Raw genomic sequence first — 144,179 nt, 5'->3', positions numbered from 1 at the left:
AGAATCACGGAGAGACAGGCTGCAGATCAGAGACGTGCAGTTATTTTTAAGCCATCTCTCACATATAGGCAGTTCATGTTTATGGAATATGGCGCAGGAGGTATCTTAAAACCAAAGCATCTCTCCAGCTATGCATATCCAGGACAAACCTGAGGTGAATGATACCCTCTAACTTCCTTCCAGAGCCATTTTAGTGGCAATCAGAGGAAACAGTTCCTACAGAAACAGTTCATATCAAATTTATAAGCCTTCCCTTGGGGAAGAAACATCGATTTCCCCTTCTACCTGTCATTCTTCTTCGTTTATTGAATCAATAAGGCATGAAATTTGGCAGGCTTTAAGTAAAAATTAGCTGTTCATATCAAAGAGAGCCTGGATGGATAAAAAAAATCAAACTGTTAGAATCTAGATTCAGTTAATAGGAATAAATAGAAACATAATCGAAATGTAAATGAACATTACATCACCACTGGCATTTAAGCTCATTTTCAAATACAGAATTAGAAACAGATTTAACTTGCTGAAACTTGCTGTGTGTTTATACAGATAAAGCTGCTCTGGGGGACACAGGTCTGAACATTTTGTCTGTAGCTTCTGCTCCCCAAACAAGCCACAGCTGGAGATTCTTACTGGACAAGAAAGGAGGAAGAGGGATTATGCAGAGGGGGCAAATCCCTACTTTCTGGTCAAAAGGATAGCTAAGAGGTTAGCAGGATTATGATTAAGTTCTTGCTTCCCTGTCCTTTGTTGCAATACGACAGCCAGTATGTCTGAGTTACCTTGACCTTCTGGATGGAGTCTGAATTTACCTACCGAGTTGCAGCTTCTGTGCTTCCAGTCTTTAATACAGGTCCTCCATCAGCTCAGATGAGAGAGACCCATTACTGCCATGCATTTACATCATTAAGTCCTATCTGTCCACGGAGTGTAATTTCCCTGAAACTGTTATCAGGAGGGCACTGCTCTGCCTATGGGACAATCCTTGTTTAATCAAGGGCAGCCAGGGGGTCTGCAGCTGAGTGAAAAAATTCCAAATAGATGGTGAAACACACTTCTGTCTGACGAGGCAGTTGAGTATCACACCACCGTGCCCTGCCTTCAGGCCTCACAGCCGATTTCTTGCTTGGCTTGCCTCTCTACAGCCTGAAAGTTCTTCCTCTCTTGACTCTGGAGATCATTGTTCACATACCTATGTTTTCCTCTTTACATAAGGAAAGAAATTGCTGGCACTTACTCTAAGCTAGTATTATCAGTAGGTCACAGCAGCTTTTCTGGGTGTCTTCAAGCTTCAAGGGCATTTTTCAAAGCTACCCGTCCCTATTCTGTGCTCTAACTTCCAACTTGATGAGTATAATTTTCCTCTACTCAAAGGTGAGCTATTCTGTTCAACTACAAGCATGGGGTCCATCATTTAGATGAAGATGCAGTGATTATATTTGAGTTTGGTTCTTTTGAGCGTGACTGTGTCCCACACTGCCTATTAAAGAGCAAAGTTTAACGCTACTCTCACGCCCACTAATCCTTTTGTGTAATGTCACATTACGCATTCGCTTCTACAACTATTTTTGTAGCTCAAGGTCTTAACTTGCATCTTCCAGCTTCAACCGCCTTTGAAACTGCATTACATTCAACACTGAAGATTTGTTCTTCTTTCCTAACACAGACGCACAGAATTAATTTTTTATCCCACTGAAATTACAACACTTACACGTTTCTTTTCTTGGGGACACACCTTTGCTTGAGGATTTTTCAAGTTTAGGCAGACATGGCATGAGAAGGGGAAGAATTTCTCCCTCCAGTCACCGCTACTGTAATAAGCCTGCAGACCAACCCCACACAGATCCTACAACTCTGTCAAATCCTTTTACTAGCCTTTATTCTGCCTGGATGGTTTTGTTAGCATATTAGCACAGAGCCACGCTGTGATCAGCAGGAAGGTCTTGTTTATTGCTAGCTTGTTTGAAGACAAGCAGAGCATATAGTCCCAATGAGGTGGGATCTAATTCTTAAGGTTTTAATGAAAAAATACGATGATGAGATGGTGTATAAGGCATGGAAACCACACGTGAGAAATCGAGACCTTGCCGGCTGCACTCTTATTCATATAGAATCAACTTATTTTGTTGAAATACAAGACTAATTTTAATCAGTCTCATATTCTGATCAATTATCTTTGAAATTCTACAGCTCACTGTGATGACTGGGGAAAACCAGTTTACATATAAGTTGTTGATCTCTACTGATCCAGAGACTTGTTCCTAGCACCCCACAGCTGGTAACGCCAGTCTTCAAGCTCATTCTTGAAGAGTAGGAGACGTATTCCATTGTAGGGTTCACCTCAAATGGCAGATACACATCAAGAGGTTTCCAACCAGAGAAGTAATCTGGTTTGTGCTTGCTAGCTTCAGTTGAATTCACTCAACATCAAGCAGATTAAAGGTGAAAGCATATAATTTAATTCTAGCACAGAAAAAGGTTAGGCTCTTAATTAAGTGAGAAAGAAGATTACAAAAAGAGGAAAATAAACCAAAATGTAATTTTAGCATCAAATTTCTTTCCCAGCTGTCATCTCAAATCCTTGAGGTACGCATTAGCCATACAAACTCAAGGTGCAATTTACAAACTGAAAAGACACCTTGAGTACTATCTCTTAGACTAAGACCTTAAAGCTGGTGCACCCGGATACCTCCATCCACCACACCTACACACAGCAGCAACCTGCCCAATTTCTCCTCTCTTCTCTTGTTCAAAATGGCATTACCACCCATTTATATTGTTAATCTCGCTCATCCTTCCTTCTGTTGGGGCAGAATGGCCCTTCCTGTTCAGGACAGTTGGGTTGAAACTTCTCCGAGTTTACAATTACGATTTACGATGGCACTCTTCCCATTAGTGGATTTCTTCTAGCTTAAATGGCCTTTTGGCAGACCACAACATTTTGAGGACTGTCATGATATAAATCATAAAAAGCACAACTTTGATAACATTATTCAACAATTCCACTAATCTCATATGACAAGTTTGCCAATGTTATAGCCCAGCAGGACCTAGGTTTTTCAGGGAGACTGGAGGTTAAAACATTATTAAGAGAGATGACAAAGCAGGCTTTTAGAGATGCTTTGTCCAACCCTTTTCTCCCTCCTTTGGTCACGTTTAGGAGCTCAGGCCATCACATTAATCTTTCATAGACTTGGATCCCATAGGTCAAAACCCTTTGCTTATGAAAGCCTTCTACCTGGAAAACATCATCTTCATCTTGGGGAAAGCAAGTGTCTAACAGAAGAAAGAGTTATAGGAAATGATTCACAAGATGAGCTCACAGCTCATCTCCAGCGTCTTGACCAGATGCTTGTCGCAAGCATCCTGTCTCCAGCAATGGAGCAGTGGCAAATGCTTCGGAAGTAAAAAAAAATTTTAATAATCTGCTTATTAAGACAAATAACATCTAAGCCCTAACCAGCAATAATCACCATGTGTTATCCTCAGGAGGAGGCTGTTCTGCTGGGATGCTGGATGCCTCCTTCTATGATCATCGTCGTCCTTCACCACATCTTTTGATTTTGCTGCCTGATTTAACAGTTATGTCTCTTCATCTCTCCATGCAATAATGCTCGGGCCATTGATTTTTTTTGATTTATGGATACTGTGTATCACAGAGAGGAGCAAAATGATCACTACATGTCCCTGAATTCAGACCAACCTCTTTGGATATTGAGAGTGATACCATGACTGCAGATCATCAGCAGCAATCGTTAATAGGCTGGAGCTATGGGCAGCTAATAGCTATGTAACCTAACAGTTAGTGAGGCAAGGACTCATTGGTAATACATCATGGAACAAATGAATTATTTTTATAAAGGCAAGCAATAAAATTGATTTCCATATGGAATTTTTTCTTACTTTGATACTCCTAGTGTCGCTATCCTGAATCACTCTGAGCTGGAGAGTCAAATTTTACAGATTTGGAAATATCCACAGAACCATTTGTGGACACAAAGGGAATCACTACCTGTTTAAAGTTCCTTCAGCATGTTTGGGTATAATTTAGTTTGTAACACAGTGATATTAATACAAAATTATTGAATCCCTCAAGATCTTAAAGAAAAACTACTTATTCCCAAATCCTTACTGTGGAGAGAGGAATAAACCATCTCATTTCAAGAAAGACTCCTGACAGATGAAGAAAGGCAAATTCACGCAAAGTAGACTTCAGAAAAATTTGAAAAAGCCAGTAATGCTTCTTCCCTTTTGATGAAGAAAATTTGGAGCAACTATGTTTAGATTGTAACCAGAAAACAACATTCTGTTTTCTGAAAAAGAACTGTGTCCGTGAAGACTTACTTTAGGTCTAATGTAATACAGGGTCCATGTTGTCATTAGTTGTCTCTGATCTCCACCTCTCTGAATAGATCTTTTCTGACCAAGAATTCTATTAAAAGATCAGTCGAATGCTGCTTTCAGCCTGAAATCATTATCTTGTTGCAAAGAATCTGAGACCTCAAAACTGAAGATTCTTCCTTTTTTATACACCCCCACCCACACACATGCACACACAAACGCGTAAGTTCTGATATCGTAGGAAGCTTTTATCATGGTGGGCTTCTCATTTCATTTGAGATCATTCAGTCTTTCCTTCTGTTTGTTCCTCTAAGAATTGTCATTTCACTGTGAAAGTGTGTCATCTTTGCAAAGGAAAGCCATACGAGGCATGAGATGGAAGGGAGCGAGTAGGGAAAAAGGTAAACCTCATTATGGTAAACGGCAACATCTGCATTCAGATTTAAGTGAACAGTGACATGAAGCAATTTAAATCTCAACTGTTGAGCCTGCATGATGCATATTTAGCAACACAACAGGCACAGACCACCCTGGACGCTGCTGCAAACAGAGCCAACATCACTACAAGCGGGACTGCGCAGAGGGGAGTGCACATTTCTGCAGGCACTTTGGCGGATAGAATAAAGGCAGGCCCAGCAATCTGGAAAGCAGAAACAGGCAAAAGCGCTGGGGACCTCTGCAAACACTTCCAAGTCGTAATTTCACACAGACACTTAAGAAAGGCTTTGCCAGCTCCTTCAGACACTGAATCTTGGTGTTTGTCTCCTTTGCTTCTATATTAAGGCACAAAGAAATGTTTTTCCATCCCCCACTGTAAATTCAGTAAATTACTAGGTGGCTTATCTGGCAATTGCGGTGTTACGTTCCGGCTGATTGCCGAGGAGGGGTCTGTGCTGCAGGCCACCCAGCTCCAGAGAGAGCCCTGCAGGCAAATTTATAATGACACGTCTGGTGATGAGAGGCCCTGTGTCTCCTGAGTGCTACGTGCCTGTTTGCTTTTAATGATGAATAATTTGTTCAGGGAAGAAAGAGAAAGTTGAGAAGCCTCATTTTGTAGGAGCTCTCTGCAGCACTCGCTAACCTGTGAAATGCCTTGTTTTTGGAAACCAGCCTTCTACAAGCACAGAAGATGATCTGTCAGACGCAGTTATCCCTTTGCAAGATGCTTGACGTGCTCAGGTCCTGGGGAAGACAGGGAGAATTATGTAGCCTTAAACACAGTGCCTACACTCTAGGTATTTTGTGTCATTTTAGGTAATAAAGAGTTAAAGTTCAGTAAACACAAAGACTCCATGGGCAGCTAAAGAAGATTTGAGATGATTGTTCCTTATTCTTACACACCTTAGATATTCAAATTATTTTGTTGGGACTGGGGCTGGTATCTAAGCTGCTAGGGTTTGAAACAAAATTCTTAAATGTGGGAAGAAGAGGGGAGAGGGGTCCTTGCCTCTCATTTGTAAGAAGCAACAATGACAGAGGAAAAGGATGTTAATTTAGCATCTTACCGAAGGAAGGATGGCACACTGAAATTTAATCGTGCCTGATATGGCAGATAGAATTATTTTTTTTTAAGAGGAAAAGCTTAAACATTTCGCAAAATATGCATTCTCTATGATTATTTATAAAGCATCATAGATGTGCTTGGCACTGTACTGACAGAAACATTGGCAGGTCTCTGCCTCAAGGAATCTATAAATAGAGTATAGCAAGGGAAGATGATGGATAAGAGTGTATGGGAGGACAGGGATACAACAGTGAAAGATCATGAAGAGCTTTAGATATTTTCTAGATTTTTTGGGGTTCTTTTCATTTAAATGTGATGTATTTTAAATCCAGGACTAAGAACTGATTGAACTTCAGATTTTTTGCTCCACAAACTTTCTTCTGTCCCAAACTGGAACAGAAAACAAGTTTTGAAATTCCTGGTGAAGTAAGTACACGCAAGAAGGGTGATCTGGAAACAGCCTCATTGAACTGCCTTACTTTCCTAGGTGGAAGCATTTCTTTCCAGCTCTATCATTCTGAAAAAAATTACAGTCTGACACAAAGAAGTGAAAAAACAGTCTAACATTGCCAGTGTGAAACACGCACGCCCACAGCACAAGGAGGTCTTGAATGTCTGAATGTTTGTTTGTTGAAAGTTTTGTGTAAGTAGATGTTCCTGTGGTTTGGTGTGGCTAAACAGTTTATAATGGAAAACAGCTTTAGCAGAAATCTTTCAACCAAATCCAACATTAAGACCATGGAAGAATAAGGGGGTAGAATCAAAGAGAAAATACTGGACATAGGATAGCGGTTTTCATTAGAGTAAAAAATGAAGGAAAAAAGGTGACTCCAGAGCAAGTACCCCTTGAGAGAGGCCAAGGGAGCCAGGAGAGCTCTGCTTTTTTTTCAGTATTTGAAGCGGAGTCGCAACTGGAGCGACTTCCTTAGCAGATAAGAAAGCAAGGAACTGGCATGTGGGATAATAAGATTGTAAAGGCAGTTCCATGAGAGTACTACTGTGGTACAAAGCCCTCAGAAAACCCTCTGGGTGCAAGAGCTGCGAGGGCTGGCCACTTTGAACAGGGCTGGGCACTCTGTATTACTGCTGCGGCACCGAAGGGAGGCCAGATGTGAAGCAGTGGGGTTGGCATTTCATTGGCCCCTTGAAAACTTGAGAGGAGCAGAAATTCATTGGTTTTGCCATCAGAGGAGGGTCCAAACCAGAAATGCCAAACAGACTCCGCAGTGCAGTGCTGCATTTGGAGAGGAGTGGGCCCGTCAGCTCATCCCCTGCTAAGAAGAATCTGACCCAAAATTCAGAGTCCCAGAATGCCTAAATCCATGGGTTGCACACAGGATACTTGGATCTAATCTTTCATTAAACTCTGTTTCTGATTTTTAAAACTAGCTAGGGGATTTCACTGAATGCTGCTACCCTCCTCAGCCTGTATATACAGTACATTTCCCCCCATCCACTTTTCAAATGAGCTGGCTTGTCCTTCAGAGTCCAAAGTGTTGGGCACATGTCATTCCCTCTAAACTGGTTATATGAAGTGACATCTAAAACCTTATGCAGTCAGTCCTGAAAGGGAATTGAAAAATGAGCAGGGAGACACATTTCTTTCAGATTCTAGCCCTTTCTTGGAGGTAAAAGAGAGCAGCTGTGATGAATCCACACGTCCTCTGGGAGCTGGACAGAGATCAGCTACTGACTTCCTTGAGGATACTACTGGCCTGGAGGCATTAACAACTTCTGATTCCCAGCAGCATGCGGGAAAACTGAGCAGGCAACAAATTTCTAGACCATTTCAAGTCTATTAATACAGTTCCGAAGCACACAGCTTTCCCTCAAACCCATAATTGTGATTTGGAAGTCTCTGGCTGTGTCTTGCACATCAGTGAGTCATTCTGTATTTTCCTTCTGCCTAAGAAACAATCTGACTATGCAGGAATGAGAAAAGCAAAACAACTTTTGATCTTGCACCTAGACGCTCAGCAGAAAATAACCTGGGTTAAGCACTTACTTGATTTGCACTCACAGGAGTAAGCCCTTGGGTGGGCCAACGTCACTACTGGGGAAGGGGAAAGGTGCCCGGTTCCAGGCAGCGAAGACAAATGCAGTCACACAAACACATCAGGTAGATCAGTAAACGTACCCTGCTACAGAAAAATTAAACCCTTCCTGAATTAGATGAAAAGAACCTCCCTTGGAGAATAAATACAGAATGGCTGTGAGGTACTAATGGGAGAGAATTGCAGTTGTACAGCAAATGCAAGAAATCAGTTGAGAAAATATGTGGAGAAAGCTGAAGCAAGCATGTGGAGAAAGGGAAGGAGTGTTTGGGCAACCGTAACAAACCCAGCCTTTTTCTAGAACTGTGCTCATTCTCTTTGCTCATCATGCTAAATCTCTTAAATCTCCCTATTTTCCCTACTCTCCCCCTGCCCTGTGGTCATCACTGTGGAAGTTCTGGCTGCAAGGGGAAGGAGTTGTTCACAAGAGGACAGGAGAAGGACCTGGGAAAATATTTAGCTCCCTGGCTCTGGATAAAGCTCATGAAGACCTTCTAAAGCACAGGAAAAAAATAGCTCTGAATAAAATCCAGTGATCTCAAACCACTTTTTATATACACATCAATACATTCAGCCTCATGACACCTCTGTAAAGGTAGGCAAGTCAAGCTAGGAACAAAGCAGCAGACAGCAGTCACAAGCCCTGACACTCACCCTGTGCTGTAATCAGCAAGAGTGCCCCTTTCCCCAGCCTCAGGAACACTAATGGAGTATCCGGAAACCTGGAAAGTGGCAATAAATTACTCTCAGCAGGGTAAACTGCACATCTGTAGAGGAAGAATTGTGTTCTGTGCCATTCATAACACAAACTGCATCGAGTCAAAGGTTGGCAGGTGGCTGTTTCCCTTGGAGCTGTAATTAATATTATCTGAGCAATGCAAAGAGACCCACAGAGTGCCAGGTGTCTCCTCTCGGCAACCATCTGTGAACAAGCAGGATATTGGTGCTGATATTAGGAGCCTTTCCCATGAACCAGGAAATAGCAAAGTTAAGAAGAGGAGGAAACCAGATAATCTTAAGGAGCATCAGTTAATAGTCTGACGCTATAGTGTGTCTCTAAGTGTGGAAGGTGTCAGTGGCCAACAATCAAATTTGACCTTTCAGCATCTGCTACCATTTAACATTCTTTCTGTAGAGGGCAGATAGCTGCTGTTTGTAAGGCCGAGAGGATGTGGTGAATGGTCCTCATGCCACCAAAGAAATATAATCAGCAGAAGATCTCACACTGGGCGGTTGGGGTGTACCACCACTGGCAAAATTTCCAGTAGGATTTCTCATCAGGCCAAGGGCTCTTCCTCCACTGTTCTTACAGCTGCATAGGAAGCCACCTGTTGCCTTGGACACTTCCATTATTTTCCCTCTCTTCTGCCCTAAACACACCAGAGCACCCTTTCATATCTGGTCCACTGAGGATCAGATCTCCTGGAAACGGCCCAGTCTCTGCTAAAAGTTTTACCGCCATTAAGCTGAATTCAAACCACCTGTCTGCAAACTTAAGTGGTGCCTACATTAAAGAGAACAAATGTGCTTCAGACTATATAACAAAGGAGAGAGGTAGGAGATCTTTTCAGATTGCTTATTATATCTGCCTTTCTCTGCTGACTGCAAGGAGACAAGGTCTGGCACTACAGGACAACTACAGATCTGCACCCATCGGTGCAACAGTGGGACGAAGCCGCAGGCTTCCCTGCACCAGCAGAAAGCACTCTTTAATGCAGCGACTGCAAAATTGCTTTGCAGAGATTGGAAGAACCAGAGAATACTACATTAATGTCTCAGATAAAAGTGAACAGATCAAAAATGACAATGTTCTGCATATCTCATACTACCAAGCTGGGTTCCTGCTTTGTGCTGCTTGAGTAAAACAAGCTCTGTATAAAAGGCACATTTTGATACCATGCTGGTTTCCCCTACAACAAAGTGCTTGAAGATGAACTAAAAGGCTTTTAACTTATCTCTCAATGTATCTGCATTGTTTGTGTCTTGCTGTTGCTAACATCTAAAGCAGTTCAGGGAGTGATTCTCCTTCCTCTGAAACTGTTGCTTTCGGTTCCACGTATTTGCTCTGTGGTTATAAAGATGTAATCCTGCTAATGGCCAGTTTGCAATGAGACTCACTGGAATTATTTACTTTTCTTAGGACCTTTGGAACACCTTTCACAAGCTTAAACTTCTACCTCCTCTCCTCTTCCCACTGAGCAATAACTTGCTAATGCATGACTAAAGAAAAATGCTTTTCATATGGGATCAGACTTAAAGGCCCTGGAGAGCAAAAGTACCGATCTTGTGAACTATCAGCACTCAGAATTTCTACCAACCACAGCAAGCAGTGCTCAGCACCTCCTGAGACCAGACTCCAATTTCAATTGGCAATAGCAACAACAAAACTCTTTACAAAAACAAGAATATTGTGCACAGCTATCTCGGGGATGGAAGACACAAGTTCTGCAAATTCCACGACTGGCCCTTGAATATAAGTAACCTGTTCCTCTCCACTCACTGGCTTTTCCCCTTCCGTTAGGTCTTCTGAGTCACAACTCATTGAGCTTTGGCCTGAACTCCAAATCCATAAAGCTTCTTCTACTATTTCTCTGTGGTCTAGTAAAGTTCAGATGTAGCAAAATAAAGTAAAATTCCTAGGACTGTTATTTTCTTCTGTTTAAAGAAGAAAAAAACTATTTTAAACGTGTCTGATTTCCCTTTCTCTGTGAAGAGCTGGTATTTGGCAGGACCTATGATACGAGGAAGCACCAAGTGAACAAAAAATTTAACCTTGTATAGCTTCCCATCCTCTTTCTTCTGTGTTATTTCCATTAATCAGAAGTGAGTGGAAAATGTAAATATTGGTTTAGTTACACTTTCCTGCAACCTCCTATAGGTTTTCCAGAGTGCAAGCTGACCTGCTTATTCTGGATGTGATCCTAAACTTTCCCAGAGCTCTAGAATATTCATCTCAGTGAGCAATGAAAATACTTTCCAAGGAATCAGTGAATAAAGGGACTGTGTTCTCTTTTCTAGATGGGACTGATTGGTTCGTGGATCTACTGGTTGCCATCATACTGCTTCACTCACAGCTTCCAGTTAAGAGTCCCAGTTACACTGGTTCAGGCTTATTCCGTCCACGTGCTCCTAGCATCCTTTAGGTGCAATAAGGGAGCCAAGATACACCTTTCCTCCCAGGCGGCATCGCAAAGACAGCAAGTACCATTCTGACCAACTACGGATGCATCACAACACTAACTTCAACTCCTTGCCCAACACCATCCTCTTCTGAGATGGATGAGCATGTCCTGACATAGCTAGTGCCATGCCCAAGCCGCAAAGCCCTCAGCCAGTTGTTGAAGCAGGTTTGATCCCATTAAAATCTTCTTTACGCAAGTGGTCAAGCCGCCCGTTGGTTAGGACTCATGCTACACTGTATATGGTTTATAACAGATGGGTCTTATTAGAGAGCCAGAAGCTATGTAATGCGTATTCCTAATATCCCTGCCTTGATACTTGTTAAAATCATTAATTCTAACTTTATGCAACAACAGATTATGTAGGACAGCTGTGCTGGCAGCATAGTAATTTGTGTCAACCCCCTACAGTCACATTGAAAAAAGTGATCTAGGAATGCATATGCCAAAAAAAGACAGTGCTTTTCTATTGGCACATTTTAATGAAGGTATCATTAACGTGGCCAGTGATTGGTATCATTTGGGTGGAACAAAAGGAACAGCACTTCTGCTGCCTTTCATTCCTGTTGCCAGGATTCTGCAATCATATCTCAATAACGTCAATTTGCTGGCAGCATTAGCGTTGCTGAAAATGCCCCCCCTGAACTCTTGAAGCACCTTGTATTTAGCCGTGTTCTTCAAGGGTGCAGCAATGAGAGGAAAATATGTATTACTGCTGATCAGATAATGAGACATTCCTCGATTATGACTGTCATTCCATGCTTCAGGCTTCAGCAGGTGCCATTTCGCCATGTGCTTCTTTTTGTAAGCCAGCTGTTGGAAGCAGAGAGGTCACTGACTATTATCGGCAAAATGCTAGTTGTTTCACTTCAAGCGCAAACCTATGCATGCTGCACGATCAGGCCTGTAATAGACATTGTCCTCAGCGCAATCTGGACTGCCTGCTTTTCCAGAACAGGCTCCCAAATGCCCAAAATATCATACATCCGCTCTACTGGTAAAAGAGTTTCACTGAAAAGGCAAATGGTGTCTTCAGCAATGTCATGCAATTTACACATGCTACAGAAACTCAGTGCAAATAATGATCTCAAATATACTGGGGTAGTTATGCATCTACATAAGTAGTCAGGTAATTTCATCAAATAGATAAGAAAAGTTTGGGTTTCCTCTCATTTTAGCTGTGTAAATTAGGAGGGACTCTGTTAGACATGCACTGTTGTAAAAGCCTTGTGAAAGGAGAATGAAGCCCTGGCATTTTTCTTTACGCATTTGCTGACATCGAAGAAATTCATAGCAGCTTGCGCCCAGCTGCCCTCTTTCCTGAACTCCCCAGGCCTGGATGTAGAAAGGGCTGTGGACCGGTGGTGGTGTTTTAGTATGCTGTGACAGGAGAAGGTTTCTAGCACCTTCTGGCCTGCAGCAATGTGTTCAGTCTTCAGCTTACCCTGGAGACACCCGCGAAAACCAGGGTCACCAGGAGTGGGCTGCATTGTCTCACACGGGTAATTAGGAGTCAAGTCTCGCTATGGATCATCATATCCAGTCCTCTTACTCACAGGGTACTCATGCAATACACAGTCTCTAAGGAGTTAACAGAATATCTGCTTTCTTCTTCTTCACAGATGACAGGGCATAAAACACCTTCCTTGCCCTGCAGCAACTCCATTTCTACACTAAAAATCCCAAAGCAACACCTTCAGCATACCACAGGAAGACAGACATAAGCGGATGTTGCAAGTTTACTCATATCTTGGGTGCCATATGCTATACAGTAATATTTTGGGCTTTTCAAAAAAGCGTTGGTTTCCTACTTTTTTAATGTGTGTGAGGAAGTGTCTACCACCAAGTAATGTTACTCCATTGAGCTAGAAGCAACAGGTCCAAGTATTCCTGGAGAATAAACATTTTGGTCTAGATGGGGTATTACATTGTTATTATATCACTTGTTCTAGTCCCCTGTGATGCAACAGACACCCAGCACCCAGCTCTGCAACAGACTGATGACACAACGCGAAAGATGCGCTGGAAGAAACCCGATGAGTTAAATCCCACTATAATCACGTCATTCTCCATTACGTTGGGTCCGATTCCAGACAGCACAATCACACGTAACGCAAAGTGACAAGCTGCGCTGCACTGTAGCCTAATGCAGAGTGACAAAAATACAAAACTCCCCGAAACAGATTTCAGGAAGTCGCCTGTTGGAAGGGTGAGTGGAGGAAGGTGGCAATTAGCAGATCTGCGGCTCACCATGGACTCAGTGCTCAGCTGTCACTCACCCACTCCTGGGAACTTGTAGAAGACATTCCTGTCTCTCGGAGATAGCATCCCTCCACGTAATGTGCAAATGGGCATCTGTGAAGGAAACTCTTCCGCTTCACTGTTCCTGCAAAAGCAGCGGACTCCTTGTCCCCAGCCAACCAACTCCAGATCTGCCCAGCATCAGGGGGGGATTTCTCCTCATAGTTATAAATCTGAATCCCAACCAAAGATCACGTCAGATGTCAGCATCAGGGTGCTGAGTGGTCCGTGGAGAGTTAATGTCACGTCATCTGACAATTCTTCTGCTGGACTCATTTTCAAATTGTTCTAGTTTGACTATATCCTTTAATTTTTTTTACTAAATGTAGTACTAGTGAGAGAACTATATATTTGATTTAACTCAAACACTTATCTCCATTGTACCAGTTATTCACAGAATACACGCAAGTTACAGTAATTTAAGCTCTCTTCTTTGCCTTGCTAATCTTACATAGTTTAGATGACGAATGGATCATTCTGCAAACTAAAGCGGGAAGCCCAGTTTTCGCTTTTGCAGAAGCTGTAGTCTTCTTTCCTAACATAAGAAATGCCAGTTCATCGTCAGTGATGATGGAAGACTGTGTGTGGTTTTTAAGAGGGCTGTTTGAAACCTTCCAAACTTATTTGTTAAATACCAACAAGTAATCCCAAAACCTGAAAGACTAGTCTCTACAGTCTAGATCTGGATTCCCAGCTAAAAAGGGAGGCCTCAAAGTATTTTCTCATCTTTGAAATACCTGTGTGCACATACAAGTACACAGATACTTTCATGCAAATGGAATATATATGGAAGTAACGCACCGTTTTAGAGCACATTAAACAGTTAAGTTTCAGTATAAACTCTGTAAAGGATCTTTTTATGTGGTGCAAAGAGGAGTCCCCATTTTTAATTACACATTCTCTCTGCAGCAGTGATCCAGTGATTCAGAGATACACACAGGTCTCCAGTCCCCTTTCATACTTTCTGATTTTCAACTAATAAGCCGGACAGTACATCTCATGGCTAAGAAAGCTTTTGAAGCTAGAGTAAATCTAAGAGTCAAAGTGAACTAGCACAATATCTAGGTGTAATGGATGTTGTTGCAGTGTTACCAAAACTTGTGGCTCTAATCCCAAGTGTCATATCCTACATTATTCCTAAATTCCCAGATCCCTGAATTAGAAAGAAATTTTAACAGTTGTAAAAGAAATCCCAAAACCATGAACTGAGAATGAATTAAAGGCTTGGAAATCATCAAAAAGAGAGGTGTATTTTTGAAAATCTAATGAATTTTAAGTTGGCTTGTGAAAGGCTGGTGCTAGCGCGCTGCTATGGTGATAGAAGGAGGTGAAGTAAGGTTGCAGAGACTCAGCAGAGACCCTCTGAAGGGTATGACAGGTAGGCTGATGTCATTCCCACGTTACGGGAAACGCAGGGAAAATAAATCAAATAGTTTAATACTCAATCTCCCCGCCTAGAGCAGGAGAGCAAGACAGCACCTACATGGGAACACTAGAGGGAGCAAGGACAAGAAACCAGATGAAGAGGAATGAAGGCAGGAAAAGAAAAGCCACACCAGTTTCTGAGATAGCTTTGAAGAGGAGGGGAGGGAAAGGAAGGGTTTGTGTTTCTTGCGCCTTCAGCACTGTATCAAATGTACTGAGCATAGAAACAGAAGGATGGTCCTTTCTAAACGTCTACAACAGAAAGGGACCAGCTGGATTCTCATTTTGCACGTATTATTAAGGATTCAGGTTCTTCAGGTCAAACTGAGTCCTCACTCACAGCCAGGTAAGCACGTTACTGGGGATGGCTTTGCCCAGGTTCAGCTGCTCTTCCGGAAAGGCTGGATTCCAGCTCACTCCCCTGGTGCTGCGTCTTGAGGGCAAGCGGGAATGGAAGAAAGCAGTAACACATTTTGCTGTCTCTTTGTGAGCTATGCAGACACGACTCATGCCCAGAAGACAGATCCATCCTATCTGGTTCTGCTCTTTCATTTTTGGACTGGAACTTCCTTAAACCACCAAAACGAGTTTGAGGCTTTCTCACTGGTTTCCTCCAGTCAAAATACAAACGGCCATACATCCCAACCATGCTTCTCTTTAAATAATCAGAATATGACACAGCCGCTCTTTCCACAGTTTAATTATCTCCCTTTGAAAGTTATTAGAAGTTATTGGCACTTCCAGAGTCATTTTACAGCTTTGTGCTTTGATCCTCTGCTTCCACAAGTCACTTTCCACTGAGCTGCTTCATAACTTGTTTAATAGTTAATTTGTTTGGACATCATTAAAAGTATTAAGGCTCCAGGCAATGAGAACATGCCAATTACTGTATCAAGTAATTTAATTTTGAGGGGGGCAGTAGAAAGTAGTAGTTTAGACCGCTTAAAGGCATGTACCTCTTGCCACTGAGAAATATGAAGAGAAACTGATCCGCTCAGAAAGCCTGCCGATTTAGGTTCAAAGAGGTGTACTTCTAGATCATTTATTTTGAGTGCTCAGCAGATGCTGAGACGTGAACTGTGCGTATGAAATACCAGCTTAAGCAGCTCTGTCATGATGAAGCCTGCCTTAGCTTCTAATAAAACTTAAAACCACTACAACAGAAGGCTGGAAAAACAGCCTTCTGAGAAGTGGCATTTTGACAGGATTTTTTTAAACCATTAACTTTTGTTTGCTGGAGCTTCCCTTGCAAAGTACTGGATCTGCATCCCAACGCACTGCAGTTTCATATAAAATTTCTCAGTGTCACTTATTATTTCAAAAATATTCTGAAAAAGCAGGTATCCGGCCTTGTCTACTCTAGGTATGTTCTCCTGGCATTTAACAGATAAAGCCTTTGGAAAGGCTTTACCCCAGTCTTAGCTATACCTTATTATATTATTTTTTTATTATTATTATCAGTAGAAGTAATAATTAATAATAACGTAATATACTACATATTAACAGCTACCTATTAGTTATACCCCACACCCTTTCAGGGAGGTGACACTTATACCAGCCATTATGTCCTTTTGTGGCAATCTTAACCCAATTTCCCAACTGTCCAAAGGCTCCTTTTGCTGGTACTAATTCTACCTTTAGTAGAACTGTGCAGCTTGGCGATAATTAAAGTCAGCAAAACTCTCAAGTATAGGTTCATTTTTCAGGTTTAAAAATGCATACAACAGGGAATCCTCAAAAGGTCAGCCCTGCACTAGCACCACTTTGCTGAGATAGGGTTACAGGCTCCCTTGCTGGCAAAGAGCTCCAAGGCGAATGAAACTGCACCAGTAAAGCTGTACTTTGTACAAATATAATAAAACTATCTGTTTGAGGAAAACACGCACCACAAAAAGACGAGATTTGCTGACACATAGGCTTGGGCATCACACATCTCCTGTTCTTGAATGACACAGTTATCAGAAATCTACTGCGCAGACCTGATTTTAGCTACACCAGTAAAACCACTGTTTTTCCAGCACAAATGCAACTAAGAGTTTCTACTGGCAAAATTAAAAGAATAAAAAAATCATACCACAGAGTGACACGGTACACAAATACCACTTTCAAGTTAGCTACACGGAATAGCTATACAAAAGACATCAACAGGTTTTGAGTGGAGAGTTCAGGCATCCAGAAAATACAGTAGCATCTGGTGTGTGGATCAGTAGGAACAAAGCTTTTCAGAATAAAACTGAATGGGGGTGAAATGCTAGGGTCTGTGAAATGTAACAAGTGATAGATGCACAAACGAGCCAACAAAGCTTTTCACAAGTTAACACCACTAGCACAGGTGTGAAGTTACTATTTTTTCCCCAAGGATGAGGAAACAGAATTGTGAATACACAAACTGAGACACATGCAAACACATAAACCCAAAGGCTTATGCAGATACAAGGTACGTACATCTAGCACTTGGGAATAAAAATCCATTAAAGCTCCATATCTGAACAGCAACACAGAAGTTTTAGACCAACTGTTGGGGGGAAAAAAAAACCAAAACCAAAACACAGAAATGGTTGAAAAACTTGTCACATTTGCTATGTTTCCCAGGGTGATACTACTGCTGTGGAAGGAAAACTGGGAATTTACTGCTGCAACACACTACACACCGTGTAGCAGACCTGAAGGCAACCGGCCAAAAATTCTACTTTAACTGTGTTCATTTATCACACAGCAGAAAGAGCATGTAGATTCAGAGCGGAGATCAAACTGGAATGCAGGATTCAGGCCTCCTCCCATCACTCCCTTATGAATATCCTGGCTTAATCCAAACATTGTTTATTTGTAGTCCTGTTTCCTTAGGTGGTCATCTGCATATGTCCATCTAGAACTGTCCCACTGATAATAACTTCTGAAGCCATTGGTCAATTCAAATCCAATTTCAGAAAGGCTCGGAGAAAATCATGTTTCATGAAAAAAAAGAAGCAGGATAGAGCAAAGAAACAGTAACAGTCTTCTTACAGCGACCTCTTACAGCAAAGAGTTTTGACTAATAGAACGAAATCAGCGTCAGCTCATTTGCGATACACCTGACGACTCACGTGAGTGGGGGATGAAAATGCACCCCTTGTCTTAAAAAACTATCCACAGAAATGTGGTGTAAGATTATATTGTGCCTTAAGTGACCTTGAGTACAAGTACAGCACTGCTAACAGAACCCGATAAAACAGCAGTATGATCTCATCGTGTACTTTAAATCCATTTCTAAAGTCCCGTTCGGAGCCCTAAGCCAATACCTCTTCTATGATGGTCAAACTCAACACTAATTCCACTTGTGCCTAGAAATAAGGCAAAACAGGGAAAATACTGTTAAGAACTACTGTGATGGAATGCTACTAGCAGAACCTGAAGCATGCAGCTCCCATTCAGAGCCTTTCTGGGTAACTTACAAATACGCATGATAGTTTCTTTTAAATACCTACTGAAATGAGACACAGCACAGGATAACATCTCCTCCTAAGAAAGTCACTTTCTTTTTGATATATACGCGCATATATATATATATATATATCTATCTATCATAACAAGGTAGCACATGCAATTTGTGAGTTTCCAAAACTCATCTCTCTGGCCATATTTTCTCTTCCCTCCAGCTACAATTCCTGTCCCAGGGTATGAACCGAGCACTGTGTCTTCTGCAGCAATCAGGTATTGCCTTCCCGAATCCCAGTTCCAAAGGCAAGAGATTCACTTCGGCAAAAGCACAGGAGACATCCCACACTGCTCAAAGAACGCCTTAAAAAGCGTACGTATGTAGTATTTGTTACACATAACGGACCAAGTTGGGTAGTGATCACTCAGTTCTCATCCTATTCTAATAGATTGTCTCAATGATATCACCATAACCTTGACCGGTCTAAAGCTGGTTATGTTTCCAGGATATGTTATCATAGATGATGAAACCCATACTAGAGGAAGATAAACCTTCAACCCAGCAAATTTAGCTAGATGGACAGTGCTGTGTACTGGGCAAAACATTCCTCCTGGCTCTTCCCGCTCCTGATCAACTTGTATTCCGCTGCCAGGAGCGACCCTGGATGAGCTCTTTGACCACTGATCACCCATTATTAAATGGGAGATTCATTAAAAAACCTAAACCACTAGTCATTGATTTTTATGCCTTACTACAGTATTGTATCGACTGGTCTTTCTCAAGGAGTTAAACATATCGTCCTTTCTTTTGTGCCAAGATTATGAGATTAAGAGAAACTAATCAGTTTTCATTTACACTCTATGTAACTGTAAATAAATAAAACAGAACTACTGTAAGATTACAATTTCCTTAACCAAAGAGATGTCTTAAAATTTCATTTGTTTCAAAGTAAATAAGTAAAACCCACAAGTTCCTATTTACTAGACCTGTTCCCTGTAGTCAAACATGCACCTGCTCACTTTAATGATTATCACCCTTTTTTGGTATTTTGTCTTTATTTAGCATGGCAGAGCCTACACAGCTATCAGAGTGGGAGCTGGATTCTATTCTGGCCCAAACACGATGAACGGAGCAGTTAATCAAATTCTGATCACAGCATCTCTCCTGCTGGTAACGTTTGAGCCAGCAGAGCTCAGTTTGACTCTCAGATCCCACGCTGAACTTGCAGCTGGCAATCATGAAGAACCCCAACTTTCTATTTATGAAGTGAAAATACCGCATAGAGAAGCCACTGAGAAACCACAACCATGGAACCCCATCAAGTTACTGTTAGGATCACTCGCAGACTAGAGCCACAAAACACCTCAAAGCAAATGTTTACACTTTGCACCATAAAATACAGTGGGGAAAACAGTGGGAGGAATCTAGCAGGCCAAAAAAGATGACATTCGTGTAAATATCTGCCTCCAACCACTCAGTTCCTAACCTTGCAGGATTTCAAAGTCCATAACTTCTTTTAGCACACCAGCTGCTTCTCCTTCAGAAACGGTGACAGCAGGCAGTGTGAAAATGACATGACTTGGAGACAAACCAGTTTTATTTAAAAACAACATTTATATATATTGCACACAATATTCCAAGTTAAAAGAACATTATCGAAAATGCTAAGTCAAATATTCAAAAATTAAGAAATCCCAGAATTAAGATAGCCTATGCAATCTTAATTTGAATCTCTTGTGCTGTGTAGTATGCTACCGCCTTCAATTACACGATCGCATATTATTTTTTCTGCAGGACCTTTGCCTCATTCAGTCTAGAGGGTGGATGATTCTCAGTTAATGAGCAGCTACTCAATATTTGTTTTCTTCTTGTTGTTTAGTGTGCAGCCCATTTCTGATGGCTTGCCTCCACAGGGGGTTACTCAGAAACAGTTGAACAACTCCCTGATTGAATGCTTTATTGCAGAACAAGATCATTTCATCTCTGCTTAGTTGAACCCACTTTACTTCACCAAACACAGACTCTACTCTGAGCGCATATGATTAATTTATTCATGGCTTTTCTAGGGTTCATATTACTAATACATTTTTGATGAACTTATTGTCCCAACACTTCCATTTTATCTGGACTGACTGGTGAAAAAATGATTAGAAAGTTTCTGCGTTGTAAAAGTATTCATTAATTTGGGATATCCAATTTAGAAAATGAGAGCGTGCTTTTTGTAGAGTGCTTAGCATTATGTGGTGCTTTAAATGCTGAAAACTCAGGTCCAGCTGCAGCTCTAAGTATATGGTGCTGTTGCAGATCAGATATCACCTCAAATTGAGTAACCAGAAAATGAGGAACATTCAGTTAATGAACACTTCAAAACAGGTTTCATTTGCAGCAACTTGGCATTAGAATCTCAGTAGTAAAGGCAGAAATTACATCAAGTTTTCCAAGGCTGCATTTAGCTGCATTAACAATGAGACCTAGTGATGCGGTTATCAACAGAATAAGCAATGCAAATGCACCCAGATCCACGGACCCGAAAGACTCAAGTGCCAGACCAGAAAGATAGGGGGAAGAGAGGGAGAAGCACCTACAGTTTCCAGGATGAGGGGACTCATTACTCTCCTTCCATCAAAAGCAATGTCAGACATACTCTTGTATGTCAACTACCCTGTTGAGACCGCCTCCTTTTTTCCTGCACTTTAAACCATTGGTTGGTACGTATTTCCAAACTTCTGCAACCACTGAAGCTGTGTAGGAGAGTCAAAGACTTTTTCACAACATAGCCTGCCAGGCTTCCAGTTTATCACTAAACTGGCAAGCTTTATGTGGACCAGTGCAAGAAGGGATGAGACTCTTTGTCAGTGGGCTTCACTTGTTTTAGTTAGGAGGAAAGGAATGGCAAGGGGTCTCTGGTTCCACGCCAGGTTGTGGAGGGGCATGTGTTCAGAGCCCATTACCTATTTCCTTCAGGTCCCCTTCCTTTCCACCACTGCCAAACTGTCTCTGCTCCAGTCCTACCTTCACATCTGACTCTTCATCCTATTTTCCTCACCAGACACTATCAGTGTCCACATTCCTGTTCTAGTCTCTGAAGTCGCTCCTGTGTCAGCTCCTGGACCCAGCTGCTCCCCTCCCACATCCTCCCCAACTAGTTCCTCCCCCATCTCAGAGAAGCACATTCCCTAAATGAAGCTTAAGCAAAAAGCTTGAGGAATCCTCAGGAACAGAGGAGTTAACCGATGATAGTCAAGTGATACGAAGTCTTGCACTCAAATGGATGATGCTTTTCTGTTTGTACGTCTGCCTCCAGGCATCAATGTACAGAACCTATCGCCTCTGGCAGAAATCAGGAAAGCAGCAGGGTACAGAGCAGGATACAAAGCAGCCCATGAGTATGGCACAGAAGAATAAGGGACACCGACTTAGTGGGAATGGGAGTTAAGGGAGAAGAAGAGGTATACAGATCTTTTGGCATGGGAAGAGAGAGCAGAGACAGATGCACAGGAAAGCGGAAAACACAGGGTTTCTGGTTGCAGACTGTCCCTGAAGTATAAGAAGAGAGAATGGGCTGGGAAGGTGGCACACAGATTACTGTGGGCAGAAGCATCTGGCAGGAACAGCTAGTTCAGGCTTCGAAAGAAATGATGCAAGTGACTAGAAAACAAACACACAGCTGCTCCCCAGAAACCTAAGAGAATTAAGGTGTTTTCAGCCCTCTTTGCACCTTCTTAAATCTGGACTCCTCTCAGGCTAGTGCAATCAGCATGACCACTGAAGCACTGTGTGCCCATTAGCGCACAGCACCTTACACTGGAGACTGGCCGTGATTTAACAAGCTTCTCTCTAAAATAAGCCAAAACGTTAACCCCATTCTATGTCCTAATATATTGATGTGACGGTAGAAGCAAGATAAAAAGATGGAAAAGCGGAGTTAGTAGCGACCAGTTTACCCCCTTTTCCAGTAGTCCCATCCCAGAAAGCAGCTCTCTGCAGAAGAGCCCAGCTACAGTGCCTCCTGGCTGGGCTTCCAGGCAACCTCCGCAGGAAGGGGGCAGCTGCTGCAGTTTCCCTATTGAAAGAAAGTGAGAGAGACTGTTAACCTTAGGTCTGCCAACTGTTGAACAGGGCCATTCTTACGCTCTGAAAGCTGCTGGATTTCCATTACACTTACAAGAGTACGCGTCTATTTCATGAGTGGGAGATACTGTCCACAGACAGGATTGGTGTTTAAATTTAACTAGCACTCTACATGAGGCAAGAGAGGCAACAAAAGAAAATCCAAGAAATGACAAGGTTGGTGCTGGCAGAGATCTATTCCGGGATTACTCGGGGTCATTTCAAAGAATACGTCAGCTTCTTTAACAGTTCTGACCTTTGCAATACAGCAGTGTAAAACAAGACGTACCTATCCTACATGCATTAGAATGCTCTTACTATGTATTTCAAGTTTCCAGAATGTTCATTATTTGATTCAAGCTATTTTGAGGAGATTTTTTTGATCGGGGAAAAGAAACACATTGGCTCTCTAGCCACTAGTACTAGGACTAGAAATTTATGTAGATATACACAGAAGGAGTTGACCTCAGTGGAAAAGTCTAGATTTATATTGCTGTTGCTGAACCAGAATTTATTCTTCACCCAGTAAACATGAAACCAGAACTGTTTCATGGCAAGAAAACACAAGTCACTATACAAGATCAAACATGTTGTCTATGTAGCCCAGTATTCTGACACTGCTCAGTCCCAGATGCTTTTAAAAATGCTTTTACGCTTACAGAAGAATTAATACAAGAAATCTGCCCTAAAGGGAATTTCCTCTTTACATGTGCTAAATAGTGAGTGTCTTACAACCGGAGGCCACAATAAAAACGTACTGCCTATAATTATGGATGCTCTCATTCCCACATGAACATTGACACCTGTACTGAAATCTTTCAAGGCTTCCAATCTCAGTGCACACTTGCAGCAATGAATTCTACAGGAGAACGTGCTATGCACAGAAGCATTTCCTTCCATTAATATTATCTGTAATGCCTTTCAATTTCACTTAATTTCTCCTTACTCTCAAGAAATGGCAGAGCTTAATTAGGAATTTCTGACGTAGTTCCTCAGTTTTATTTATTTTATATACTCCCACCATACCCCCTCTTGCCTGCCCCTCTTTCTGGAATAAAGAATTCGGGGAGTGTCAGTCTTCAGGAGCCATTTCATAGATACCCATGTACAATGCTAGCGGAACAGTCTAATAATTCCCACCAACAATGCCTCTGAAATCTCAAAACTCATTCCATGTTTTATGATCAGGCTGCATTCAATTAAAATTAGTGATACTGATAGATGTAGCAGCAGTATTAGGGTAAGCCATTTTTACATTATGTACTCATCCAGGAATAGATTGTTAACTGATTTTTTGATTAAGTAAATTTTATCTCTCCTAATAAAATCAAACCTTCTGGTTACAATTGAAGAGAAGAACAACACACAAGCACTGAAACTTTTTGCATAATGTGATTTCATTTAATTATGTTTGGCTATAAATTTTGCTCTTCCCCTGCAGTCAATATTTATAACCTTATCAAATGAAGAGGAATTTGATGGCCTGGCTTTGATGAGAAACTTTGCTTTTAATAATTCTTTTTTTAATGCATGCCTGCTCAGTTCTAAATAAGGAAAGCCATATTCCTTTCTCACCGCACCAAGGTGAAATGGTGACCCATTACACGTAATGGACTTGTTTCAATCTCTACATAATGAGAACAGCACCTTGACAACAATATAGGCATTGAAGGTAGAAGAGGTGAAAACATTACCTTGGGAGTAATCTCCCTGTATCGCATACCTACACTACAGTGGTATCCGATGTGCTTTAATTTGTTGCTGTTTGTAGTTTAAATTTCTAAGAGAAAGGACAATCTGGAAGCGTGAAAAATTACTAATTATAACATTTAAAATAGAAGCAGCAATGGAAATGTCAACAATCAGGCTAGGACATCAGAGATTTTTGCAATGATGAATAAGGAACATTTCACTGCAGACTGGGAGAGAAGCTTTGGGCCATTTTTCAAAGCTTGAAGAACTTCTCAAGGAGTTACAAATGTTCATTTTTCTTCTACGCCTTCAATTACTGTCAGAACATACTGTGGTCTTTCTAATGGCTCCCATGAACTTCGAATAGCATTCACTGTCAAGAGATCATAAGCACAAAGATGCTTTGGTCTAAGTCCTATTGAAATCAGTGGGAGTTGGGCGTTTGTATGCCACTGCTGATGTGGACCTGTGGGCTTAACCATGATAGCAAGTATTTACTGAACTTACACTGATCTTCTGGGAAGTATAAGGTTTCCTAGAGGAGACAGGAACAGTACTTATACGGTATAGCCCTATAGTTGGTCAACAGTCCTCTGACACAGCCATAATCTTCAAACTGACTGACAGTTTCTGACCAGTTACGAGCCTTGAAATAGAGAAGATTCAGGAAGTGGCAAATTTGAGAGCGTGAGAAATTTTAGTGTATTAGTCATACTGGATTAAGAACAAGTATTTGAAAAAAAGATTCAACATAGCATAAAAATGTATTAGAACATTTTCGGACATTCCTTATTGGCTTACTTATGAGTTCACAGGCAAAATGTTGACGAGAGTTAAATATAAATAAAAATGGAGGAAAAACTACCCTTGCACTAATACAAACTGGTAGAAATTTGTATTCCCAGGTCTTTGCATATGTATATGTATGCATATATATAAATATGTATGTATACACACACATTATATATAGCTTTTTCAGTTGACGTAAGATACTTCAGTAAGAAGCCGTGTATAAAAAGAAATATAAAAGGAAGTTTTATGAAATGCATAAGACAGAAAACTTCAGTCAGTAAGAAAAAAAGAACTTGGGGATGAAAATATAAGTAAGGGCTAACCAGACCTGTAAAAGCCTTTGTTAGGCTTGTTATCTTATCTTCCATTGCTAGCTGGCAATACAGAGAAATTATTAAAAAATAAAACCAAAGAAAAATATCTCAAACTATACATACAGAGGAATGTTTGGCACCTCTGTAGAAAATCAGTCCTCTGCACACTTGAAATGGAAGTTATACATAAAGGTCAGTCTCCAGGTAATAAAACCCAAGTTCTCTTCAAGACTAGCTCAGAAATACACCATTTTCAAGTTTAAAGCACAGGGACAGGTTCTAGCTGTGTTTTCAGCATGTCTGTATTGTAGTAAAGATGTAAAGTGCATTTTCTCCACTCCATTGATTTGCCCTATAAAAGAACCAATTGCAATTGCAATTCTTCTCCCCTCCAGCGTAAGCAGGTGCACTCTCCTGATTCCTTTAAGAGACCCACAAGAAGCAGGGAGCCTGGAAGAGGCACAGGGTACCCCTTTGCACCCCAGGCTGGGGAAATGAAAGCAAGGAGCGTAAAGTTATACTCCACGGATAACGCAGCAGAGAACTGCATTGCACACCAAAGGATTCAGAGTTATCTATTTCGATCTACACTAATGTGAAGGTTGCTTTTCTTGATGTGCTATCCTGATTGACATTATCTCTAATCCAGAGGCACTTCATTAAGAAATTGCCAAGAATCAACATTTTGACTGTTTCAGCCTTTAACTGCCAAAGCTGGTTAATTTTTCGGCAAACTGAAGGAAGGATAGTCACTCTGCAGGTAGGTGCAACTTGTTCAATGACGGTTCGAGTCACTTTTGGGTGCGCAGCAGGCAAGCTCTCCTGTAGTTTTACACTAACTGGACACATCAGGCCTCTTGGCTTTGTTGTGGCAATCCACCTGGTTACCAATTTCCCCTTCATCTGGCATCACGTTTTAGGATGGAGCTTCTTTTGGGCAGGATGCTTCTGTAAGCAAAGGAACAAGATAGCCTACTTTTCAGAGCTAATTTCTTTTTAAAAGTGTGGACGTGAGGAAGGTGGCAGAGGGTGGGATGTGACTTAAAAGCAGATGGAAATGCAGAAGAACAGTTGCTTAGCACCTATAAAAGTCAGGCCCACTTCTTCACAAGATATGTATGTATTTAGGTACCCATATTTAGGCATCCACATTTGAGTTTTGGCCTCTAAATAACCTAAATCCGTCACAGGTTTTTTGGAATGTGCAGTTGACTAAATAAACAAAGATAATAAAAGTCACAAGAATCATGCTGCGGTCCTGGCAGCAATCAGCTCTTCGGCACTCGGGGACAGCTTTTGTATTACCTATGCTCCTGTTGGGAGCTTTGCCATCTATTAATGAATGAAAGAGACATCAGAAAAAGGCGCTGTAGAAACTTGATTCCACAATGATTTCTCAGCCAGTGGGACAATAAGGGATCAGCCAGCAGCCTTCTTGCCTTTGTCTGAGCAAGAGATGCAAATTGGAGTCAGAGTCAATTATTCAACCTAGACTATTTTATGTGGGCATGTGTATGTTTTGGAATGAGTCTGTAGCATCTATTTCTCTGGGACCAAATTGATACAACACGGCAGGACAGAGAGCATTTCAGAAATGTTAAAAAAAAAGAAAAAGCCTGTAGAAATGCTAGATTGACAGCCAAGAAAAATGTGCTCAAAAGCACTTGGAAGCTGAAAACATTTCTTTTACATTCTACTCTATTTCTTAGTCAATTAGGAAAACTCACCTGATAAAAGGAGCAAGAAATTACCCTGCTTAATGACACAGATAAGGGGAGAAAACAGAAGCATTTAGTTCCCATAAGCATCTCTTGTCTTTGTCTCAGCCTGCTTTTTATGCCTGGATTATGCTAACACTATTAATCTTCGTGTCTGTGACTAACTCCTGGGTTTTTATGTTAGTGACCTGATTCTGCACTAACATGCTCCTCCCAGTTTGGTGAAGCTCCCCATGTGATCTATTCTTCCCCCTAAATAAAGTTGAAAAATTTGGCTGGGATCAGTGAGTGCTGCTGAGGTAGCGGGTGTGTGGAGCTATTCCACCCTCCCCGCATCTGCAGCACAAATAACGCGCCTGTTCAGCACTATCTGCCTCTCGGTTTTAAAGACCAAGGGGGGACAGAGACTGGCCAGTTCGCAAGGTCTCAGGCTACCTCCATGGTCAGCACGGGCTCCCAGCCTTGCCACCCCCTGATCACTCTCCCCTTTTGAAAGTAGCCCAGCGAGCCGAGGAAGATGTGGCCGGAGAAGGTGAGTACTGCATGGCTACGATGAATCCTTTGTGCGGAACCGGAGGCTCATTAGAAAGTGGAGGAGGGAGGGGGCAGCGGTCGCAATTTTTTAAATGGACACAGTCAAAAGCCTCCTTTCCTTCCCCATTATGCAAAGGGCACATGTGCCCCTTTCAGAGGGAATCTACCTAATGAGCTGATTTCCTGACAAAGCTCATTTTCCTGGCACAGAGCGCAGCAGCAAAAAGCCCAAGCGTCGGAAACCGCCTGCTGCAGACGTGCCGTTTGTCCGGCTGGGCAGGCGGGTGCCTCGCCGGGCGCAGCTCAGAGGGCTGCTCCCGCTGCATCCTGCTCCAGCCCTGCACAGCCTCCCAACCGGGGGCATGGCACGGTGCGGTACCTGGCATGCGGGGCTGGCACAGCACCTGGCGTCGCAGCACCTGGTGTGCGGGGCTAGCACGGCACGGCTGGCACCCGGCGCGCGGGGTTGGCATGGCATGGCACCGCGATACCCAGCGTGCGGAGCTGGCACCTGGTGTGCAAGGCTGGCACAGCATAGCACTGCACAGCGCGGTACCAGCATGCAGGCTGGCATGGCACAGCACCGCACTGGGCAGCGCGGTACCAGCGTGCGGGACTGGCACGGCACAGCATGGAGCAGAGCAGCATCCAGGGCTGCGCTGCTCACCCCGCTGCCCCCCGGCCCGGCCCAGGGCCACTCATGGCCCCCACTGGGGCTATCCAGCTCTAGTCAGAGGCATGACCGTCCTCCCCTGGGTACCAGCAGCTTTCCACAATTACACCCACCACACACCCACCCTCACAAAGACACATGTAACATCCTCCCTCATAGCACAAAGGTGCGCCGAACACCCCTATAAACACACCCTCCTCTCATGCAATGTGCATCTTTCTCTCCGTTCCCACCGGGGCCCCAGAGACCCCTCACCCTTTCCCATTCATCATGCACCCGCTTCTCCACATGCATGTAAGCCTCCTCCTCCTCAGTTACCTGTGTCACTTGTCTCCTTTGTTCACCCACAGAAGTAGCACACCCCTTCCCCCCCTATACATACACCTGGTCAGTATGTCTTGCTACCTATGGATGAAGGCTGAACCCTTCAACCCACAAAGTGGGGAAGGTGACATGCCCCTCATCCCCTTCCACCCACGGCTAAAGCAGTGCACAGGTACCTGCCGTGTAACCCACTGATCTCTAACACATTAACAGATCTCAAATGCATTTCACACAACTTTTCCCCTTTGGAATGTGATTTGGAGCTAAAAGGAAAGTCAACACTGACCAGTAAGCACTGAATGCTTAAAGAAAGTCTTTATTCCCTTCTCCCCCCTCGCCTACTCCTTTAGCCTCAGTGCTGGGACCAGCTTACTGCACACCAGTTCTACCCACCCCAGAGACAAGCTACCTGGGCTTTAAGACTGGGAGAGGAAGACAGGGTGCTTTCTGCTTACCTAGAACTCTCAAATTAGACAGAGACTGTCCCCATTCCATGCTGTGGGAAAAGAAATGTTATCTTATTCCAGAAATGTACAGACACAAAGTAGCTGCATCTAAAGTGACATTCATCACTCCCCCTCTCAGCCCCCTACTCCCTCCCACCCTTTAACTTACTATTTTTCTTGCACAATTTTAAAGGTGAAATTCCCTGAGTATTGAATATACTGTAGTCCTATAGGGACTGTAACTATCCATCAAGAACAGGCACACTGGCTGGAAGGAGAAGAGTTTTCTTTTTAAATGAGTTGGATGAATACTTGAATGTTCAAACAATCTTTTGCTCTTCGGCACATTTAAAAAAAAAAAAAAAATGTTATCCCTGCAGGAGTTTCAATCTTGGCAGATTTTAGATCCAAGAGAAAGGCTGCAAAGCATCCCATTCGTAATTACTTTCCTTGCTAGCAGTAGGGAAGGAGAAAAAAGGAGAGGAGAGATTAAAAAAGGGAGGGGGATACAAAAGCAGATCTCATTTGTTCATTTCTCTTTCTCAACCAATTAGCCCAGAATCAGAACCCTCCTTCACCTGCAAAGAAAATGAGAATTTAATGAAAAGGCCACCGATTGTCTTAAGATCTTATTTTATGAAGGTTCTTAGGTTTTGGTTTTGTTCATTTGAATTCAGCTCTAAACAGCTTTCAGTTTTTGTTTATCCTATAACTCAAGAGACCAATTAAACATCCACTTGTACCTGGACTGGTAAGTACTTGTTCTGACTCCAAAAAACATGTAGCACAGAGCATTAGGACAAACTGAGCCTAGAAACAGGCAAATGGAAAAAATCGCTGAGCAAGTTTAAGCATCAGTGTAGGCTAGGGAATTGTTTGCACCCAAGGATTTGTGTTTTCAGAGTAACGTTTAAAATATAGACTAATGGAAAAATTCACAGGCTGCCTCTGCAATCGCAGGATGTAATTGCCCCTGATTTTGAAAGGTGTGTGGGTAGAACAGCATAGAATGTTGTGCAAAAGAAATTAATATGAACTAAATTAGCAAAAAGTTAACCATGAAAGACAATTTCAGAGGGAAAAAAGAAGCCACATTTTATGGGGTACATTTTTTAGCCGATAACATAAGATTGTTCCTTTAGTAGGAAAAACAAAGAATGGCTTATCAGGAAAAGCTGTGCTCCAAAAAGAGGAATATTGTGTGCTGTTTTAAGAAAAACAATCTCAACATAGTTTTTAAAATGCAGTGAAGCCTATTCTGTTCAACTGTTTAGAGAACAGCACTTTGATACAGCACTGTTTTCCAAGTTTAAAAGAAAAGGGAAAAATATCCAAACCCTTCCCCAAATACGAGCACGTGAAAGGAATGAGACCATGTCTCTTCCTAGCATGTGTTATTACAGCATGCCTAAGCCTCAGTCAGCACACCTATTGGGAGCATTTAATATACAGTTTCAAAGCTACCTTAAGTGTTACACAAGGATTTCATTGATCAGGATGATAAACTTTCTTCACACCACTATATAGACAAGAAGGATAAAATATCTCTCACATGTACATTTTAGTAACCCCAGTTTAAGGAAGGAATTCGTCAAGCGTTCAGTTTATAACATGACTTATGTGTAGTTTGTTCCTGGTAACAAGCACCAGCAGCTTCCATAAGGGTTGGGACTTTGTACAGACAAAAGATAGTATTTGCCAAAACATGCAGTTACAAGAAGGCTGTAACCACACCTAAAAAGCTCCTGGTGTTTATCAAATCACAGTTATACCAAACTAACATGTTATACTGTCATGAGAAGTCACCAATAAAATCAGTGGGATGAATATCAATTTCAGAGAAAGTCTAAATCTACAACACAACAGGTCTGTTGCTTCAATTGCTCTACGCTGCAGGGACTACTTAATTAAAATTAAAACCTTAAAACCCAGAATTAGCTCCATATGGGTTCTCTATAAGCTAAATGCCCAGGAAAACAGTATGTTACATTTATGGTCCACACTAAGCACAGACACCTACCCACATGAGTTCTTCTGGAACATAAAAGCAGATGTCCTGAGTAGTCGCACAGCCTGCAACTTCCATCTGAATCGACAGAAGCTGTTTTGCCCAGCATCTCTCAATGCAGAGGTAAGAAGGTATCAGGTTCTGCTCTAAAATTACTTGCTTTTGTCATACACAAACTGACCCTCAAAGTTATCCAAGCCCACTGCAGCTTTAAGGAGGATCAGGATCCCCCTAGATATCATCCCTTTTATAGGAACAAGATTGAACTTTCTGTTGACTTACGGATCTGACCGATGCTGGAATGAGTTATTACAAGTGCTTCCAAAACTTGCAGTCTTCTCCTCTTCTTGCATAAGGGAGGAGAAAACCTCAAGTATAATGAAGACAAAACAGGCTGAACAACTGCTAAAAGCAGAGTTTTCCTGCTCACTAGGATAAAAATAGTGTAAAGCATTCTGAGAGACCAGGGCTAGAATTTTATACGCTTAATTAAAAGATTAATTGACTTGCTTAAATCTTTATCTAAGTTGCCAGTTATATCACAGGACGTAATCGCAAGGGGTTTATGCAAATTAAGTGTCTAAGGATGACTGTGTAAAAATCTATATTACATCATTTTTTCTATTTTGTTTTGAGATTAACAATACGGAACACAAAGGCATAAAGAGGTTGTTTGATTTTAGGACTTTGCAGATAAATCTATGGTGTTTAACACCTACAAACCTGGTGACACTACAAACGTACCTGAAGTGTCCTTCTGTAACAACCCGATGTTTATTAGTTAAGCCCATACCCCCAAAGTACACAGAACCTACTGGAAAGTATGAAGCCTAACTGGCTCTCAGCTGAAAGCTGATCAGCACTTTGTAGACTTGAAACCGTAAGGTTTCCAAAGGTATTTTAAGCATCCAAAGCTAAAAACAGATGTGTACTAGTAAGTACACGGATTTTGAAAATGGCAAGGGTGGTCTCATGTACATATTTAAAATACTCCTAAAATCTGGCCCTTCGTTCTTACACATGAGGTTACAGAAGATGCAGTGAAAAATAAGTAGCAAGGCTAAAACATCTCACTACATGCTTTTTGAAGCCTTTCCTGCCTTCTACCATTCCTTTCTCCTTTCCCTCCCTCCCTCCTCCTTGTCCCCGCTTTCATTTGCTCTCACTCCAGCTTTCATCTGCAATTTTGTGCACAAGTGTATTAGTAGATGTCTTGCTACACTAGCTCTGGAGGAGGAGAAAAGAATCATTTACAACATGATGGATACATTTCATACAAATGTTTTTACATCAAAAAGATGCAAATTTAGAGAAAGGAGGCACATTCTTCCATGATGCAATAAAAATGGAAGAGACAATTTGAAAGGCAGCAGGGAAATTTACAAGCAAGCTGAAGGCAGAAAGAAAGCAAGCCTGAAACTATATTAAAAAGCCAATATATATTTAAGATGCTAGGAGTAATTCAACATTTGAAAATGTACAGTGTATGTACAGATGAGTACATGAGAGAGAGACACGCACACAAAGATAGAAAAAAAACCATTCTCCTACTACTGAAATCAAAAAGATTTTTTATATTAATTCACAAGGAGCAGGTTTATAGTTTCAGGTCAGTCATCTTTACTTTGGAAAGATGTTTTTGTGTTCATTTGAGAACAGTATTACACATTTTTCCCACTTGCTGCTGGTTTACATGTCCTTATCAACCATTCTTAATCAATATTATCAGGAAGTCAAAGGAAGTTTGAGTTAGCCTAAGGGTCAGGTATGTACAATCAGCTTCCTATTAAAACAACAAAACTGCAGTAGCTCACGTATAATTTCTGGCCTTCATCCTTCCCACGAAGCTGAAGATTTCAGACATTCACCGACCTCGGTCCTTCCTTTAACTGAAACACAGAATCAGAAAACAGAGTTATCCTAACGATAAAAAAACCCAAACCATAGACAATTAAAACTTCATACAAGCCTGGTCTCCCACCCAGCATTTTGACTTTTTTATTTATTTATTTATTAAGGATTCAGTGCAAATCATCATTACTCTTTTTAATATAACACTGATAACGTTATTACCACCAAGTCACTAGCAAATAGAGGCAAGTTTTGCCCTTATAAAAAGGGAGGAGTCTCAGTGAAATCAAAAAGCTGTCGATCAACATTCTTATCTCTTTTCAGTAATTCAGTATTTGACAGATGCCAATAACCTGAATTAATATTTGAGACACTGATTTTTGTTACAGTAATTTCCTTTGTTCCTCTCATATAAATTGCATCCAACCTGCTCTTACTTTCCACCCTCAAAAACTACACAGAACCTCAAAAATATGTTTATCTCTTTGTCGGAGTACTCTACTTAGAGGCACAAAGGTCAAGCTTGACGAGCAAAAGGAAAGACAATGCCTGTCTTAAGGATATTACAAAACAAGGAGCAGATTTTGTCCTCCCCATCTTATACTGTTGTACTTTACTTTAAACATTAGCTTGCTAAAATAGAAAGATATGAAAACATGAGCCATGGTAGCAAAGTCTATCTCTAGGCAAGAACATGCACTATATCAATAGCCTATGCTTATGTAAGTATCAAAGTAAAACATTACTATTTCATTAAAAGTTTTAGAAATGTATTCAGCTTACAGATATTCTAATATGCTTTCATGAAAAATTTCTTCCAACAAATCAGTATTTCCAGACCAAAAAATATCACTCAAGTTATTTTTGTAAATACCTGAACCTTTCTAATATATTTTATTAGACGTTAATGGGAATTAAATGTGCACAGTCCTGAGATACTAGTTTGCATGTTCATAATGCTCAGACAAAATACACTACAGACTTATGACTCACACAAAAACAACAAAACAATGTAAGAGTAATTTATTCTCTACAGTTTGAATTAAATTAGAGCATGGACAATGAAGAATGTTTTGGGTTTTTTTTAATAGAAAGTTTTCTCATGAGAATGTGTTGACATTGAAACCTCAGTAGATGGAGCCTGACTCAACTTGAAATGTGTGCTTCATTTGTGTGTGTACGAGTGTGTACTTAATACAATGATTACAGATAACACGAAGAGTCTTAAAATTTAAGCAGAGTACTAGAGGTCCAACTTTTTCTCAGAAACTGAAATCTCAGTAGGACGTTGCAATACGAGCTGATGCGAAGACATTTACCTCTGCTACTACTGTGGTCTCACCAGTGCTGAGTAGAGGTGAATAATCACGTCCCTCAACTTGCTGACAACACTCTAATGCAGGCGAGGATGCCATTGGGCTTTACAACAAGAGCACAATGCTGGCTCACGTTCAGCTTGGTGTTCACCAGGACTCCCAGGTCCTTTTCTGCAAAGCTGCTTTCCAGCCAGCTGGCCCCCAGCATGTACCTGTGCATGAGGCTGTTCCTCTCCAGGGGCAGGTCTTTGCTTTTCCCCTTGTTGAACTTCATGAGGTTCCTCTCTGTCCGCTTCTCCAGCCTGTTGAGGCCCCTCTGAATGGCAACATAACTATCTGGTTTATCAGCCACTCCTCCTAGTTTTGTATCATTTGCAAACCTGCTGAGCATGCACTCTATCTCATCATCTAAGTCATCGATGATGACATTGAACAGCACTGACCCCAACGTCAACCCCTAGGATACTCCACTACTGAGTTGCCTCCAAGCGGACTTTGTGCTGCTGATCTCAACCCTTTGAGAGCAGCAGCTCAGCCAGTTTTAAATCCACCTCACTGTCCATTTATCCAGTCTATATTTCATCAGTTTGCCTATGAAATGGTCTGGAAGACAGTGTAAAAAGCCTCTCCAAAGTCAAGATAAACAACATCCACTGCTCTCCTTCATCCACTCGGCTAATAATTTCATTGTAGAAGGCTACCAGGTTGGTCAAGGTTATTTTCCCTCTCATATACCCATGCTGACTACACCCAGTTACCTTCTTGTCCTTAATATGTTTGGAAACTGTTTCCAAGAAGATTTGCTATGTTACCTTCCCAAGGGACTGAAGTGAGACTGACCAGCCTGTACTTTCCCAGATCCTCCTTCTTGTCCTTCTTGAAGATAGGAATGAAATGAAATGTACTTGCTTCCAGTCCTCTGAAACCTCCCACAGGTCACCATGACCTTTAAAAACTTATTGAGAATGGCCTTGCAATGATACTGCATCCAGCTTCCTCAGCACTTCATGGGTGTATCCCAACAGCTCCCATGGGTTTGTGAATGTTCAGTAGTTTCTTTAAGCATTCCCTAACTTGATATTCTCATATCAAGAGTAAGTCCTCACTGTGCCATTCTTTTCTACTGGTCTTAGGGGGCTAGGATTGCTGAGGGCAAATCTGACCAGTAAAGACTGAAGCAAAGAAGGTATTGAGTGCTTTGGCCTCTTCCATGTCCTTGGTCATCACATCCCCTGCCCCATTCAGGTCCACATTTGCCCTAGCTTTTCTTTTGTGGCAGATATACCTATAGAAGCCCATCCTGTTGCATTTATGTTCCTTGCAAGACTCACCTCCCAACAGGCTTTGGCTTTCCAAACCCCATCCCTGCATGGTCAGATGGTGTTGCTCTATTCCTCCTGGGTCACCTGTCTCTGCTTCTACCTCCTGCATGCTTCCTTTTTATGTTTGAGTTTTGTCAGGAGCTCCTCATCCATCCATGCAGACCTCCTGCCAACATCACTTGATTTCCTGGACATTGGGATGGACCGCTCCTGAGTTTGGAGGAGGTGATCGTTGGAAATCAACCAGATCTCCTGGACCCCTCTTCTCTCCAAGAGTGTCCTACATGAGAGTCTTCCAAGCAAGTCCCTGAAAAGGCCAAGGACTGCTCTCCTGAGCTTCCACGGCAGCACTCTGGTTGTGTGAGCCAGGTCTGTGATCTCAGTGAGATCATCACCTTGCAACTTCACAAAGACCTCCAATTCCTCCTCTTGTTTCTTCTCCACACTCCGTGCATTAGTGTACAGGCACTTCAGATCAACACCCAGTCATGGTGATTACTAGGAAAAAGCAAGAGCTTCTCCCATAAAGCTTTCTTCTTGGCACTTGCTTACTTCTGTGCAGACACTTGAGGTGGGCCCCCTTCAGCCATGTTTTGCAATTTTTGAGGTTTCTCTCATCCACATCACCCTGCACCCTTTGCTTGCCAACCTGATTCACCAACTCATCCACAAGCAACAGGAAGAAGCATTCTTTGCCCTCAAGAAGCTTAAAAGCAAGGCAGACTAGAAAATGGTGGTAGCATTGCCGTATTACCCACAGACACTGAGTGGTTTGGTCATAGACACTCAAGAGTCTGCAGCAGAGCAGAATCCTCAGACATTGTTTTGAAGGGCAGGGATTTGTCCACAAAAGCAGTCTCCTTCTCCCAAAATGCAGCTGAAGCACAAGCAGTACTTTGCAGACTTAAGATTTTTTAAAAGCATTCCTGTTTTGTTTTTGAAAATACACGTACCTGAACTGGTGGTGAAATGGAGTTACAAATAACATCCACTCACCTTCTTGGAACAGTACCGTACAGTACCAGATGCCTAATGATTTTATATCTTTTATATTTTATATTCCCCATAGGAATCTGATAGCTGTGGATACAGATGAGATGAGATACAGGTGCAGGCAAGTATGACAAGACCTGATTTTCATTAGTGCTGAGACATTCCACCCTCCTGGACTTTCATGTGGGTGGTGGACACTTAGCTACTCCATAAATCAGAAGAGCATTTCTCAGTTTCTTAGGTTCTTTTATTGCAGTTTCTTTCTTTAGGCTACGTGAGAAAGATGTTGAATACATAGCCAAGTAGCACTAAAATATTCTATTGTCATAACCTCCTGATATACGACTTGCCAGTAGTGCAACACGTAGACATTCATCAAAGATGTGGTATGTTGCACTTGTTCCCTTATGTGAAATGAACTTTCAATCAGCTTTACAAACACGTATTTTTTTGTCCTAAACTACAGTAGAATCTGGCTTTTAAACTTTCTTTAAAATCAACACTTATTTTTGACTATGTGAACATATTGTTCCAAACTGGCAAGAACTGCTCATTTACATCTTTTAACATCAACAGAATGCTAATCTATAGTAAACAGTCTTTATTACAAACAAGAATGTGCTGTTAATTAGTAAGAGAGACCCTCAGTTCTCTGCTAGCCTGAGTGGGATGAACCACAGATTTCTATGAAGAGGATGAATTACAATTGCATCCCATCAAACAGAGCATCTCCAAACAGTCCGTTATGCTGCAAGATCTCTGAAACCTAATTTTGGCCTCAAAGCATTTGGGAATAGGGTGAAGGGGGTTTAGAGCAATCTGTTATTTGAAATAAATAGCTCTGAAAGTGCTTACAGCTCCTCAGAGTAAAATATCCTGGGGCCAAATCCTATTGTCCTGAGTGGAAGCAGAAATCAGTAAGAGCGGACCCGCCTCATTCCTCATCAGATTTAACCCTAAAATGAGATTTGGAACAGGGGAGGGAAGGGGGGGGGCAGACCAGCTCTTAACTTCAGAACTGCTCAGATGAGTAAATTTTTTAGGATTTGTCACACACAGCATGTATCAAAGCCAAATGACTTAAATGTATTTGGAATTCCATCAGAATTATGGAAAAGTAAGGTTTTTAAACTCTAGATTAGAGCTCACTGCCTTTAGGGGAGCTCACCTCTTAAATAATCCTGTGTCATTTTTCACCCAGGTCATTTTTCCAGATTTCCAATCAGTGAGGACATCTCCTAAACTCCAGTATAACGAGGATAAAAACCCCAAATCAAAATCCTCTCCAGACAAGCCAAGTCTGAGAGAAAATATCAAAGAAGAGGGGAAAATAAAAACCCTTCGTTAACATGAGAGGTCCTGTTTTGTAGCTGATTTTGTTAATGCCTATGATGTTAGCAAAACCAAGCCTGCCCCTCAGTAAAAAAATATGCCTTTGATTTCACTCTCTTTTGGGAATATTTGGAGGAAGAAAAAAAAACCTCTCACTGAACAAATTCCTAAGATATAAACTACACTTGTTGCAGTGCTTGTTTTTCTTTTAAGCCTGAGGATAAGCCCTGCCACCACAACGTTACTGGAAAATTGATTCGATTTTCTTCAATTATCTGTTCAAGAAAACAAAGAATCACAAACTGGCAGTCAGCTAAGCAGCTTTCCCCTGCCCCTTGATAAAGACGACAACAGTGCACACACGTTTCTGACTATAGAACTTCGGATATAGATGACCTGTGCTGTAAACTTTGTGGCACACACTGTTATTCCTATGCTCCCTGGCTTCATAAACAAACAAAGCTTCTGAGCCTCATCTATGCCTGGAGAACCTGAGTAGAAAACTGTCTTACGAATGACACAGGTGACAAGGGAATCATAGCCCTTGCTTCTTCAGAAATTTTGACCGAGTGAGAACAACTACTGAAACCCAATGAGGCCCAAGTTCAAAGAAGTTCCTGTACCCGCACTTTTGGCCTCAACAGACTATGAAAACTTTGCAAAACTAAACACAACAAGAGACACTGAAACTAAGCAGCTAGAGGGGTCCCTCTCATCCACTATTGCACTGATAATAGTGCTGATTATTATTTTCTCTTTGATAATGACATCCCTAGTAACCTACTGTTTTCACAAGTGGAAACTGAGAGGTAAAAAACTGCAGAAAGCACAAGAGGAGTATCAGAAAGACCACGAAAAGAGCATTTGTCAAAGCACGCCTGGACTTGTTTCATAAAAAAAAAGGATCCACCATGAAATACTCTTGCATTACCTGAAAATGAAAATAATAAAAGAATGGCAACTATGAAATTTCCAAGCAAATATATCCTCGTTTTATCTCATTTATAAGAGTTGTTAGCAGTTTGGAGATTTCCTACAGCTTTATTATACATATATATATTTATATATTTAGTCTCATTTGTGCACAGTAAAACCAATGCAATCATGTATTTTTAATCTCTATTGTATTACTAAAACAGTAACTTTAAATCTGTTGCTCGCGCTCTTTCAAAAATCCACTGGCCCGTGGAAGGCAAAAGGTCAGATTTTGGTTAACGCAAACCAACACAACTGATAAAACTCAGTGGAGTTGTGTTGTCTTGCACTGATCTAATCATCTGGCTGAAGACTTTGAAATCCAATTGGAGTCTTCAGCAAATCAGATTCACAGACACTCAGCAGTAGCAGCCTGGTCCCGAAAGCCTGTAACTGAAGAACTCTTCATGTCTTCAGCAACAGTTCCATGCAGAAAGCATGCAGGACCAAGCCCCAAATTTGTTAGCAAATAGCGGTGGTACTTACCACTTAGGTGGTAAGTCACTATTTCTTTCACATAAGGTTCAGTGCCGAGAGGTGCTAGTGGCATTCCAACCATAAGTGGATTAAGGACATCCAACGTTAGCGGAACCTAACTTACCAAGGAAAGAGCAAGCCTAACGCACTTTTTTAAACTAGGCTTGTAATTATTTTTAAACCAACCATACAATAGTGTGTTTCTATTTTCATAGCCTGTAGTATTATATCACAGAAAAATGACAGATCTATTGTGAGTAGCATATATAAGTAATATTTTCTAACGAAGTGATGGATGTAATATTAATATACGTAATTGTTTTAAAAAGTAGAAAACGTGTAAAATTACAGACAAAAACCCTGCTCAAGTATACAGCTTGCTTGCTATTACCATTAATGCTGTATGTATTTTTAAACAAGCTATAATACTGTGATGATGCTGTAAACTTACTTCTGTAGGCAAAAAATGTTCTATTTAAAAATGTCAAAATGAAGGATGTAAATGTTCTTAAAGTGCTATCAACTAAAAATATGAATTTTCACAGAATATTTGAAAGGATTCTGTTACATGTTACAGATATATTTTACAAACGTATTTATGGATCATACACACTAGCCTATGTGAGAACAAACAGTACTATTTTATTACAAAATAAATTAATAAATAAGCAGTGAATATCCATGCCCAGAAGCTGGAAAATGTTTTTGTTTTTTTAAGGTACCCAGATCAATTCTATAGGTAATTTGAAAGATAGAGGACCTAGTACATTACTAACAGAAGGTATACACTCCCCCTCATTTCCCAGCCTCCCCCCATACAGATCATGTTGCTGTCAGCGCAGGCAAAGATCTTCAGAATCAGTTGTGGAAGAAAAAGGAACAGTTAGCTAGTTGCATAAAAACAATGCAAATGTAGTATTCATAAGATTAATATATGTATTCACAAAATTAAAAAACATTTTTTAAACACAGTGGCATTTAGAATACCAACTCTGTTGCAGGCAGTAGCAATTTGCACATAGTGTCTAGGTTAGCTCTTATTGAGTGGAGACAATAAAAAGTCATTCTCTGAAAATCATACTGAATGGTAATAAAATTACAATTGGAAGAACGCAAGTATATTTCAAAATGCTTTAAAAATACATAGCTGGAAGCACTCCAGCTCTTGCTGCAGTACGTATGTATGATTTGGAATAACTGCACTGAAAGCTACAAATCAGGTTTTTACTGAAGAAGAATCTGGGCGCTGTGTCAGCTAACAATTTCACGGGGGAACATGATCCCTTCCAGAAGCAAAACCTTGTCCTCAGTGCCACCAGTTTAAAATTTTTGTCAAGCTCCCAATATGAATAAATGGGTTCAGCTCCTCTTCGTGGAAGCTGATCAAACTGGCTATGGTAAAAAAAAAAACAAACAAACCAACCAAAAAACCCCAACCTGATTCCCGCCACACAACAAAACCATGACTGGGAGATGGATTTATGAAAAGACAGTGGCCCAAAGGGGGCCTGAAGCATTTAAGTTTTTAGTATAGCTTCAGAGAAAAGATTCCAGATTAATGTAAGGACTGCTGCACCAGTGGGACCAGGTTCCACCTGACTCTAGGTGATCTTGCTCAAGCAGGGGGCTGGACTAGATCACCTCCAGAGGTCCCTTCCAGCCTCCACCACTCTGTGATTACGTATTTCACAAGTAGCTGGAAATCAGTATTCAAACGTGTTTATCTTTGTTCCCAGTTCATATCCAGGCAAATTAATTGCACTAAAACTTCATTCCCATTCAAACACATTCTAGGAACCTATTGTGAATGAGATGGAAGTTTATCCTAGAGAAGAAACGAATACGAAGTCCCATGGTCCAACAGATGATTAGAAACAAGACTAAGGAATGACTGAGTCTGGAAGCCAGGCTAATTTTTTTTATAGAGAAAGCTAGGGCAAATGAAAGCAGAAATTACGTTGCTGCAGTCCACAGGAAACTGATTTCAATGATAATTTGAGGAATATAATTTTATCCAAAGGGTCAGTTATAAAGTATAACATCACGAAACCAGTTACCAGCATACACATAATACAAAACAATGTATATACGAAAAACCCTTCTGTATTTGTACAAAGTTCAGAGCAATAAACTCTTCTATGTCACAAATCATTCAGAAGATTAAATAATGCAACTATGTGTAGCACGAAAGCTAGAAAGCGAAAGCTCCAAAGTACTTGTAATAGGCAGACTGATTTATTTCAGTACTACAGCTGCTTACCATATGAATCACCCTTGATCCACCTCACTCCTTTTATGCTCCAGCAAGCACAAACAAGGGAGCAGATGAATAAATATTTCTCGATCATAGTTTTAGAGTGTTTCTTTGGATCAAAAGAAAAATCTGCTGCTGAGGAAGGGGGGCGGGGGGGAAGCTCCTGTGAGGGGAAAAAGGAAGAGACATGATCTACTTTTTTTTTCCCCTACGTCCTCCATGTCAGAATTTTTGGATCTCTAGTCTCAAACACTGCAGGATTTTAAAATAAATCATTTAGAGACTCAGATCATTCATTCCATTGTACATCCCTAATAGCTGCTACAAGAAAGCAGAAGACAAACACTCAGAGATCTCAGAGCTATTCTTGATTTAAAAAAAAAAAAAAATGAAAGAACTGTAGTGAGCAGTAGGAAAACGCATGCAACAGAGACAAGCAAAATACGCTTTGATTTTCAGAGGAGCTATCTGAATTGTCTTTGTAACACTTATGCAAACAAGAACCGTACAGCCACTGTGCTGTGCGAGTATGAATACTATTTTACAGACAAATATTGTCAGATGCCTAACCCAAATAGCTCATAGTTCAACACACATAAAGGCTTGACAAGTGTTGCAAAGACATATTTCGGTATTTCTAGAAAGCCTCTATGTACTGAAAGCAAAAATATCAAAACATTGTCTTTTACTTATAAAAATAATCAACCAATATTTAGAGTCCTGGAACTCACTTTCTGTGGTTTTTGTAAGGGCTGAAAGCTGTGTTCATTGGCAGTAACAACAAAATTACATTTTCAAAGGATTCAATTCCTGATCACCACACTTCTGTGTCTGACAGTCCTTATGAGACTTCACATGGAATAATGGGCGTCCTTTGCCTAGTGTTAGTCAGATTGCTAGAGACTTTGAAAGACTGGAGAGAAACAGGGAGTGTAGTCCAAAGCAAATAAGGAACAGAGATGGAATATCTAAAAAGAAAAGGTTTATAAGACTGGAAGGTAGGAGATTTAAGGGATTTAAACATTTCTAAGGATTATAGAGTAATGGGAAGAAATAAGCAGCCGTTTATTCATTATATAGGTAGCTATGTAATCTGCAGTGACAATTTAAAAGTTAAAGCCAAGCTTAGGGGAATATTTTCGATGGACTATTAAAGCTGCTGTTTACAAGAAACCAGAATAAACTGCCGATGAAGCAGTGAGGACAGCTAGCTTTGAACAACTTAGGGCTGTGTTATGTTTTCACTTGGGGCTTGACCTACTCAGGATCAACTCCCAGTGAAATCATTCAAGGTAGGTTTTAAGCACCAAAAGGCAGATATTCCCTAAGGTAGGTGGGCCTATGTACCCCTATATCCTAGCATTTCTTTTCAGGTTTTCCATTGATTTGTGGGAAGTGAAAACAAGAGGCTAACCAGCCCTCCAGCACTCCTATAAACAATATATGGCGTACAAAAGAAAATAACTATATGGGTATAAAATACAAAACCAACTTGAACAATACATATTCTTGTCCCAAAATGGGAAAATAAAATGCAACAGTAACATTTAATCCTATTAGCTTTGTAACAAAAGCTCAGTAAGAGTTCATAGATAAGGATATTCCTTCAAGATTTCCACAGCCTTCAGAGATCTAAATGCACAGAAGTCAGGAAACTGGAGACTGGTGAGAGTCAGTAACTTTGACTCACGTAAGTCCCAACAGCCACAAGGTCACTGCAAGAGCAATGCAATGAGCTCTTGCTATCAGTAATCAGAAAGGTGGGCTGCATTTGTGCCCACAGATCAGCATACACCTTCTGAGGCTACAATGAAGATGATTTCATTGTCTAACCCACTGAGATCCTGAGCATAAAGCCATTTTATTTGGACACGTACGGAATACCAATCTTTCACCGAGATATATTCTTTGAAAGACAGTCACTTTGCCATCTTGAAAAATCACAGAAAATTACAACAAATTCCAAAGTATATTCAAAAAACAGTCAAAAATATTATTTGGCATCTTATTCCAATTTTAATCTATGTTGTTTTTTATCTTTCTAGACACCTATCCTATATAGGCTCTATGATTAATTTATTATCATTCCTTGTCCTGTTGGCATCCTCAGTCTTGCTGATTAATTTCTGTTATAGTCTCATTATTTCAGTTCTATAAATACCCCATTTCATTTTACTCCTTTCTATAGTTATTTTGCAACCTTCTTTTTCTCCTCCACCTGGGGCTCTCACTTTCAATTTAACATGAGACAGTGGGCAAAGATTGAGCTGAAATCCAGTAATTACACCTCCCTGCCCCGAAAAACGGAATCATTTATTTTTCTTATGGATGGAAGCAGCTGTGAGCTGCTCTGAAATCCCAAAAGCAATCCCACAAAAAACAATACTTATTACTTGTCAGATTAATAATAGAAAGTGTTGGCTTCCATAATTTGAAAAACATATATAGTTGGATTACAATATATTGCAACATTTGCATTTAGGAAGAATAAAGAGTTGAATCATAACCCAGACGCCAGCATGCTGGGCATATCTGGTTCCACCTGCAAGAATATTAAACCACCACCGAATTCATCACTGACAAAACAGGTTATATCCACAGTCGTTGGCATTCAGTACATGACTGCCCACAGAAGAGTCTCCCAGTTCTTTATGTCCTTGAGTTATGTTTACTACTTTCAGGCCTTACATTTTCTGACGTTTCAGCCTTTGCCATAAGTTCCTGGGATCCTCTGAAGGTTTGGGAAAGCTTCTGAGTGCTTCTCCTATAAGTGTAAGCACATCCTGAAATAAAAAGGAAACATGGAAATTACTTGGTTTTGTATTCCTGCCATTTCTCATGTCCTGTATCACAGGCCTACCATCGGCAGCTACATCCAATCCCTCAAAAGCAACTAGGTAGGCAGCACTCATCAGCACGATTCTGCTGGATTTTTAAAGCATCCTGTTTAAAAAACTTTGTTGAACATTGTGGCCAGTGATCTGCCCCATAAAGCAAGTTTCTTCCCTAAGGAGAGAAAGGAAAAAGCAGCTGACCTTTTCAGGGAAGCTGGGAGAAAAACAAGAGAAAAAAAGTGAAGCCTCACTTGAGACTGTTCTCAAATCTTAGGTATGGAGTGAATGGGAGTAAAAAAAATCAGGAGACTGGCATTATTAGGTAAAAAAAGAACATGTACAGTGCACAAATTCCCACCCTGCTCACAAACGCAGAAAGACAGATCTCAGGGCTTCAGAGAGCACTACTTATCCGTTGCTCAGAAACAACCTGCTTTCAGTCTGACTCCCTTTCAAAAAGTGAGAGAAGAGTTCTTCCCTCAGGAAGAAGATCATCCTGAGGAATAACCACAGAAGACCCAAGGAATTCCGTAAGTTTCAGCTTACATTGCCTACCATCTATTCCAGAGGTATTTCCTAACAATAAAGCTTGAATCTTTGTGACAGCAGACACAGACAGAAGACAGTTCTTCCAAGAAGAAATAGCGTATCTGAGAGGCCTTAGCCTCCATAACATGTTGCAGTGTCCTATTCTGAGACTCCTACACCAAAGGACGAGAAAGGAAGACTAGCATGGGCATAGTTACCTACTATCACATCACTTTGTTATTTACCATTTTGTCTTGGACAGCCCATCAGAAAACAAACTGTGGAGAAATAATCAAGATGTACCCAAAGCAATTCTAGGACATCCTGGGAAAGACCTTCAGCTTATATAAACCGGGCAAGCTCAAATGACTTGATCGGTATGTTAGTCCCAAGCGTTTTATTAATTATATAGAGCCAAATTCTGTTTTGACTTGCACTGCATTTAGGACAATCTGATCTCACTGCCATAAATCAGAGGGAAACCTGGCTTACGGATTCTTTAGTTACAGTACGTATAAAATGTACCACAACTTTTTTTTAACAACATTTGCTTACTCTGGAGTAAATCTGTTCTTCCAATTTCTCTTGGATTAAAGCACTTTCCATTAGCATCTTCTTTCGTCTGAGAAAGGTAGTCTTGGCTAGCTCTGCTTTCTTCTTCTGACAGTCAGGGCACACTGAAGATTCGTGGATTTGAGCTTCTGTCACCTGAAAGATGAGACTTTGATGCAATGAGCAATGTCTGTCCTAGCCAGATGGCCGCTCCATTAAAAACAATCAATAAAAACACAGATACAGATACTGTCTAAAGACAAAAATTTGCTTTTGTAGGCAGTTGTAAATTATTTCATAATCTTTGTCACAGTATCATCTTGATGAGTCTGTCTGAATGTTTTCATGCTCAATATATTTGCTCTTCCCCAGGTATTACCCCTTCCAGCACTGATAACTTAGTTTCATCAAAATTATCTACTTGTATCTCAGAACCATAGCACTGATCTGTAATATACTATTTCTTCTTGTAACAGGCAAAGTTTCCCCAATGCTTGAGGTTGCACGGACATTACTGACTGCTTCCACAGAAACTGTAACAGTTTAAAAAAAAAAAAAGTCATGTGATTGCAAAGCAACACATTGGTGACCAGCCAAAACCAACTGTGAGGATACAGTTATACTGGCAAAAAATTTCTTTTAATTAGTATGACTCATTTGACCCTGGGTGGATGCTCAGTACAAATTACAATTTTGCCAGTGTAAACCTGTACATATTTTGCCGGTGTGAAATATGTTTAGAGCACCACCAGCCGTTAGTTACTCTTGCTTAATGAGTACCTGATGTTCCAGGAAGCCAGTCTGTGCATGCTAACCAGACTTCCACAACAGCAAATACACTAACTCCTGAAGGCTCAATTAAGTTAAATTAACGTGTTTTACTCCACATTTCAAATACTTGATCATCAAAACTCAGTAACAGCAATTGTTAATCAGCAATAATTCCCACCACCTATAACTGCCTGTCTGTAATGAGGCTATGGGAACAGCAGTGTTCCTATGCTGACAGTATACATAAGGCCTTCATAGAGGTTACGATTACCTTTACAAATTTTAAGAGGTAAATAAACTCTGAAGCAATTAGTTTAAATATCTATCTGCAGCTCTCAGTCAGAATACAAACAAAATTCTACAATTTTCTTTGTAAGATAAACAGTACCACTTATTAATTCCTATGTTAGTTTATCCACGATGAAGTCTTAAGAGTATTTAATAGCGTTACACAAATCCCAGTATTTGTGCATTTATGAAATAGCAATAATTTTATCTGATTTAATTTACACAGATTCCATCTGGTTACATAAACACAATAAGCTGCTACAAAAGCAGTGGAATCAATCCTAGAAAGTTATGTCTCAAGCCTCTCTGTCTTCTTCTCCCTTGACTACTTCTCCTCTGCATAAAAATGTTACTACGTGGAGGTAAAGACAGAAGCAAACAGACATAGCAGTCAAAGTTACTCTTCTTTGAAAATGTATTACCACACCGTATGACAAATAAAGAGGCGGTAAAAATTCTCCAAAATTTGGATGGTGGGTTGGTTAACATTAATACCATGGAAGAATGCAGATTGCTGAAACTTCAGCAAAAAAAATTTAAACAGGAAGCCTGAAATAATCATCACGCCAGAACTGACTTTAAAAGTATTACTCCCTGCTCACCTAGCACAGGCTTTGCAGAGGAGTATGTTATCACTTTTACTACGTTATACGGCAATAAATTAAAGCCAGCAAATGTGATAGAGATAAAACAAAATAAATGACTGTAATTATTATTCAAAGCTCATTTTTTGTTTTATCGGAAATACTTTCCCAGATGCAGACATTCTGTACCAATTTCAGACAAAGTACAGACATTTGCCAAGGCCCAGATTTAGGGGTGAAGGCATCTGTGGGCAATGGTCACTACTCAAATCCACATAACCACATATTCAAATCCACCTGCAAGCACAAAGCAAGAATGCAAGTATCATTGGCCAAAAAAAGTACCAGTCTTGAGACTCTTAGATGCAGAGCTGAAGGGAGGAGCTGGGTCACAATGCCTATGCTATGGTGGGGAAAAAAACACTGGGCTGGTGAAAAAGAAAAGCACTCTGAATTGTGTAAAGATAATACAGATGCTTCTTAATAAAGGAACTGATGTAATCAAAATTCTACTGGACATGCTTTAATTCTTAATATTACCTAATGTCTAAGAAAGCTGGGAGAGGGGGGTAGGTTTTGCCTTTGGAATACTTCCAATACTGGAGTCACAAAGACTCCACAATCAAGTAATATGCAGAATACTTCTACAAACAACAGGTGCAGATGTAACCAGAAAACGAGGCACTTCAGTTGATCCAGGGCTTATTGTGGACTGCAATAACTGACCATCCCAGCCTCGCTCAATCACAAAGATCATTATTTTATCACCAGACAATATTTTACAACGATTTGGTTATTTACTAGCAATAGTTCTGCAGTAGTGTCTAACAAAAAGATGAGAAAGGTAAATCTTGAGATATCAAGCAAAAACCTCTTTCAGAGGCCTGAGCGTGGCATCAGTAAGGTCTGCCTGATTTGATCCTTACATTACAGCTTTTTTTCCCAGTGGTTCTCCCAAAAGCATAGGCAAAATCTAAATTTTTTTCTTCCTTGCAGTACCTGTTTAACAGTCTCTCCGATATTTTTCAGGCGGATTCTGTTCATTAGCTGGTCAGGAACAACGCAGTTCAAGTCACTTGTCTCTGGTTTCTTTGCTGTGAATCCATGCTGCAGCTTTCTTGACTTGCCACCATTTGCCTGCTTAGAGACCAGCTGCTGACGCATCTTGCTTATCTTAATGGTGCAAAAAGACTGGAGAGCATCCAGTTCTCCATCTAATAATTCAGTAATTTCTGTCAGGCATAAATCAACAAAACAAAAGTGTCAATTACTGTATCAGGAAAAGAGAAGAATTACTGGTCTTCTATCTGTGCGACCTCATATTATCTATCTAATAAAAAAACAAATCCAATGTCAAGCCTAGAGGCAATGACTATAATAACAGCAGTGCAGAATTTAAATAAAAATCTGGATGATAACTGCACGAACTTGCACACTAAATGTCTCCATGAATAGTCTCCAAAGAAGGGAGCCTGGTTTTGGTTGGGATAGAGTTAATTTCCTTCCTAGTAGCTGGTACAGTGCTGTGTTTTGGATTTAGGATGACAATAATGGTGATAACCCACAGATGTTTTAGTTGTTGCTGAGCAGTGCTTACACTAGTCAAGGACTTTTCAGCTTCTCATGCTCTACCGACTGAGAAGGCTGGAGGTGCACAAGAAGCTGGGAGGGGGCACAGCCAAACTGGCCAAAGGTACATTCCATACCATGGGAAGTCATGCTCAGTACATAAACTGGGGGAAAGCTGGCTGGGGGGGCCACTGCTTGGGGACTGGCTGGGCATCGGTCGGCGGGTGGTGAGCAATTGTACTGTGCACCACTTGCTTTGTATATTCTTATTATTATTACTATTAGTAGTAGCATTTTATTTTATTTCAATTATTAAACTGTTTTTATCTCAACCCATGAGTTTTCTCACTTTCACTCTTCCGATTCTCTCCCCCATCACACTGGGGGGGGGAGTGAGCAAGCAGCTGTGTGGTGCTCAGTTGCCAACTGAGGTTAAACCACAACAGAACCCTAAAGAATTAGACTACTTATTGACACAGCACAAATATATTAGTAAAGCAAGTACTTAAATACCATGACATTAAATAAACTGAGTTTCAATGACTGCCCAATACAGATTTAGCTTCTTCCTACCCGAAACTGCAACTTGCTAAAACAAAAGGAATTAACATTTAACAAGAGCTACTCATCTAGTAACTCTAAGGAGCAATTCATAAGACACTGAAAAATTACAAGGCGGTGTCTATTGAAGTAACTCTGGAAAACACCTCAAATATATTCTACAACCTACAGTTAGTAATTTTTTTTTTTTGAGGAAATGCAATTACATTAGAAAATACTTTCCACTAAAACTTCAACGATCATTTCCTAAATTATTTATATGACCTTGTTTAAACAATATCTTTCACTCTTTCATCTTCTCTTATCCTTCCCAGTGGCATGTAATAATAAGTAAGAACTGAGAGATTATACTTCAGACAGCAGATAAAGATGGATTTACAACTTCATTCAATGCTTAGTGGGAGATTTTCCACAGGCTTAAACACAGCCAATCAATACAGACTAGCTAACATGAGTAATTGTGTTACAATTTCAGTATTTCATGAGCATCAGCATATAATGATGCTGTGTAGTACTACACGGCCTTAAGAGATACCACTGTTTTCAATTATTTAAACAGGGGAGAGTAACTCTCTACCTTTATTACACAGATTTCACTTTTATGCAACTACTGAAGCCCAACTAAACACTTTAATGTGTGTAATTAAAGGAGAAATGAGGAGAAGGCAAAACATTACAGTAAGCATTACTAGAAGTCTTGGGAATACCTTTGCACGTAGCCAATGCTAACACAGCGTTCCCTTCTCAGGACTCCACTCTGATAGTCAAAAGAAGTCAGACAACTAATGATGACTACACAGGTAAGGTACGGTCAGTTTGTTTTAACTCAAAGTATTCAGAAACAAATTATACTGCCCATTTAGCTGGAAAGTATGACTATACCATTTAAACAATCCCTCCATATTGTCTGTTTCACTTATTTTCAGTGATTAAATTCAGTTTTACTTTCTCTAGACAGGCACTGCATATTTCACTGCATATTTCAGGGTGCTTGTCTGACAATGAGTGCATTGGCATTCCAGTCCTGTGGGGTACCTTGGCATAACCACAACACAAATCCTTAAAACACTGAACAGTATGAATGTAAAACTTCGCCTAAATATGCTGCGATGCATTTAGTCTCAAGTACGCAAGATATAGCTGTGGAATTTTGCAAGGAAAATGAGTATCTCTGCAGAAATGTAGTCAATCCATATAAAGGATAAGTGGATCTATAGTTAAGACTAAGCAAAGCAGGAATTGGTGAGCTTTGCTTTATGGACAACAAGGAAAAGATGTGATTTAAGTACAACTACCACAGTTCAGAATCAATCATCGTAAAGCAATTTACTCCTCCTTAGAAGATGATGTATCAAATTGACTAAAGGCAAAGACATAGTGATACTTTATAGACAGATGAATAAGAATTAACAATACTTTAAAATGCAATTTAACAAAAATTTTTTCTTTGGTAAGATCATAAACATTTGAGTGGAAACCACCATTTCAGTCATCAGGTCATTTTCCTTACAACTGCAATGCAGAATCCCTGTAAAACAGTGTAAATCATGTGCCACTACTGGGTTTAATCACACTAAATAAATAGTGGCATATTCATCTATGCTGCTGTTGTGGTTTAACCCGGCAGGCAGCTAAACACCACGCAGCCGTTCGCTCACTCCCCCCCTCAGTGGGATGGGGGAGAGAATCGAGGAAGAAAAAAAAAAAAGTAAAATTTGTGGGTTGAGATAAAGACAGTTTAATAGGACAGAAAAGGAAGGGAAAATAACAATAATGATAATGGTGATAAAAGAATATACAAAATAAGTGATGCACAATGCAATTGCTCACCACCCGCCGACCGATGCCCAGCCAGTTCCCGAGCAGTGGTCACCCCCCAAGCCAACTCCCCCCAGTTTCTGTACTGAGCATGACGTCCCATGGTGTGGAATATCCCCTTGGCCAGTTTGGGTCGGCTGTCCTGGCTGTGCCCCCTCCCAGCTTCTCGCTGGCAGGGCATGAGAAGCTGAAAAGTCCTTGACTAGTGTAAGCACTGCTCAGCAACAACTAAAACATCGCTGTGTTATCACATTATTGTCATTCTAAATCCAAAACACAGCACTGTACCAGCTACTAGGAAGAAAATTAACTCTATCCCAGCCAAAACCAGGACAGCCACATATAGAATGAATAAAAAGATTAAAAAGTTACTATTGGGGGGGGGGGGGGGGGGGAACCTCTAGAAAAAGCATTTACATATACTAAGTTGAGTACTCAAATGCACAAGTAAAACACATGGGGCCTGCTGAACATTTTGTGACAATTTAATACCAGCCTAATTAATTCACTTAGGTTTCTCCTGACATATAGAAGCGCATTTTAATTAAGAATTGGTTTCTAATAGAGCATGAATTGTGTGCTGCCATAAACCCATCCATTTGCTCATTTGCACCTACAGACATTAGAAGAAACGCTAGCAAAGAGAACAGCAATTTTTAAACCTGACTGCACAACCAATTTCAAAAAGTTACTTGTTTAATATTAGTTCATGTTTAACAGTAAATAAGCTCAGAAAGAATAAAAGTTATCAAGGATCAAGGACTACAATTTTATTGAAACAAGAACAAAAAATTATGAGAAAAGTCAGCACACAGTTAAATTCTGCAAAGTTAGTCTTTTAACTGCACAATGATTGTTTATACTTCCAGATTTTCTTCTAGTTATATGAGGTTCACCTGTCCTTCAGCTGAAAGAAAAGAGATGCATACGGATCTATGCACTTGCTTTGGGGGTGGCTGGTTTTACTTATTTCTTGTGTCTTTCACATATTCCCTCGTTTCCATCTTTGAACTAGACATGCTCAAATGCTCAATCCCCATTTGTGGTGGCAGACTTAAATGTCACTGCATGTCTCTCTACAGAGAATCCCTGCCAGTGCCAACTGCTGTTCCAGAAGTGCATTTTGCTGACGCTTGGTTGCCCCGAATCCTGCATTCCCACATCCTCTTCGTTGGAGAGGAATAAGGCAGGAACAGGTGACAAGAAGAGCAAAACCAGACACCAGAACAGACATCACGTCAGAGCCATGTATCACACAGCAGTAAGGTCACAAAGCACAGAGTATTTAGGAAGTAAAGCACAACAAACTGGACCAAGAAGCTACTCTGATTACAGAAGCACTCAGTGCGTACCAACGGAGATAAGCTAATCTCCATGTCTACGTTCTAAACCCTGCTGTGTGGTTTATAACTAAAGTGACCTACATAGATTTTGTTTTCTGTATGCAACTACATCTTTAAGTATGACATTTTAAATCTGTATGAGTGAAGGGAGAAAAATAAAGAAAATCTGGATTAGGTTTCCTTTGATGTCTAACTTTGATTTAATAGGAAAATAGGCAGGCATTTTGTTGTTGTTATGCTCTACTAATACTCTAATAAAGAAGAAAAAACGTAAAACGGTTAAAGGCAGTAACTGATAACTACTCTTCAGAAAGATTTTAACTCTGCATCTCAAGATAACATTTTCATAATTATCTAAATTGCATTTGTACAGTTGAGTGCAGCAGTTCAGATTAACATGCTGACGGCCCGATCGGCAAACATAGGGTTTGAAAGATTTGTGCAGATAACACAGAACTGATATAAACAGTCTGAAATATCAGGCTATTTATTACAAACACGAATTTAAAGCAAGTAAAGTTCCTCCAGCATGGTGACGGATACCCTCAGTTTCCACCAACATTAGTGAGATGAGACAACAGTAAGTACCTTGCAGAATCCATGTCTTTTGGAAGAAACTCATTCTTTCCCAGTTCCATAATGGCATTAATGAACTCTATGAACTTTCTTTACAAGCAGGTTTCCATTTAGAAGTCGCTGGTTGGAATGTCCCCCCCATTGCCTACATTAATACTATTTTATGACAGAATCACAAGAGAAGTCCGGAATCTCAGGGCCTAACTAGGTCTGCAGGAATCCCACAACCCGTGCATGTTATCAAGCAGTAAGCTTTGTTGCTGAAAAGCTCAGGAATAGTAAAGAGAGCTGGTATAGACTATAGGATACCTGCTCCCTTCTCCAAACAGAGCAGTAGGATGTTTTCTCAATTTTTATAAATAGACTACTACTACTTTTAATAAATACTTTCAATAAACTACTATTTGGTAAGTCAATAATTAAATGCTTGGACATACGAAAATTTGCTCACAAAATTAATATAAACTAGATCTACTCAGAAATACTCTGGACAAGCTGGAAAAAATCCCATGCAGAAAAATAAACACTTACACTTTCCTCAGTGCACATGTCTATGTGCACATGCCAGCGCCTTTCACCTTAACAGCACGAGCTGCAGGTATTCATTCGTCTGTATCTACACTGGCCTTTTTTACTTTTAGATTTCCCATTGTTGACACCACTATCATAACAACAACAACAGTTAAATTGGTAATATGGACTGAACTGTATTTCAGCCACAAAACTGCCTGATGCTGCTCAAACATTCCTATGCCTCTAAATAACATACATGAACAACTAAAGCTCTCTCACTTTTGCCAGCAATCATGCAGTGCTAACACTGCAGAAAAAGAAATGAGCAAAAAGATTAATGTAGACACGTTACAAGCAAAGGTGAGAGCAAACTTCTGAATACCGTACAAGTCAGAGCATTAAAAAGCCCCACTTGAGCTTTCAGATACATCTAAGCTGAACAACTGCAGTTTCCTATAGTAAATTTTAAAGATGACTAATGGTCTTTGGAATAATCCATATGGAATTAGGGACTTACAGTCATTTTGTGATGCATTTGTCTAATAACAGTTAGTTGCTACAGCACTGGGGTAGAGGGCCAGAGAAGAGGAAGACAGAGAGACAGCTATGACAAAAAATTCTCACTTCCCTTGAAGCCAGCATCTAGGTTTTTCTTCTTTCAGCCCACAAAGAAAATGATGAAAAATAAGAATCACATTCCAGGGCATTCCCATATGCAAACCAGGATTTTTTTCCCCCCACATTTAACCCTACCAGTAGTAAGATAATAAAAAGAATTTTTGTTTTATTATCTGAAGACAAATTCAAAAGTATCATGCATGCTTAGTGCATACATCATTCATTTTGCTGAATCTACTGAGGGGACTAACTGTGCACCAATCTAGTTCTAGTTGAGCTCATCTTCTATTGTATTTAAAAAAAAAAATCTCCAAGATGATAAAATAATAAAAGGCTTGGGGAATACTGAGTACTGAATTATTAAGTCAAAGAGAAGTAGGCATTTATAGATGTCGGTATACAAAAGTCGCTGTGCTTGTTTTGTTTGTATGTTAACATTCTGCAATAAAAAACATAGTACCCAGCTAAGTATGACTGATGCTGATGAATTTGGGGATAACTTGTCAATCACATGACAGTGCACTGTGTTTGCATGAAAGAAGCATAAGCATGAACCTTATTTTGTGCTCTTCATATTGACAGTGGTTGGAAGCACTGTAACAACATGCCTGAGAAGTGCTTAGCTGCTAAGATGACAAACGATAGGACAGGCAGACAGAAGACTGCATCACCTCATACATCAGCGCAAGCTAATGAAACAGAACTTGCTACTCAAGACTGAGTGACCACTCTTACTCTCCTTGCCCATCAAAGTCCATAAACCAAATGCAAAATGTTAGCTTCTGCAGAACTACAAAAATTGGAGATTGATTAAGAGGATAAAATCTTCCCAAGCGTAACTTTCAAGGGAAAGCTCTGTAGAGATGGAAAACTTCCTCAACCTTACACTGTTGTTTATCATTCATTCAATGAATCTGAACTCATCAGGTCCTTTTCAATTTCTCTATGAATCAAATGGTCACAAGATTCTGATGTATTTTAGGAATGCTATCTCAGAGGAGCTCGCCAGAAGCCTCTCTACTATAGATGAGATGATCTACATTAACTGTCTTCTCACTTGACTACAGAGCAGTCTTGGAAAACCAGTAATAGAAAGATAAATGCTGAAGATGAGTCAGGAACTCGTAACATTGACTCACCACTGTTGTGAATGAGCTATACAATTAAGAATAGCCTAAAAATGATCTTAGGTCATGTTTTCCTATGATATATGGATGGTTTGAGGATGCTTGTACACAAATGCAATGCCATGAAGTACCTAGGCAGGAAGATCTCCCTGGTTAATCAGTCTTACAGGTGACCTACAAAACTTCTGAGTTTGTTCACTTCTCATGTACGTATAGACTGAGGAAGATTCCCTTTCTGCTTCAATTATTTTTTGCTCAACTACAGCTTTCTTGCTCTTTTTTTAATTAAAAATAGTATCTCTGACCCACTTTTCAGAAAGACTTAAGCAGAACTTGCATCCCACCATCTGCTCTCACAGTTGCTTGCATAACCAGTACATGCAAACAGCATCCTTCCTTCCTCCCTTCCCCTCTCCTCCTCCATACACTAAATCATTGTGTTGGTCAAAGCTGCTCCATTGTTCTCGTCAAAATTGGTGCCCTGCTGCCGCCCTCAGCTTGGGAAAGGAACTAAAACATGGCAAACAAGTAATGCAGTAATTAACACAACTGATTAACAAGGGGAAAAACATTTCACACAATAAATTCTGAAGTCACATTTACTTTGGAAGGAAAAAACCCACACTCCTAGTACCTGTACAGCTGGAGAGAAAAAAAAAAAGAAAAACTAAACAGTCCAGTAAAATTTTGAGGATTACAGTTAAATTTAAAATGTGGATACATTTTCTAATGTATTTATCCAGATCTTGTGGTAATGCATCACTAGGATAATGTCACTACGTCAGAAGCATCAAAGCCATGTGTGTTATGGGAGACAAACTGCTTTCTGAGAAAGCACAAAAGAGAAACTTCGTACTTAATTACGTGGCTAATTAAGCCAGACTAATTACCTGGCTTAACTTTTATAGCTTGTATATAAAATTTAAGACTAGTTAAAAGTTTACATCCCCTTTCAAAAGAAACAAGAATTATAACCTCTACTAAAGTTACTGAACTCACCAGCAGGAGTTTTGACGACATGTTTGTCTTGCTTAATGCCAGTTGCTTTATTATTTAGATCAACCCATTTTCCCATGACATCTCTTTCTATAGCTGCAGAATCCGCTACTTCAGACTGCTCATCTACAATGAAAAAAGGTAGCTTTGAACATACATTGTAAAGAAAGCAGGACTGCAGAAAAAGCAAGTGGGAGGCAAATAATCCTCCACTCGAATGTGAGTTCTCCCTGTTGAGGGAAAAGAAACCCTAAGCCATAGGCCTATACAGATGATATCAGTGATTTCAGGGTGAAACGCTGAGCAAACTTCTGTCCCACAAAGGATCTCATATTGCTCATTTCTAATCACCCCACTGCAAGACAATGTAGGATACACTGAGAAAAACAGAGACTACTGCTTAGAGCTTGTTGACACATTCAATTTTATCTGTAATGCTAACTTAACAATCTACCTTCTCCCTCTTTCAGCCCCATCGCTTATTTTCAGCCTTGAATAGGCTCTTCATTTGTGGCAGTACAAGTACTCTTAGGAGCTTAGGTGAACTGTCTCAAGGCATTGATCCAAGTGAAAAATAACGTGGGGCAGGAGAAATAAAAAAATCCGTATTGGCTCCCTGTTCTCCAGCTTGTTCCAGCACAACTCCAGTTCTGCAGAAACTGAGGAAACGGCAAAGATGTGAAAGCAAATAGCTGGGAAAAGACAAAAGACTTCAGAGGTCTGAAAAGTCACTGCCACTGACAGCAAGGTGCATACGGTGTGGTCCCAGTTCAAAACACTGAGCACACTCAGGAAGCACCCGACTTCTCTACTGTCTTCAGGGTACTAATAGCAAATTCAGTGGGCTTATGCAAGGAAATAACGTGTCCCTACGGGGACACCAGCATGACAGGTTTTCTATAGTTTTTATTATTTATATATGCTGTTCTCGGTAAGATATATACCGCAGAAAGCAATCAATTTCCCAAAATATTTTTCTATGAATTATTCCCTCGTTTCTCATTTAACTGGTAGTATTCAGAAGACTCCATAATTTTATGAAACATTAACCTTGTAAAGATAAAAAGTGGTAACACTTATTAAAAAAACCTCTACGCACAGAGCAAGGATTCCCCCAGCATTCCATTCCTTGATGCCAGAAATAAGGATTTCAAAAGTTAGACATGGAATAATTTAAAAAAACTTGTTGTATCTCCAGGGAAAAAAAAAAAAGGTTTATTAAAACCTATCATCTGTAAAAACCAAAAATTTTAAGCAAAACTGTTAAATCTATTAGGTGCTGTTCAATTATATAAATGTAGCATGAATAAGGCACCAAAGCAATGATCATCTCTTTATTCAGATTTTTGAAGCACTGATATTGAATGCTATACTCTGTGCTACGACAAACAGGGTTTACATTCATGTATATACACCTGACAACAAATTTTGCCCTGCGTTGTTGGGATTTCACGCCTAAACCATATTTAAAAAGGATTCCTAACGATAATGGTGCTGGTTATTACTGCAGAGTGAAAAAAAACCCCAACCCACAGTAAAATGTTAGATAGATGAGGGACAGGGGGATCATCTCTACCGGACTGTCTGTAGTAGGAAAAGGAACAGCTTGCCAATGTTAAAGTATAGACAAGGTTAATTATATACTGGTATATGCCAGCTGATCAAGTTAAACTGAGTAGAATCAGATTACAAGAGTAACAGCTAATAGACATTAAAATATATGTTAAGACTACACTACTTTTAAAAATATATTAAAAGCGTTGTAGCTAATCTTTAAAGCGATAATGTTTCTACATGCTGACAAGCTCCCAGACTAAAAAGGGATTTTAAAAAATATTCATCTCTTCAAGTACTCACAATACTTACCAGACCAAACTTGGAGAAAAGAAGAATGTAGAAGCATGACAGAGAACCCCACAGAGACAGAAGAAAACCTAACAAGACATTAAGGCAGTTAGCTTATGTCCTGCCACCTGCCTCTTTATCACTCATCTGATGCAGCTTTAAGGTACTATCTAGCCCTCTTAAGTATTTCAAGTCCTGGAACTTTCCCTGTGCCCTTGGAAAGATTATTTTACGGCCCAGCTACTTTTCAAACAAGATATCTTGCAGAATTTTTTTTTTTAACATGCCAACAGAATTTCAGCATCACAAAGAAGGGTTTCCATGGCCAAATCATAACACTTCTGCATGTAGCTGTCAGCAAATCCCGAGAGCGCAAAACACAGATCTAGTCAGCATACAGATGTTCTGTTGCTTGGCACAGCAAGAACACTGTACACAATTTTTACATTTTTATTTTTGCTGATTCAAGCCTCCACTGCATTGATTTAAAGCTGTGAAAGACAGGTCTCAAGTATGGTAAGCTCTGCATACCTGCATGATTTTGGCCTGCCAACTGTGACATGCTTTCCAATGTTATCTGACACAGCAGACCACTCACTCTCTCACCGCCAGCAGGCTGCTTCTTCCTCACTGAAGGGCTCAAAGGTGTCTTCTGAATAGTCCAAACCAGAGCTACTGTAACTCTGGCTCAATTCCTTCCGCCACTTTTCATAGTTACCAGAGCTATCTGCCGAGGTAGTCGCCGTGGTGCAGCACTGCAAATAAAACCAAAAGCATGTAACAGGTTCAATTATACAGGAGGAATGACTGGATTACTTATAGCAATGGGGGACATATGGAGGAACACTGCAGCTCAGCTCACGCCCAATTTAGCTACCACAATGGGTGGATGAAATAACTTACTTCATCTGTGCACTGGATCAAGGCAACACCCTTCAAAGCACTACCGTTGATCAAAGCACTGCATCATTAAGATCCGCTGGGTAAGCACACACAGCATTCCTTTCCAATTTGTAGTGAATTACAGTAACACTTGGATAAAATCGTTCATGAAAACAAAAAAAAAAAAATTAAAAAATAGTATTTTTTTTGCCTTCGGATTATTAAGCCTCTCACCACTCAGAAATGCAAAACCTCCTTGTTCTGCTTAGATTTTGTCTAGAAAATTAAAAAGAGAACATAACAAGCATCAGCCAGCTGATGTTCTCAAATGAGGAGTTGTGCTCCCAATGTGAAAAAGAGAAATAAAGTTCTCCAGATTCAAGCCCCAGCAACAAAACAGACCTCAGATAGTTACCTATCATGTTACGGATTTATTTTAAAGCTTTGTTCTTACTTATTTTATTCTTTTTTATTAGAATGATGCAATACCCCTTCTTCCTTTGAATTTAAGGACCTAAATAACTTTGCCCTGAATAATTTTGCTCCAATTTCTTCCCTACTCTCATAAAGAAAGGAGAGTACATGTATGGGCAACGTCCCTCTGGAAAGATGCTTGCAGCAGTCAGTCATGGTTCCTTCATCAGAAGGATGGGAACCCCAACATGGTAACTGTAGGCAGACAAAGGCACTTTCTGTCATGCCTGAAATTCAGGTATGCCACCGTACTTGGTGTTTTGTCACTGGGGTTTAGGCAACTTTGTTTTAAAGGTGCTGACTTTGGCCATTTCCCTACTGAATATGCTGTGCTGCCTGTTTTACACGCCACATTACTGCCAAAGTCTTTCTGTGCACTGTGTAAAGACCCTGTGCCCCTAAAACAAATTCAGGACTTCCTTCCCAAGGCCACACTTACAAAACTAATCTGCAGTGCCAAAGTTCTAAGTCCAAAGGTTTTCTTTTTGTTTTAACACGGTCCCAAAGATTAAAGAATTGTTCTGATCTAAACTTTAAATATTAATAAACACTAAGTAGTTCTTTTGTTCATTACACCGCCACTGATTCAGGTTGGAGATTGGTTATTAAGATCAGGTCTACTGGAGAAAAACAATAGGAAATGCAAACAGAGAGTCAATTAGCTCTCCAGCCCACAGCTGATCTAAGAAGTTACAGCTGCACAAGTTAAGGAGCAAGAAGACTAATTTCAGCAAGTAACATGACTGGCTGAACTAGAAATGCTTCATAATATTAGATATGACTGATATTAGCTAATTTTCACAGTGAAAAGTAGGTATTTGTTACAACATCAGATAAATAACCTAGAAGCTGTAAGTATGCTTATAAACAGCAAATAAAACACGTTTACAGGCATCTTTAAAGTTGCATCTGCTATCATACAGCTTTTATTCCTCACAGAGCTGAGGTAACATCTACCTTAACAGACTGGCAGAAAGCAAGCTTAGTGCTCCAGTAAGGGTTCTGAAAAAGAGAAGCCACAGAACTGTTTGAATTGCTTTTCTAAGAATCACTTTGTCTTACAGACATGGTGACAAAACCTTCACTCGCCACCAAGAGGTTGCTGTGATATAACGTCACTGAAAATGGGAAGCACGTTAGAAGAAAACCTGAGGGAAAGCAGCTCCGTCCTCTCAGTAAGCAAAAAAGTGACTGCAACACACCACACTCATGAAAAGCCTACATTTCCACCAAGTAAGAGCCAATTAAGAAACTGTTCTCCATGCGCTTTTAGGTAAAACCCAAAGGCAGCAGAGGTGAGGTGTTCTTTTGTTTATGATTTGTTGGGGTTTTTTTAACTTCACCATCCTGCATTTCCAGGCTGAAAACATTAATTTTTCAAAACTAAACATACACTTTAACTGACAAATTCCCTTTTAGAAAACCCTTACATGAACCAGATGCTCAGGCTATCTTTCACCGCACTGCTAGCACCCGCATCAGGCCCTCCTGCAGCCTCAGAAGCTTGATCCCAGGGACGAGCTCCCCCCAGCACATTAACCTGCTCAGCTGCGACCGCGAGTTTCCCTCGCAAGGCAGGTAACTTGCCACACGGAAGGGACCCAGATCCGTGCCTGGCCTCCTCCGGCTCCCTGCTCCCCCCGAAGCCCCGCTGACACCCGGCACCTTCCCCTCCGGGCAAACACGGGCTCTCAGAAGGCGCCCTCCTCTCCTCACACCGCCGCCAAAGACGGGGCTCCTTACCCAGGCCCACCAGCACATCGAGAACCGGCAGCCTGACACACCGACCCCGCTTCAGCACGGAAAGGCGCCCCGCGGCGTTGCGTTACGAGCCGCGGCGGCACGGAGGGGCCGCCGAGCCCCAAGCGGCGCTGACGGGACCGGCCCCGCCGGCAGGCCGAGGCCGCGCAGACCACCCTCACCCGCGGGGCGGGCGCAGCGCCTGAGGCGCCTCACGCTCCCCGCGACTCACCCCGGCCCCGCGGGGGGGGGGGGGGGGGGGGGGGGGAGCGGGGCGGGGCGGGATGCGGAGCCCGGGCCCCAGCGCCGTCCCGCCGCGCTGCGCCCCAGGCGCGGTTGGACGGGGAGGCGGGGCGGGCAGGCCGGTTCCCTTCGCGGGTGGCTCCGCCCCGTCTCCCCGCCCGGGGCGGCAGTCACCGAGGGGCCGGGGCGGCTGTGGGGGCGGCGGGGGACGGAGCGGGCGAAGGGGTTTGGCGGGGCCGAGGGGCGGTGTGAGAAGGGTCCTGTGGGGCAGCGGGAGCGCCCGGCGGGGTGAGGGGCGGCGAGGGCCCGGCCTGAGGGCGGCACTCCCGGCGCTGGCCCTACCGCCATCTCCCTCATGTCCTCCCTGCCCTTTAGGAAGCCAGGGGTAGAGAAAACCTTTCGTTAAAATAGTTCTGGCTGTTATATAGTTGTTCTTTTCATACTGAAAGCCGGAGTTGCCGGCTGAGGCAGGCAGCACGGCGTGGCTGGACATAGCCGAGCGAGCCGCAGCCAGGACAGGTCAGGTGCTGGTGTGGGCAATGGCAAGGCCGGGCCGTTACTTGGGGTGCCAGGGGCTTCGTGGGCAGCCTGGTGCCCACCTGTTTCTGCTAGTTGTGGTGTAGCTACAGCCTTGGATGCGACACTGTCATGGAAATTAGGTGCAAGAAGTTCGTATTTTAGGGGATGAAATCTGCCTGTAGCTTGAGGTCCAATTTCGATAGGTACGTTGTGATAAAAGAGGCTCTTCTGTATACTGGGATTGTGGTTTAATATTGCTATTTCAGGTTAGCTAATACCACTCTCTTTCTTTCAGGGAAGTCTTTTTTATCGAGAAAAGCTTATTCTTCAGTTCTGGGATGCATAGCGTGTTCTCTGTCACATGTAAGTCACTGAGGTATTTTATCCTCCTAAGCACCTCATGCTGTATTTGGACTGACTTGCCAAGGCCTCGGCTAGGCTGAGATCTTTAGGACAGAGATCTTGTCTTCTCTCATGTTTGATTAAATGCAGTACATGATGTTAGCAGCTCAAGTGATCTTGTTTCTCCTGAAAGAGAGAACTCTGTGTGCCGCAACTATACATATAATATAAAGAAAGTTTGACCAGCATAATGAGATAGATCCGCAGTGTTGCAGAGGAGTAAATAAATGCATTGATGCAGAGGAGTGTAAAGCAAAGCGGAATAAACAGGTCTGCCTACATATTGTTCAAATGTTTTAAGATTCAGTCGTTCACTGCTTTCTGCAGAGAGTGGACTGCTTGGTGCTGGCCCTTTTCATTTTCATCTAGCTTGCTACAAGAAATTAAAATAATTTACACATGATAAACATTTCCTTTACATTTTCCATCCATACAAATTATAGTAGTGATCAGAGAGGTGTGCAACTGCAAATGGAAGGGGCAATTATCCATACTGCAGGAAGTGGGAGTCAGCTGGATACCAATGAGACTTAGGCTGTCAACACCATGGAGGGACAAAAATGTAGTTAAGAAAGTGTATGCCATTTAGATCAGCAAAATCTGCTTTGTATACTAAACCTCTCCAACCCAAAGATTCACCTTTCATTGATTGCTTTATGTTGTATTTTCCTTCTCAGGAAAGTAATGTTGCAAACAAGCTAGCAAACGCCCAAGCTGAATAAGATCAGTATCTGGAAGAATCTAAGAGGTTAGGCTGACAGTTTTCATGCTCCGGGTTATAAACAGTGGTGAAGTAGGGCTGGGAGAAACATTACCTTTTCTTTAAAATTCTAATCAAGATATACAGAGAATAGCACAGAATAACTAAGAATAACACAGATCCTCACAGTTCCCACTAAATACCTCCCTGGCAGCTTGATACTTCATTATTTATCGTCATCCTTTTTTTTTATGGTAACAGTTGACATTAGGTTATTACTCACCTGGCTGGTATTTGAATTTATTCCCTAGAGGTTAAAGACTTGTAGTTTCATGTTCTCAGTCCTTTTTAAAATTCATAATTTTAGAGCATGGAAAATAGATTGTTCTGTCAAGTTTATTTCTCTGACATTTATTCAGTGGAGAGTGTGATCCTAATGTTAAAGGCTTTTGATTTCAAGCCCAGGACACAGATAATTCTTTTCACTGGTCTTCCCTAAAACAGGTCATTTTATCACTGTGGTTCCCCTTGTTGGTGACTAGGAAGTTAATACGTTGAACGGCATAATTATTTGAACCAGTATTTGTTTTTAAGGCATTTGTGGGTGATAATAGATGGCTCAACCCAGTTGTGTCAGAAGGTATGAAGATTTCCATCTGCTAATGTCATGGAGTTGGTCCTATATAGAGCCATAAATAATATTGTGTGAGAAGCAGTGACAGGCTTTTACTTCAGCTCATCTCTTTGTCATATGTTATATAAAATTTAAACATAATCGTTGAATTCCTTTGTGTGGGTAAATGGGTTTTGATGCCTCCTTCTATTAAAGTTGTAATATCCCTTTTAACCAGAGGGCTGCATAAGAATTCATACTTGCTAGGTATGTTTCTCAAATAATCATAATCTCACTAATGTTGCCAGCAGAACTAATTGGGCTGTCACAACGAGGTTCAGTACCCAGTTGCAGAATTACAGTGTGAGGCCAATGGAATTAAGCATATTCTGATGGTGGAGAAAGTTAATGTGACTCATTAATGAGATGCTCATAAGCATTATTCTATATGAAAAGGCAGGTAGTTTGAGGTTGTTTTTTTTAAACTGTGGAAATATGAAGGACAAATGCAAGAACTCTTATGAAATTTCAAAGTATTTGTTGACGGTTCAAGATACAATAAAAGTTTTCTTCTTTATCAGCACAGACATTGAAACTACTGCCAAGTAGCACCTAGGCACCATAAATCATTGATGAGGGTGGATAGTTTGAAAATATTACAAAGGAAACGCTCTAGGGCATGCAGCATCTCAGGAAGTCACTGTTTAGGGCCTGCCGTATTTAAAATGGTCATTTCAGTTTCATTAATTCACATCTCTAATTAATGGAAATGGATTGATCTTTGCTTAAAGTTGCTAGAGACTGGCTGGTGTCCATGGCAGATCAGAAGTGTGCATACAAATTAAATGTTAAAAGTGTCCACTGAGTTTCAGACAGAAAAAAATGTAGACCTATATTTGTAGGTAGCTGTTGTTAATTATGCCTCAGTTGGTAGCTGGAAACCACAATTAGCTGCATTTTCACTAGGCTTCATGGTGGAGGAAAGAGGACTAACAATCTTTTGTGAAAAACAGATAAACTGTCTCTTACTATCTTGTCCTTGGTCACAGTAGCATCTCTGCAGGCAGGTACACTTTTGTCTTGGTCAGACTTGGTAACCACCCTGGGGAGAGAAATATCCAGTGAAGATCCTGCTTGTGAAGAGCGTGACAAGTGTCTTTTTATGCCAAGCTTTTGTACAACGTGCTGCTTCTGTGAGTTGCTGGAGAGCGTTGTACGCTTTCCCCAGCGTAACCTGAGGAAAGGTTGTCCTTAGGATGAGACGCAAAACAGAAATGACCACTTGTGATTGCGAAGGAGCCACGGCTGCATTTCCAAGGTTTGGTATTAGCCTCAGTGCATAGGCCAGATTCCAGTTAGCATAACTACGCTCTGCCTTCCTAATTCTGCTTTGCGCTTTCAGCTGGATAAATATTCTTACTCACTGTGTCTCCTAACGTGGTGGTAAATAGCAAACATCGACCTTCCCATGTTTGGGTGCATTTCAATGCAAACTGCATACATAGGTTGCAGATTTCCTTGTGAGTCGTTTCTCCTTACAATAGCAAGAAATTGCAATAACCTTATGGGAAAACATCTGAAAATGCAATAAAGTTCCATTAGCCAGCATTATAAAATACCTATTCATATATGTACATACGTATATATTTCCATTTATATGGAAGCATCCGAACTCCTCACCAGAGACGACATAAAGGCCCGTTGGAGAACAGACACAGCTGTGGGAAGTGCTCTGTCTGAAGAGCAGAGAGGAGACTGACCAGGCATTTGCCAGTAGTTTCTCAGAGGAAGTAAAACTTTATAGTGGAGAAGAGTTAGAGTTAGATCCACTCTTGATTTCTCAAAGTACTTCACTTGGAATTGTCTGTTTGCTGATCCCAAACCGAAGATCGTACAGGATGGGACTGAATCTCTCAGTCACGTCTTTCACAATAGTCTTGATCTTTTCTGTCTGAATAGATTCAGTGCTGCTCACAACAGCAACTTGAGCGTAAGAAGGTTCCAATGCACGATCCTCTTGCTTTCAGAGACACACAAAGGTGTTGTTTTTTAACTCACTCTGCGTCCTTGTATACATGCTTGCATCAGTTCTTTTTAATTTTTCCCCATGCAGCGTTATTGTGGGTGTCTTCAAGGAGATGCTTTAAATAGTTGGGTATTTGAGACCAGTGGTTTATCATTGTGCTTCTGTGGACTACTGCATTCCCTTAGATGGACAGGTGTTTTTTTTTCCCTGAACACGACATTAATTCATATGAAAGAGGAGAACTCAGAAACCCATACAGTAAATGTTTTGAGATTTCCTTCATTTTCTTCTCTCCTTTTATTATTTTTGCTTAATGATTTCGCTGTGGACCATCCTGATGACTTCCCAGTGTGTTGCTCCGGGGAGAGCTTTCAAAGGGAAAGGCAAAGTCATCACACACTTTGGACAGATCGACACTACACTTATTAATCAGTTTTCTTCACTAATACGTTGATTCTTTTGGGACTCTTTCAGAATTTACTTCAAACTGTTGAGTTGTTTTGACAGTTCAGAAAATGCCTTAATTCAGAAATTGCAGTTTTTCATATTGACACTCTATTTAACCCATCATATATCCATCTGTTGTAAAAACACAGTATTTATTCATTCTTCAGCTAGCTTTTGTGATACTACTCATTGCGGTATTGAAGTGTCCTACACATGCTGTAAGTCATATTAGCAAGGCTCTTTCTGTTTTTCTTCTTCTAATTCTTTATTGGTGGAATATTATTTCTGCTGGAGAAGGTGGAGTGATTTTGTAGTTTGTCCAGAGGACGCTGTTTGGAGATCTTTATAATCTCTTCTGAAGGTGGGCTTATTTCTGAGAAATCTCGTGGTCCTGGAAGAAGGAACATCAATGTTGCTCTGAGCATTTCCTTACTGGTAAGGAGGTGAGTTGTTTCGGGTGATTGTGTTTTTGGAGAAAGAACTTCTCAATTTTCTGGGACTGTTTGAGAACTTAGAAAATGGACACTAATCTGAAGTTTGGCAACCAGTTTGTGCCACTTACCTGTGTATGTATGTGTGTGGAGATGTTTGAGAACTTTAGTACCCTAGTCTAAGACAGACCTGCTCAATAAATATAGCCTCTATAATCTTAAATAGTGATTTTCATTGTATCGGTTAGGCTATCATATTCTTAACAGTAGCTTACTTGAAACATAGCTGATGTTTCCAACTCCTGTGGGATAGGTAGCTGGAGGCGATCAGACAAACCGCTCAGTGCTTTGTGGAGTGTTCCGCTAGGCTGTGTGTTGAATAATGCTGCAGCTATTAAGTAAATTTATCATTCCCTCCAGTGCGTGTTGGTTATAAAGAAAACACGATTGTAAAATTGTTAACTCTGAAGTCCCACTAATAGAATGGACCTCACATGTGTCAATTTTGGTGGGCTTTTTTTTTTTTGGTCTCCAATTATTACAGGCTGGTAAGAGTTCATATTAGGCATATAAACATGCATATGCCTAAAATATCCTTAAAAACCAATTAAATATACATATGGGAACACATTTTGCACTGACTCATCATATAATTTTGAAGAACGTTCAAAACATTAAATACTGTCAAAAGACATGTAAAATAAGTATTGGTGCTGCCACACTATAGGTGGGAAATGAAAGGCATAAAGAGTAAATGGCTCCTCGAAGGTCAGACAAATGACAGCTGAGATTCCTGGATTCTAATCACAGCGCTTCCTGCTGTGACAAGATGCATCCTCTTATTCATTATCTTTTTCATTATTAGCCTTTGATAATGAAAAGTTGTCTAATTGGTTATGTTATCATTTGGAGCGAATCACCGTATCACGGCATTCTCAAGTATGTACGAGATCAGAACTTAAAAAGTCCTATGCTTTTTTCCCAAGTTTAGTAAGCTCACTGATGGATATTTATGAAATAATTATGCGCCTTTTGAGTTGCTGAACCACCTCAGAGGGAGAAGATAGACAGTAGGAAGCTGACATTGAGTTTGGCAGACAGGTTAAATGATGACGTGCACAGGGGATTTCCAGTGTCTGCGTAATAAAGAGGATTTTCAACATAAAGAGTATCTCACAAGTACTGTCAAATGCAGTTAATGTCTCATTATGTGAACTAGGGAGATTTATTCTCTCTCTGTTTTAGAAGCTTGAGCATAGGCAGACCATAATCCTTTCCATTTGAGATCATATTGATCTTTGCTGTCAGAATCTGGGGATGGAGGGCTCTTGATAATGAAAAAGGAAGGGAAAAGCAAAAATAGTGTCTTTGGTTTTGATGCAGTCATCTGAGGGCTCCATGTCCGCTTGGGATTGTGGAGGAAGATTAGTCTGATTCCTTTTGACTCCATACATAGGCATGAACCAGATTTCCAGATCTGCGTGTTCCCAACCTTCCTCTCAGTGAGAGTCGCTAGCCCAGATCTAGCTACCACAGGTGCCTGTGAACCTTCTTGCACTGCTGAGCTTCTTTCAGGCAGCTTGAATATCAGAAATACACTAAGCTGACGGACTTGGCTCAGCCCTGATATGTACTCTAGAGTAAATCATTCTACCCCATACCAGTAGACCAAGTCTCCAGCAGAAAATGAACTTGATGATCTGATTCTAATTAGTTTCTTGATTTAATGGCAGTAATTTTACTTTCACGACGGTAGTCATTGCCCCAGCTAGCAGGAATAATAGAATTGGTTTCCTTAAAGGCCCATTTGCGATGCATCCTCTGTTGAATCTTAAGCAATAACAAGCAGAAGCCTATAGTTATTTCAAAATTATGGTATTTATATGGTTAAAAGTGTCAGGCTATCTTGCCTGAGATTGGTGACTGGGAATTGCCAGTATAAGAAAATGAACACTCATAACGTTAAATTATAGTTTGGATTGATTCCATTTCATTCTAAGATGATCTTCTTTTTCTTTCATTGCTGATTTAAACACCTGGAAGTTAAAGTCCTCATACAATTAAAAACAGGCAAACAGAATCTTTAAGGAAATTAAACAGCATGGGATGTGATGTGTTTACACCAGAAAAAACCCAGAATGACTCCACAGAAGATAATTAAAAGCAACTGAAACAAATGGACTGATCTCTTTAATAACCTAATGGGCAAAGTATCATTAAAGTATCATTCTATTTTGGTTACCTCAACTCCATATGCATTCAAAAATTATACTTAAGCTGGAGAGCTATAAAAACTTGTAGCCTTAGTTATTTTCCCTTTAAACTTCTAAGAATTTAGCTCTCCACAGCTAAGTTAGAATTGGATTAGGTATCTTCACATTGCAGTGAGTTTTGAATTGTGGACTTGAGAGCCTGGCAATCTTTGCTTGAAAATCCCATCCTGCTAGCAAATGAATCTCCTGAATCACTGTAACCCTCTGTTCATTATCAAAATACTCATGAAGGAAGAGAGTGGGGCTACCTGTCAGGACTGTGGAATAGGTTAGATACATGGAAGGGAAGTCAGGGCGTATCAAGTCTGAATAGGTATGGTGGAAAAAGTGTTTAACTTGGTTTGGTGGAAGGCAGTTTTTTGTCCCCCTGTGATTTGCACAATCTGTAGATGGATTCAGCTGGGGAAGGCTACCTACCTGGAAGAACTGAAGGTTTTGGCTCGTCTGTCAGCTCCTTGTCAAGCTTTATTCCCTTTGTTAAGAATATATCTACATCCGCCCTTCCTTTGTCCTGTATTAATGGAATTTTCCATTATTATTTCTTGCACCTATTTACTTTTATAAATTCTTCAAACCAAGGAACACTTATAGCTATGAGGCCCCGAGCTTTCAAATTCTTCATTCATAGAACACCTGCTGACTCCTATGGTAGCTCAACTTCAAAGACTCTGCTAGATTGTTCCTGAATTTTGAAAAGTAACATACATTTATAGTCCTCTCTCAGTTATGAATAATAATACAGACTCTGATCCGCTGCATACTTATTTATGTATTAAGCTGTGTGCATGTATATAGTCCCTTGAGAATTGTTTATGAAATAAGGGCCACATTCATCCAATATTGTATTTTGTGTGTTTATCATTAAATATTTAAAGCAAAATAATTGTAAAGAATGGATGGAAGATGCAATTTGAATGGAGGTTGTGATGAAAATATGTAAACTGGGAGAAGTGTTACACTGGAATGTGCTGCTGGTTTTAATCAAAAATTGAAGTGTAAAGATGTATTTTTATTTTATCAGGAATTTCTACTCAAATGTTATGAAAGATTCACAAATTCTGAACATGTTTAGATCATGTACGGCCATAGATATACATAATTTGTAAGAGTGAAGAGATTTTCTTTTTGCGATGTGCTGTTGTATCTGGCTAAAGTGTCTCTAACAATGTATTACTCTAAAGTGCAGATCAGAAAAACAACAAAGAACAAATCATAGTCAGAGCAGAGACTAAGATATTAAAACCATAATTCAGCCACAAAGTTGACAGAGTAAGATGAGACAGTGAAACTGTGGCACCATTAGCATGTAACAGAAGCTGTTATGGGTGTTTAAATGTGCTCTGCCTGAATAAAATTGCTTGTCCTTACAACAGGGTCTTTATTAGCATTTTGGTCCTTCGCAGCATCAGGGAACATTAAACACAAGAGCAGGCTTGTGTCTAAAAACAAAAACCGTCTGGTGAGGTGACCTTGATCTAGGCTGATATAATCCCAGGAGTTACAGGGGCTTTATTAAAAACTTAAAAGCTAGGCTGTTATTTAAACTTTATTCTCTCCCCTCCCCAAATAAATGAAATATTGACAAAATCTCCTTAGCTGGCTGGTGTGATGTGCCAGCTGAAGTGTATCTATATCACTGGCTGCCTTCCTGGCAGAGGCCAAGCTTGCCTATGGATCTGTCGTCTGATCTAGTTGGCATTGCCCAGTCAAGGACGGGCTGAAGCTGTTTTCCACCTGGACTGTTTTGCAGTGGTCATGCATGTGTTCATAACATGAGTTATCAACATGAGATATCAAGGTGGGGATTGGTGTCATTAGATGGGTAGTGCCAAAACTAACATTACGATGTTGGCCATAGTCTCTCAATACAGACTGAGCACAGACTAGATCCTTGGAAGTATTAATTTTGAATAGATAAGGGTGTTAAACCTCAAGCTTAACATTCAAGCAATGTCTCCTACAAGAGAGTGTTTGGCAAATTTTGCAAAAGCAGGGGAAGGGACTGCCTCCATAGTTTAGAAAGTCCCTATTTCCTCCATAGATTGTAAAACATGAGCTCCTGTTAGGTTGGAATATTACTGTTTATGAACAAAACTTAAGGATTAGTATCCCAAGTATTTTGGGATTTGAGAGCATCTTTCTGTACTGTGCTGACCATGAAGTTCTCTTAGAACTTCTCAATAACTTGGCTGAAGTTTTCAGCTCCTTCAGATTTTACCTGTATAGCAGGCAGTGGCAGGTAACTTTAATGAAGAGACATATCAAAACCTTGCTTAGGTGCAGGTAGAGTTCCTCAACCTCTGTCTTGGCTTCCTTTGCTTCTACTTTGTTAAATTATCTGTCAACTTGGAATACATTTCTGTTTTTATGCTGGCCAATCTCAGATAAGTTTTTGTTACCCTTTTAGTAATGTTTCTCAGCTCTTCGCAGTCATCTCTTTTCATAGTGAATAGAAGCCACAGCAGTGTTTCTTGCTATTACAACATTGCGTGTATCTTAGGCTAACTTTAGGCTCTGTAGAGGAAGAAAAGGAAGTGGGAAAGTTATAGTACCAAAATGTGTAGAGGTAGTTGTTTTGGATTGGATTATTAATCTCCTAAAGCAATTTGCCATTTCCTTTTAATACCAGTCTGCATTGAAGATCAGATAGCACTTGCACTTAAAACGATGAGTATCAGAGACAGGCCTATAACAAAATAAAAATATGAGAAAAAATGGAAAATAAAACTGTCAGGAGAGCTTTAAACTTGGGATACTGATTGCAAAATAAGTGCAGGAGGAAAGAAGTCGTGTCAGGCTATGCTAGACTACATGAGCCGGTCTTTGGGCTAAAAAAGGCAACTGACTTATGTCTTAGAGCCAGTGGGAGCATAAGTAGATTAATGTAGTAGTGCAAGGTCTTGAATCGTAGCACATCCAAAGTGACCTGATTTACAGAGCTATGGATTGTGCTAGGGAGATGAAGTGAATTTTCCCAGTTCAAGAAAAGTCAGTAACAGAATATGATTTACAATGCTGCCCGCTATGCTCCTCATCCTGTCCTCTGCTGACAGGACGTCTCTCCATCTTCTATGATTTCTCTCTGTGTACATGAGAAATTCCATGTTTGAGGATGTTTGAAAGCCAGAATCAGTTCTGATCTGTCTTTTTCAGCATGATAAAGTAAAACCCCAGATCTAAAAAAACCCATATTTTGTCATATCCAAATTTTAATGCTGACTTGAATCCATGTGTATTTATTAACTACAACATATTAACAATTGTTTAATTGTAAGCATCCCTTCTACTGTTGATGCTTTCCTAGTGTGAAGGGGACATCAGAGAGTGCTTCCGAAGCCTTAAGCATACTGCTTCCCAACCGAGAGCATTAAAGTTTGTTACATAAAAAGCTATTGTTGTGCCTTCTCTCCATGCTTCATCTCTGCCTGTCTGTAGATGGATGTTCAAAAGAGTTGGTGGGTAATTGTACTCAATCAACTATGCATTTAAGACTTCAATTGCTTCTTTTAGGTAGAGCCCCCTCATTCTGTACTTCACAGTCACTGAAAAACCACCAAGAACTGAAAATGTAAAATTTAGTCCTTGAAAATGTGCTTTGCAGTCATAGTTAACTATCTTATTGTCCAAGTCTTCGTAATCGTTTCAAATTGCAGAAGAAGAAACGGTGGAGTTATGAGTGTAATTTAGCAAAAAGATAACAAAGCATTAGGCGTGGAGCTGGCCATTGACCTGTGTGTACTGCAACTTCAACATCCAACAACAAAAGAAAAGTGGTCGGGATAAAGGTTAAATATAAGGTGCCTTTGGTGAAGTAATCCAATTTACATTAAATCGTTCAGGTTTAGTCCAAGCCACATTACCTCACATTTGGGTAGGCACACACAGAAAGCTGGAGCTTACCTCTAGCCCAGCTGAAAGGTGGCAACTTGCTAAACTACTGTAACTTGGTGGTGTTCCTGAGCCTGCTGTAATTTTGACCAAGCCTCTCATCATAGATGCTGAGACCTTGCTTAAAATAATCTGTGTTGAGACCCTGCCACTGATTACACAGGCAAACTGTGCAGCGGAGAGTGTTGAGACCCAGCCACACAGGCAAACTGTGCAGCAAATGAGCATCGTATGGAGCATCACGTGTTAGATGCCTAGTTGCATCCTGCCTGGAGCAGCAACACTGAGCAATGACACTGTTCGGTGACGTGAAGTGGGGAAAGCAGTACCCCTGTGTCTTCTGCCCTAGCAGCCCCTTTGCCTTCCCACCCACCTTTCCATATGTCAGAGGTCTTTGTGTTTGTCGTCTACTCTGAATCAAGCTTCTCCCTAAACCACCAAGTTACCCTCTTCTGACCGAAGTTGCCACTGGCAACAGTAGCCTCTACAAACTGCAATGAATTTTATATTTGCTGTAGTTCTTCCAAAGAAGCTTTGTCTTGACAGAAGAAACTGAAGCACAAGCAATGCTGTTAGCCATGTGAAACTGAGTCTGCCTCTGTTTTTTTATGGATGTATCATAATGCTGTGAGGGTTCTGTTCAGCCACCTGAAAATGTTCAGCAAGATCAGCTTCAACATTTGGTTTCTCTCTCTGATTCATTAAAGAAGAAAACCTACCCTGGCTCACTGGGATGGCTGATGCTGTTTGGATGATGACAGTGTGCAGGCATGAGATGCTCCAGAGCATTGGTATCATGATGACATGTGGGGGATTGTGTTAGTATTCAGAGTGATTTTTATTTATTTACCAGTACCACATAAGAAGGTGAGGGTATTTATTGTATTAGTTGTGCTTGCCACAAACAAAGAATTCTACGCTCGTTGTGATAAACCTGAAGCGATCTTTTTAAATGATGGACTGGACCTGCATTTAGGAGGGGGAGAATCCATTGTAAGCTTTTTAATTGTTCAGGCATTGAAGAGAGACAAAAAAGGTTGCTATTCATTATGGTGGTTATGTTTTACAGCACATAGTTGCTTTCTTTGGTTCGGATTTTTCATCCTGATGATATAAGCTTCCTTTTTAAGCAAAATTTCTCTCTAACCCAACATAACCCCTTGGGAGATTTCAGCCCCTTGGCTGGTTGATAATGTGATTGCAGATGTTTTGCTTTTTTAAACAGATTACTAAGGTGGCTGAATGTCATCTTGAGATTTAGAAGTTGTTATTAAGACTTATGTTCCTGCAGATCTGGGATGGGAATTTTAGTTTAATCACTGCGAGTTAGAGTTATGAGGTTAAGATAAAATAACAAGTATTTGCAATTACGTGGCTGGAGGCTCTTGAGAGATCTAAAATTCACCTCAGACTATTATTCGGTAAACATGCTTTCCACTTCCTAACTTGCCTTGCAAGATCCTTCTCTAAAGGAACTCGGGTGCTTTAACAGCGCTTTGCTGGCCCCAAGAGAGCTGATCATTTATGCAGACGTGAGGGGGGATCTGTGTAACCTTTCCAGGCCCTGCTCAGCAGTGTAGGTTTCAGGAATAATCTCATCTTTGGGATGAAATTTTTCCAGGCAATCTTCCTCATTTTTTCCTCCTTTCCTCACCCACATGACGTAATGGTTGGAACAGGGGTTCTGTTGTATAGAGCTGGCAAGATCAGGTTCTGTATATCTTGTCACTATGCTGTGAGTGACATACTAGCGGTTGTTCTTGTGATGTCTGAACAAGTTCGTATCCTATTGTGGAGAGAGCCAAGAAATGCAGAGCCACTCCAAATCTTCACAATGGAAGATTTTCAGGAGCTTTTACCAAGGGATTTAAAATTATTTTACTTTCAAATGATAATAAGTTAAATTTCCTGACAGTATTTATGGATGGTCATTTGCCTGAATGGGGTGTAGATGCAGAAAAAAATAGCTTGCCCAGAGCCACTTAGATAGTAGTAGACAGAAGTAGAAACTAGATTGTCAAACTTCATTTTGGCATTTGCTCCTGTTGCACTATGCAAATAAAGAACATGTTGTTTACATATGATGAGGAGGGAGATCTGTCAAATTAGGTTGCCTGAAAAGTGATTTAATTTAGAGCGCACACAAGGAGGTGATACTCGGGCTAGTAGGTAACGCGTGGGAGCCCACAGCTGTGGTATTCCCTGCTTCCCTTCCTCTCCAGAGCTGTCCCCGCTCAGCATGTCATTCTGCTCATAGCAGAGCTTGCTACTGCTGGGCTGTATTCTTTTCTCATGGAAGCTGTGGTAGATTTCTCCCGTTTTCATTTCCGTTCACTGTAATATGGCTGACAGAGCTGATTGGTTTTGTCTCTTTCCTTTTGGTATATGGAAGGATGCTCTAACTGGTAAATTAGATTACACCTGAGCGGAATTATAAATGTTTAAAAAGCACTCGGAGAATGACTGCCCCCACATCTGGAATTAACACCTCTAGAGATCAAGAATGTAAGCAACACCCTCACCCTCAATAAAATTCAAGGCCATTTTCTTTGCGTAACAACAGGGAAAGTTAAGACCGCTCCCTGCTGACCAGTGGAAAAAGAGAGAGACCTATAGCTACATTTCTTATGTCTGGGAAGGAGCGATGAGCACCATGTATTCTTCAGGTTGGAAGCTCTGTAGGTTGGGAGCTCTATAATTTTATTAGCATTTTAGATGAACTCTGGAGCTTTTACAGATTTGCATTCCTGCATGCACACACTTGCACATAAATGCTAAAATACCTTCTATTTTCAGCACCAGAGAGCTAACCTCCAGTAAGCAAAGCACTAGGGAACAGAGGCACCACTTAGAATAGATTAAATTCCAGCCACAAAGAAACATCATTTGGATTTTTCTTGCAGGAGACACTATGCTCTGTTTCTTCAAACCCCAGAGTATGAATAAAACTTAAATTATTGAGGCAAATAGCTTAGGGAGTTATAAATAAGGATTAGACAATTATATGAATAAGAATAGGTAGGATAAAAAAGAAGGGCTATCAAGTTGCCTGCATCTGCTTATAAATTCATCACCAGTATACAAGTAAGGTAAAAATCCCATAAGCATTGCCATTAGGGAGAAGATCTCTGCATGAGCAGCGCTAGCTCTTGCAGCAGTGACTTTGGGTCTAGGTTGCTAACTAGAGAAGTTTTAAAGAGACCTTGTTTTTCAGGAGGTGGTTGTTTTGCTCTTTCTGACACCCAGGTTTCTTTATTATGTGAAAAGATGATGCCTTAAATAGCTAAACGCTTTTGAATACCTGTTTTCTATGAAACAAGAAGTATATTGCTAATCATCTGGGACTGATCTGAGCTCAGAATAGATTGTTCTTACTTTTACGTTTCAAGTTCTGCCTAATATATATAGTAATTATTCCCTAGTACCAGAGGGAAAGGGAACCTGGACCCCTTCAGTCTTAGCACTGTATGAGTGTTACATGTGCTACAAAATCTGGAGGAAGAATTTAATCTTTAGGTTTATCTTTAGGCTTACCCTAAGTGCCTAACTTAGTGAAATATCAGGCTACTCTTCTGAGGTGGGCAAAGGGTATGCAAATCTCCGAGGGCTACTCACGGTAAAAGCATGACTTGGATGTCTTAGATCACCTTCTAGAGGTTTCTCTGTCTTTGCACTGACTCTAGAGAGAACCAAAGCAGACTGAATATCCAACTGAAGCCGTAGTTCATCAGTGCACAGGCTTTGTTGGCTCTGCCTGCTTCTCTCATGCTTAACTGCTTCTTCCCAGCTCTGCTCTACCTCTCCAGCTCTTTTTGGGACCATGCCAGAATATGTCTCGGTGTCTTTTTAGGATGTTGCCCAAATATGCCTGGCATCACACGATTCTGTTTTCCTCTTCAAAATGACAGCTTATATTGAAACAAATTTGTAGCTTTCTGGACACTTCGCAGATGTCAGCAGTGTGTCCACTGAGGCTAGTCAGATCCTTATAATGCAAAAATAGTCTCTTTCTTCCTAAAATGGGGATACTTTTCCAATAAACGGGATATATTTCTATTAGATTATGTCATTACAGGATTCATGACACAGATGAACAATTTTGATTCTTTCCAGTAGAAAGAAGCAATGCACATACACACTCAAGTAAGAATGACATTGTTCCCTCCATGTTTTGTGAAATGACAGTTACTGAGAGGATAAACCCAGAAGAATGGCTCTAGATAAATCTTTATATAAATTATCAACAAAGAGTTTCTCTCTCACTCTTTCTCTCATTTCACAGAGCATTGACCAATATTCCCATGCAACCATCTTTTAATAGAAAAGAAAGATTTCCTCTTAGGCAAAGGGAAAATAAATGAAAAGATTATTTGCTTGGACAGATCATCTGGAGCAGAGAAATCAGTTGGGATTGTTTATTCAGCAGAAGAAGCAGGGGAACTGATGACAAAAAATTACTTATAACCCAGGAGACATGCCACACCCTGTTTGGCAAAACACTTTTCGTACATACAGGACCTCTGCTTATATTTTTTTGTGGTTGTGATACTGAAATAAATGTGTTTTCCTTTATAATAGCCAACTCTGTTGTTATCATCTAGGGAAACTTCTGCGTATATCAGGGTTGCTGGATGGGTATCTTTGCTCCTGAATTCTTCTGTGATTGAAACTGAGTAATCGTGTATGATTTATCTCTGAATACTAGATGCCAAGTATCTAATTGATTAGTGCATCTTGTAGCAGTGAGACTGCCTTTCACCAGCTGCGGGGTACCTGTGACAGGTACTGCTGGAATTTTCCCTTTCCTTTAAAATCTTTTTGGCACTCCTCATCACAACAAGCTGTTGTGACTGGTTAGCTCAGCAGTGCATTGACATTTTTCTCCAGAACAAGCTTAGAGGAAAAGTGCAATAAATGGTTAAATGAAATCATTTCTAGCAGCACCTGTAGAAATGATCACTGAGTATATAGGGAATTTCCACGCACGAGCTGTGATCAGCCCCAGATGAGGTCTACAGAAGGCGCTCTACAGTCTTCTGTGATAGCTACTGTAAATATAGCCACATAAAACCAGCAGTCCATATTATGAGGCAGACACTGATGTGATCTTACTGCTATCTACATCCCCATCATTTTGCAAATGAGAGGATAGTTCCATATAATCTACCTTCAATTTTACCATGACGTCCTTCAACATTGTATCTGAGCAGAAATGAATCATTTCGTTCTCCATTGTAGTTAAGCCCCTTCCCGGGTTGGACTAGGGTGACATTAAAAAAGAATTTTAAACAAAAACATGCCACATACTGTTCGGGCAGGAAGGAGACAGATGCAGAACAGTGAACAAGTGGGTATAGAGGCAGACTGTCTCTAGTTGACATTTGCCTACGACACTGAGATTCAAATTCTTCTGGAAAGTTCTGTGACTTCTTTAAAGGGAGTTTTATAGGATCTGGTTTTGCATTTTGTTCTGTGTTGGGTCATTAAGCCACTGAATATCTTTTGTTGGCCTCCAGGAGCTACAGGCTGGAACCTGGCTGCAGTGCTTTGTAGTTCAATAATAGAAGATAATTTTCAAATGCTTTTGTTTCAAAGTGTATTTCTACAAAACAAGTGGGTGCATACATTTTTAAGTGATACAGGGCTTTTCACTTGGGCATAAAGTTGAAATTGCAGCATCGTTGACTCTTTTGAAATTGGTGGGATATCCAGAAGGGTAAAGGGAGATGTGTCCAGTCCAGTAACTAGAAAAAACAGTGAGGGAGCAGGGCTGCCCCTCTTCACTGCTGTTTCAGAGAGACCACGCAGGTAGAGTGGGAGGGGAACCAGGTTGGAGAAGCAAGAGGAGTGGAGGCAAAACCTCAGAGATGTCATCCAGCAGAGACCAGTAATCCCCTGGGGTGGATAAAGAAATCCAAAGGACATAAGACTAGTATCACAGTGCAGTAATACAGTTATTTAGTATTTCTGGTATTATCTAGTATGCCAAAGATTTAGAATTGCAAGAACTTCTTGCAACAATATCTGCATACAGCAGATCATGTTATCCTGCGATTTTAGAACTATCTTAGCAAGAGGTATACATGTCATTCGTGGGTAGCTGAAGAGCTAGTCTGAACTGAGAAGTGAGTCTGTTATCTTCAGTGAAAAACGTGTAGTCATCAGGAACAACAAAAAATTCGTAATGAGTTGCATACAGGAAACTAATTGGTAGTGAATTTTGTAATCCCTGGCTGAATTAGGTTGTCTTCATGCAGGCACAGAAAAGTATAACTTTTCCCTGAATTAATATTTTCACCAATTCATCTGTTTTTATGCATAACATTTCTTTAACAAGGGATTGTTTGCTATAGTTTCCTGTTTATGCAGGGAAAAAATTGCCTCTGCATGAAGTACTATCCTGATTGATTTAATTGTTAAAGAAGTCCCAAGGATGTTGTCCATCCACACCACCTTTCTGAAGTACTGCTCTAAGTTACATAGCTGATGATAGTTTGTATTGCAACTGTTTTGTTGCCAGGTCTTAATTTTGTTAGGTTATTTTGGTTTGACTTGGCTTTGTAAAAAACATGACAAATGAATTGTATCCACTTGAATGTGCTGTCTCACAGCCAGGATGCAATTTTATGTTAACTTCATTATTGCAGCAGTCAGTCTGAAGGCCAAAGCACACTGACCTACAGCATATAAAACATTAATAGAACATTTAATTCATGTATTTGAGATAAACTGTGAGATAAACCTAAAATTAATATTACGATTAATTTGGGTGAGTGCATATGTTTGTGCTTGCAACCACATCTGTTCTCTTCTGGAGGGAATCAAACGCATCCATCTGTTTATTGTAATAGTTTCTAGTCTGTGTATATGGAGTCTCTTTTATATCGAATGTCAGGGCCTGTTTTTGTAAGCCAAGTGGTTCAGAGAATGAGATCTGAAGACCCATGGAATTCCAGGAGCTATACTAAGCAGTATATATGCATACTGTCATTTCAAAACTAATTTGGATATCTTGAAAACCATACCTTAATTTGAACGATAGAGAAAGAGGAGATTTAAGAAGAGAATGCTGTAATCTGTAAAAAAACTACTGCTTGGCATAGCAAATGCTGCCTGTTGTGTGACAGGAGAGATGCTGCACAGCCTGCTCCTCCCTTTCCCCTTGACAGCTGCCTCCAGAGTGCCTTGTCTGTTCCTCAATATATATGGGTACATTTCTTCAAGCAATAATACCCTATTTCCACTTCTCCTATGTAAATTATAGTCTGCAAGGTGGCACAAGTTCATTACATTCGTGAATTTTATCAATAGAAAGTTCATTAAAAAAGTAAAGCACCTGGATCACTGAGTTACAGCTTGTTAAAAAGCCCAACTTCTGAAAGGTCCTAGATAAATCATTCGCCATCTTTGTCAGCTGGCAGAGATTCAACTAGCATTTCATTAGAGATTCCATCTCCAAACTAACACAGAAAGTTCGTAAGGCGGCCACTTCTTATGTATGAACCCCATAAAGATGCTCTTCTCCTCCGCTGTTTGAGACCTGTTTTGCTCTACCGTATGTTACTAATGCTCTGACTCCCTTGACTGCTGATGCTGAATCGATGCCTCCCAGCACATCACCGAGAGATACCGTGATAGGTGAGATGATGTCTTTAAAAACGGACAGTTGAAAGTGCCTGAACACTCACGCTCACATTAGAGATCCTGTTACACTTGTTTCCATACAGCCCTCCAGAACGACCATACCTGTCCTCTGAACTGCGTATCTGTTAAGAATTCAATCATCAGTCCTCAAAAGACTTTATTATTAATGTAAAAATCCTGCTCTGGTTAGAGCCAAGTTCTTTGGTAGGATTATCGCTCTCTGTCTGGCCTCACTAATAGAAAATATCAGTGGGGCTCCATCAAATTTCACCACAGATAAGCAGTGGGTTGTGATGTGTTGGGTGGTATGGATCCCTTATCTAAGTGCTACATGATCTAGAGTGAAAATGTCTGAAGAAACTGTCAGAAATTAGGGTCTTGGCAGAAATAGCTCTTTTAGTGAAAGTGAAGCATAAATGTATTAAGTTGGGCAAGAGAATTCCTCAAGGTGTTCTACTAAAGGTCTCGTGGGTTAAAGGCCCGCTTACAAAGCAGGGTCATGTGTGCAGTCTTGCATTTATTTTTTTCTGCCCAGGGCAATGTTAGTTTGTAAGTCATCCATGCTGTTTAAGCCACAGCATTTTCGCTTTCCGAAATCTGATCATCGCTCCTTAGCGAGTGCAGAAGGAAAACAAACTCCCACAAGTTCAGATTCTCCTACTCACTGTATGAGTCTCTTACACAATTGATTCAGTTAATCCCCTGCAGAAACTCTTCGCCATTGGAAAAGCTTGAGTGGAAGCTCTGAGGTTTCATGAATTCCAGCTGTGACTGTTGCCACTGCATACCAGATTGGAAATTAAATTTGTTTTGATTACAGTACTTGCAAAAGTTCTCATGGTGATCAGGTTTATTCTTGCTGAAATCAACAATGTAGTTTGTAAAGAATCATTCAAGGTTTCACTTGCAGGGCACACATTTATTTGATAGCTTAAGCCTGTAGTTCTATGAAGTGGTGAATCTGTTTTTTGGCACTTTGTACCAGATCAAAAGCTCCGATGACACGTGGAACAAAGCATTGAACTAGTGTAAACTGTTTGGTTCAAGTCTGTTAAAAAAAGATGTTGTGTAATAACTTTGTCTCAGCAGATTTTATGACGTATCAGGTATCATTTATCTTTACAGACCTGGCAGAAAGCAAACAGAAACCACAAAGGCTGCATAAATACCATAGTGTACGCTCTGGCTAGTTAGATAAAAAAAGTGATCGTATTGTCCTGCCTAATTCAATCAAATTTATACTGCCAGATTACCTAGTACTTCGTGTATCTGACCTTAAAGTTGAACCACAGCCTCCATGACTAGGTAATATTGTCTGAATAAAGGAAATGTTGCCAGGAACTATGATTAAGGACCATTCAAGGCCAAGTTTCATAAGCAATATCAGATTTGGGAGGCCCTGGAACACCCCCTTTGAGACATCTGCAGGCTGACTTGCAGAAGCACAGAACACCTTCTGCTCCCATTTGCTCCTGCTGTCACTATGGGTCTTCAGCGCATCTGAAATTTAGTTGGTGATTTTTCAAGTTGGACACCCCAAAATCAAAAGCCTCAAATATTAGTGGACTACTCTAGAAGAATTAGGCCTTAATCTCTCTGTTTTGATCTCCCTGTCTGTTAAACTAGTAATATAAATACTGTGGACAAGTTAACAGTTGTAACTGCAGTTACTGCCGTTTCCCCCCACATAGAAGATTTGTCTCTCCCACCTGGCTACCTGTTTTCATGAAACTTCTCTGACAGGCATAATTACGCAGCGTTGTGATCTGTTTCTCTGTGCCAAGTATAGAAGATGGGCATTGAGCGAGGAAGAGGACAGAGATCTTTTCACTGGAGAGGAGCCATTAAGGTCTTGGCTGGACTCATTGAAGTGAGCTGATGAGCAGGTGCAGCAGTGGTTCATGCTCTGGCATAAGAGAAAATCCGGCCGTGTAAGCCCTAAGAACATTGGATTCCTTTTACAGCACTTCTGTATCATAAGTATTGGCAGCTGCCTTTATTGGTACTCGCAAAGAATTCTGCTCACCTTGCTATTCAGAAGATCTTTGCAGCCTGCTGTATTTCTTGGAAGACTCTGATGCATATTCTTCCATACACCACTTCTTGCTCTCTCACCTTCCTTCCTTTTCATCATTGCAGTTGCATGGCAGAAGTGAAAGATGTATCTTCAGGTAAAAGATGAATTTGATAGTGAGAGAATGTGAATGAAATACACAGAGAAATTAAGAAAACGTCATTTAACACAGTTAATTGAAAACTGTTCCTAAAACCATCCCCAAAGCAGAAAATGTTTTTGCTTTTATCTACAGATTATTTTTAAAAGACACAGAAATAAATGTAGCAGGTTCATTTTTATATCTGTGAGGCAAGGAGATTTCACTGGAAATAACATGAGTTGGTTTCTAAATCAGTCTTTCCTTTTATCTTCATTTGTCTCCAAGCCTCTGATATGACAGGATCACAGCAGCGGGAGATGGAAAGATTTTGGAATAGTATTTTTAATGATTAGGCTAAGAGCTTATGCAAAGAGCCTCACATTCTTCCAGTGGAAATGTGTATGTAGTTTTTACATAATAGCCAGCTCAAGATCCTTGCTGAAATGTGATAGTCAAATTCAGGAGATGAGGGAACAGAAAGAAAGAAAAAACTTCAAATGGTGAGCCTGATTGCTGGAAAGACCTGATCAGTTAAAGAACGGCTCCGCTACCCAGCGCAGCAGTCTATAATCTGGCATCCCAAGGAAACAAGATTTAGGTACTGTTTACTAGTCAAGTCCCCATTCCTAATCTTCCCCAGTACCTTTTGAATCCATTGATCAAATCATGCATATATGATACAGGAGCTGAAACCTCAAAGATTTGTAGTTCCTACCAGTTTCGTGAAAACAGGTAGCCAGGTGGAAGAGACAAATCCTGTTAATACTCCCATGGAGAGGTGATTTATAGGACTCGCCCGGTATGACCCACCACGGGACAGTGAGCTGTAATGAATAGCCAAGCCTTAGGACAGCTTCGCTCATTTTTCACCTTATTAGGCATTAGAGCATATAAACATGAGGCAACTCCAAAGGAAGCCAAGCTTCATTAGTTTCTGCTGCTGACAGAACTACTTATCAGTGGTTTTGTTATACCGAGAGAAGAACCGTTACATTTTTCACACGTACACATGACCAAAGATTTGCATCCTTAACGGCTTGCATGAAGAAGCAAAACAAAAAAAAGAATTCAGATAAGATCCCCATTAGAAGGGGGATAACGTATGTGGCCCTTTTGACCATTTTTAATGAGCAGAACCCAGACAGGCTTTTGCAAAAGGGGTCCTCTGAACTTAAGTATGTGGTACAGAAAAATCCCAAGTCTGCAGGTTACACTGCAAGTTGTCTGCATCATATATTCTGCTAAGTGCAGAACTGAATCCCAATTTCTCCAAACCTCAAAATGCATTTGGATCAGTTATCCTTTTAACTAAAGAGCCCAGAGAAATTAAGAAATTCAGCTGCAATCCATGAAAGTAATAAAGGGGAAATATATCTCTTTTCCTGTCTGCTTTATGCCAGACTTTTTCTGGCATTTCTATGTTATTCAAAATCATGATGCTATCTGAGTATCCTAGCAAGCAATTCTATTCCCCTATGGAGATTTAGTAAGAAAATATCCTGTGCAGCTGTTCTAGAGCTTGATTTGATCTCAGAAGTAATTTTACTGGTACAAAGTGTATGTTTGTCAGTACAACTGCATCTATACTAGAAGCACTTTGTCAGTTCAAAGGAGCAGTATGCCTGTATTTGTAAAATGTTGCTGGAACTGACATTGCCTGAGCATCTATAGGCCAGGACCTGGTCTTGTACAGTGCCAACTACAGTGAGGTCCTGGATCCAGAAACAGCTTTCTCAGCCTCTGACGGAATAAACATGAATAAACTGTAAAGAAGGACAGGATTCTGAACTTCAGCATCCAAAATGCCCGCCAAACTCTTTGTCATCTTATTCTTCCCAAATTTTGCCTGGCAAATTAAAAAAAGGACTAGCAAAACATACCATATTTTAATTTATGCATGCACAAGTCTCGTACTGAGACATGTCATTCATTTATTTGTAAAAGCCATAGTCTTGGTGCTTTGAACAAGAAGGGACTGAAATAATCAGCAGTTGAAACGGGAGATAACCACAAACACCAATGAGCTGGGGTTTGATCCTTGTCATAAACCAGTATTGGGGAACAAGTATTCATCTCTAGCATGATAGACCTCTCCTGGGCCCCCACCAATCTATTCCTGTTTGTGATAAACAGAGGATGGCAGCCCCATTATCCGAGAACTACATGGAAATCTTTTGTCAGTAAAATAGTGACTGTTAAGGGCTTAAGAGAAAAAAAATTATTCCAGCAAAACCCATGCGCAGAGCAACATGAAAGCATGCAGGCAGGCATGTATGTAGGTATGTAGGCAAGCAGGCCACTATATGCAGCTCTATGCCATATTTCCTAGGAAAGGGAGAACATTTCCAGTTTCATTCTGCATCTGCACCCAGGACTGCCAGGCTGCTGTCCTCCTAAGCGGTGACTGCCTGATTTCTCAGCAACGGGGATGAGGTTTGGAAGTCAGCAATGGGGCTACTGTGCTAGCCATCACGCATCAAAGGCAGCAAAGCAAGCTGGCAGCACTTTGTGCAAGTTGAAACCTCCCACAGTGCTCCTGTTCAAGAGAGCTTATTTAATTTAAAAAACAAACAGAAAGTATACTGGCAAGAGGGCTTGTTTACAGATATGTATTGCATCTCTCAGAGGCCCTAGAGGGAAGGGGGAGCACATAAGGATCTGTTTTTTTCCTAGGCAGGCATAGATTTACTGGAAACAAGAGGTTGCAGCCTTCTCCCCTCCTCCACATTTGTGAGGTTTGGTGCAGCAGCACATTCACTCTCCTGTCAGATGCTATGGTAGTGGCTGTGCAGACACATGCATCCATCCAGTCAGGACTATGTCCATTCCTCCATGTCCCAACTTGTGTTAAAAACATCCAGTCTCATTTTGCCCTGTGAACCTCCTTCACCTTCGTGCATCTGTATCAAGACACTGAGATTCCTGGAGGCACTTCTCAGTATGTGGGGCTTTGGTTAGGCACTGTCCTTTCTACTGTATTAAGATCTAATACAACATAAAGTGGTGCTGTAAAGACAATCAAAACAGTTTCAAAACAATAAAAGTACATACCATTTTCCTCTACAACTTCGAACTTACATTGTAACTACCTTCACTTTCTTGTAGGAAGGACCTAAGGAAATAGTTTAACTTCCATATGAGGAATGCTTCTCCTTGCTTTGAGATCCCACAGAAAACTGTAGGTTTGATGGGCTTTTGCATTCTGACAATTTTTGATCCATCTGCCAGAATACCTGCTACTGAAGAATAGCAAATCAGTGTAGCTCTGCTTGAAGGATAGAGGGGGTTCTTGTTTCAGTTCAGAGTTCAATTGACTTGATTGGAATGAATTGTTGCAGATCTTTGTGAAACCCTTGGCGTAAACACGAAAAAACCATACAGCATCCGTAACAGTCAACTCTGGGTTTACATTTAAAAAACTGCAGCTATGCTGAATAAAAGCAAATCTGTCACTTAATGCAAGGCACATATCGATCATTATTCTTAGCCAAAGAAATTCATTGTACTGTTAATACCGAAAGCGGACTCATCTAAGTTATGGAGCCAGGGTTGCTGGAATCTCTTCACAGTTCTGCCGATACACTGTGTGGCCTTGGAAGAGGTAAAGAGTGAAAGAGGTGAAAGACCTTGAACATCTTCTCTTTACCTTAGTTTTCCCCAAGGGAAAACTGGAGATACTTACCTGTTCAGAAAGGGGGGTTGCTTTTTATTCAGTACTTTAAAAACCATGGCTTTATAGCATGAGAAGTAAAAGCTTTTTAAGTGGCTTTGTTTTTATTTTCTAGTAGCACAGAGTGGATTCATCAGCGCTGTATATTGATTCAGTGCAAAAAAAGGAGTAAAACGGGAATATTGTGGAGACGCGGTTACATGCAACATAGAAACCTGCCCTGCTTTAAACTGGTTTGGTTAAATCTGTCCAAAAAATCTGGACAAAGATACATTTTGGTTTATCTCAGATCAATTAGGAACAGATTGAAGCTAAAGAAAATTAAAACCACTGTTCAAACCAAGGTAATGCCATGTGCAGACAAGCCTGTAAGAAACCAAAGGGACACCCTTCTGCAAGTCTTGTAACAAGGTTTTGAGGGCTACATCTGTCATCTTCACCTTTTCCATTCTTAGTTCTTTCTTCCTAAATCCAGAAAGAATACACCAAGAACAATTCAGATCGCCTGTGTCATTACTGAGGATTAAGGAGCAAAGACTGTAAATCATTTCTTAATTAGAAGTTGAGGGGAACGGGATGGGGGCCTCATTAGGCAAACAAAGCAAAGCACCTAGTACAATAGGTGGTAAGTAGACTATTAGTCTCTGCTAAGTACTTCTTCTTTAGCTTGAACCAGGAAAAGCAGTTTAGGGGAGAAAAAAGGGATTTAACATGAACATATCCCACCTATCTAAAGATGTGCTAAACTCAGTAGCGAGGCCCCTCAAATTAGTAAAGGGATAGAATTTACATTAAAAATACTCTGTGCTTTTTCCTTAGTCCCCACATGAGTTGATCTGATTTTAATGCAGATGCTAATTGAGACCAAGGTAATCCGAGTTTACAATGGTGCTTGATGGAAGACGTTAAGCAAATGGTTCTTTGAAAAACGTCTCTCCAGCCCATGGAGTGCAACAAATTGGTTAGTTCTTGTTTTCCCTTGCAGTTTTGGAAAGAAATACTGAACCCTTAAAATATTTGGCCTGGCTTTGTTGCCACAAACATTAGTTTTAACTATATAGAAAATACTGTGATGATAGGGATCCAGAAAATCCTGCTGTTCCCATACTAGCTTTGCCAGTGAGTGTCTGCTCGGTTAAGCCCCTTTGCCTTTTTTTTTTTAATCTCAGTTTTTCAGTTGTGGAATACACAGAGGAAGGTGGGGGAGAGGAAGGTATGCTGACTCCAATTAGACTGCTAATCCTCGCCAGAGAGCAATTAAGGCAGCATTCACAAAGCCATTTAGCTTTTCTGTTCCTCACTTCTGATCAACTTTTTTCCTTTTAATTCTTTAGGGTTACACGAGAACCTCTTGACCTTTTTCTGTTTTATGGTATCAGGAAGGCTATTTCTCTGGTTTCGTATTTAATTTAAAACCTTATCCTGAAGCTGCCTCCTGGAGAGCTTTCAATTTCTGTTGAAGGTGACAGGAGGTCTATATACACTACAGACTGAGACTGTCAGGTCACATATTCCTTTACCCTTCTAGTTCAGAAAATCTACAGTAGAGAATAACCATGTTTTAGTAAAGGAGAGACTAGCTGATCAAACCACCTATTCTCCATTTCTAATGCCCGAGTCTGCTAAGCATAAAATATATCTTCCTGACAGCATAAATGTGACGCAAGTTGCTCTGTATTTCCCAGAACAAAGATCATCAGGAAGGATTTTGTTCATTTGTCTCTGAACTGACACGAGTTTTTGTCATGATGTACTATCAAAATTGGACATTTAACCAGATAAACTACTCCATTCAGCTACAGATTTTCCTAAGCCAACTGTAAACAAGTTACTTTATAAAAAGGAAGCCATTTTCTAAGTGCTTTCAGCAATACAAGTTTAAAACCTAACTTTAAAAACCAGCATTCCAGCTGCCATACTGTGTATTGGCATAGTTATCAACAAATCCCAGTGACCTTTCACTGACTGTAACAAGGACAGCGCTTTTAAGTTCAAGCTAATATATTTCTGGAAGCCTTAACTTACTATTTTTCAGTACTAAAACAAGTGTACAATACGAGTCTTAGTATTTCGGGGAAGCTTTTATTTTTAGGGTATTCTGTTTTCATGCTTATATTCTATTCCAATTTTAAGAGGAACTGGCCAAGCAAACGCAAGTCACAGCCCTGGGTCAGCTAAGTTCTGTGAAATTTCTGAATCACACCCATGAAAGAGTCAGGAAGTTATCCAAATATATCACCTTGCCCCTACAAACTGGGGCACTCGGATATATGTGTGCTTAGGATAAGCATTACTGTAGGACGTACTGCTCACCAGAATTAAGATGTAACGTTCTGAAGTAAAATAGACCTAAAGTAGTGTAAGGTCGTACATTTGTTTACAAAGTATATTAGTCCCATTGACTTACAAGAGAAGTCTCCAAGCATCTTTATCGTACCAGTTTTCTGTTTGATAGGCAGTACTAACACGGGAAAGGCTTTAGCATTTACTTCTTATACACATAAGATTTTTAAGGCTTGGCCCCTGCTCCTACTGGTAACACCTGTGGAGTCCTTTTAACATGCCTTCACAGTATAATCACTCAGGTTTCTGTGCTGTGAGGAGGTGTTAAAACACTCCAGCAGCGAGTAGTATATTTTGACAACTTCTTTCCTATCAGTGTCCTGCTGTGAAGGGGATGGCTGCAGTCAGGCAGCACGCATCTTAACAAGGAGTCAAAGTAGGCAAGCTTTTCCAGCATATTCTCAGAAAACTGACTGGAGTCTTACTTTGTTCTTACCTTACCCTGTAATTCTTCATCCATTTGAAGTGTCCAGTTATGTAAAGAAAGAAAAAAGACCACTAAGCCACTGGAAGAGAGGAAGCAACATATACAGTGTTTTATTATCTTCCCTTAGTATCTTGTTACTAAACGTACATTTTACTGAAATTAGGGCTAGAAGTTGCTCTGCTCCTTTAGCAGCACCACTTAACTGATATGGGCACTTAACATCAGGGGCAGTTGAGTCACAGGCAGTGTTTTACCATCCTGCATCAGTTTACTGGTAGAAGTGTGTAGATTAAGTACAGTCTTCCTGTGCTTTACGGGCTGCCAAGTGTCCACAATTAGTAACTCCACTAAGGCACCTCCCTGTCCTAAGTTGCTGAGAAGTGACACATCTACAGAAATTGAAGCCAAGTCCTGTGACATGTCCCCTAGAGCATGGTATGGCAGCTTGAAAGGACCAGGGAAGGGTGAAACTCATTTCTACAGTTCCAGTCATTCCTTGAACAGGTATACAGGCCTCAGAATCTTGCCTTTTTCAATAGCATTAAAATAATACAAGTTAAAAAAACCCCCAAGAACCTAAAAGAAGTTCTAAAACGTCATCTTCAGAGCTGTAAAAAGCCAAAACTGATGCACTTCCTAATAGCGTCAAACATTTGAAAGTCCTCGTTTCAGACCCAACTTTTAGTAATATTTAGTAATATTACTTTTAGTAATAGTGAAGTAGCATCCCGTTCAGGCTGTATGCTGATGCGTCATCTTTTCAGACATGAATGCCCGAGTACATCATTTGGTCACCCTGTGTTACCCCAAGAGGGGATGTGTTAGCACTGTGTCCATAAATTGTTCTTTTAAGGAAGGATGCTGGAGCCATTACTGTGGTCTGATCAGTTGGTATTCTGTGGTTAGCGCGTGAAGGGTGCAAGAGTTGTCCCCTGGTAGGCGGAGGACTTAAGAACCGAGCATCTTCAGCCAACCCAATAATAGGAAGGGACGGAGCTAGAGTCATGCAGATGTTGCTGGTCTGAGGACCACTACTCAGTGAGCTTCTGGTGGCAGAACTGGAACTGGAGAGGCGAGAAGGAAGATCAGGTTCTAGTAGCCAAGCCTGGCCAGGTGCAAGTCCACTTTGCTGCCCCTCATCCTGGGATTTTAAGCATTTGCAGCAGCAAATTCCAACACAGGCACCGCCAACAACAAATGCCACAAATACAGATCCAACGAGAAGGAACGGCAGGTACACGGGCACTGAAAATGTAAGAGTGACATTAGCCAACCATTCATTCCTGGGGTATTCTACGTTATATTCTGTTCTCCATTCCTTAAGAGATGTGTGCACCAGGGAGCAGGCCAAAGTGGTTTTACTCTCAACTTGTGCTGCAGCAAGAAGATTAGAAACTGGCAATTGCTATGGCAGGCGCATTTGAAAAAGCCTACAGTACAGAGGGTCGGACCGATCAGTCCTATAGCATCTGCCATTTATACCCGTGCAAGAGCTGTTCCTGTACTTAAATGTCACAGCTGCTGTTCACTTCTGCATGATTAAGTAGAAATTCAGACTTGTAACTGAGTTTGACAGTTAGTGCCTAAACTGCTCTTGGGTTGCCTATGGAATCCGGGTTTGAGGGCTACAAGCATTTTTACAAGCCAGAACTTAAGTATGTTACTTAGAGGCATCCACATGCGTTAGCAGAACAGGTTAGCAACACACATGTTCCACCAGGATATAGACATCAGAGGTGTTACCAGATTACTTTGTTAGTAGCTTAGAGGCTTTTCTAAGAGTCGGACTGACAGAAAAGTCTTTGGAGCGAAGCCCCAAGTTATTCCCTCTTCCTGGTGAAGGGAACCGAGCGGCTCTGGCCCACGCAGCCACAAAATGAGCACTGTGCCAGGGCTCCACACCTTTCTGCTGCAATGGTTACAGCTTGGAGCTCTGAAGGGCAGAGAAACAGAGGAAGGATCTGGCCGATGCCACCGAGGGAAGGTTGCTACAGGGGATGCAAAGAAGAAAGCACATCTGCTATGCCCCCCCCCCCCCCCATCTGCTAGAGGCACGGGAAGCTTACCTGGCACTGGGGGCCTGGGGCTGGGCTGCTGATGGTCACCAGGGCACCGGCCCTGGTCCAGGCGGGCCTCTCTGGACGAGCAACAGTAGCGCAAGCTGCAGGTCCCACAGCACAGAGTGGCCTCCGGGCCATCGTAGCGCTCGGGGCACTGGAAGCCGCGGTGCCAGCGCTGCAGGCTGCCAGCCCAGCCGTGGCAGTACTCCCCTGCCCGCCCAGGGGTGCATCGCAGGGCCAGCAGCAGCACCAGGGCACAGAGAACCCCCCTTGCCATGGTGGGTCACGCAGGGTGTCTCACCTCTGGCCACTTGGCCCCCACTGCCCTTCCCCCCCCCCCCCCCTTCTTTTTTTAGAGGCAAGGCACACACCACCCCAGGCAGCTGCAGAGCGCAGTGCTCCTAGACCACCAGCTGCCCCCCAAGGCACTGCCTAAGCTCCTATTTCAGGAGGTTTTATCTCTTGGCCGGTGACCTGCCTCTAATCCCCTCTCCTTAGAGCAACAAAGAAGGACCCACTAATTGAAAACCATTTGCAGCTACTCCAGCTCCACCTTCCTCATGTCTCTCCTTCATTCCTGCAGGGAGCAGCTACTGGTTCCTGCTGGGGATGGCACATCTCACACTCCTGGTTAGGCATTTCGACTACCACGGCGGCGTTAGCGAGGCTAAGGAGTGCGGGGTGCAGAAAGCCCAGGACTATCCTGGTACCAAAGCTTCATTCCTTCAGGGCAGCTGAAGTGTCAGAGGTGGGAGGTTGGGGACTGAGCTGGCGACAACACATGATGACAAGCGAGAAATAAAATTTCCACAGCAGAAAGAAAATACAGGGATAACCAATTTCTAGTGGGCTCTAAAGTGTAATTGGTACAAACTGGTAACAAGGTAATTTTTACCTTGTTTAACATGGATAATCGATTACATGAATACAAAGAAGAAGATTTTAATCTGAAAATGTAGGAAAAATTAATTGTGAAAGCTCTAAGTTGGTCTAATTTCTGTCTCCGTGGTTGAAAACCTAGAGGCTGAAAGTTTTAAAGGGTCTTTTGCACTTCTGCTTTCCCTACACACAGTGCAATCCGTGAATTAAAAAGCGTGTTTCAGGGGACAAATGCCTATTTTAAGATCTTAGAAGTTTCACCTGAGCAGGAAAATCCTGCAGTGTTACAAAGACCCCATAGCCGCACAGGAGTGGTAGTGACCTCTTCATCTTTGAACTAAAAATAAAACCAGACCATTTGTGGTCTTTCTTAGTCCCCTTACAAGTCTAACTACTTGCTGTATTAACAGGATCCATGTCTGAAGCATGGTTAGCCTGTGCTTAACTGCAGCGAGGAAGAAAATTGTTGCTAATTGAGCACTTTGAAAAGCAGGGAGTTAGGGCAGCATCTTTTGGACCAATATCCTGGTCATGTGTAGCACTATTTGCAGCTTGCTTGAAGACTTCAAAACGTATTCTTGAATGTACACAAAAGCTGGTTCCCACACAATTTTTCAGGAGTATTGCCATTGATTGTAGAGGGAAGCTGTCTAATGATGCAAACTTTTAGAAACATTTGCACAAAATTATCTGCCTTCTGATGGTTTTTTGTTTTAATATTAGATAACAGCTTGCACACTTATGCTTTATTAACTATTTCATATGTTCAATTGACTTATATTTCAATCTGCCAAAGACATCAGCACTCATCACCTTTGCCAGTCACCTTTCGTGCATCATTTTTAATTGGCTTTTTGGCAAACATGGTTAAAGAGATCCTTGGATTCGGAAATGTTAAATGAAATCCGTGTTTAGAACTAGAGACCTTTCCAAATGCTGCTACACAATGAGATACGCATTTTGCCATGCTGCATTTCAGCTCTGCAAGTGTAAGTTTGGCTGAGAGCGTAGGACCTAATCCTATAAATCCATGGGCACGATCTAGAAAATACTGAGCAGCCCCAACACCCTTTAAAAGACAGCCAGAGGTGAGTGATGTGCTATCTTGGATTGGATTCTCAAAGCACTGATGTGATACTTTAAGCCCAAAGCTATATTTCCCTTAAGGCAGATTCTAGTTTATTCACACATTCAACCTCAGCAGTATTAGGCTAGACTAAATACTAACTTTTATTATTTGTCGTTATGGGAAAAAGCAGCCTCAGACAGGTTTTAAGCATGTGCTTAGCACTTTGCGGAGTTCATCTTAATAAAATGTACCTCAGTAAAGATAACTGGATGCGATTATTTCCTCCCATCTTCCACATTAAAAGAGTATAAGGACACCTGCTGTCAGGTATTCAAACGCTAAGAAATGCATAAAGTTGTTCATTGCATTAACACTTTGAATGATGGCTGCCCTTACATGATTTCCTCTCTCTGCATATACACTCTCTTTAACAACACGGTCATGTATTATTTTTTCCTGCATAGGATTACACTACCTCACTTAGCAGGGATAAACTAAATAGAGTTCCTATTCAGGGTCCGCGTGTGTGTTTGCGTGTGTTCCAGGGGGCATTCATTTTCCGATTCAAAATCTCTCATCTTCATTTTGTCATAGACTGTTCTGGGCTGTGATGTTCACTTCACCACTGCAGAAGGAGATGAATGTAATTGTGTATAAAAATTGTATATGCTTACATAACTTGTGACCCACTTTGAATTTTGACAGGATAAAAAGGGCTACATGGATATATTGGGATGCCGGTTGTGAACTACAAGGGTAAATCATTAATAAGTTTCTATTCTAATTCCTTATGTTCAGTCACTCTCAGCTTTCTTAGTCTTTCACCTGCCAGGGTAAAATTTTTCATGCTTGTTCTTTGCCAGCTTCGGGGAAGTTTTAAACAAAAACAATCCAGCCTATTTTGCATGAGAGGACACTGGTGATGGTTTCGCATTATTAACAACAACAAACAATCTTGTTACCTTTTCTGAGTATCCCCGCAGCCAAAACAGCTTGAGCTTTGAATTTACAAGTTACCATGGAAATAGCCCTTAGAGAGAAGTCTTTTTTTTCCATGTGAGGGTTATTTCTCTTTATTTAGGGAAATGTACATTCCCCCTCGTGAATTTTATGCGCGCAGCAAGATGATTAAAAATTCCTGTTACTCTAAGCAGAAAGCACAAACTGGAAACTTCCTGACTTGCAGCTGCTTTGCCTTCCCTGCAGTTCCAGTGTTCAGTATCGGCATTTTACAATCTTCTATAATGTTGAAGATTGAACTCTGCCACCAGATTTCAGGTATATTCTTGTCATTTCTTAATGTCAAGTGAACATTCAATACAGAACAAGAAACAGGGGGAGAACTAATCCCTCTCTGCTAACAGGAGCCTGCAGTCCAACGGTCAGACCCTGTAAAGTGCTGATCAGTTCTTGTCCTGATGCTGCGTGTGCTGCTTCCCTCTGACATCAGGTCAGTCAGCACTGCGCTGGGTGCTGGCACCGGCCAGGACTGGCCCTAAATAAAATACAGGGAAATACGGGAGGCACAATGAGAATGCCCTACAGTAACTTAGTTTTTTGCATTTCGAGTAAACGCTGCCTATGAGAAATTATGCAAATATTCTATGATAGATAGCCAGGCACTCCATATATTCTATTTTTACCATGCCTGATGTGCATCATCAATGCCACCTGCCTCCAGCTGTTAGCTGCAAGGCTGGGGGGGCCCTCTGCAACCCATTATTCCTCTGAATGTTTCAACACGCGAGGATGGAGTGCGGATGTATGGTGCTGGCCGGAGAGCCTCAGAGAATGAAGGTTTCCGCTTAACCACTGAACATACAGCAACCTCCTTCTCCCTGGTGTCCCCGCTGCCTTTATGCACATCGAAAGATTAACGCAAGAGGGAAGGAGCTAGTTGAGTGTAAATGTCGAATTGAGAGAGGCTGGAAGGTGAAGAGAGAGAGAATCAGACCTGTCTAAGCAAGGAAACAAGGAACGAGCCGGGGGGAGAGAGTAGGCAGGGAACCAGACTTGGGAGACTGAATCGTGATGTGAATGGGGAGCCTGGTAAGGAAGGCTGAGTCAAGACACATAGGAGGCAGAGTACTGCTCTGGAGACCTGGGGGACTGCTTGTGGTGCCAGAAAGAGAAAACCAGCTGGAGCATCATGGAGTTCAGTGTAAGCTCAGCTGCTACCTGAGATGGCTGCTTTAAAGCCATTTAGGGACTTCTGTACTTCTGCCTGCCTCACCCTGTGCCGTCCATGCAGATGTAGTCCCCCAGTGGGTGAGGAGTGTAGGGGAAGAGGGAGACTGGGACTGACAGGGCAGAGGAATCACGGTAGGAGCCAAGACTCAGGAAAGATTGATGATTGTGATTCAGAGGGAAGAGGCGGGGACCGGCTGCCCGAGGCAGCTAGGATGGGGTAGAGGAGCACACTGGCTGGAGACGGAAGACTTGCTAGGCAAGTTTCGCTGGGGGATTTCTGAGCCCACACCTGAAAAGCAGTGCTGTCTGATACCACTGAGCAGTTCTGTTCTCACTAAGCTGTTGAGGCCTGCTTGTCTACTCACATCAGTGTAATGCACCTGCAGGGAGCTACTCCCGGCACATAGGCTGGTGCTAGCAAGTGAGAGCCCCATCGAGCAGTCTCCTCATTCTGGCTGTGTATAATGCAGACAGGTAGCTCCCTACAGCGACTGCTTGCTAACTGAAGATTTGTCCTGTAACAAGAGTCCCTTTATTAGTAATTATGGTAGTATTGCTTTATTATGTTATAATTAAGGAAGTGAAGAATGCAGGAAAATAGAAGACAGTAATTCAGGATAGAGCCAGGAGGCCCATGTGCCAAGGTGATGGGCAAACGCACATCTTTCTCTGCACATCATTACTGGAGGTTGATTAGTGAAGGGGTGTCATCCCTGAACCAGGGGGCATGCTGGGGATACTTACTTAGCAAAATCCATGCTCTGCCATTGTAATGAGGAAACTACAGGAGAAGCTAATAATTACTTGAGTTTAATATAATGAAGAGGAGAAAGCTGCAGTATCAACTGTTTTCTGAAGATACAGATTTAAACCTGGTGTCAGGTTTTCTTTTGTGATGTGGTACCAAGCTGTCCTTATGTTATTGAGAAAATAGCTCTCTGTAATGTAGGCTTGCATGACTTCATCTGTTCTTTACATGCTTTGCCCAGGTTTTAGGTGAAAACATACTAGAGAATCAACATTATTAGTATCTGTAAAAATGTAGCCTGCCTCTGCGGAAGAAAAATAGCAGACCTGTAAGCTTATTAGTTTAAAAAGGGACACAATATCTGCATGTTTTGTGTAGAAACAATTACTGCCTATTAGAAGCCTGTTGGCTTTAGTGCTGTGTGCTCATGTGAGCAGTGTCCTGCTGATGTGTGGCTTTACTTTATCAACAGGAGTGCAGATAAGAGTGATGCCAGAGCAGGCACTGTGGAGCATTAGGAAGGGAGGGTGCTGGCTGGAGTAGCCAGCTCTCCTTAGGACTGGAGAGCTCTCCAATTTACTTTTTTTTTTTTTTTTTCTGTTTAGGCAGTTTAGCTTTTTTCTAAGTGAGCTGCAAATTTAACTGGGTGTCAAGTTCAGAAATGATCACAAAGCTTCCACAAGCGAAAAAAGAAAGGAAAAAAAAGACAACAAACATGTTAGCATTCTGCTTTGAGAGGTGCATGAAAAAGAAGACACCTCTATCTTTGATCTATATGTACAGTTACAACAGTTTTTGTGTATACCTAAATACTCACAGTCCCGTCTGATCCATGTGTAATGACTTGACTAGTCACAAAAATCTAAATGGAGCCTGTATTTTACATTCTCATTTGCTAGGTTGCCACCTCTTTAAAAACAAACCCAAGAAATATTAAAACCAGTCAGTACTGTTCATCTTCCTCAGCAAAGAGAATGGGACAGAGGTGGCTCACATCAGTGGATTTAACATCATTAGTCCTTTTTTGGGGCATTATTTTTTGACTGAACCAGCAATTTCCAACAGACTTCAGTAAAAATCCAGGTCTTCTTAAATTTTCCTTGAGTTAGACTTTGACAGCCCCTGCACTCCTGGTGATTTTCCTTCTTTCTTCCTCCCAACGACATGTCTGTTTTCTCCTTCCTGAAGAGCCAGCCTCATTTCTGCACTTTTCTACCACAAGAGAAGTCTTTTGAGGGAGGAAATTATATGTTCATGTGTACCCTGCTGGGCTCTTCCCTCTTGAATGAGCCCGCTCTTGATGTCAGCAAAAAGCTGGACAGTCCAATGGCCATCCTCACCTAAAAAGACAAACCACCTATTGCAAGTGGTTACTAGGAAAGAAAACGGCAGAACTTATTGAGATGGTGATTTACTGAGGTGTGCTTTTTGAATGGTTGTTCAGCCTGAATGCTCTTGATTGTTCATATACAATAGGCCTGATTTTGGTAGCTTCACTGGGAGTCAGCAGAAGCTGCCGGAGCTCCGTCTGTGTAAAGATCAGGGTGAGCCTGGTCTACGTAAAGATCAGGTCCAGGCGGTGCTGAACAATGCTGCCGTTGCAGATGGAACCTAAGAATCAGACACAGTAAGGGTTAAGCCAAACTTTCATTGCCAACTCAAATCACAATGTGTTTGGAGTTCAAACAAGTCTGGATATTTTTTTTTAGTTAGCTAGTTGTAAGTTTTTCTTTCTTATTTGAGATGCAGCTGCTTCAGAGTTTAAAGGATTAGAAGCCTGAAATGCTGGAAATCTCACAGGAAAACCTGCTCTTGAAATCTCCAGCTCTGAATTGGATGAATATCTGACCCCTGGGGCTCTTATTATTTTCTGTTGAATTTTTCTGCAGTAGGCATTTTCTACCTAAGTATAAAAGACTGCTATCAGAGCCTTGGCATTTATATCTGAAGTCAAGTCACTGAGAATTATCATGACAGCTTGAATCATGCTTCATAAGCTCAACCGAAGGTCTTCGCAGGCATTTGGGTTCATCAGAGCGTGGTCAGGAGTAAGTCCTGACAGGGTGTCTGTTAGGCCGTGGAATAGCAATTTCATTTGTGTTTCTGTGTGTGTATTACCTAACTGTCAGTCAAGGAAACTGTGCAAGGTGCTGTATAAAATAATACAGAAATAGTTCCTGCCCTAAGCTGCTAGTAGTCTTCACGTGAGGCATTCTGACTGAGGAGACATGTAATGGAACAGTGGGACTACGGATCAGCAGTGAGGTCAGCTTACTTGTGAGCTACAGTTGTATTGTCAGTCAGCACAGCACAGCATGCCTTTGAGGAGGAGCTAGCTTTGTGAGAATTTAGTTACAAGGACCTTCTCTCAAACAGAACAACGGAAAGTGCAAAAAACCCATAGCCTTATCACTGAAGCTTTAACAAGCTGGAGGCTTTCTATGGACTAGCAGGGAATCGGAATGAACATTTTCATAGCGATTGAGAGGTGAAGACTAGTCATGAAGATTTTGGAAACTGGTTGAGGAAAAGGCTGTGAAGATGCTGGAAATAAAGAAAAGAAACTTATGCTTGATAGGAAAGAGAATAAGGAGTCAGCAGGGAAGACTCAAAGAGAGGGGTAAGCAGACAGAATAGGGTTATATTTATCAAGGTGATAACCATAACAATATGTTGAAAGTCTGGCAGTGCTTCTCCTAAGAACACTTGAAACACTGAAAATAAAGACAAGAAAATTACTAGATAATTTCATGCAGGAACACATCCTTCACAGTTATATTAAGAAAAGAAGATGGGATAAGGTAGACACCTTTCTAAATCGCTTTCCTTTTTAAATTTCTATAGGAGCAAGGCGATGTAGTAAATGGAGGTTTGGGACACAATAGCTCTAAGTTCCAGATTTCAGTCAGTCCCAGAGAAAGGAATACAGACACACAGAAACCGTGCAAACCAGCAAAGAGGCAAGCCTTTCAAAAACGCCGTGTCACCTAAGGGTTTTCAGAAGACAGTTAAGGCACGTGATGACTGACCTAGAACAGGTTAGTCCCGGTGCTGTACTTAGACTGTAGGCACTGTACTGGGGATTAAATTAAGCAGTGATGTAGATGTCCATTGCAAGATTCATTCTTCTATTTCTTGGTATTAGTCTTCATAGCACTTTCTGGTTACTGCTTGTTTCTTTCTTGAAATTACTTTGAAGTCTCTTGCGATTGTCTCTCTCGACGCTTTCTTACAGTCTGCAGACACAAGTTGCGATCTGCTTGGCAGTTCTGCAATTGCTCTGACACTTGAGAGAAACCTTATATGCCATCAGTCACTTATCGCTGCTTTGAATTTGCTGGCAGACCATGTGCCACTCATACATTCACTGTGGAATTGGCTTTATCTTCGCTGGCTTGTGGTTTGGGGACCACCTGTCACAATGCCTCATTTTAATCCTTTTTTTTTTGTGACTGCACTGGCAAGATTCATCACGCCGTAGCTCAGGGGTAGTCTGCAATAACTGGTGCGGATGTCTCAGATTGTAAACCATGAAGCTGTGCCCTGAGGAGCAAGGGAAGACCCCGGCGATAATGCCTGTGAGCACGGGCTGCAGAACCCTTACCTCCAGGCTATTTGTCCGGATTTCTCCCAGAAAAATGTGTGAGCAAACCCTGTGAAGCTGAATGTTGTTTGTTGCTTCAGTTTCGAACTACAGCTCTGCCATGCGGACTGTAATAAAAGCGGAACTCAACAGGATATAAAACCATGTGATACAACAGGGATCAAATCTTTTTCTGATGCCATTCTCTCCATTTCCCTCAAAGTTACATACGGGATGAATTTGGCCCTAGAGGTCTAAAATGTCCTGACAACACCCATGTGAACACAAACCAATGAGCTCTGCACAACGCGAATAGATCGGGGAGGGAAGGCAGCTGGGAAGTGCACCGAACCGCAAGCACTGGCATGTACAGTAAACCTGATCACTTGGAATTTAGGCAAGGGGAAATATTTGAAGAAGATAAACAGTAAACTAAACTGTTGCCCTCACAGAAGCCAAGCCTTTCTAAATTTAGAAAAGTTCAGTTCCCTTAGTATTTTTACTATTTTACATTTCTGCTCCATGGCCATTAAAATAAGAGTCTCTTTGAATGGTTTCTGAGTAGAAAAGGAAGCAAAGTGGCCACATTTCGCTATCCTCCTATGCCCAGGGAACAACAGAAAATGCTGGAGAAACAGGGTGTCCTCCCTGGCCCGTTCATTACCGAGAGGTTCAGATCATTTAAAGAGGCATTGGTATTTCTGGATACTTAATCAAAGCCAAACCTCAAGGTGAACCTCTTTCAGCTTGACCATTACTTCTTATAGGTGATGTTTTAATTTTTATCTAATGACAAGAAAAGTCTTTCATTCTCCCCAGCTGGCATCGGAGATATTATGCCCAGACATTAAAACATTGAACAGTTCTGTCATGTGTTACTTTAGTCTCCTGCTCAAAGTCTTTTTCTTCTTCCCAACCGATCTCAGATATAATACAAAATAATCAGTGAGCAAAAAAAGGGTGGCAATTTAAACTGCGGCTTTGAAGTTCAACCCGTATTCTGGGCTGTTGCCCTTCATTCTCCAGCCATCTGAGAGGTGTCTGTCCTGAAGGGTTAACTCAGGCTGTTAGGCCAGATCTACAGTGGCTCATCTATTATATCAGGGAATACTCTTAGGATGCACTAGGAATTGGCTGTGGGTTACAAAACCGCACTTTCGCTAAGATATCTCTGATCTTGCTGATCCTTTTGCCCCAAATGAACTAATTAATACCAGGATATGTTCATTCACATCGTAGTTTTGCTGGCATAACTGTTCCAGTCCCATATCACACCTCAGTTACAGCCTCGGGTACAGCAGCCGTGTCAGCAAAGGTTTATGTTGCCAGTTGTTAGTCAAGTGCCAGATGCATCAAGTGTGTGCTCCCAAGTGTGGGGCTCACCAAGCCAGAGCTTGCCTTACCTGTCACTTTGGCTTGAGCTGGTGACCTGCTTGGCTGAATATCTCTTCAGTGCCTTCTACCGTTAACTTCCAGTTGCCCCCCAACTCTGAAAACTACTTGTCATTGAAGCCTTGCGGGCTGCTCGTACAGGAATTTTAGCACTTGGCCAGGGCCAGTCCCACGCCCTGTCCCTGCTCCCAACTCCTGATTGCCCACAACGTGCTCCTTAAATGACAATACCATTGATGGGGTTTCACCACACAACAGAGAAAGAAGGAAAACATGGAGACCTGCAGAGAGACCTCTGCAGCGTGCTCTTCTTGGTGTTAGGGATGATGACGAATGAAGTGCTGCCAGGGACGGGAAGGAATGTGGCAAGCAGTCCTTCATGATGGAAATCTTCGCCAGGAGCCAGCAGCCAAAGCTAGAGATTGGTGTAGCTTCCTTGAACATCAACCCTTGCAGAAAACCTCTCTTTAAGCCGGTGTCTATTCTTACCCTGAATGAGTGTGCATCAGTTGCCACCATAACCAATAAGGCTTTTGCATACTCTGAGGAGATAATTAGACCTTGTTTGGTTTATAGAATTAGTAAGCATCCTTATCTCTCCCAAGACACAACCCAGCACAACATCAAGGTAAATAGGACAGGTGCAAGCAGTGGCTCGGCACTTCTATGGACAGATCAGCAACAACATGGCAGAAGCCTGAAAAGATACACCTCTTCTCTCAAAGAATACAACTCTGATCTTGTGTCTAAGCAATAAAATCCTCCCTGTGTTCTCTTCCACCAGAGGGTGCCAGTGACTGAGAAACCACCGGCCTTGGCAGCCCCTTGCAAGATTGCAGACCCCTGTACTCACCGGGTATCCTAATGAAAGAGTGGAATACACATAGCTGATAAAATCTGCATTTACTTTTAGCTCCCTCCATGGAAGGAGAGATATTGTATGTTGACAGAATTCAACAGAGCTGGCCACAAAGCCCCAGCGCAGGCATGGAGGTAATTTGAGAGAAACAGCCCCATTTTCTGTTCCAGCCATCGGCTGCACCCTTGCTGTGAGATGGTGAGAGGGGAAGTGGTTGACCCCCGGGGTATTTTCAGGATGCACAGCTTGCTTGTAGCTCTTGGTCACACTGAAGCATCTCTTTGTGTTCTTAACCAACATTAACATTAAGAGTCTTCTAGGGCCTTTTTCAAATTCCTCTATTCCAACCGAGGGAAAATTTAAAGGGACAGTTCCTCACCTGAAATAAAAATTTTCAACTTGATTAATCATCAGGTGAAGGTTTGGCCTAAAATCTTTTATTTCTTTGACAGAGAAGATAAAAATAGCCCATTTTTTTTCCATTTGCCATATGTACTCACCTGTCCCATTAGCAGCAACGGCAAATGTTACTACCTTTTCCTCCTGTTAGCCGTCAGGAAAGAACAAAGCTAGGCAACACCAAGCTGGAGCCTGTTTTGTCTTGCATGATAGCAACAGACGTGTTACATGAATTTCAATTGCAAAACCAGCAGTGCAATTCCTTTGCTTTCAGATCAAGCCATCGGTCATATTCCCGGAGTCCCACTGAAAGCAACAAGGTTGCACATTTGAAATAAAGGGCACGATTTGGTCTGCGTATCTTCATTAATTATTAGTGTCTGGGCTGAGCGTGCAGAAATAGCCGTTGGGTGAGTCCATCCCTTGACTTGTTACCTAGGCAAGTGTGGTATGGACTTACTGACACTTAATGAAGATAGAACTCTAGGATGAGATTTTGTCTGTTTATTTTACAGAGTTACTTTTCACAGTAGAGTTTCTCTTTGGTATTGTAACAAATTCATGAGATCTGCTGTAATGTTAGGCAGAAATAACCTGCTACATAGACAATCCGGTGGGACAGGAACAGGAAGACATGGCAGAGACCAGTGGAATTATAAGACTAAAGAACCAGTCTTCAGCTGCTCAAGTGTGACATATGTTATATATGAATTAATTTTTTAATCTCAGCTGAGTGACATTTTCCCAAATGCAGAAGTGTCAGCGAATGGAACGACTCGTTGTGATTGGCACACTCCCCAGAAGAGGATATTGCCAGTAAGGGCTGATGACATGTTAGGTCAGGACTGCAGTGCACTGTTGAGCCTTGAGACTGAAATAAGGGCTGTTGCAAGTCAGGGTTGAGTTTGCAGAACTGTGTGGGGGCAGCCTGCGCTCTGCTTCTGACACGGAGCATGTTCTGAACACATTACTAAACAACTCTGATGGCATTTCTGACACAAACAGTACGTGTATAAAACCTCCACTCTGCCAGTTTCTCGTTTGATTCAGGTGGTTAAACTGAACTTGAGGCTTTTAGTTTTACTAATTGAAACATACAATTGATAATTTGTCTCACAACGGAAACTCAGGGTGGACCTCAATAATTCACTTTATTCTCTCCATATGACCCTGAAGTCAGAGGAGCAAGAAGCAGAAAGACATCCCACCCATTTTAGAGCCAACAGAGTGGCTCCTATTCTACCTCCAGCTGTGGGTGTGTGGCTGGCACTTCTCTGGGGGCTGGCACCCCTTGCAGGTAACTGAAATAACTCCAGCAACCTTTGGTAGCCTGAAATAACTCCAGCAACCTCTGGAGATGTGGCTAGCCCAGGATCAGGAAGCTGATCCTCTATGCACATCCCTCCTTGGCCATAGCAGAGGGGAGAAGGTTCAAGAAAAGAAAATCATAATAAAATCCAGCTAACTTCAAACAAAAGAGATCTAGTAGAACATCCTTCCAGCACACGATTGTTTCCTATGGCATGTTGCCTAGTGCTCTGCTAGTAATCCTAAGTATGATAGATGAAGTTTGATACGCACAGTGACTGAGAAAAATTGCTGGTTGTCAGAACATCAGCAGCCAAGACAACAGCTATGTTTATTGACTTCCAAATTGCAATATAATCTTAGTTATTTGTAAACCCAGTGTTGTCCAACCTGTTACTCTCTGTGGAAGCATAGCTAATGGCCTTATAGAAGGGACGGCAGCTCAGCTTCGTACTGATCATGCATATTAAACTGTCACTGTAACACATTGATGTGTTGCTGTACGGTTTTTTTAAGAACTGATGTTCTTCCTCTCTGTCTTTAAACTGCTCTGGGTTGCGGTCTTACAGCCAAAAGCAATCAACAGATAAAATCCACAAATGTGCATATTAGACAATAAAGATATATAGGAGAGTACAAGGAGAGTAAGGAATTATTCACACTAATGGAAATAATAGAATTACTAAAGGGAATATCAGCTTTAGGGTTCTGAGGTTCAACAGCAAGGCTAATCTTATGTGAACCTTCCTTCCTCTTGCATCTCTCCAGACTTTTTAATGTAGGTAATTATTATATTTACCTTAATTGAAATTAGTCTTCCCTTGAGCAGGAAGTTGGACTAGATGACCTCCAGAGGTGCCTTCCAACCTTTTTTTCCCTTTTTTTCCTATTATCCTATTTTACAAGCAGAATAACTGATACAGAGACTGAATGCCTTACACACAGAGTAAATGAAGAGGAAACACAGAACAGAATTCAGAAGATGGGATGCTGGCACTATGTCCCTCTGCATGGGAGGGGCATAGCCAGGAGTGGCAGCCGAGGGGGCTGTGTCACACCTGCCCAAACTGGGGAGCGAAGGAGGAGTGGGTGGAGGTGGCTGTGGCCACTGCGATAACACAATCACCTTTTCATTATGGCTGTGTGGCAGCAGCCAGACCATGCACTAAGTGCCACCAGGGTCACCCGAACTTACAGAGACTACACACCTAGTGCTCCAGATTCTGGAGGCATGTGATTAACCTTAACATCTCAAACTTTGTTTTTGTTTGCTACCCTAAAAGTAAAGCTGAAGATCTTGAAAATGTGGTCAAGATGGAAATAACATAGGACGGTCTGCCTGAGCCTGCGGTGAGCCTGGAAGTTGAGAAGCTCGGAGTTTTCACCTCTGGGAGCTGCCACAGACAGGTTAATTGCCATCAGTCAGAGCCTGTGCCACCAGCTTTGTGCATGGGACTAATTAAGATTCATCCAGGCACACTGTGCCCGGTGTGCTCATTTCTGTGCTCCCAGTGGCACCTCTACTTCTGAAAGCTGCATCTGTGGCGAGTGGCTGCAGACACACTTTGGGATCCAGCTCTGTCCCAAGCTTCCTATCTGGGGCTCCATGTGTCCTAAAACACAGGTGAGAAGGAACACAAGCACCACGCATACGTGCCTTCAAGGCAGGGCAGAGCCTCCAGCGTATGGATGTGAGTGGCTATGTGTGGCTGTCATCTGGAGACAGAAGTCTGCCTGCATACTATTAAGCAATACCTTAACTATGGCAGAACTGGAGATAGAAGCACGGCTAACAGATTAAATAGGATAAACTAAGGTAACTCTGGTTACTTCGGTTACTAAACTCTTTTCTTTCCTTAAGATGTTATAAATAACTCAGAAAGCTGCCTAGAAGAAAAGCAATACAGCCCATTACAGAAACTTTTCTGAGAATTAAAAAAAACTTAAGAAGGGAGAAAGGACTTCAAAATTTCCCAGATTTATAGTCTCAACGGGAGAAATGGTAATAAAAGTCTAAATGACATCGACACAGTTTCATTCACGGACTCTCAATGAAAGGAGTGGAAAACAAGTAATACGATTTCCAAATAATATTTGGAAACAAATAATATTTGGAAAACAAATAATATGATCGAATAAGATCTCAGTTTAATGAGAGCTCAGTATAAATTCTTAGACAGATTTATTTATTCCCATGCTGGGATGTTTCGATCAGATTGTACAAGCACTGCTGGAGAAACTGTAGGAAGGAAGATCATTTGGAATCTCTTTTGCAATCTTGTGCACAAATAGCCTGAGCAGACTAAAACTTTTGTTCAGTAACGTGTTTTGTTTAATGTTACAAAATACAGAGTGATTGGTAGCAAATTATAAATGTTACCAAAGCATTTCTCACTGGACTGAATTTCTTGCTGGAATGAGAAACATTAAGTTCTCCTTGCAAGCGGATTTCTTAGGAACAGGTAATTTCAGAATAGCTCCCAAAGCCATAAAGGGGTAGATTCTGTCTAGCATCCAAGATGTGCTGAGCACTGAAGTATTTATGAGGGAGGTAATTATGTGTTTTGTGAATAAAGAGTAGAAAGATGTGAAATCCACAGCTAAGGTACTAACTGATTAGTTCTCCGCTTTGTACGTGCACGATCTGTGAAAGGGGGGTTGATGAAGAAAGAAAGAAGGAACATCAGTGTCACATATGATTTTGAACATCTTAGTAAGAGGATTTAAGGTTTATGACTTTTTTTTCTTCACTCAGTACAGTTTTGTTTCCAAAATGATCATATTCCTTTCCTCTGAGGCTCCTTAGCTACATTCACTGAAGATGTGTGTGGCATAGTTCACGGTGCACTGTGTAGCCTGTAGCGTGCTAGGAATAACTTATTAATGGACTGGCTTAGGGGAAGCTCTTTGCTTTCAAAATGTTAAGTGAAACAAATGTTACAGACTAGCTTTATTATACAGATCCTGAAATTTGAACAAAATAAAAAACTGCTTTTCATCCGTATGAAAAGAAACTTTATTGGATTTTTCCTCAACTTTGTTTTGTTCTTCAGTTAAAATCTTCATCCATGGGCTGAAAGGTCATTCTTTTCTGCTTTGTGCATCTTTTTGTTTTTCATTTAAACCTTGTAGAGAATTGACTAAGCTAAGATGATCCAGGAAAATTAAATATGAGCTCTAGACCTAGGCTTGCTCTGCTGATGAGCAGTGGAATTGCTGTGGCCTTTAAAGTATCTAGCTTGGGTTCAGCAGAAGAGAGAAAAAAAGAGGACAGATTTCTACTGAAAACAAACTGGAAAGAATTTGCTTTGCAGTGTTGGGTCAGGTACGTGCTGCTGGTCTGTCAAGGCTAATTAAGTTCTAAGCCAGCCATATTTTGTTTATATAGACGACATTATAGTCTCCGTCTTCTTCTAGAAGGCATATGGTCTCATTAGGATGACAAAGTAGTAGTTGCACAGATTATATTAAGTGTAAAGAAGAATTCTACTTTTAAATGTCAAGGCTACATTTTCTGTTATGTATCTTATTGAGACACCACCACCCCACCCCCACCCCCGAGGACTTTCTTTTGTGACTCTTTCTCCATACTCAGATTTTCTATTTGCCTAGGCAGGTGTCTTACACATTCATCCTGCTGCTAACACAGTAATCACTGATGTGAGCACCCACCTAACTCTTCCGAAGCTTTTACCATAGGAAGTTACCAGCACTCCTGCCTGTTCAAAAAAGATTAGCTCAGTAAGGGCATGGTAAATAGTGGGACGTTTGTGCCAAAGATCCCTAAGCGGAACTGTCTGGGTATCTATTGTGTTTCCCTTCTGAGATTTCATATTAAAGAGAAAGTGTGGGAAAAGTGAGAAATGGGAGTTGTTAGTGTGTGTTTATTTTCTGACAATGTAAGTATAAACCAGTTCTTATGAACTGGAATGACATTATCCGGGGCAACAAGGTTCTGCTTGTGGGTGGGTGATGCAATGGGCTTTTCAAACCAATTTGTCATCTTGAGTTGAGGATGATAGTGCCAGACCAGCAATGGATGAGTAAATGTGATAGGTTTGCAAGTAACAGTACAGACGTCTATCTGATAAACGCTTTCTGTTCTACAATTTCCAGTGACTCTACAAGTGTGAGCCAGCTGGCTGCTGTTTTCTTCACCTTGCGTGGGTTTTTTGTCCAAGGGCATGAAAGAAGCCTGTGCTTCTTCACCCTATGGACTTTGTCACTACTTCTTGGTAGGTAAGAGTGCAAAGAGTTGCTGGACAAATTGCCCTCTGTCAAGTTTGCTTTTAGAGTGTCCTTGAAGTACTTTATTAGACAACCACATATTATTTTTCCAGTTCACTGTAGAGAAACATTCATGCTTCATCTATCCACATACCAGCTTTAATAGATGTTCAGTCGGCACTAGGCAGGACTTCGTCATTGGACAGTATTGTCCAACAGGCTGATCAAGAGATGAATGGGATACACCATTCCTCACCGCTTCTGCCATTGCTCTCCAGTTAAAGCAATCTTGCGACACCTAAGTTAAAGAGATGACTTTGAGGAGACTCTATTCCCTGCAGCAGCCCCAAAATTAAGATTGCTTTCTTTAACAACAACAACAAGACAGCCCTGAACACAGCACATTACAGACCAATGTGCTTGGCCTTAAGGATTCCTATGGGTGTGGGGTGCGCAAGAATAAAACCAGCCAATCCATTCACATGGGGCTTGGACTATTGGAACAAGACTGGCCAGGCCACATGAAACCAGTGTGGTGGTAACTGGTATGGGTGGATGTGAGGATTCCTCCAGTGCTGGACTACCCTACATGGGCTGGTACTGGTGTTTGCAAATTCTCAGGCAGATCTAGGCAAAGGACAGCAGAGAGTGGAGAGAGGATTGGAGCCATTGTCATGCCTAGCCCTGGGGAAACTGCTGTTGCCAAGATCGTTATTTCCCTCCCTACCCCTTCACCCTTCTCCACTATTTTTTCCAGCTTATTTCTGGAAGCCATTTTGACCCTGTCAGCAGCGAGCAGCAATGGCATGGAAGTTCCGGGATGATATTGCTTGGAAATGTAACCTAACAAAGCACATTGCAACTTGGAACCAGTGCACACTGGAACAGGCAAACACGGCTCATGGACAACCGACTTCGGAAAGATCAGGGAGCCCCACTGGAAGAGGGTATGAGTTGGCTGTCCTTAGAGACAGAAGGAAAAAACATATACATTCAGTTTGCCTTCCCTTGAAGTTTGCCATTGTCCCTATACAAAAACCACCAAAATTTCACCAGACTATATTATATTTCAAATGTGTAAGTACAAAGTCATCTTGCTGTCATTTGCTATCACTCAGTGAGTTTAAGCACTCCACACACCGCTGGTGACAACCTGCAATTGTTCATCTTTGTTCCCTAGGGTGCTTTCCCTGACAATGGAATGACTCAACTCAGTAATGTTGACTAGATGAGCACATGATTTCACAAGAAAATAATCAGTCACTTTTTTAAAAAGGGCAAATTTATGCAGCCACTTGGAAGAAAAAAGCAAAATGCAGCCTAAAATTCCTTTTATTTACACTGGGAAATGAAGCACGAGTAAGATGATTAGAACCGTAATTAAACAAGAGAGTCAAATCCACAGATATGCACAACATACAGAAAGAGGCTTTCAGAGAGACAGCACAGAAGAATCCTAAAGTATTTTTTCCACTGCAAGCCCTAGGGACATCCCTCCTTAATTTGATCTCTAACAAGAAGCTATCTCCAAAAGCCCCTCTGTTTACCCTTGAATAAAAGCTGGGCCTCAGGAAAAGGTCTAGCTAATTTTCTCACTAAAAAGATACTGCATACATGGTGCATGCATAGGTACTGAAATTTGAGCTTCGTTACAAATGGGAAAAAACAATTTTCTAAGTATGTCAGGGGAAAACCCCAGAGGAGGTTCTGTCTGCAGCCAAGTAAAGCTTGAGTTTGGCTCCAGTCCTGAATTATATCCCTTTCTGTCATTTGCCAAACACCATCTCAGCTCTCCAGATGCTGCTAACATCCTAATATCATACTGCATTTAAGTACCATCCCAGCTCTCCTTCCCTGTATTATACAGTTCTTGGCATGTTTTCAATAGCTTTCCTAAACCCACATCCGAATTCACTGTGATAGGTTTCGATAGCTTGCTGAGAGGCAGATAATCCACCCTTTGTCACTATGGATTGAGTCCTGTCTCAAAAAAAGAACAACCCCATTTCATCAGAAAAAAAATAGGAATAAATTTGCCACTGCTAACAAGCTTGACTGGGTCAGAGCTTTGTGTGCTGGAACAAAGAGTTTAAGACCCTGAAACATGTTAGTATTGCAAAGAATATTCTATTCAGTCTCTCTGCCGTACATATTTTAATGCACTAGATCACTTGTAGTTTGTTAGATCACGTCTCACGCTAGAGGAAGAGTACCCGTCAGATCCTTATGAAGTACCTGCTCTGCTTTGGATCTAATTCAATATGATCTCTTTTCTTCTATTGTATAAGAGGTCTCAGTGCCCCTACCTGTTTCCAGATGTAGCAAGACAGACAGCCAAATTCAGCCCTCAGCTAACCTAGCGCGGTGCCGAGGGGAAGACAGCCATTCCCAGGTGTTGGTCATTGATGCATTCATGCAGAGCTTTAATCCAACTGGGAGCCCAGTGCGCAATGGAAGCTGTTAAAAAAAAGTTCTAGGAAACACCTTTCCCACATGACAGCAGGGCGAGGGAGAATATCTCTGTATCCTTAGGGAAGCCCAGGACCTGTGATGTTTGAAGACTGAGGGGCTTTATTCTTCACAGAGAGAGACACATACTGCAAAACATCTACAGAGATTTGTTTGAAACCGTAAGCACATCTGCTTTGGCCTTGCTCAGACTTCTCTCATGGTCCCATTCCATGAACGTTCATGCAAGTCAGTTCTCAGTAACCCGGCTCTTTGCAAAAGTCAGATATATATCTGTTTTCTCAAGCTCAGGCAGCAAGTAAATTTTACATGAGCATGCCTTGTGATGTTCAGGGAGACTGTTTCTATTCAGGGGGTAGAAACAATGCCACTTAATGATAAGACCATTAAAAAACAGGAAGTGCAGCTCAAATTGCAAGGCAATAAGCAAGAAGAATCTTGCAGAATAGTTTTGAAAAAAACAATGCTTCTGAGAAACATCACAATCTGCTCCTAGCTATTCACTAGAAAAGAGAAGAAACTTCACTGTATGAACTGTGTGTTATGAAAGTATTCAGTTCAGTTCCAAGAGCAACAAATGAGATGAAACTATGTGTTCATCAGTTAGCTTCCTAAACTCTGCTAGAAGTGGACATAAGTGTCATGTGATTTCATCAAGAGTTGTTATGATCACATTTTGTTTTCTTTCCATTACAAACATGCAGCCACAGCAACTGCAAAGGAAAAAAAAAAACCCACTCTACTGAACGTTTCCTTACCTCACATCTCCTCAGTGATTTTCCATCTCTGCAAGTGATGCTTTAATTAACTAAAAACCTTCTGACTCTAAGCAGGTTGGAGGTGCTGTCCCACAGCCCCATCACAGCATGGCTAGCAGATTATTAATCTAAAGCAAAGCAACACAACCGGGGAGTCTAAAAATACCAGGGACACCTGAGTTGCTCCATTTGATTGTACTGAATTTAGTGGAGGAGAGGGATGGTCCCTGCATGCAGATTGCTTGGTGCCTGTTTGTAGTCAGAACCTCTTCCGCAGTGTAAAACCTTTTGAAGGGGAAATCAGGGGCTAGACTGGATTTTTTAATTACTTTAGCAGTATCACCTCAGAGGCAGCACATGATGTGCTAGTCCTGCGACTCCTTTGGTAGTACAAGGGATGAACTAATTGCGTTTTGTCAAGCGTATCTCTTGACGTCCTGTGACGTGGAAGATGTAACTGCAGTACGGCACAGGCAACCAGGTGTTAGGAACCACTGCACTTGACCCAGACGCATGGCACTAAGAAGATGATCGCTGTGCAGGGGATGTCAGCAGAAAACAGGTGTAAGAAATGGTACAGATTTTTTCTATGAGGTATTTTCCAAACCTTCAGGGGAAAGTCATTAGTTGCACAATATTGGGTCTCTTAGCAGAGGCTGTAATTATAATGATGCTGCAACTCACCACATAAGGACTCTGACACCACCTCATGATATCTAAACTCACTTTAAAAAATTTCCACTGAAGGGCCCTTTAGAAACAGGACAGTTCCAAGGGTTAAAGTAAAGTTTGCAGGAGCCCGAACCCAGTTCTGCTTTCATGCTTCTCAGCAGCCTCATATTCCCTGAATTAAGCTACTTTTAAATTCTTCTTCTCTGGGAAGATGCTTCAGAACCTATTTGTGACAGTCAAAATTCTAAAACATGGGCAAAATCTGTGCTCCCTAAGGCTATTTCTTGAGACAGTTATTTCCTGAGTATCATTAAAGTGAGAAAAACAAACTCTGAAGGCCAAATTAATGCTGGGTGTCATTCAGCTGACCTTAGCATCAGTGCACCGGCAATGGACTTGGCCATGCACATACATCATGCTGTCTGCTTACAAAATGACAGAATCCAGCATCTGGGCAGGACTGCGTGCATACTGACTGGAACTGGTTATTGAATTGTATCTAAATCCACCATCTCAATGTATTTTTGGCACCATTCTCTTTATAACACTTGCAAACGAGGCTCCCTTTTCAACAGCCCCTTCGGCACTCATATTCCAGGAGCTTAGCAGTGTGGGTGTCTAGTAATGCCCCCTCCCATCCTTCACTCAGTAAAAATGGCACAATAAATTGTTTTTTTCTCAAATGTTTCCCAGACAAAATGTAATTTTCATCTGCGTTACACAAGATTTCACTGTTTTGTTGACAGGGTTTTATTGTGGTAGACTTTAGCTGCCTGTTAAACACTTCCTAAACAGTGAGTGACTAATAAAAATGAGATTACAGGAATCGCTTGGTGTGGGACACACCATTACCTACAATTTAGCTTACCTTTCCCTGCAAACTGAAGATCTTCAAACTGGTCTCCAGACTGCAAAATAATTTTAGAAAGCCACTCTTCTACCTGTAGAAAGTCTATCAGTAACCTGACCAATTCGATGTCTGGGGTAGCACCACTGAAAGCAAGTCTGATAGTGGCCTCCATATGCATGGCAGAATCAATGTACAATGTAAGGAACTCAGAGCAAGATCAAAAGAATTACAGGTTCCTGTAGTACAGGGCGATTTCTGTAATAAATGTGACTTAAAATGACAGAAAAAAAATCTGTAGTCTGAAGGTGCTGCGAGCTGTACTTAGAAGTTCAGTCAAGGCTGTGACATTGTCTTGGTGGCCTTGTACAAGACACTCACTGCTCTGTGTCAGTTTTCTTCATCCATCAAACGGGGTTTTAACACACTGAGCGCCCCTCGTGATCCAGTCGAGGACATTCAAAAGCCTGTGTCCAAGAAAAATATTCACTGAAGCCACCCTTCTAGCGGGTGCAGGGCTGATCTCTTTGGATGTGCCTGCAGAGTACACCAGTGCCAGAAGCAACGTACTAATGTTTGGTGGGGCTCTGCCTGGCTCAGTACACATCTGAAGTACCTCGGCAGCAAATGGCGCTGCTGGGAGCCGTATGGACGTATTTACAACGAACATTGTAAAGGAGAGGCCTTCAAGAATGCATTTTGCTCAGCTGAGCTGCTGCAGCCCTTCAAGGGAACATGTTGCATTGCAGTGACACGTCCTTCTTGTTCCACTTCAACACAACAGCTCTGTCAGAAGCAGGAGTTACTGATGACTCCACCTCATATTTTAAAAGTGCTTTCCCAGTACCTGGAAAATCCAGCTGTTTCTTTCACTGTCCTGCCTCCAGTTTACCACAGCAGCCATGTTGTTTCTTATTGTGGAATGAATACTCTGATGGAGCTAATGCAGTGGAGTTTGATTTTTTTTAAGCTAACGCAGTGGAGTTTGACTTTTTTAAAGCATTCCAGCTGGTTACCGCTCTGATTAATTGTATGAAATGCAGCTCAACCTTGTCTTAGCAAAGAGTCTGAGATCAAATTGACTTTTTTAAATACCACCTTTGGAAACAAGAAAGCAGAGCAACACAGAACAAAAGAAGCTGGAGGACAGGTGAAATAGCCTTTTTCTAAATCCTATTCATCATTGATCTGGGTGGTTATGAGATCCTTTTTTGTGATTTCACCCTGCTCCCCAAATACACTCAAAATTTATTTCCTAAGCTCAACTCTGTGGCCTAGTTGTCTGTTAGTTGCTTTCTTTTGATACCTCCCTTTGCTTCATCTCCTCAGGTTCAGTAAATGCAGATTTCTGGTAGAAGATGTGGGCACAGACCTGAAGGGTCCAAAAAGGAACAGTGAACCCGCTGCTGCGTCAGGTGAGAGGGAGCGAGTTCTGTGTTGGACAGCATCTCCCCCCTTTACAGCATACCTATGATAAAGGTGGGTTAGGATTGCCTTTACTTTCGAATTTCTCACAGATTAAGCTGAATCAATACGTTTCTCCACTGTGAGCATTTGCCAGCCTCAGCAGCTCAGTTCTGCTCTGTACTTTGCCCATGGCTCCATCTATTACTTGAGAAAAGCTCCCTGGAAGAAGTTGGCACCCTTTATTCCTTGGGATTCCTGCTCAAAATTGATCTCTCTGGCATAATAATTAGTTTGGGAGTAAGCTGTGAGGGTGATAGCATCTGGCTGAGAAATGTATCGATTACTCCATGTCTTCTACTCCTCAACATGCTTATTTCTTCCCTCATTTTTTATTTCTTGCCTTCCATGTGTGAACTTTCCTTTGGGGAGAGGAGGAAGAAGTGTCGCTATTTTACATGTATATTGTGTAGCGCTGTAGGGTCCCCTTCGATGATCCCCACCCAGTTTATTGTTAATGTTGTAAACTATCACCATCCTTCTGCAAACCCCAGGAGAAGCTACCGGGGGAAAAAATGACTTTGGATTGATGTGCGGCACAGATGCAAAGCCCTAACTAACGAGCGCTGCCCCTGCTAATTGTGGTGGAGAAGCCTGCCTGCAGGTGCTGCTTGGCACCTGGCACTTACGCCACCTGTGTGTCTCATCTTATCTTGAAGCGAAGCAGCATATTTTTATATAAGCGGTAGAAATTAATAGAGTTGCTTACTTCTGAGAGCATCTTGTAACAGCTGCAAGGACTGCAGTGCCGGTGGATGGGATCTGTGCAGCGTGCCATGGCTAGGGGTCTGTCCGACCCCGTACAGCTTGGGTTTGCCACCAGCTGAAGGCATGGAAGAGTATCTCTGTGATCCCCTTTTTCCTTCTCATGTTATCTCTAATAAACGGTATTTTAATCAACACCTTACGGAGTCTGAGTGACTTTCTTGCTGGGATCCGTAAGAAACGCTTGCACCGGCGCATTACACTAATATCACCCATTATGTAACAACTAGAAAAATGTAAATTCTCGGGCTTCGTACAAGGTCATTCTCCTGAAGTAAATTTCTCAGCAAATTAAGGGTTTAGATTGCAATGAACACCTGGGGAAACTCTGCTGCCCTTGGGTTCGCAAGGCATCATGAATATTCATTGCAGAGGCAGTTCTTCAGGATCACACTTGGGTATCCACAACAGACAGCATTATGCTTTGAAATTAAAAGATACGGAAAAAAGTGGTATTATTAGTTAAGTGCCTGTACTAAGTATTAACATGGTCGAACGTGTCTCCAACCCCCTTTCACGAGTGGGGAACGCTGTTAGCCTGCTACCCATTGAGGGCAATGCTGATGCCACAGCTGATGGCCTTACGCATTGAGGAAAAAAGCGGGTTTTTCTCCAGAAGTATTTCCCCCCCCCCCCCCGTGTACGCCCGTGCCGGGAGGGAAAGGGAGGGCGGGGGGCCTGGAGACACCGGGCAGCCCGCTGCCCTGGCGGCGCCCTGCCCTCACCCAAGATGGCGGCTGCGGCTTCGCTCCGCAGGACTCTCGCGAGGTTTGCGGCGGGGCCGGGCGCTGGCCCCGTGCAAATGGCGGCGCGGAGGCCGGGCCGCGCGGGCGCGCCGAGGTGAGGCCGGGGGAGGCGGGCGGTGCCGCCATGGAGCACATCACCACCCCGAAGGTAAGAGGCCGCGCCGCCCCGGGCGCTAGCCGCCGTCCCGTCGGGGTCCCCTTGCGGCGCCTGGGGGCGGCTAGGCGGGATGGGCCGGGCTGTGGGGCTCCGCTCGCCGCCCTGCGCCTGGGCCTCCCGGCGGGACGCCTGAGGTGAAGCCCCTCCGGGGGCGGCGGGCCTCGGCCGGGGTTGTTGTCAGGGCCCTGCGTTTTCAACGGCTTTTTTTGCTTTAAGGTCGTGATTAATTTCCGTAAACCAGCTGCCTTTGTTTTCTTTCGAGGCATAGGAGTCCGTGAACGACCCTCGCGCTTCTCAAACGGGTCACGGGCAAGTCTAGAAAGCTTAAAGCTACGTGACGTGGTGTTTAGGTGTTTCTTACTGTATCACCTTGTTGGAAAGGAAATTTTTAGTAAGGATACTGATCAAAAGGTGTTTTGGGTACGTTTCGTGTGAACTTCGTTTATATCAAAGTGCGAGACCCCCTCAGTCCGAATAAGTGAATCAAAATGTGCTTTTTCAGTTGAATAAAGTGAAACAGGAGCTCTGGGAATGCTGTGCTCGTGACAGCTAAAGAAAAATGTATTTATTTCAGGCAGCTGTCCAACTGTTGATTTATTTTTCTTTTTTAATTTATTTTTTAGTACCATGAAGGTTGCTCGTTGCTGTATTTTGTTTTGGTTTATTCTCTAGGATATTGGTTTGGGGGTGCTCCTTACCCATGTTGCCTAAGGTGCTTTGCTGGACCTGCTTGTCTCTAGTTACCTGAAAAAGGGGCAATATTAGATATAATAATCATATGTGCTGAAAAATGTGACATACTAGGAAGACGTACGGCTGAGACCTCTGCTCTTCAAGTTTCTTTGCTGACATTTTCCATGATTTATCTCAGACCAGTGACCCTGCAAGGAAGCTTACTTATTCAATACCCAGAACTAATTTGTCGTATCCTGTTAAACTGTTTGTTTTCATTGTCCTTCCAATTATTTTTTTTCCCATTATTTTTGCTTAACGATGAAAGAAAAATTCCATCTACGTTCATTAAGAAGCAAATAGGCCAGGAGAAAATCAATCAAATAATGTAAAATACTTTAAAAGTAATATTTTATTATGTCTGCGCTAATCTTTTTTTAAAACTGTTTTTATTAATTAGCTTAGTGTGGTTTATGAAATGCGCTTACATGCCTAGGAAGTGTGTTACAAGAAGTAGCTACTAATACCTTTTTTTAGTGACTGAGCAGTTGGAAGTCAGACTGGAGAGGGCCGTTTCTTTCACGGCAACACTCTGATTATACTGAACATGGACAGTCTTTTCTTTCACAGTTCTTTGCCTTACTATTTCTGCAACCTTGCACAGTAATAAACTGTGATCATCTTGGCTACAAATCCAGTAATCCTATTATTCACATTGGTGCTAAACCTTGGCTGTTTGCTTAACCTTTTTGGCTTTAACTGCTGGAGAAATAGTTTATAGTGTAAAGCTGAGTTAGTGTTGCAGGGGAGACTTTGATTCTTACGTTTTTCTGTCTTTCTTCCTGACTTGTATATTAGCAATACATGATTGTGGTTCAACAGGTGCTTAGATATTTCCTCGATCAAAGTTAAATTCATTTTTTCATACTTTTTTTATGTTGCAGGTTGAAAATGTGAAATTACTAGATCGCTATACAAATAGGAAGGCAGCAAATGGGACGTTATACCTGACAGCTACCCACCTTATCTACGTAGATGCTTCTGCTGAAGTCAGAAAAGAAACATGGGTATGTTGTGATACCTGGAGTCTGTTTAAATGCAAGTGTAAGAATTGCTTTATGTCTCGTATCCAAAATGAACAGGTTGGTGAATTCCAAAGTTGTAGTGGTCTTTTATAGCATTTTGATACCAAATGCTTAACAGAAACAGTTGTTTTGGAAGGAAGTGAACACAATGGTAATGTGACTTGATAGAGGTCACTCACTGAATTAGTGTTAGTTCCAGGAACATAAAAAACTTGTCTAGCTTCCTATCTCAAACTCAATATACCAAGCCACCAAACTTGAATTTACAGCTTTTAGAACTGCAGAATTAGCACTGAAATTAGCAGCCTTTTTTATTAGTTCTAAAGTAGAATGGGAATGACAAAATATATTGCATATGGGAGTGGAGGGAAAGCAAAGCGAACCAGCTAAACCGAGCTGCACATCAATCTCTAAAAGTAATTTGTATTATATATCTGTATTTTTTCAATCTTGCTCTTGGTTACCTAGCCTTTGGGTGCGTAGTCTGGATGTTTATTATGTTTGTTTGATAAATATCACAAATAAACTCATTTTCTGCTGCTAGTTAGATGCAGGAAGCATAAATAGCTGATAGTATTGCAAAAACTTAATATATGCTTGTACTGCTCGCAACCTTCTGAAAAATGTTGTTTATTTCCTGTTTTTCAGATTCTGCATCACCATATTGCAACTGTAGAAAAACTGCCTCTGACTACGGCTGGATATCCACTCCTTATTCACTGCAAGAACTTCCACGTGGCTCACTTTGTTATTGGGCAGGAACGTGACTGTCACGAAGTGTACACCTCGTTGCTTAAACTTTCACAACCAGGTATTTAGGACGGGAGTCTGTCTTGCAAATCGTTGAAACGCTTTAAGCTGGAAGGCTCGTCTGAGCCATAGAGAAAGCTTTGCCTGCCAGACTATTGGTTTTGCGGTGTCAGTACAGGAGGGGGAGGATGTGAAATCAGAAATGGTTTCCACCACCGGAGATGGGCTGTGGGGGTCGGCTCAGTAAGTAGAGTGCTGCCCTGCGGACCCAGGCCATTTGCTTCCAAACTAAACACAAATCTTTTGTGGCGGTGGGAATGAGGTGGTCTCCCGTGACGATCTTCTGAAGGCCTGTGCAAAGTTCATTTGCCCGACTGAGGCTGTATGCGGCATCTCAGGCTTTTTTCTTGTAGCACTCCTGCTGAGTGTCATATCCCATACCTGGCCATTGTCAGTCATTTCTGTGACTTAGCTGCTGGCCGTGTGTAGTTCTGCCCTTTCCAGCTGATCCAGATGTTCACAGAATTCTGGAATCCTACAAATAAAGCTTTAAACGTTGGCATCTTTCGTTTGTTTCCCAATAGCATGTTTAGGCTACTCTTCAGTGTTTGTCTTTTTTCAGTTGTGAAACCCTGTGCTTCACCCTGGCTGCCCTGACTTGGAGTCACTTGTAAAGAGTGTAAGCAAAACATCCTCAAAAGCCTGTGGTCTCTTCTGGCTTCAGCTTTTTAGTCTGTCATGGATGAATCTTCAGGCTCCTTGTTCTTCTTGCAGGGCAGCATTCCATCAAGTTTCCTACCTGGCTTCTGTCTATGGCAGCTTCTGTTTTTGGGGTGCTCCTTCAGTGAACCAGTATTTGGAGTTTGGTGTTACAAGGATGCCATTTGTAATTGCGTTTTGTAATTATGTCACTAGCCTAAGGGAAGGGAATTGACAGCACCAGCCTGCTTCATGCCGGCCATCACATGGGACTTGAATAGAAATACTGTAGTAGAAATGTTTTTTGCTGAGTTTGGGGGTTTTTTTTGATTGATATTAAGGCTTGTGTCTATTCCCAGCATCTCCCTTGTGCTCTGAGCTTTGGAGTTTTTTTGGTTCTGAAGTTCTGATTCTAATGCTGTATCTGGCCAGTTTCTGGTGTTATGTTTAAAAGCTGTCACTGTTCTTTCGGTTTTGAAAATTAGAGACTTATGTAGTGTCTTGAAGTGTGGGAGTTGTCACTGCAGGGGATTACATCAGTTTCTTTTGTCTTGTGGTTATTTGTGTAATATGCTGTAGCTCCTTCTTTTGTTCTATTTATGGATTTTAACAGTTCTTTGTTGTTGTTTTAAAATTTCTGTATGTATGCTTCTTTCATGTTTTTTTGGCAGAGCATATAATTATTTATGATTTGCACATGTATGATTGACAGCTATGGGTTACCTGTCCAGTAACCTGGCTACTTTATCAGACTCTGACTGGTTTCACTCTCTCTGGAGCCCTTGCTGCCTTGGGAATCAGCTGAATGAGTTATTGGTTGGATTTGCATTTTATGAAGAGAGGGAAGGCAATTGGGATGGTAGAGATGGAGGGAGGAAGAAATTACCATTTGTCAGACACAGCCTGAAGCTTTTGTTGGGTTGACAGTAATATTCAAGACATCTATCAAGTTTTCCATGCGGCTCAGAACTCACTGTTGAACGATGAACTTACAGGTGTGCAAGAGCTGTTTTATGAACTCTTCACAGAAAATATATCTTTTAATATGTTTTCATTTATGGATTAATTTTTATGATATAAATCTCATCTAACATGCCTATTGCAGTGAATTCAGTAGGAAATAATTTGTTCGGGAAAAATTACTACTTTGAAGTTTTAATTAATTCTAACAAAATGTTTCAGCGTATCTCCCTGCATGTGGGAACTGAGTATTGGAAATTTCCTGAGGATTTCAATATGAATTGTCGGCACTCGCTACTACCCTGAACGAAAACCTGTAAATGTGAGGTTGAGAAATTACAAATATCTATACTGTTCTATGTAGTACTCAATTTTTTTTTTAAGGAGTGAGACTCGGTCTAAGTTTGCTTAGAGTAGTGAAGTATGCAAAGTGATAAAAGAAAACTTCATGCTTCTGATCTTTGAGGAGGCAGAAACGTAAAGAAGATAGCTATTATTAAAATATAGCCAACTATGCAGTACAGTGGCATAGCCCTTTGGCTTCTTTAGTAAATGATTTTAAGTCCCCTGATCTTTCTTGACTGAATAATTTTTTTCAGTCCTTGTATCAGCTTGTTGGCTTGCACAGCGTGCTTGTCCAAAAGATGGCCTTTAGGAAAAAGTGTTGACCTCTCCGTATGTCTTTGTGTATCTCTCTAACTAGTTAATTTTTTTCCTTCTTCTTCCCAGTGAAACCCGAAGAACTTTATGCTTTCTCTTACAATCCTAAAACGTCTAAAGAGAACCGGGAGATTGGATGGAAGCTGATTGATTTGAAAGTAGATTACCAGCGTATGGGAATTCCAAACAACTATTGGGAAATAACTGATGTTAATAAAGACTATGAGGTAATTCTTGCCCAAAGTAGCCATTTAATGCAGTATCTCTTCTTTGTTATTAATGACATACAGCAGTCCTTCCACTGCTGCATAAGTGATGCCTCTGGGGAGGAATGAGCTCAGTTGGTTTTAATCGAAGCAACATCGTCTTGATGTGAAGTTGCGGATAATGATGCTGTGGAAAAACAGAACAGAGCTGCAGAGTCACCTTGGTCTGCTTTGATCTCCCTGGCAAAGTACCAGACACTTGTTTTTCTAGAGAAACGTCAAACCATCTGTTACGAAAAACTTGAAGTACCCTTAGCTGCTTTCGGTATTTCCAAACCCTGTCCCACCAGGCTGGTGACAGATGTGTAGAAGAGAAATAAATGGCAGCAGTTTGGCTTGGTGGGGAATGAGGCAGAGTGGAAAGGGACTAGGTAAGGAAGGAAAAAACAGTAACCGAAAACAGACCTTTTTTTTCTTGCTTGGTTGGATCTTTTGCTAAATAAGGGCTCTCGGTCATTTCAGTGCTAACTGGTTGCTGCTGTTACTTTCTTCTCTTTCTCCTCTGTAAGGCCAGGTTGGATCCAAACAACATTAAATGAAAGCATTTTCAGGAAGCTTATTCAAACTCCTGTTTCATATTATTTCCCTTTTTATTTCTTCTGATGTTGTGTACAGTCAGATCTTTCTGTCTAAAAGACAAAGCAAACTACTCTGAGGAAGATACCAATATATTAAATCTTGAATCCCTTTCCCCTGCTCTCCGCTCCCTTCCCCCTCTAGTTTTCCTTACTGTTACGCTTTGGGTTGAAGAAATACAAGCCTGTGCTGTCAGAAATGACTGGTAATTTTAAATGACTGTATCTTTGGACACCTGAATTGAGATATGATGTGAGGGGTGCTTTTCCCATTAGCTGATTAGGGCATCTGAATGTGAGCATCTAAAATCATTAATCGCTTTGAAGCTTTACTTGCTAGTATGTAACTCTCAAGTGCCAATGCTTTATAATTTCCTCACATTTTCCAGCTTATGTTTTAAAATTGTCAAGCCTCACGTAAAGCCAGACTTGGAGAATAGCTTATCTGTGAAGTACGTGCTGAAAAGACTGTACTTGTTTGAGGAAAAAGGATAAAGCTGGTCTCTGAGGATGCTATCTGATTGCTGGAAGCTCATTTCAATTTGCATAAGATTTAGAGGGAACTTTTCTCTTTTTGTGAAAAATCAGAAACTTTCATAAAATTTATGGATTTAAAGAACTTCTTTTTAAGGTGTATTGTGTACTGTGCAGTCCATTTTTTTAGGTTCAATTGCAAAATTGATTGTTTCCTTCGCCACATTGTTTTATTTTACCCCTATTCCTGTGTTGTTTTTCTAAATGCATCTTAATGACTTGAAACTTTAGATGTTGACTGCATTAGACACACTATGGCAAACAATCTATTCCTGTTGTTTATAAATGCTAGATCATGAGCTAAAGATGAACTTTTCATGAATTTTGAATTGCTAAGTAGTAATATCTGGATTTTTTTTTTTTCTTTCTTCTCACTTAGGTTTGCAACACATACCCTCCAGAAATAGTGGTGCCTAGAGCTGCTAATAAGGCAGTGGTGGTCGGAAGTTCAAGGTTCAGAAGCAGAGGGCGGATTCCGGTGCTTTCTTACTTATATAAAGGAAACAATGTTAGTTGTTCGTTGTCTGCTGTCTCTGTGGGGAGTAAGGGTTCCCCTTCTTGTCCAGTCCCCTTTTAGTGAAAGGAAAGAATGAGATAATTATTAGACCATATTAAGTTCACGTTTGAGAGCTGTGCTTCTCTTAATGGCTTTAATATTGGTTTGTTCTGAGTCACAGAATAAGCTAGTCAAAGACACACACTTGGGGCACGTCCAGAGCTGTGCTAAAAGCACAAACTTCTCAAGCTTCCTGTCTGGAATTTTTTTTTTGACCAGCTTTCAGCAATGCCTTGTTGGCATTGGGTTTTTTTTAATCTACTGTTTAGCTATATTGAATAATGTTTTAACAACATACATGTTAACTCAGATTTTCTTAGTATTGAAGAGGAGGAACCACAGTGAAATAAATCCCCACTAGCTCAGAACAAGGTTTCAGGTTTTTTTTTTTTCTTCCACTGAAGACCAGAATGTAAATTTTTAACTTTGCTGTCTCAGCAGTGTTTTAGATGCAGATGTTGGGAAAATGCTGTCACAGTCAAATTGTTGTTTTCCTGAGGAAGCGTGCCTTGACCTGGGCAACCGTATGGAGTTGTGCTGGCAACTATTGAAATTTCCCTAAAGCATACTCAGTGCAGTTCTGAGCGTGGAACGATAACAACTGATAAGCAAAGTTGTGAAAAAGAATGGTTGGGACAATAGAAACCAAGTAGAAAACATGAGAAATGCTAACAATTGGGATACTGATCACCAGGCGGAGCATAGTGGGTTTGAGAACATAGCAATGACGTTTGCAGCAGGGCTCCTTAGCTTCACTACTTTCTTAAGATTCCCAAACTTCTAGCTTTGAGAAGTATTCCAGTAGTATTTCTGTATGTCCATTTATGTAGCAGTTTTTCAGTGAAACAGAGAATAGGACACTTAAAACCAACAAATTAGTGTTCTTTGGGGCAGTGCAGTAGAGACGATCTGAAAGCAGAAAAACGTGAGCTGTTGTGTGTTGCAGGCTGCCATATGTCGTTGTAGCCAGCCTCTCTCCGGGTTCAGTGCGCGCTGTCTGGAGGATGAACAAATGCTGCAGGCGATCAGAGAAGCCAACCCTGGGAGCCCCTTCATGTATGTTGTAGACACAAGGCCAAAGGTATCTTCATGGGGTTTGTGGCTACTTTTAAAGCTTGCGTCTGAATTAGTAATGCTGGTTCCAGTTGATTCTTTCACAACTCTGCTCATGCGTTCTTACACTGCATTAGGTTAAATTGTGTCAGTTCTGAATCAGGAATTCAGTATCAGGCTCCTGGTTCGGTGTCTTAATATGACGAACGCTTGTGCATAATAAAACTGCAATGTTAAGTGCTGTTAAGAATGCTTGCACTCCTGGAGTATTCTCGGTTGAGGTTTGTGTTAAGGATGACCCGAAGCAACTGGCAGTCTTGAAGCTGGCTGAGACAGTGAAGCATTTTCCCAGAGAGCTAGGTCCTTAATATGTTGAGTTGGAGAGAAGCCTTAGGATTCAGTTCCACGAGGCTGAAGTGCTTTTATCAGTAGACCTGGGAAGAAGTGGGGCTGTATGGAGTCTGATAACAATTGAGAAAAGCAATTCCTCCATTTTTTTGCCTTTGTAAAAAGAACACAAATGTTTTCATGATGCGCAGCTTGGAGTTTAATGCAGTTCAGCTCTTCTGGTCCGTAGCCACTATTTGGGGCTAGAACTTTGTTGCTGAGGTGTTTACGTAAGAGGATATTGAAGAGACATTCGCAAAATGAAATCTGTAATGACTGTTGTCTTGAACTGAATTTAGAAACCAATTCAAATCATTGTCTTGTAAGCATGTTGATGGGAGTGTCGGTATAAGCAAATTAGTACACAAGGATTTTCATAGTACACAATTGTTTAAACACAAAGATTTGAAAGTGCTCTAATTATTTTAAAATTGAGCTTTCTGAGAACCTGCTTCACTGTTCAGATATTGCAGTTATTTTATAGAAACTACAGATTTAGTTAAACTATGGCAAAGGCAAGAAGGGAAAAAGTCTTTGTGGGAAAACGGCATGTTTCACCTGTTGTTCCAAGATGTATTTTGGCTTTTTGTAGTATGACATTTCCTAGAGATAACCTATTCTGTAATTATATGTACATTTATAGCAATCACTGCATGTTCTTTTGGTACAGACAGCTTCCAGTATCATAGATGTTCCACTGAAATCTATCATTGATGGCAATTTTGTTCTAAAGTATTTGGTGAAAAAGGGAGAGTTTTATAATTGGTCACATTTCTCCTTCTAACACGTCTTACTCTAAATGGTAGAGCTGAAGCACTAGGGCTATTGGATTGTTCTAAAGATCTATATACCGTATCTGACTCTTCCTTCTCTCCTCTCTACGGAGACAAATCACTTCTCTTCCCAAATTAATATGGGGGGCAGTTGAGGTGCTCTTTTTTTTTTTTTTGCTTGCCGCTAAAGATTCTCTGGTAGCTCTTGGAACTGTTTTGGGTAATTGTTAGAGCAACTGCCTTCTTTTCTACTTCTTTTCTGCAGTTCCAGTTGGTTGCTGTATTCTTTCTGCTCAACTTTAATATTTCTATGTTTCCCTCAGGTGGCTTTATTTCATCTGTGCATGTATGTCTGTGAAAAGCTTTGGAATTCTCTTACTATTTCTATACCACCATGTATGTATGTTACTCGTAAAAATGGCTTTCCTAGTTTTACTTTCGTATGCTTCTGTCTGAATCTTTTTATGTAGCTTCACAGTTAAGGCAGACTCAATGTCTCTTTACCTGTTCTGATGACAGCAGTATTCTGAAATTGGGCACGGTTTTGATACTGCCTATCCTAAGAAATTCTATCCAGGATCTTAATGAGTCTCTGCCTATGACTAATGGACTGGAGAAACTGGCATAATTCTAGTGAAACAGCTGGAAGTAATGTCTGGGAGGTGGGGAAGTATGTCTGAGTAACAACTTTGTTCGGTATATTTTCTGGGAGATTTTAAAAAAAGAAGGACTTGCAAAACACTCATTTATTTCTGCGTGGTGTTTGTTGTAATTTTCTCTCTTTCTTTTCTATCCTATTCCTGTTTCCTTGAATTTGACAGTTAAATGCCATGGCCAACCGAGCTGCTGGGAAGGGTTATGAGAATGAAGATAATTATGATAACATTCGCTTTAAATTTATTGGCATAGAAAACATCCACGTGATGCGGAACAGCTTGCAGAAACTCCTGGAAGGTAGGTACGGTCCATGCCAGTGGCCAGTCTTCATTACCCTTGGCTACTTTTGGACAGGACCTTTTGCTGTGCATGTGGACTTGGGTGTTGTGATGGAAGCAGATAAGCGAAGTCAGTTTCTTACTTTGTTTGCTGTATTGAAGTGGCTGAAAGTATTAATGTTGTTAAAATGCTTTCCTGCTAGACATTTTATTTTTGTGCTTAATTTTATAGTGGTTCAAAAATAGCAACTAATACTAACAACGTTCCTTAACTGTGTTAGTTACATAAAATGTGAATTTCTTAAATGTGCCAAATTAAAAGAAAAAGGCTAGAGAAATACTACATTTTACTATTAACATAGTCTCATGGTTACTTCGTGAGCTACTGAAAGAAAACTAGCATAGGTTGTTTAGTTTGGAGTATTTCAGTGTTGAACAGTATTTCTGATTTGAAATAAAATTTTAGCATGCTCTTCCAAAGACTTTAATCTCATACGTACATAGTTCTTATTTTTCATTTATTTCTGACTTCTTTAACTGAACTTGTTTTTAATACATTTTAATGTAATACATTAAAATGTATTAAAATGCGGAGTAGCTCAGGTAATTAAGCTACTCTGAGATTATGATCTTAGGGAAAAACGCAAAGCAAGGCAGAAGAAATACTTACCTGAGCCACTGGAGATCAAGAGGTGAATCAGGTGCATATTTTCACTAATATTCTTTTTTGGAGAAGTTCCATTAAAGGTGATGGCGTAGCTTGGATCAAACCAGCATACTCAGCTAGCTGGTTTCCAGCACTGTTACCATCCTTTGCTGACAAAGACTGCGGAACAGGGCAGAGTAGATGCTGCAAATCATTCTACTTGGTCCCTGTGCTTAGTTTTCTAAAAGGTAATACAAGTGCTGCCATTCAAAATATGAGTTTAATATTTTAGTAACCAGCGTAATGGTCATCTTGCTTCAAAATAGTTGAATAATTGATACTACCAATTGCCTGGCCAGGTAGCACTGCAGGATCCGTGGTGAAGAAAAATGAGGCTGTTCACATGACCAAGAGATTGTCCTGATCACAAGTATAAGTCCTCAGTTGCCTGTTCCTGGCAGATTTATTTTGTGGTGGAAGAAGCAGCAGAATAAATACTTGTTTACTCCCATATTCTTCTTTGACAGTGATAAAATCTCTCTCGCTGGTGCTTACGGACTATTGAACTGTATTACTATAAGTATTTTCTATGCTGAGTTTGAATATAGCATCGAGTTGCCTTCAAGGTTAGACATGTTATTTCTCTCTCTAAATTAGAACTCTCCTTTCTTCAAATCTTTGTGATGGTGACTGCATGTTAGTGGTTGTTAGATGTGTGTGCGATGGTGATTTATAGTGAAGTAACAGATCACTAAACACTTCTTTGTTGGAAAAAACTCAGCTGAAAAAATGAGTTAATGTTTAAAAGAAGAGGAGGAGGATATTTTCAGATCCTCAAGTTCTCTCATAGCTAAAAATGTCTGGTTTGCGTATTTAAGTACGCAACCAGTAGTTTCTGTGTCCTTTAGACAGGATATTGCTGCTGACAGTTAAAAAGTGTGGAAATCATAGAATCATTTAGGTTGGAAAAGACCTTTAAGATCGAGTCCAACCATTAACCTAGCACTGCCAAGTCCACCACTGAACCACGTCCCTAATTTGGACATCTACACCTCCAGGGATGGCGACTCCACCACTTCCCTGGGCAGCCTGTTCCAATGCTTGACAAGCCTTTCGGTGAAGAAATTTTTCCCAATATCCAATCTAAACCTCCCCTGGCACAACTTGAGGCTGTTTCTTCTTAGCCTATCACTTGTTACTTGGGAGAAGAGACCGACCCCCACCTCGCTACAACCTCCTTTCAGGTGGTTGTAGAGAGCGATGAGGTCTCCCCTCAGCCTCCTCTTCTCCAGGCTAAACAACCCCAGTTCCCTCAGCCGCTCCTCAGCAGACTTGTTCTCCAGACCCCTCACCAGCCTCGTTGCCCTTCTCTGGACACGCTCCAGCACCTCAACGTCCTTCTTGTAGTGAGGGGCCCAAAACTGAACACAGTGTTCGAGGTGCGGCCTCACCAGTGCCGAGTACAGGGGCACGATCACTTCCCTACTCCTGCTGGCCACACTATTGCTGATACAGGCCAGGATGCCATTGGCCTTCTTGGCTGCCTGGGCACACTGCCGGCTCATGTTCAGCCGGCTGTTGACCAACACCCCCAGGTCTTTTTCCACAGGGCAGCTTTCCAGCCACTCTTCCCCAAGCCTGTAGCGCTGCATGGGGTTGTTGTCAGCCAAGTGCAGGACCCGGCACTGAGCCTTGCTGAACCTCATACAACTGGCCTTGGCCCATTGATCCAGCCTGTTAGCTTTTAGGATCTAAAAGCTAACAGAGCTTAGGATCTACTAAGCTCTGTTGCTGTGAAGAGATAATGAGGAGGTGAGAAAAAGAAACAGATGTTGTTAACGGAGCGTCAGCTAATTCCTTTGTTTGTGTTCTTAGTGTGTGAAATGAAGTCCCCCTCAATGAGCGATTTCCTCACTGGGCTGGAGAATTCAGGTTGGTTACGGCACATTAAGGCTGTGATGGATGCAGGTGTCTTTCTTGCCAAGGTAAAACTGTACCCCAACCCGCAGGTGAATTAAAAAATATGTACTTGTCTGTTAGGGACTGCTCCAAGGCTGTGAAGTTGTCTCTGGAGAGAAGGTGGGAAAACATTGCTATTCAGGTTGGCCTCAGCTCTCAAAAACGAGCCTGCAGTTGGAGAATATCAAGTGGGTTACCCAGCTGGCTCTCTCCTAGACACTTCCTGTGACTAAATGAAATGCCGTAGGGGTTGAGACATGTGAGGACAGTGAGTCCTGCTCACTGTATTGTAACAAACAGTTATCTAGGCTTTATTAAACTCATTTGAAACAAATAAAACCACAGAATGTGCATAAATGACCTTTATAAATGCCTCTATATAATGTGTATTTAGTAGTGCAAACAACTCATAACGTTGTGCTCGTTAGTTATTGAACTGCTCTGCCTTAAATGAGGGATTGTTTAGACCAGTTGATTTTCTCCTGGTTCTGTGTGATGTGGGGACTGCTAATCTTGATTATTCAACGCAGTCCTCATTTCTGCAGAGCTTGTGGCTTTGCAGGTCAGGCAAAAGGAGAAAAGTCACTAAGGCACATGGCTCTTCAGTAATAGTAAAGGGCGTGCTGGCAACACGTGGCAAGAGTAGTGACCTTCTGTAAATGTTATCTTTTCTCTCTTAACAATTTTCCCGTGTAGCAAGCAAGAAGCTATTTTGTGTTGCTCTTCTGCCACCGGTACAAAGGGAAGAAGGTGATCCATATGGGAGGAAGTTGGGATGAGCTCTTCTAATTTTTCTTGAGAAGTTCTTAGTCCCCGTGTGTCCAATTATTATTCTTTACTCATCCACCAAATTTTTCCTCGGAGGAGGACACTGAGAATTTTTGGCCTTTCAGCAGACTGAGCATTTTGAGATCAGAGGGTCTTTGTTTCTTGACTGTCTGTGTTGCTGACAAAGCATGCTACGGCATTTTATTTTAGTTGGGGTTTCCTATGGGTTGATGGCTGTGTGCCCAGAAATGGTGCATTTCCATAGTCCAGGTGAGAAATGACAAATTTTCCTCTTGGGTTTTAGGCCAGTCAGGTAAACACAGAGGAACGGATAGCATTTAATTACAGTAACCAACCTAGAAAGCTGCTAAACTGTTCTGTCTGGTCTCTCCTTCACAGGCTGTGAAAGATGAAAAAGCTAGTGTGTTAGTCCACTGCTCTGATGGGTGGGATCGCACAGCGCAGGTCTGCTCCCTGGCTAGCCTCCTCTTAGATCCATTTTATAGGACTTTTAAAGGCTTCATGGTAAGAATATGTATGTTGGAATTTCAAAAATAAAAAGTCCTTCCTGGATTTGAAATGTAAACAGGCCCTACTTAAATGTTTTAGGCCACTTCCTGGAAAAATCAGTAGGTGATCTATATAAAAACAGCTTCAATTCTAAAACAAGCTTTTAATTGCTCTAAGCAGCAAGGGCACAAAACAGCAGCAGTTGATTTACAGTTCCCAAATCTTCATTTCTTGAATGTCCACGAGAGCCATTAATGAGACACTGGAGCAAGAGATGAGTGAGCAAAGGATGCAACTCTGGGAGCAATCCACAAAAAAGTGGTGAAGCAGCTTGTCATTTAAGACTGTTGCAGTGAATGGTCTCTTATCTGCTAGGATTTAAAATTGGGTGAACTGATTCTTGTGCACAGGGCAGCATATAACCTGTATATCACGTAAAATCTGTGCATCATTTAAGACCTTTTTTAAAACCATTACACATGAATTTGGCCATTTGCTTCTACTGCAGGCTTTTTCTATTTGAAGCCATCACTGCATAAATATAGTGCAATCTGTGATGTTATCTTTCCATTCATCTCCTTTTGTTAAATACCTGAAAGACAGGCTGCTGCTCTTTCTCAGAAGAGTTCCTTAAAAGAAACCCTGAAATCAGAACAATGCAAATTTTTGCCTCCTCTGGTGTGTTGCACTGCTAGGACTGTTTCCTTGCATTCCATGCTATTTTTATTATTATTATTTTTGCTTCTGGATTGTACTGCAATCTTTTAACAGTTAAAATGACATCAGAGTGTGAAACATCTGCCTGGGCTTTGGCTGTGCTCTGGAAAATTCTGTATGAACTAAGAAACATGATTTTGATTAGGAGCAGTAACTAAAACAGACAAATGCTTGTCTGTCCTCTGAGCAAGTGGTTTATATGCACAAATCCGATGACAGTGGTTATTCCTAAATGAATGCAACAGAAGTGTAAAGAATGGAAACATTTGAAAAGCAATGTAACTTAAGTTTTCAAAGAACTCTCTTGTGAATTTCTGCTTTCCTTTTGTTCTTTAAGTCTCTGGATGATGATATCAGGAATTGATCTTTAAATATGATCCAGCAAGGCAAGTAATAATGGATTCAGCATCAGTCATTTGGTTCCTTATGAGACGCGTTTAACAAGGAAGCAGCATTTTGCCTATTTTCTTCTATATAGCATAGGCATTCTACTTAAAAGAGAAATAGCCATGTAGTTCTTCTGATTTCATCCTGAGCTCCTCAATACACAGCTGTACTTCTTATATTCCTGTTTGTGTGTTAAACATTTGTTGAATTCCAGTTGCTGATTTATTTTGCTGAATATCATGTTATTCTTCTCCAAATTAAATAGTACATAGTGTAATATTAAGCTGTTAATTCTCTTAGCTCAGTGTGTTTATATATTATGATTTTAACAACATAGAAACTCTCTCAAAATAGTACTAGACTTGCTTGAAATAACTTATGATTCCAGCAGTGACATTGTACTGGTAACTATGGATAATCTATAAATCACTATTACTGTTTTCATTAACTTCTATGGATATGCTCATAACAGTAGGGTCAGCAGGTAGCATTGGTTGTAAGCTTTTTAGAGTTTAACATCAAAAGCTTCATTTTGCTTTTTCTAAACAAAGTAACTCTCTTTTTTAACCTCTGTTTTGAAACTGAAGGTTCTAATAGAAAAGGAGTGGATTGCAATGGGCCACAAGTTCTCACACAGGTAAGAGCAGCATGTTATCTTGGGTGTAGTGGCGGGGTGAAGGCTTGTCTGTGAAACTAATAACAGTGTTTTCAGGTTCATGTACTCCCATGAAAAATTTAAATGAAAATACAGGACAGGGGAGAGAAGATTTGGAAAATACTGGAGTTGGTCACATAAAGCCAGTATCTGCTAGGGTTGTTATTTCATCAGTGCTGAAGCATACAGTCTTGAACAAATTGATTGAATTCTGAGCGGTTTCCTACCTGTAGAATGACATTCGTATTGTATGAGGAGCGCTAATGTTCTGGCAAGACATGTTAATTCTTCTGCAGTCATCTCCTGGAAGAAAATCTCAGCTAATGCTTTTCAGGATTTTTACCATGTTCAAAGCATAAAATTGAGCCCAATATATATTGCTAAAAACCAATTTGACCTGCATTCTTTAGGCACGTTAAAAATGCTGTCATCCCTGTAATAGATAGCCTGCATCTAGTGAGGATATTGCCTTGAATTACTTCTTGTTATATTTACCATATAGAAGTTAGAAACTGAGATGGTCCAAAAGAATACAAGGAGGGAAAGGACGGGTCTATTCAGTGATATTAGCTTGTTAAAAATTGAAGCTTTGTTCTTGATGTGAAACTGATTCCTGTTTTTAAGAATAAAACAAATCTGGTTCCTTAAAGTGTATTTGGGGAAAATGAACAATATGCACACCCTTATACTGGTATATAAGAAGCAGCAGTCAAAGATAAACTGCTGTTTGGTCATTACTGGCCAAATAAATGTTCTGTGGTCGTTGTTTCTGCTTCTTTAGGGACGCTTTTCACCTTTCCTTAAGACCAAAAAAACCTTCCTATTCTTCTATTATAAAGGATTGTTCCAAATATGAGAACTTGGCAATGGATACAAAAAGTACTTGAGACACGAATTTCAGCATTGACTGGAATATGAACTTTTGTTCCAGTAGACAAAATCATTCTTCTCGTAGTGGTGGCCGGTGCCTTACACTTCTGAGGGAAATCAGTCCTTCGTCATGCTGCTGCTTAGGGTATTGTGGTTGGAGTCACAGAACCAGGAACTGGGGTCAGCTAGATCTGTCATAAGAAATCGTACTTCATTTTTCCACTTAAGTTTGGGGATGCATTGTTCCTTTCTGTGGATTTCCAGGTTATATCCCTTCCTAGAAAAGGAGGATTCTGCCCCAAGTTTTTTCTCTTAAGAAAGAACAGTCATTACAGTACAATAGTGTTGGCTGCTTTCCAAAAATGCTAACGTTCCTTTTCTGGTTGTTTTTTCTTTTGTGATGGATTGTAATGAACACTGATAGATCCCTGGCTAGCTTTCTGCAGAACTAGGAGGGTTTTTCTGAACTTCATCTAAAGCTGTAAAAATATTTTTTATTGTTGTTTTGGGGTTTTCTTTGTTTGAGCTTTTTTTTTTCCCTTCTTTCTGAGTAATTGCTTACTAGGATTTCATTCTTGATGTTCATGTGGAGCAAAATCAGGTTGTTCTGACTGTTGCTGCCCGTGTGGCTATTCCTGCACCATAAAATACTCTCACATCCATAGAAGATCATAGAGGACACTTCTTGCCCCCCCCCAGCGTTTCTTACTGTTCGTGGCAGACAGACAGAATCCCACCAATGTCAACTTTTTTCCCCCAATTAAGAGCTAGCATTAGATTGTTATATTCGAGCAATAGATGTTTCTTGGGAGAATATTGCCTTTTTTCCCTTGTGCTGACATCATAGCAGAGGCTCAAGGATTCCTATTTCACAAATATTTCTTGTGATGCTTGCAAGTCTGTTATGTAGGCTCTTCCATTGCTAATTTTACTTTGGAGAAAGGGACACTGCACAATTCTCGTCACTCCTAGCAGGTACCCCTGGAGAACAAGTAATGCTGAGGGTGGCATGCCTTAATGTACAGTGGCTGTAAGATAAACCACGTGGGGTTTTTTCTGACTCTGCAGAATAGTTTCTTACTCTAGTAGTGAAGAAAGCTTCCTAGTTGTTTAATGGCGAGGGGATTCTTTTTTTGTTGGGTGACACAGGATTTATCCCTGTTTCATTTGCATCTCTCTAGGTGTGGCCATTTGGATGGTGACCCCAAAGAAGTATCCCCTGTCTTCACTCAGTTCATTGAATGTGTCTGGCAGCTCATGCAGCAGTTCCCGTGCACGTTTGAGTTTAATGAGCGTTTCCTTCTTGAAATCCATGACCATGTCTACTCCTGCCAGTTCGGCAACTTCCTTGGGACCTGTCACAAGGAGCGTGAGGATCTGAAGTGAGTTGGCAGTTTATGGAGCCAGCAGTCTAGAAGTCACTTTAAATGTTAGGAAAAGGGCAGGCTGTGTTTGTTTGTGTGTTTTTAATGTAATTGTAGATTGGTTAAGGGTAACGTTGTCTTGATAGATGCTTGTGTTCTACAGTGTGGAAAAAAAAAAAATACAGATTAATTATATCCCCAAGTCAGATGTTTTATTTTGGACCACAGTAATAACTTGCAGATACGCCTTTTGGACTAGATAGTGTCCATTTTAAATGATTATGTATTCCTCAGTGATGTATCTTGTGTTTATGAAATTAAGCAGATACCGTGTAAAAATAATTCTTAGCTCCCTTAATCTAATTCTATTCAGAACAGCTAGCGTTATTAATCCACTTAACCTGATTCTTTTTTTTTAGTGATTAGATATTATTTGTAATTGACAGAATCTGTGAGAAGACGCATTCTCTGTGGCCTTTCCTCTTACAGAAGAAGCAGGAATTGAGAAATCCTTTGTACAGAGGATTTACAGCTTACAAAGAGCTTCAACCAAACACACTACCGTTCAGTTTCCAGTAAGTTGCTTATTTAAGAAGGGGAAGAAGGGGGGGCATTTCTTTCATTGTGATGTAGTTTGGTAATTCAGGTTTAATAAAATAAATTTTCACCGATTAGCATGGTTTGTTTTACCTTTCCCTCCATTCCTCATTCATAAACTGAGAGTAGTAGTGCACAGGTAATTGCTAAGTAAGTGCAGGTACTGTAATTTAAAATAATATTTTTTTCTTTGGTGTTGAGAGAGAGGGTGGGGAAAGGCAAGGAAAAGAAGAACTTCAGATGTGTAGATAGACCCCCCACACACACCCTGACTGCTTGCTCTGTCAAATTTACGTGATGGGGTAGGCAATTGTTAAAGTTCCTCCTTTTTAATATATATTAAGGAAGTCTTTCAAACAGGAATTTCAGTGCCCAGTCACACCCAGGCTTATGTAGTCAGGGTGGTTTTCACAAGAAGGGATTTCTTGTTGCCGTGTCTATTTGCTTGCCCAGGGTGTTAGAGCTGAAGTGGTTAGTTTTCCTTTGTTTCTGGCTCACTCCTGTTCCCTGCTGAGAGAGAGAGGGTTGCAAATATGATTTTAAGTGCTGTGTGTGGTCACTGATGGGCAAAGGGTTTTAATAAAAGTAGGGCGGTAGGGCAGACTGGGGACTTGAAGGTGAACTGCCCATCCTCCAGTGAGTCTGCTATAGAAAAAAGTGTATTTTCATCTTACGTTAATACCTGCTGCCAGCACATGTGGATCATAAGGCAGAAGTACTTAAATCCTCAGAAGTTTTTTTGAACTTTATGAAAATTTGCCCGTTGATACTGAATTTTATGATCCAAGGCTGTGGCAGTTTTTTAAAAATCAATTACTAACCTCAATTTGTTGAAAATTTTTTTCTTAAACAGCATCTAGTTTGTTGGCCAGTAGCATACAATTGGCTGCCTAATTCTCTTTTCCTGCCCTGTTCTTCAGGTTTTGGTGTGGGATGTATAATCGCTTTGACAAAGGAATGCATCCAAAACAGTGTGTATTGGATCATCTGCTAAGCTGCATGAGCCAAAAGATGAAACTGGAGGACAATGCATCTGAACTGGAAAATGTGAGTCCTGAATCTTAATAATATTTGAAGTCACATGGTGGTTTTGGCAAATATAACTGGGATTGAACACTGGCACTGAACAATTGTTTCAACATGCTGGGCAGAGCTGGGCAAAATGAGGGGTTAAATGACATTGCTGTAATAAATAGGTTTGATTACCCAAAATTCTTATCTGCTAGGTAAAAGCTGTGTTTCGTCAAGTTCAGTTGCAGGCTCGTGATTTTCTAATTCTCTAAATGAAGCAGGTGTTAAAAGAACATCTGGGTTTCAAATCCACTCGCAGCAAACTTCAAGGGAGAGAGGAAAAGAATGGGCCTGCTTTTCCCCCTCCACATAAATAATGTGCATATACAAAAATATTCTTGTTTTCAGCTCGCCCCCACACTTTTCTTTCCCGCCTTCTCATTCACAAGACACATTGGAAGAACTGATGATCAACCGGCTATTAAAACAGTTGAGTTACTTTATGGCCAAAATGTAACTGGATCGTGTAGGCCGAATTATGCTCTAAAAGTGTCTACCTCGGATTTGCAGTGCTTTGCTAAAACAAGACAGGGAATCTTGCATGTTTACTACTTGTGTTCTGTGGTATTGGAGGGCAGAGATCTTGTGTCCAGAAGAACCAATTTATCTCCTTCAATCGAGAATAATAAAGTAAACGGCAACACACTTCACGGTTTGGTCAGTTCTGATCACATTCCCCAGAGAGCTATATTTGTCTATATGAAGATGTAGATATCTATCTCAGCAGTGCAAGACCGGGGGGGGGGGGGAAGTAGATAGTCTTGTTAGCTTTTGAAGTGCTGTAGTTTTGTGTTTCCCTATGTATTGGGTCTGGCTGAGATGGAGTGAATTTTCCCCGCAGCAGCCCCCATAGTGCTGTGCCGCGTATTGGTAGCTAGAAAGGTGTTGGTAACACACCAGTGTTTTGGCTACTGCTGAGCAGCGCTCCACAGCATCAGGGCTGTCCCTCCAACGTTCCCCCCCTCACCCCGTAGGCGGGGGGTGGGCAAGATCTTGGGAGGGGACACGGCCGGGACAGCTGACCCCAGCTGACCAAAGGGATATTCCATACCATATGGCGTCATGCTCAGCAATAAAAGCTAAGAGAAGGGAGGGGGGCGGGCGGGCGGGCATTTGTTATTACGACATTTGTCTTCCGGAGCAACTGCTACGTGTACTGAGGCCCTTCTTCCTGGGAAGTGGCTGGACATCGCCTGCTGATGGGGAAGTAGAGAATAATCTTCCGTTTTCCTTTGCTTCCACACACGGCCTTTGCTTTTGCTTTATTAAACTGCCTTTATCTTGACCCACGAGGGTTTGGGGTTTTTTTTCCCCACCTCATTTTTTTTTTTTCTGCCCCCCCCGCCCCACTGAGGAGGGGAGTGATAGAGCAGCTTGGTGGGCACCTGGTGTCCAGCCAAGGTCAACCCACCATGGTCCTTTTTGGCACCCAACATGGGGCATGAGGAATTCGAGATAAGGATAGTAATTGGGAGAGGTAATGGGCAAAACATGGACTGAACGATGTTAGAGCACAAAATGATCATGGGGAATTTCGGTTGTTCTAATTGTGGTGAAGGACGAGGGGTGGATTGTGTGTAAATTGTTCACTTTCGCTTGGCATTGTGATGACGTTGGTTTGATTTTGGTGTGGGGAATTTTCTTTTTTGTTGATGTGAGTGAAGTTTGTGAAGATTGTGTGATGAATGTGGATTTTAATGATAATTCTTAAACATGTGATTCACAGAGTCGAGGGGTGGAATGTATTGGGTTTGCGGGGCCAGGTTTCAGTAGTGGGGGGGCTACAGGGGTGGCTTCTGTGAGAAGCTGCTAGAAGCTTCCCCCATGTCCGAGAGCGCCAATGCCAGCCGGCTCCAAGATGCACCTGCCACTGGCCAAGGCCGAGCCCATCAGCGACAGTGGTAGCGCCTCTGGGATAACATATTTAAGAAGGGGGGAAAAAAACCTTCTGGAAAAAACAGTAGCTAGAGAGAGGAGTGAGAATACGTGAGAGGAACAGCTCTGCAGACACCAAGGTCAGTGAAGAAGGAGGGGGAGGAGGTGCTCCAGGCGCTGGAGCAGAGATTCCCCTGCAGCCCCTGGTGAAGACCATGGTGAGGCAGGCTGTCCCCTGTAGCCCATGGAGGTCCATGGTGGAGCAGATATCCACCTGCAGCCCATGGAGGACCCCATGCCAGATCAGTTGGATGCCCGAAGGAGGCTGTGACTCTGTGGAGAGCTTGCACTGGAGCAGGCTCCTGGCAGGACCTGTGAACCCATAGAGAGAGGAGCTCATGCTGGACCAGGTTTGCTGGCAGGACTTGTGACCCTGTGGGGGACCCAGGCTGGAGCAGTCTGTTCCTGAAGGACTGCACCCCATGGAAGGACCCACGTTGGAGCAGTTTGTGAAGAACTGCAGCCCGTGGGAAGGACTCGCATTGGAGAATTTTGTGGAGGACTGTCTCCCGTGGGAGGGACCCCACACTGGAGCAGGGGAAGAGTGTGAGGAGTCTTCCCCCTGCAGAGGAAGGAGCGGCAGAGACAGCGTGTGATGAACTGACCACAACCCCCATTCCCCGTCTCCCTGCGCCGCTTGGGGGGGAGAGGTAGAGAAAATCGAGAGTGAAGTTGAGCCTGGGAAGAAGGGAGGGATGGGGGGGAAGGTGCTTTAAGATTTAAGTTTTTATTTTCTCATTACCCTACTCTGATTTGATTGGCAATAAATTAAACTAATTTCCCCGCGTTGAGTCTGTTTTGCCCATGACGGTAATTGCTGAGTGATCTCTCCCTGTCCTTATCTCGACCCAGGAGCCTTTCGTTGTATTTTCCCTCCCCTGTCCAGTTGAGGGAGGGGAGTGATAGAGCGGCTTTGGTGGGCACCTGGTGTCCAGCCAGGGTCAACCCACTGCAGTCCTGTACAGCTGCCTGACAGGAGAAGTGTGGCTTTTCTTTGTGCTCAAGGCTCTACTTGCAGTATCCTTTCTATGCATATTTAAAAAAAACCCAAACCCATAAACAAACCAAAAAACCACCTAAAAATACAGTAGTGGGAGAGTCATCTAAAAATATACCAGTGAGAAGACCTATCAGTGTCCTTTGTAGGTTAACGTGAATGCTGAAAACTTTAGTTTTATTAATTAAACAATGATGTTTGTATCACACATGTAAGGATCTATGCTCATATACTTTAATGCTGGATTACAGAGCTGAAAAAGAGGCCCTGACACAGGACTATTATGTTGACAGCTGTTTTTTGTATATCCCTGACATCTGGGAATAATAACTTTAATTAATTTTTTTAATGTCTTTTTATTTGTGTAGAAACTTCCTTTCCTTGATGGTCCTTTGCCCAGTGAAGCTTGCTCCTTATCTAAAGTAGGACGTGCTGCTTCAAAAACACCGATGCTCAACACTCCTCAGGATTATGAAGGGGAACCAACTCCTGTGTTGAGCAATGGCACCTCAGCAGGGGATATAGATGTTACGTCAGATGTGGACCAAAAGTACAAAGAGAACCTGTCTCATCACCGGGACCTCCATGATCTTAATGACGCCATTGACGTTTTGGACTCCGAAGCTAAGGATGGAAAGCCTCAGCACCATTGATCAGCTCCGAGAACTGTGTTCAATGAACCAGGCGCTTGTGGTGGTGAGGCATAAGGGAGCTGTGCCCCCGCGAGGGTGTAGACCACCTAACCATTTACAGCTAAGTGTTAGTACGTGTGTTTGCAGGGAGCTGTGCTCGCTGTAGAGAAGACAGTCTGCATTTGGCTTGGTTCGCATCGTTTTGCAGCCGAAATGATGAAGATGCGTAGAGCTGCCCAGAAGGCTACCTTGAGTTAGTGTAAACCTTATTTTTCAGTGGAAACATGATGTGTGTTTAAGGTTTATGACTGCCTGCCAGTACTGGTATTTCAAGCTGAAAGAAGTCTTGGCCAATTAACATGGGGCTTAGGAGTTGTGCAGTGTTTATAAATGGAGCAGGAAAGATGCAATCCATTTATTCTCAGTGGTGGTGCAAGGTCATCTTAAAATGATAAAAAAATTTCAGTTCATCCTAAAATGATAAAAAAATTAACCTTTTCTTAGCTGTGAATGACTCTCTGCATGGACCCTCACCTTGTGGCAGAACTGATTCATTTTTCGTTTCCTATGCATATTTGATAAACAAAACCAAACCCCCCTGTGCCTTTTTATGGAGACCGTTTTAATGTCTAGCCACGCAGTGTACTATTTTTATTATTGTAGTGTAGAGTGTAGTATTTGGTCGTCTTTGTAGTCAGTATTTTTAAACAAGGTTTTTTATCTGCTGCTGGCTTCTCCAGGATCTTTGCCGATCCCCTGAGTTTAGTAGCTTCTTTCTAAGCCGACCTTTCAAAGAATAAGCTTTTATGGACCTCATTTACTGATTGTGAGAGTGCAGCGAGCCACAAAGACAACCTGTAACACATGAATTTTTGACAGAGGGAGGATTAGAAATGAGAAAAGATAGGAAAAAAATTATACAGAATTTTTCTTTCTTGTTATATGATCTTGGCTAAATTGAAGCAAGAGAGTAACTCTTTGTTCTAAGCTGGAATCGATGTGCTTTCCTCACATCCATCGATGAGGCAGTAATTACAGATGAGGTGTGTTCTATTACTGAAATGGGGCCTAATATGATCACATCACATGCTGAGTGGTTATAGTGAATGTTATCTTGGATGTTAAAATTACATGAACCTTAGAGATGTTTTGTCTGTACTGTCAAGACGTGGGGAGAGGAACAGTATCTCTCATGGCAATGAACTTTGTAATTCTGTGAAGCTGGTGACAAGATGTAAATTGGGATGTGACCCCTTATTGGAACAAGAAGTGGACATCTTGGCTTGTGGCTGTGGCTCCAGCTTGGATTCACTCCAGTGCTTGTTAACACTACTTGGTTTCTTTAAACTGCAGTAATCTCAGCTAGAGATACTAGTTCAAAGTTGCAGGTTTAAAACAGAGACGTATATTCCATTTATACAGAAGTCTTGTGAAGAAACAAGGGCTTGTCTCCCCAGGGAAATGGATGGCCCAGGAAAGCTGTTCCACAGTACTTGTTCTGGACAAGCTTCTGTAGATGGGCTTAATTGCACAGAGTCTCCCATTGTGCAGCTTAATTCAAGATGCTTTTCTGCTTTATTTTGGATCCTGTTGTTTAAATTAAACGCTGCCATTCGGTCTTAAAATCATTTTTTCTCTTTATAAAATTTTGAAGCAAACTGAGAAAATATTTTTCTAAGTTAGCCCTCCCAATCTACAATAAAAAGTAGAAACATTCTACTATACCATCGTAAAATTCAATAGCCATTGTTCATATGCTTATAACCTATGGTGAAATGACTGGGTTAGTTTCAGTGTTCAAGATAAAGTAGAAAAGAAAAAAAAAACAAAACAAAACTCCCCTGAGTGTCTCACTTTGGGTAAGAAAATATATATTTTAAGCATATCAAAAGACCCAAGGAAAAAGGGCAATACCTGGGAACACACAGTTTCTTCAATGCCTAGAATGGCAAAGAGAAACTTTTTTTAATGTTGCAGGTTTTTCAGTCTTAAAGCAAGTAATATAGTTGTTTTCAAGGTAGGAGTGAGAGAACTACAATGTGCAATTGATTTAAAACTAAGCACATAAAATACTGAACCAGATACGCTTAAGCAGAAGATGTTCGAAATTTGTTGTGTGGGTACCTATCAAAACTACTGCATCGTGCAACAGCTATATATTTTATTTTGAAGGATGCACGTTTCTGAGTGCATCTTTTCTTAATCTCAAGATGAGTATCTGCTGTTGAGTCTCTTTGCTCCAAAAAAGAGATCTGCTAAGCTCCTAACATTGTTAGATAGTCTACCAGCCTTTTAAGTTTGCCATATCCATGTACTCCTCAAGCAAAGATACTGTACCCCAAGTCTTAATCCGGCTGCTCTGGATACCCAGGGATCAGAGTCTGCTGTAGATTTCCACTGGAGGGTGCTGGGGAGACTATTTCCCTTTGCCTCTTTATAGTGTAAAAGGTCAATTTCACACGTGCACTTTGCAGTTTGGAGCCTGTTTCATAGGGACTGATAGATCAACCCTGTCTTTTCTTTCTGAATGGTAGAAGAGTGTAGTGGATAGTATGCACGGCTTCTTAGAGAGCTCTAAAATGGTAAATGAGACCAAGACAGGCACTTTTTAGGACCAGTTATTCTAGATGTCATCAGTTCTTTTAATGTGTTCTCTAATGAAAATTAGAGATACAGAATTGTAGAGAATTTTGACTGACCACTGAAGGATTTAGACATACCATTGGTTAATCTTTGTATAAAAACATTTCACAGAAGGTTTCTATAAATGTTTACACATTGCCCTGTCTTTTGAATTACCGTGGATTACCTTGCAAAAAGTATAATAATCTTTGCTTATCCCTAAAACATGATGCTGACGTCTCCACAAATCCTTCTTGACTACAATATTACTACAGGTGCATGTAACCATGAAAAGATGACTTCATACACTGAAAGTGTTAGTAAGCTTTTAGTAATCTTGCTGCTTTTGACTTCAGTAACAAAACAATGGATGACTTCATACTCTGAAATGCAAAACCTAGCCAAAAAAAAAGGGTAATGGTCTGTCTTTTTAAACCTCTTGGATTTAATGTATACAGGCTTGGTCAAAGTCTACAACGTATTAAAAATCATTCATGCTGGTGCTGTAAATTTATGGAGCTGGAAAAGATTCCAGGGTTTCCTGGCTTTCCATGAGATTATTTGTTTGAAAACCAATTAGCTGGAAGCTTTTTAGTTTTGACAGTAACTCTTGTGTATTTCAAGACCAAAAATGAAAAGCTGTTCAGAGCACTGCAGCATGTCCTCAGGTCTCTGGCCAGCTAGGACTGGCTTCCCAGAGCCTTGCAGAAAGCCTGCGTTCACTCGTTGCGGAGTGCTCTGCTGACAGTGGTGAGTGACTTGATTGTATGTTCCCTGAAAGTGTTAAAGGAAATCTAAAAGCTGTTACATAGGAATCTTCTCACGTAAGCACTGCGTAGGTGAAAAGTTACTGTAATTTACTTACTCCTAGTGGAGCATCCATGTGTTGTGAAGTCACAAATACTGTTTTTTATTTGGAGCTGTTAACTGAACAATGCAACTTGCTGCTTTCCATTTGGATTCCTCTGACTGGGAGAACTGGGAAGGAGGAGGGATCCTGTTTGCTGCGGATGGGCTCTGTTTGTGTAAAACTCTTCCATTTCTGGAGCACCTCTTCCTTTACCAAGATACTCCATGGTGTCATGGTTTCATGCCTGAACATAGTCTCTCTCTTGCCACAAATAGGTATAGCATTGCAATGGGCAAGTGCCTATAATATTCTGCGTTAAAGCTACTACTTTGCAGTAGAAGAGAGGCTCGTAGCTTTATTTCTTGGTTGAAATGTCTCAATGTGAACTTCACAATGCTGGATTCTTAAATTGTATTTTGTTTTGCAGTTGTCGTCTATGGTAGAGAAAATCCAGTCAGTGCTCTTTGCTTTACAGGAAAAAAAAAAAAGGGAATAATTGGTTTGCCCATAGATGATGTAGTTCTCCATTGGCCCTCTGTCATGGGAGAGAAAAAGCAGTTTTTCAAAGCTTATAGGCATAATATACTTCTAGGTGCATATTCTGTTCCTGCTCTTAGTGAATGCCTTTCGTTCAAGTGCTTAGAAGAAAAATCCACCTGCTGCATGGGTGCTCACTGGTACATGAAGCTACCCTGACTAGGATGGAGAAGGAGACTCGCTTGTAGGTAGCTGGTAAGCTTCAGTTGCTTTGGTAAGCTTCTCAAGTCCTGGTGAGTGAGAGTTGCTGGGAGCTGAAGGTGCGCAGGATCTCTGCCTTGAGTTAGACCTTGTTGGGTTACAGGTGGAAATCTCCATGTTGAAGTGCCCCGTGTCGTTTCCATCGGGTTTGGAGATGGTGAGCCCTACGGGTGCTCAGAAAGCCCCTTTGCATCTAACAAAGCTGTAGCACCTGCAGGGAAAGCATTTAACAGAGCTCTTGTGCCAGATGCTGCTTCGGTTGACTTTCTGGTCAACGGGTAGCTTCAGTGCCTGACGGTTGCTCCCCCAAAGGGATCATTTCTTGGCACTGTTTAGTAATGAATATTCACGAGTGACCAGGAGAATTCAAAATGCGTCCGCTGTTTTGCTCTTCTCCCCTTCCCCACCGCTCTGCGTTGAGTGCTGGCGTCATTTTTTGTATGGACCTAACACAGTTACTCCCTGTTTACATACCGTCCCTCCTGCACCTATAGGCACTTCCCATGCCTCGGGGCAGAGTGGGGGGGGAAGAATCTGTTCTGAATGTAGTAGGTTTTGTTTTAATTAATACAGAGCACTTGATTAATTAGATGAGGAATGTCTCGAACCAGGTGATGTCAAAGTCCATGTTTTTGTAAGCATCTTTAGCACTAAGAGCAGCCAGGTCGGTGCCAATTGCAGTTGGTGTAATTTGTTAGGACAGGTATTTTAACGTACAGCACTGTGTCCTTTTGGCATCTCTGAATTACAAAAGCAATGCAGAAAGAGGGTAGGTTAAAATGGTTGACCTATATCTCTTCTCATATCATTTATCTATGTCTATGCGTCTGTATTTAATGTAGCAGCATACTACTGGAATAACTTGTAGCACTGGATCTAGTCATGTGTAACTGAGCACACATATGTACTTTTCCTATCATCCACAAACTGATCTTTGTAGGAACGTACCTAAAATTGTGTGTAGTACTCAGCTGAAAATTGTAAATGTTTTTGCTGTTTCTGTAAGTCAGTCGCTATTTTTGTCAGTGTAACTGTCGAGGGACGGTTGTATAAAATTGTGGATGATGAAATCCCATATTCTTGAATGTGCTGCGATGGCTGTATACATGTAAGTCATTTTAGTTAATGCACTGCTTAAAAAAAAATTGCACCATGTTTAGAGGAGCACTGTGTCTTTTTTCTCTAAATGTGTTTGTTCCATGAAGTTGCAGTTGTATTACAGTTTATTTTTATTCCCTGCAAAAATAAATACCTTGCCTTTTTAGAGTACGTGACTAGTCTGTTTATTGGTTAATTAAAGCAGAACTTCACACTTTGAAATGTGAAATCAATTAAAGACCCTTAAGTAGTGAGCTTATCTTAAAGTGAGCGTGATTCCAGCTGCCCTTCTTTTACAGGATAGAAACTGGTTTCAGAGGGACTGCTGAGCGCAGCACTGCTCAGTGTCTTTAAAACAAACAAAAAGTAATACTACTAATGTAGCTGTACTGAATCTTAATACCTTCTGTACATTTTGTTACTCTTGATTTTTTTTTAAATTAGATTTTTCTTTATATATTAAAACCAAATACCTTTTCAGGGTTTTCTTCCTCCTGGAAAGCTGTCTATCCCTCACC

At 41.3% G+C, this 144,179-nt stretch overlaps 3 protein-coding genes and 2 long non-coding RNA genes across 6 annotated transcripts; 3 read left to right on the top strand and 2 right to left on the bottom strand.

Moving 5' to 3' along the window:
• Positions 1 to 27,142: 27,142 nt before the first annotated feature.
• On the top strand, positions 27,143 to 39,784 carry LOC143164634 (uncharacterized). The gene is made up of 3 exons (XR_012996108.1): positions 27,143 to 27,374; positions 36,386 to 36,430; positions 37,511 to 39,784. It is a non-coding gene; the product is annotated as an uncharacterized LOC143164634 (long non-coding RNA).
• On the bottom strand, positions 32,365 to 61,063 carry C9H8orf48 (chromosome 9 C8orf48 homolog). Its single transcript, XM_076347482.1, is given in 8 exon segments — positions 32,365 to 32,716; positions 44,036 to 44,130; positions 45,265 to 45,417; positions 47,904 to 48,136; positions 56,029 to 56,151; positions 58,402 to 58,444; positions 58,446 to 58,625; positions 60,970 to 61,063. Coding segments are annotated over 8 exon segments (849 nt in total). The 5' UTR covers positions 60,988 to 61,063; the 3' UTR covers positions 32,365 to 32,712.
• A 552-nt stretch (positions 61,064 to 61,615) lies between these two features.
• On the top strand, positions 61,616 to 114,567 carry LOC143164635 (uncharacterized). 2 transcript variants are annotated; one of them, XR_012996110.1, is made up of 5 exons: positions 61,616 to 61,931; positions 62,024 to 62,091; positions 108,220 to 108,409; positions 113,538 to 113,623; positions 114,167 to 114,567. It is a non-coding gene; the product is annotated as an uncharacterized LOC143164635 (long non-coding RNA). The 2 variants fall into 2 exon arrangements; XR_012996109.1 differs by having other exon boundaries at positions 113,538 to 114,567.
• Positions 89,509 to 91,085, bottom strand: LOC143164347 (protein shisa-1-like). The gene is made up of 2 exons (XM_076346805.1): positions 90,815 to 91,085; positions 89,509 to 89,993 (listed from the first exon to the last, which is right to left on the bottom strand). Exons 1-2 carry the CDS (start codon positions 91,083 to 91,085, stop codon positions 89,509 to 89,511), a joined length of 756 nt encoding a protein of 251 aa, XP_076202920.1.
• A 688-nt stretch (positions 114,568 to 115,255) lies between the features above and the next one.
• On the top strand, positions 115,256 to 143,832 carry MTMR8 (myotubularin related protein 8). The gene is made up of 14 exons (XM_076347481.1): positions 115,256 to 115,331; positions 116,957 to 117,079; positions 117,746 to 117,908; positions 120,236 to 120,393; positions 121,921 to 122,049; positions 123,044 to 123,178; positions 125,132 to 125,264; positions 127,767 to 127,876; positions 129,018 to 129,143; positions 130,820 to 130,869; positions 132,939 to 133,139; positions 133,568 to 133,696; positions 134,639 to 134,765; positions 138,090 to 143,832. Exons 1-14 carry the CDS (start codon positions 115,308 to 115,310, stop codon positions 138,372 to 138,374), a joined length of 1,893 nt encoding a protein of 630 aa, XP_076203596.1. The 5' UTR covers positions 115,256 to 115,307; the 3' UTR covers positions 138,375 to 143,832.
• Positions 143,833 to 144,179: the final 347 nt, after the last annotated feature.

Source organism: Aptenodytes patagonicus, chromosome 9 (genome assembly GCF_965638725.1).
Source record: "Aptenodytes patagonicus chromosome 9, bAptPat1.pri.cur, whole genome shotgun sequence".
NCBI lineage: Eukaryota > Metazoa > Chordata > Aves > Sphenisciformes > Spheniscidae > Aptenodytes > Aptenodytes patagonicus.
This window is presented reverse-complemented; position numbering and strand designations above follow the sequence as displayed.

Excerpts from the sequence above, each read along its gene's own strand:
- MTMR8 (XM_076347481.1), top strand. The coding sequence starts at position 115,308 with ATGGAGCACATCACCACCCCGAAG. Across the intron at positions 130,870-132,938 it reads GGCCACAAGTTCTCACACAG|GTGTGGCCATTTGGATGGTG; the intron begins GTAAGAGCAGCA and ends GCATCTCTCTAG. Across the intron at positions 133,697-134,638 it reads ACACTACCGTTCAGTTTCCA|GTTTTGGTGTGGGATGTATA; the intron begins GTAAGTTGCTTA and ends CCTGTTCTTCAG.
- LOC143164347 (XM_076346805.1), bottom strand. The coding sequence starts at position 91,085 with ATGGCAAGGGGGGTTCTCTGTGCCCTGGTGCTGCTGCTGGCCCTGCGA. Across the intron at positions 89,994-90,814 it reads CCCCAGGCCCCCAGTGCCAG|TGCCCGTGTACCTGCCGTTC; the intron begins GTAAGCTTCCCG and ends TTACATTTTCAG.